Source organism: Hylobates moloch, unplaced genomic scaffold (assembly GCF_009828535.3).
Source record: "Hylobates moloch isolate HMO894 unplaced genomic scaffold, HMol_V3 SCAFFOLD_1, whole genome shotgun sequence".
Taxonomy (NCBI): domain Eukaryota; kingdom Metazoa; phylum Chordata; class Mammalia; order Primates; family Hylobatidae; genus Hylobates; species Hylobates moloch.
In genome coordinates this window covers 5516670-5660301 of record NW_026652276.1, presented here as the reverse complement: position 1 = coordinate 5660301, position 143632 = coordinate 5516670, and the positions used below count along the sequence as shown (strand labels likewise).

Sequence of the window (143632 nt, the reverse complement as noted above, 5' to 3'; positions counted from 1 at the left end):
GCCACACACTGGCGTCCTTCGATGCCCATTCCGGAGAGGGGTTGAGGGTGTACCCGACTGCGGAATGAAGCGGGTGGGCTGGGGGGGGCGGGGCTGGGAGTCAGTTTAGGAGCCCTGAGAGAGAGAGAGAGAGAGAGAGAGAGAGAGAGAGAGTGTGTGTGTGTGTGTGTGTGTGTGTGTGTGTGTAGGGGGGCCTCGCGGTGGAGGCTAGGGTGTTGATGGTGGACTGCAGAGGTGGGGAGCCGGAACAGCCCATAGGCCAGACCCGGGAAGAGCTCTGAGGTCCAGGTGGGGGTGGGGGCAGTGTGAACTGCGGAGGGGGTCAACCCAGGGACAGAAAGTGGGGGGTGCTCCATGCGTTGGAGGTTGGGGGTATGTGGAGAAAGCTCAGAGGCTAAACCCTGGCGGTGGGGGGAAAGTGGACTGCAGGATGCCGGGTGGGAGTCACAGACAAGAGTGGTGCGGGGTGCGGGAGTCCTCTAGGCAGAGGGGAAGGAATGGGGGGAGGGGCTTCCCGCCACGGAATGGATACACTGTGAGAGGGAGCAGTCCGCAGGGGCGGGGCGGGGCACAGGGGCCGTTCAGCTTTGCTGGGTGCCCGGGGACAGCATTTTTGGCTCCGCCAGTGGTGTTGGACCCTTGGCGATTAGGAATGTGGAGAAACTCAGCAAAGCAGGGTTGGACGTGAAAGGGAATGGCACACGCACGCACACACTCTCACTGTCACCTGCTCACGCCCGCACATACTCAAGCACTTGCACACCTGCTCACACACGCACGCTCACACCCATGCTCATCACAGAGCCAACTCCGTGGGGACTGAGGGAGGCGCTCACAGGGACCTTTGAGTTCAAGCTGGAAAATCTGAGTGGGTTCCAGGGCAGCAGCACCAGGCATGGGCCGTGAGGGCCTGGGTCAAGGGGCAGCCTCTCTGGGGGTGGGACCCCCACCAAGCCATGATCTGCCTTTGGCCCCCCTAGTCCAAGAAGCCTGGGTCCTCCCACGGCTCCCAAATGCATGGGCCTGTCCCCCCACCCTCTGCCCCAGCAGAGCAGAGCCTGTCGACTGCGGTGACAAAGTGTGCTGCCTGCCTCCCAGGCCTCTGTGCCAGCCAGCCCTCAGCGCAGCGCTGCCGGGAGTCCCGCCTGTCCAGGGGAACTGCGGCTTGACCAAAAGCCACGGAGGGCAGGGCGGAAGTCAGCTTAGGCCCCCACTTCTGAACCGTTCAAATAGGCAATCAATTTTGATGATGTAATTTATAATTTATGCAGGTTGTCTTCATACATATGGTGTTGCTTTTGTGCGTTGGGGTTTCAGGTGCTTTATTACTCTGCTGGTGTGATTTGCATTCATGTTCTGTTACCAAGATCATATTTCTCCTGTTTACACCGTAAGGGCCTAAAATGAAGATGAATGCCACCTCCTTTCGTCCGGGCTGTCCCTGTAGAACCTCAGCCTTAGCTTCCCCCAAGACCCCAGAGCCCTGCTACCCTAGAACTGGGCCCTGAGCACTGCACTGAAGCTGCCTGGGAGGAGCCAGTGGCCAGAAGGTTGGAGCAGGCCACCTGCTCTGGCTGTGCATGCCTGGGCAGACGCCTGGGGTCTCTGGGGACAGAAATAGGTGTGTGCACTGGAGCCTCTTTCCCTGGGAAGCCACAGCTGGGCATGAGCGAGCCACTCTGCCACACCGCCACTGAAGTCTAGCAGGGGAAAGAAGAGGGCCCCGAGAGGGTCTCTGCTGCCAGCGCTGCCGAATGTGTGGGCTCCAGCCACTTGGGACGAGGAAGGCCCCGAGGTGAGAACCAGAGGGTGATCCAGAGGCTCCTGAGGCCGGAAAGCTAGAAGGTCACTCGCGGCTTTCAGTGCACCTAGAACCACCTGCCATGGGGCATAGCACGGGGCTCTGTTCCGGACAGGTCTGGGGCTGGAGGGAGCAGCCTTGGAAGCCCTGTGCGAGCTTCACCAGATGCAGCTGAAATAATTAAGCCCATTAAGCTCAAACAAACAGAAACAAGAGGGAGAGGGTACTGACCCCGAGAGAAAGGGTGTCTTGGAATGCAGGTACCAGCGATGTGCCCAGGCTGGTACAAACACCTAGGCTGAAGGCCAGACGTACAGACAGCCATAGAGTCAGGATGTCCTCCGAGGCAAACCCGGGCTCAAAAAAGCCTGGAGGGCCACTCCCTGCTCTCCATTTAGCTCACAAGGCATCTGTGAAAGAACCACCCAGGGATGGTTCTTCGCCTCCTGAAGACAGGAGGCAAAGGCTGGATGCACAAGCTTGCACTAAGTCTGGAAAATTCCAGCGCAGGTTGTGATTTGAGCAGCCTCCAGTGCAGGTGGTCCTGGCTGCTGGGGAGGTAGTCCTGGGCTCCTTCCGGAAGAGGAAGTTGCTTGAGGCCCAGGACCAAGCTAAAGAGGGCCCTGCCCCAAGAACAGGGAGATGGCTGCGGATTTTCAGCATACCTTTGGTTCTCCAAGGGGGCAGGGGTGCCTGGCTTGCCAGGGAGCAAGGGCAGTCACTGGGTGGAGTGACTGTTCTTGTGGCCCCCCTCTGACCTCTGCCTGGGTCGGTGGCTGCGGGGTGCAGGCAGCCCTGAGGCGTCCCAGTGCACGGCTGGGGGCGCAGGTCCAAGGAGCTCCCAAGCGTAATTATTTGATCTGCAGATGTAAGTGGAATTTATTGTAACAACAAATATAGTGATGTCAAAACCCAACCTTGGATTAAAGCCGGCAGCCAAAGGGGAAGTGTATTAATTTCCAACAGCATCTCAGGCCAGAGCCTATTAGAACAAGCTATTCTTCAGGCCCCCCCATCAGAATTAATCATTGGGAGTTAATTTGAAGCTCAGACAAGTTGCTGTTAATTTAGTGCAGGGAGGACGGGATGGAATAAAAAGCTGAGGTGCTGGCCGAGCCTCGTGGGTCTCATTAATCAGCCAGCTGAGACGGCCTGGCTTGATTACAATTTGCAAAAAAATTCATTAGGGCCCGGGCGATTGACAATTTTTCTCTCTGCCTGTGATGTGACTCATTAGGCAGCCAAATGAAAGCCATGATGACGGCCATGATGACAGCGGCCATCAAGTGCCGCTTGTTTATCTTCCTCCCCTCGGCCTGTCTCCCGGGCCTTGGCCTCCCTGCCAGGCTCTCGGGGGCGCCCCGGCGCTCAGGGGTTAGGGAGTGAGGGGGTCAGCGCCCCCAGGAGCAGGAGGGTGGGCGGTGTCGGCCGGCTTGGGGAGCTCGGTCCCTCTCCTCCTCGTGCCTCCATAGGGTGAGGACCTCGAGGCTGGGAGGGCCCGGAGCTGGGTCCCAGGAGCGGGGCTTCCTGACTGCGGCCTCCCGTTCCTAGTGGACTTCGCTTTCCCGCCGGGTTTGCGCGGTCAAGGCTTCGGGTCCCTCTGCCCCTCATCCCTGCCATGGGCTTTTGGAGAAGGCGGGTGGGGGTTACACCTGTTATGGTGGAAGGGGATATGGGGGGGGCACTCCAGATCTGCGGGGAGTGCCAGGGCCTCTTCCCCCGACCCACAGTGCCGGCGGGGCAGAGGCCGCAGCTCCCCCACCTTCCCGGCTAAACTCTTCGCCCCCAGCCACGGGCAGACTGGCTCAGGTGTGTGGGTCCGGAGCCGGCATCCCTGCGGGCCTCCAATGCTGCAGCGTGTGGCCAGTGGGTACCTGCCCCTAGCAGAAGGCGCTCACCGGCAACCTGCGCTCAGCGCGTCCTGGAGGGTGGGATCCGGGCCTTGCGGCCCCCGCGCCAGGCCAGGACGCGACCCGGGCGCCATCCCCTCCCTGCCAGGCTTCACGGCGCTGGGCGGGGAGCGGCCAGGAGCCTCTGCAGCTCTCGGCGCCCCGCAGAGCCGGCCGAGGTCCTCGGAGGACTGGCCCTTCTATTTTATTGGGCTCGAAAACCAAGCCTGGGCCATTTTCCGCCACCGGAACTGTGGGGAACTGTCGGTAAAGGGTGACTCGGTCGCTCCTAGCCTTCACCCTACGCCTGAAGTTTGGGTGGAGGTCTTGGTTCCCAGGCCCCTCCGCCGTGGGGAGGTGACGGCCTGTAAGTAGTAAAAATTAAGTCAATATTAGTATTAACCCACGGCGGGCCGCGCTTCCCATTCTTGGGCAGAGAACCTCGCCGAGGGCCGAGCGCTGCTGCATCGCAGCTGCTCACCGGCCTCCCCTCCTTCCCCCACTCGAAAGGCTGAGGCTGGCGAAGTCCCGGCTTCTCTCGCGCTTCGGGCTGCTGGCTTGGTGGCACCACGCTCACCCTCGCTGGCCCGCTGAACGCCCTGGGCCCGTCCGCCGCAGTATCTGGCGGCGCGCTTCGGGGTCCGGCAGCGAGCGGACAGGGCTCTGAGCGCAGGGCCGGGGATGGGACAGGAGTGGGCTTGGGGACCAGGCACGCCCCACCGAGATGGGGAGGCGCCCAGCTCCCCGTCCCTTGCAGACCGACTCCCAGATCCCGTGCGTAGCCTCTCCCGTTTTCCCCCTTTGTGGTGAGGACTACCGGGGCGTCCTTGGGGTGGGGCGGTGGCCGGGTCCCGCCCCCTCGACCCCGCCCGGAGGGGGAGGTGCCGGGGCCGCTGGCGCTCCAGCCAGCCTCCGCCTCCGACTGAGGGCTGCCGGGAAGCCGACTGGGCTCGCTGGGTTTTTGCTCCTGTCGCCAGATAACGCCCGGAGCCTGATTTATGAACCCTCCACTCTGCCGCCAGGCGAGCACTGCTTCTTTTCGGCCGGAGATATTTGTAAAGGAAAGACGTTTCCTCCCTGGCTGTAGTCGATTTGGAGCATCAGGAGTTTGTGCAAAGCCACCAATACCCGCACTCGCTTGCCTCCTCCGCGCACCCACCTCCTCCTCTGGCCGAAGTTTGCCGGCCTACTAGGTATCGATTAGGCTGTGCAAAAGGGGGAGATAGATTTCTAAGGTGAGAATTAGGTTTTCTTAAATTCGTAACCCTATCGGCGCTCTTGCCTTCCTACTTTAAACCTGGAAAAGTGCTGGGTGGCTCAAGTCCAGGCTGCCTAAGGAGTCCTGTTTCAGGGGACCTTTCTCCAGTACTGTTCCCAGACCAGCTGCCCGGCCACACACTGGCAGTGCCCGGGACAGTCAAATTCTGGACACACTTATGAGGCCCAGGGATTGGTCTTTTTTCCCCCCTCTCTCCTTTTTATTATTCACAAGATTGAAATTGTTTAAATGTCATAACTTATAAGAAAATAAGCTACATTGAAATAAATTAACACAACGGAGACGTGCTCAGATAGGATAGGCAACCCCAGGGTAAACCAAAGCCAGGCAAAACCAAAGCAAAGCAAAGCGAATTTCCAGGCTGCCTAACAATGTCTGCTTTTCAGTCAACTCAAAAAGCCAGAACGCAAACCGAAATCAGTTTAAACCCCAGTGCTTGTTCTTGGGTTTCACGTTTACCTTTGGAAAAGTATGGAAAGGTGGCTGCTAACCGCGCAGATTACAGCAGAGGTTTTGTTTTCTTCTGGAATGAGTGGAGAACATTACTGGGTAATTAAGTCCTATAACTTTCAAAATACTGCAGCTGAGATCCAGTCTATAGATATTTATGTACAAAGGATAGTATAATAAATATTTAGCGTGTCTTCTGGTGTGGCTGTAAGCCCCTTCAAAAGCAGTCTTTTAAGCCCATTTAGTGAATATATTCTCAATTTGCTTGGGATGGCCACAGTTGGGCTGTGACTTTGTTGCTTCAAACACAGTGGAGTCCACCATGGGTTCCCTCGAGTGCGGGGGCTTCTCCAGGTGGGTGCCAGGCCCTGGCCCTTCTGGACCCTCAGGGCCGGGCCTGCTCTAGCTGCTGATGCTGACTTCTGATAGCGAACCTGCTGACGTGGACAGGGATGGGCACGACGATCTTAGGGTTCCGGGAGGGCTCCCCTGTCTTGGAATTGGCATTGCCCGCCTTCACCCGTTTCCACTTGGCCCGTCGGTTCTGGAACCAGATTTTCACCTGCACCTCGCTGAGTTTGAGGGCGTGGGCGATCTGCGAGCGCTCGGTCAAGGAGAGGTACTTTTTGCAGTGGAACTCCTTCTCCAGCTCCAGCAGCTGCTCGCTGGTGAAGGCAGTCCGCCGCCGCCGGTTCTTGCCGGTAGACGTGGTGCTGCCTGCGGCACCGCTGCTCGGCGGGGTCTCCTCCAGCGCGTGGCCCGGGTCTTCCTCCTTGTGAGCCGCCTGGCCAGTCAGATTGTCATCCGAGCTGTAGTCCACATCGCTCTCCAGCGAGAAGCTCTCCTCCTTGCCCTTCGGGTCGTCTTCCACCTTTGACTCGTCTTTCCCTTGCCCTCGGACAGCCCCGACTGAAAGCAAAACCAAACGGCATTTTATTACATTTCGCACACTGGCCTTCCTTTCTCCTTCCCACCGTCACTTGGACATTCTGCGCCCCCCCGCCCCCCGCCCTTTAGCGGATTGTCTTTCTATGACATTAACACATTGTGATTTCCTGGCCTTTGAGGGGTAGAAGAGGGGTGGGGGGAGCGTGAGAAAGCTCAAAGGAGAGGAGGCAGTACAGGCGACGGCCCTTTGCCCAGAACCATCACTCAAAGGGCCGCCATGCCTCCCCCGCACCCTCCCAGCCTCGGCAGCGTCAGGAGAAGTAGCAGGAGGCGCGAGGCCCAAGAGATTGCCCGCTTTGTCCCTGGGGTGGGGACTGGTTGAGGACTGATGGGGGGATTCACGATCCATCCTGCCGCCCCCCGAACGTGAAAATTTAATGAACCTCAATTGCTTCCTAACCAGAGTGGAGGCGTAGGGACGTGCAGATCCCAGACCGTCTTTTTTGAGACAGACAACGTTGGTCAAAGGGATGTTTTGTGGTCTTAGAAGTTCCCACCAGACACCCCCAACACACACAGACACAGCCTCCCAGCAATCCGTTTCTCCCGGACAAGTAGCAAGACCAGCGAAGGGGTTTAAAAAGTCTGGGAGCCCCTGGGCACACGCACAGCTGAGACGCGCAGCCCAACCCGTCTCCCCTAGAGGCTGCAATCTACCCGGAACCCCAGGTCACCGCGGAGAGGCAGAGGCGGCCTCGGCCAAACGCATCGTCAGATAGATACGTGGCCCAGGGCAGCAGCTGGTCGCCGGGCGCTAAATGCCCCCCGCCTCCCTAGACTCCGCTTGTTGCGTGGCTCTGAATGTCCCCTGGAGGCCCAGCGGCACAGCCGAGCCTCATCCTCCAGCTCCTCCGGCGGGGGTCGAGCGGGGGCGCGGCCTCGCCCCCTTGGTCTCCCGCGGGAACCCGGCGCTGACCCGCCCCCGCCTCCTCCCGCCCCCGCGTCCAGGCTGCGCGCGCCGCCGACTCACCGAGCGAAGCCTGCACCGCCTCCGCCGCGGAGAAGGCGAGCAGCGAGCCCTCTTTGGCCAGGAAGCCTTTGCCGTCCTCCGCGTCAGCCTGCAGCGCCTCCGCCTTGTCGAAGTTACCGCCGCCGGGCAGCGGCTGCGGCGCGAACTTGCGGGCCGCTGCCGCCTCCTGGTGCTGGGGCGACGCGGAGAAGCCGCCGGGGAGCGTGGCCATGAGCGTAGAGGTGAGCGCCATGCCCTGCGCCAGGCTGGAGCAGAAGCCGGTGGGCAGGCTGGGGATCTGGTGGTGAGGGTGTGCGGGCGGCAGCGCTGGCTGCAGCGCGGCCTGGGGCAGCGCGGGCGGCGGCGGCGGCGGCGGCGGCAGCACTACCGGCCGGTAGGGCATGAACATGGGGTAGCCGGTGTAGACGAAATGGCCGGGGCTGGGCTGCGGCGGGCTGCCGATCAGCGAGTCTATGCTGAAGGCGGTGCTACTCCCCAGCGGGCGCTGCATCATCATCAGCGACGGCGGGAACGCTGCGCTCATAGACGCGCTCGGGAGAGGCCAGCGAGAGGCGAAAAGTCCCCGCGCCGCGCCGCCGCCAGGAAGCCCGCCGGCCGCCGGGAGCACCGCCAGGAGCGCCGGGCAGGGGCCGAGCGGGACCCGGAGAGCAGACGCCTCCGCCCCTCAGTCCTGGGCCCGCTGCATGCCCGGCGGGTGCAGGGGGTGTGCGGGGTGAGGCCGTGCGCCCCGGAGTGGAGAGGGCGCCCGGGCCCCGCGGGCTTGCCGGAGCCCCCGTCCGCCGCTTGCCCGTCGGAGCCCGCGCGCGTCGCGGGTGCGGCCCTCGGCCCCGGTAAGCTGCCGTCCGTCCGTCCGTCTGTCCCGCCGTCCGTCGCCTCCCGCGGGCCGCTGGGGAGGGCGCGAAGCCGGCGTACTTGTCTCCGGCGGGCGCCGCCAGCACCTTTAAATCGCGCTCCTCTTTCTCATTCACATTTTGCCTGCCGCCTGGCCTGGCTCGCCTCACGTGGGGCTGGGCGCCGCTGGCCATTGGCTGAGCGGGGCGGGGGTGGGGCGAAAGTGGGGCCCCGCCCTTTCCACCCAAGCTGGCCTCCAGCGGGCTGCGGGCGCCACCGTCGGAGCGCGCGGGCCGGGGAGCCGGAGCCTGCATGCCTAGCCAGTGCCGCGCAAACTTGAGAGGGGCGGATGGCACCTCCAAGGCTCGGACCTTGGGGCCCTGCAGCCTTGTCGAGGCCGCCTCGAAGGGTAGCCTCCGGGGCCCGCACCCCCACGGCTGGGCGGGGGGCGCTTTATTTCTTTTACTGTATTTGCCATGGAACCAACCTGCCTGCGGCTCACTCCAGCGCTGGGTGCTCTGGCTGCGCCTGGGGTCCCGGCGAGGGTCCTGGAGTTGGGGGCAGGGTCCTGCCCCTCCAGAGCCACCCCCGGGGCGAAGGCTAGGAGCTGGCAGCGCCTGCCCGCCGACGGAAACCCGCCGGGTTGCTCGCTGCGGGTCCGCGCTCCGGGTGGGGCGGGGAGGCTGCTGCTTCCCCCATCCCGGGCTGGGCCCTCCCGTGAGCGAGCCCGTCTCTCATTTTTCATGACATTCTTAATCATCGTACCTATTTACACACTTTGCCAGAGCGCCCCAAAATAACAACCACGATAATTATGATAATAAAGAGAGTCCTTTATCTGCTCCATCCTCGGGGAGGAAAGGGGGGAGTTGCTGTGCCTCCAGACTGTATAACGTGAGATTATCCTGATGAAAGCTTTATGATGTTTGCTCAAATAAAAGCTGCGTTTTGTAAATAGGCGCTAATTAAGCACGTTGCGAACACAGGGAGTGCTCACCCTGGCGCCGCCGCCCGGTTTCCAGCGCGAGGACTCGAGGGCGCGCAGTTCCTCTTTGCTGACTGCGGGATGGAGCCGATCCCCTCAGGATGTTTCCCCTGTTCTCGACAATGGTAAAGACCCCCAAACTTGAAAGTAAGGGAATTTGGGGGTGGAGGGAAACTAGGGACGTTCTTATCCCCTCCTCCATTTTCAAACAAAAAACTTTCAGCTCTTGTCTTCCCTTTAAAAATGGAATCATTTCGTGACAACGGCAGACCGTGCAGAGCGCGCTAGCGCGCGCGGGGCTTCCTCGCGCCTCCAAGGCCCGGGCTTCAACTTCCCGGGTCTAGACGTCAGCCCTGAACCGCCAACAGCACCGGGTTGGGGAGAAGGAAAGAAGGGCATTGTTAGTTCGGTCATTAAAAATCAGCTCACGCCGAGGAGCTAGTGGTTGGGGAGTTGGCCCGTGTTGGACGTGTGTTATGTATCACTTACAAGCACATTTAGTTGGGAGATAAAGATAAATCGATCTTTATGAATTTATCGACCCGATTCTTTGAAGCTCTTTTTTCGCGTTCTTCCTCTTTCTCTCGCTCTAACCCCAAGGCCCCCCGGGGGACGTCTTAATCCCAGATCAGCTCCTCTGCCAGGAGTCCCGCCGGAGACCCACTGCCCACCCAGCAGGCCTGGAGGAGAGAGGGGAGGGTGTGTCCTTGGCGCCCCGGGGCGCTGGGAAAACTCGCTGGTCCCGCCGCCAGCCCTCTCCTCCTCCTCGCCTCCTCCCTCCCCACCACCACCGGGACAAAGACGTCTCGAGCGCGTTTCCCCACTCCAGGCCGCAGTAATAGATCGCTCCGGCAGCAGGCGGTTTGAAAGGAATTCATTAGGACGCTGCCTGGATTGCCTCCCTTGACTTCACGCCCAGACCCCGAGGTGGCTTAGGCAGTGTGAGGGGAAATGAATTCCCTCTGGGATCCATGGAGAAGGAGGTGTCTGTAGGATCTCCAGGCTCTATCCTTCCTTCTTCATTCCCAGAAAAGAAGAAAAAGAAAAAAAAAAATCGAAGCCCAGGGCAAAAGGCTGATATCTTTATGAGCATAATAAATGCTCCCTCTCATTATGAGATAGTTACAGTAACACAGCCTTGGGTGCCATTACCTTGTTTTCTGAATACTAAGAAAAGCTCCACTCCTTCCTTGATTTACGTGGCTACAGCCGGGGCCCTTCCGGCTTGCCACTGGCATGCCCGGGGAAGCTGTTACTCATTTTACCTAGGCAGGTTTGCCATGCACTTTGCTATTTCGCCGCAAAAATATTGTTCTAGGGACTTTTGTCGCCTGATTACCCTCCGAGAGACAGGGATTCCTTTGATTATTTTGGTGATTATTCTACATTTAAAGTTCAGCAAGAAGATTTAGGTCCGTCGAATTATAGCTACACTTGAAATAATTTGATGGCATGTTATTTGCATCCATAAATTGCCATAGAAAGTATTGACTGCAGGGGTTATAATACTAATCTTTTATTAGTGAGTTCAGATAATTCTCATCAATATGAATTTTATTTACTAGTGCCTTTTTCACAAATGCAATGCGGTAATACTTTCTCATCTAATGCTTAACTGCTTAGAAAACGACTGTTCGTGTCATAAAAAGATCCTTGTGTTTCGGCGTGATTAACAAGATTCATTCGGGGCACCTCAGCTACCTGCAAAGCGTTCAGAGCGTGGGGACTGCGGATAATAAAAGCCTTTAGAGTTTTTTCTCGGCTCCTCGGAGAGATTTATGGACAGGAGCGACAGATACATGGCTTATCCATCCTCCGGATTCCTACCTGCTTAGCTCGTAACAGCCTCAAACTGCAGAGTCCTCCGTGACTCAGCTCGGCCCAGACTGCGCGGGAAAATCACCGGGCACAGATGTTTGCAACTTTGTCCCCTCCCCCCTCCAATTAGGAAAAATGAAGGACGCACCCGAAGGGAGAGCTGGGTCCTCCAACTCCAGTTAACTTCTTGAACTTCCCTCCCCTCTTCCCCCCTAGATGAAGATAGCTCAGCCCCTGGGCACTTTGCTCGACAGGTGCTAGGCTAGTGTCAGGTTCAGATTATGCCGCTTAAAACCTCAGACATTCCGAAGAACTGATCGTAATTAAGTTGGCCCCTCGCTTCGGGGTTGTCTCAGGCTGCGCTTGCATGCAGATGTATTAAGGTTGAGGGTGAAATAGAAAACGCACAAGTAAATGAATATTCATGCAGCAAACTTGTGCTGGCCTGCCCAGCCCAGCCCAGTCCGGAGGAGGAAACACCGCGAATCGCGCGCTTCGCTGCCGCCGCCAGAGTCGAGGTCGCGGGTGGTCGTGGAGAGGATACGGTGTGGGCACCCGTGGTCTCGGAGGACGCGGGGAATCCTGCGGGCCTCGAGGGTCTGGCGCTCCCGCCAGTCGCCCAGTCCTAGGCGACAGGCTGGTTTCTCGGGCGACCGAGTTGTTTTTATTTACAGGGATTTTGAGAAGCCCGATCTTTTGGTCATAGCTGCAGCTCTTGCTCCTGGCAATAGTTGGGAAATAACTTGGGATGGGTTTTATTTATGGAAGGGCAATTGGGATTCACACCCAGCTAACCCTGAACAGTCCCTCCCGAGCCCAGGACGCACTTACAAAGGGGTGCTTGTGTAAAATTCCCCATCAGACACACCAATTTGCAAGTAGCAGAAAGCATTGAAGCCTCATCTTTTTAAACATTTTATTCAGCTTTTTTTTTTTTTTTTTAATCTGAAAGCCCAAAATAGACTCCATGTGGTTCTAAGTGAAGTCAGCCCTTGGCTGGCTTTGAAATAGCTCCTGCAATTATGTAAAAGAGCCATTCACCAACAGGACGGAATTAAAAGGGATCTCGCCCGCTTCCCTTTCATTGCCGACCTCTCATGTTTGGCTTTTCAAAGCACTTCCAACACGATGTCTTTCTCCAGGACAAAAGGCAGAACAAAAAAAGTCCCCAAACTTGTAAATTGAACGTCAAGGGAACTTTAAACAATTTAAAGCCCATAAATAATGATAAAGGGGACTGGCAAAAAAGGCAAACCCATTCAATTAATAGAGTTTCCCAAGCAAAGATCAAGTGGTTTATAAAATAAAAGTCTTTGGTTTCATTATTCTGCTCCTTGACCATGCAGAAAGCAGGACAGAGGGTTTTCTAAAGCGCCCTGAAGAAGAAACACTTTGCGGGACTGTGTGTGCTGCGACATTCTTATGTAGAAACTTTGCTTTTTGTCCCCCACCCTCAAAGTAGCAGAAACAAAACAACCGCAAAATAGAAATGTGAAGGGGAGGGGTTTTTTTTTTTTTTTCTTCTTCTTCTTCTTCTTCATTTCCTCCTGGGAGTTGGAAAATGTTATCTGCAGGCCTGAAGGCTGGGAAACGTGACCCTTCACACCTGCGCCGCCCTCTCTACTCCAGCGACTAGGAACAGGAGGAGCCACAGCCGCTCGGCCCGCGTGGCGAGCCCTCGTGGGATCTGGGAATGGGAGGGCGGGGATGGGATGCTACACAGCCCTGGAGCCCCTGGGGCGGCGGGCGCTGTCGCGCCGACGGCGCACCCGGGCGAGCGTTGCGTGCGCTTGGAGCCCGGGACTACCCCAACTCCACGCGGAACTCGGCTCCCCCTGCCGGGATCCAGATGTCCGAGGGCGCTTGCGGATGTCCTAGTTCTTTTTCAGAGCAGCCCTAACGATTGAGGCTGGGGGTAACTGATCGCCCATCGCCTTCGTCCTGGAAGCCCGGCGCCCGCGCTCACCGCGCGTCTCTCCGGGAGCACCTAGCCAGGCAAAGGGGGATTCTCCGTGGGGACTGAGGCGTACGCCCGCCCCGGGGCTCCCAGCCTGGGAAGAGGGAGCACCAGGGGGAGGCCAGGCTGGGGGCTCGGGCCCAAGGGCTGCAGCTGTGCGGGCGGAGGCCGTGGGTGCGGGCGGTAGTGGTGTCCCCTTGTGTCCTGCCCGGGTCTGGCTCCGGCCGGGGTTCTGGAGGCCGCGTCTGTCGGCGAACCCCAGCCCCTGGAGTGTTGGGGAGGGAGACGCCGGCCGCCAGGCGCTTCTCACCTGGCTTTATCTCCTCCCATCTGCTCCCTCGGATTCCCGAGGCCGCACCTTAAGGGGACTTCAAACGCGCCCTGCCACCCGGCGCCCGGCTTTCATCTCCCGCACAGCAGGCATTGTTTGCGGGACTTCACAGAGATGCTAATCCCCAGGCCGCGTGAACCGCGGCCTGGGAGCCGGGCAGAGGGCACGGAGGGGTGAGGGGGTGCGCTTTGGCCTGGGCTGGGGACTTTCGGAATGGCCTCTCGGGCAGCCCTCCTGAGGAGCCCGGGTCCGCTACCGTGCGGGCGCAGCATCCCACCTGCCTCGTCCTGGAAGGCTGCGCGCACGTCGCAATGGGCCTGGGCTGGACGTAGCCAGCGTCCAACACATGGAGAAGGAGGCAGCAGCAGGCCAGAGACGATGGCCGGCGCTTAGCCGCGGGCCCCATGAGCTTCCAATGCTCGCCAGGAGACCGTGTGTCTAGGAGAGGCAGGCCATGGACCCTATGAGTCTTCCCTGGAGGCTGGAACCCCCCCGGACTCCTGGACACCCCAAACCAAGTCCCCAGCCGCTGCCTCCACGAAGACCCCGACTTCCCCTTCAGGGAAGTAGTATTTTAAAGAGGATGAGGTCTACCCGGAGTGCACGCATTTAACCCTTTAGAAACCGCGCTGGAGGGAGCAGAAGGGTGTTGAATCAACAGCCATCCACACCAGGGGCACCCCTCCAACTTTAACTTCTTCCGGGACCAAATGAGCAGTGATTGCTGTAGCAAGAACTGTTTCTTCTTCCAGAAAATCCTGCAAAGCAGAGCCTGAATTTCCTCTGGTTATTTCCTCCTCCTGAAAAGAATGTCACAAGACAGGGGCACAGCGTTGGGTATGAATGGAAAGGAGAGATGTTGGCTAAATGGGGAGGGAGAATTGGAATGGCCTCTGTCGCTTGTAACAAATGCCCCCAGGTGGAACTCCCAGGCGAAAGTCATTGTAAAAGTCATGCGAAAGTCGTTGTAAAAGTCATTCAGAAGTCATTGGAATTCCCAGGGAAACGTCACTCAGAAATAAGCTCATCTGTAAAACTCAAGGGTAGGTGTGTCTGTAACTGATCAACTAGCCCCATTGACATTGTTCTAAAGGACCCCGTGCCTATCAGAGAAAGCTCCTCAGGGAAATCACCCTAACTGATGGACTTTTCCCAGGAGAGAACAGGAGGGGAGTGTGTGCTGATGCGAGGTGGTGGGGGCTCCATTCTGTTAACAAAAAAGTGAGGGCAACAGATTCCCGTCCTTTAAAGAAAGTAAACAGGATCACTTCACTTAAAGTAGGGCACCAGACTTACAGAATCAGAGAAAAGAACACTTGCCCTGAAAGCAGCTGGGGCAGACACATTTCCACACCGGAGGAGCATCCCAGGGTAGATCTTTGCTCTTGTTTGAGAGGCTTGAAAGCCCTGGAGAACCAGAGCCAGTGACGACAGACTCAACTGCCCCCACCGCCTTCAGGCTCTTGGAACCCTCACCTATCCTGGGCTCCAAAGTGGGCTGTGAGGTCATGGTCTCACAAGAGGCTGAGCCAGCTCCTGAGCCGTCAGAAATGCAAGGTAGGCTGGGGCCATCTCAAACATTTCCACAGTTAAGTCACACCTCCTGATCATTCTCTGCCACTGGCCAAGAAGGTCGGGATGAGTTCACAGGAAGGAGAGCCTCTTTGTTTTTAGATCTGCAATTGTTCCAGTGCCTCAGGTTCTTTAAGTACACAGCCCCTTCTTGATGATTGCAGAAATAATTGGGAATGGTGACCTCCTTGGCCTTTGAAACCTTTGAGTTTCTTCCATTTATCATGGGAAAAAATACGGAGAACTCAATTTGCATGACTTTGCTGCAAACAATTACATCTCCCTATGGGTGTGGCCTGAAGTCCCCAAGCTTTAAAAAAAGAGGCAACCAAGAGTGAGGTCAGAGAACAAATCCAAAGATCCCAAAGTATTTCCAGCTAGCGACCAAAAACTGCTAGTGTGTGTGTGAAATAAATAGGAACCTGAGGGAATGAGGAGAGAGTAATTCTTTGAGTCACGGTGGGAAGAATCCAGAAAATTGTTGGAATCCAGAATGCTGTCTCTCAGACATTCCTAGAGGACATTTCTGGGTTTTGTAGGAAATGAAAACATTTTGCATGGGGCATGTTGTCCGTGTGTGTGTGTGTGTCTGTGCATAGCGAGTGTTTTTTTTTTCTTTCTCTCCAAATGATGAACACAGAGTTAAAGAAAAGGTGTTCAGACTTCGCTATCTAGTATTTATTCTGCACAGTGACTTTAAAACACCCCTGCAGGGGGAAGTCATTCACAGGACCGTGTGTCATTTCCCTGCGGTTCCTTTACACCCACACATGGAGGCGGGCAATTGCTATCTGCAGGGGACATAGCCATTGACACCAGAAGAGCTGGGGGCTGGTTCTGGGGGGGTCCTATGTGTGTCAGATGCCTAGTGTGACCAGGCCACAGCACAGCAGCCACCGCTGACAGTGACTTTGTGAATGGGCCTCTTCCAGGCCCTCTGCCTCCCAGCTCTCCCTCTGGGCATATGAGAAAAGCTAGTATGGGAAATGAACCAAAGTCAGAAGCTAATCTGGCTTGTCTCCACCTGGACAAACCTGTTCCCTGAAGTCTGTGACAATAATGAACATTGAAGCTTTAGAAAGAGCTGAAATTGATCATGGCTCAGAAAATGACGATGATTGGACTGGATATCATGTGACCAACTTTGATGCCTTCACTGAGTTCAGGGACTTTCATCTTCCTCTACTTACCCAACCTCATTCCCTCCCCATCTCCTTATTTTATGGAGGTGAGTGTTTTAGAATCTAATTGTTACCGTGATATTCCTAGTCTATCTCTTGGTTATTATTATCAATTTCCCCCAGTTCTCAAGTTTCTTGTAGACCCAGTTAAAGCACAAACAAGACAATCCTGGAAACCTTAAGAGATGAGAGACTTTTTAAAGTTTAACTTTATTCTAACCAAAAAAGCTTCACGTTCAGTTAATTCCCGGTATTGTAAGTTATTTGGAAAGTTATACTTTCAAATGAAGTGAACTTTATAATGTAGTTTTACATTATATTTTTAGCTGTCTAACAAGGTTATTTCCTATCTGTAAACATAACTCAAATAAGTATTAATAGATTTTATAGTTAATGAGGGAATGGCAGGAAATAGTTTTATTTAAGGCTTCACAATTTTTGAAGTATTAACCTGAAGAGCCTCGTGGGTGTGCAGGGCGCTCAAGCACCCGGAGCGCCCCCTATGTACCGCGTAAGTAATGGCATCCGCGGTGGAGGCTGGCTGGGCTCTGATCCAGGGTAGGACCGGACTGTCCATCCCTAGGGGTCAGAAGGGCTGAGAGGTATGTCTTTCTCACGCCTATAGTTGGACAGGAAAAAGATCACCAGTTTCTTTTCATTTTAAACACCCAGGCCACCAGAGAAGCCTTTGTCATAAATGATGGGGAAAAAAAATCAGACCTCCATGATTGCTGAAGGTGTAAGAAATACCGTCGGATTTTGGAGGTGATCTTAGAAAACCTGCCTCGGCTTCCTTATAGAATCCATGTAAGGGGCTGGGCGCGGTGGCTCACGCTTGTAATCCCAGCACTTTGGGAGGCCGAGGCGGGCAGATCACGAGGTCAGGAGATCGAGACCACGGTGAAACCCCGTCTCTACTAAAAACACAAAAAAATTAGCCGGGCGTGGTGGCGGGCGCCTGTAGTCCCAGCTACTCGGAGAGGCTGAGGCAGGAGAATGGCGTGAACCCGAGAGGCGGAGCTTGCAGTGAGCCGAGATTGCACCACTGCACTCCAGCCTGGGCTATAGAGCGAGACTCCGTCTCAAAAAAAAAAAAAAAAAAGAAAAGAAAAAAGAATCCATGTAAGGTTCTCCCGGCTCTGCCTCACCCTGAGCAGGTCCCAGAAGGGGATAGATAGGAAGCCCTCGGACGTCTGGGCCTGAAGGTCCTGGGCTGCAGCTGAGGCCACTCCCCATCTGCAGTTCCATTTGCCTAGTGGGCGGGAATCCCCGCTCTCCTCCACCAGCGGCCTGACTGTGTCCCAAGAAAGGGGATAATTAATATAGCACGAGTTGATATGGGCACTGGGCACTCAACTCGATCGTGTAGCACACGTGGGCTGGGCGCCTGGCCCAGAGAGGATGCTCAGGAGGGCAGCTGCAGGAGAGAGCACGCTGCAGGGCGCTTGGGGAGTGCGGGCCAGCCAGGGGCGAAAGCCTGTGCTCTCGGAGTGAGAGTATCCGTGGGAGGGCAGCCTCTGGGCACCAGATTCTGGGGCATTTATTATTTATTTATTATTAATTGATTAATTAATTTTTGAGACAGTGTCTCACTCTGACACCCAGGCTGGAATGCAGTGGCGCAATCTCGGCTCACTGCAACCTCTGTCTCCCAGGTCCAAGCGATTCTCCTGCCTCAGCCTCCCGAGTAGCTGGAATTACAGGCACGTGCCACCACGCCCGGTTCATTTTTGTATTTTTAGTAGAGACAGGGTTTCGCCATGTTGGCCAGGCTGGTCTCGAACTCCTGACCTCAAGTGATCCACCTGTCTCGGCCTCCCAAAGTGCTGGGATTACAGGCGTGAGGCACCGCGCCCGGCCTCTGGAACATCTAAAAACAGACCAGAGGCCACCCAATGGAACGGGATGCAGTGTGACATTTCACAACACACGCCGCCTCTCCCGGGAAGGGAGAGCCCGCGAGCGACTCTACTGGGTGGGCGCAGCGCCATCCCCATCGCACGAACCCAGACGGAGGCGCGGAGGCCGTCCCGGGTCCTGGAGAGTCCCCCCTCTGCCGTCTGCTCTCAGCACTAAGTCTGGCATCGCCAGGGCGCCAGGCATGGCCTTCCCAGGGAGAAGGCTTTTCTGTCATTTTGGATTATTTTACTTTAAATAAGTGTGCAAAACCTCAGCTACATTCTTGTGGGTCGGGGATAGGCAATGCGTGCACCTAGGCCTCTTGCTTGCCCCCGCACTCCGTCTCCCCAGGGCCACCCCCTCAACCCCCCCCCATGCCATCAGAGTTTTGAACACCGCTGGAGATGGGGGGGAGGGGGGCGAATTTGGGGGCGGGACCCGAACTGCCGGCCCAGGACTAAGGGCTGGCCTCGCCCTTCGTTCCCACTGGGCACAGTTCTGGCCGCAGGACCTTGGCTTGAGCGCGCCCCCTGCGGGCCGCGGTGAGGATTGGCCCCTTGGAAAGAGGGAAATGGGCCGCGCGCGCCGGGGCGGGAGGGGCGCTGCCTCCAGGTCCTCCCGGATGGGGGTCTCCCCTCCGAGATCCCCGAGGGAACCCGTCCCGTGTACTACCGGATTTCCGGTCTCTGACCAGCCGGGGCTTCATTTCTACGCGTGCTTTTACTGCTCTCCTCCTCCGGCGGTTTTTTTTTTTTTTTGAAAGGGGCAAACATCCCCAGCTTTAATGCGGCCCAATTATCTCGTTTGCACGACTTAAAATGTTTCTCTTTAACTCATTTCAATCTAGTAAATATGCTTCAGCAAGTAGCTAATTTCTCAGGGATGGCTTCGTCTCGCCATTTGCATATAAAGCGCGTCGGGGCCCGGGCCCTTCTCCGAGTGCACAAGTCCCTTCTCCCAGTGCGCGGGTGGCAGGCAGCCAGGCCTCCTCGTCCAGGGAGGTCGCCTAGGTTTGGCCTAGGGAAGGCGGAGGCTGGGGTCCGCGACAGTGCCTGGGGACCAGGGTGGCAGGGAGGGCAGGGAAACTTGGGCCAGGGAGGGACTAGGACCTTCTGAGTCCCCCGACCCCCGCGCCGCCCCGGCCTCCGCCGCCCCTTATTCCGAGGAGGGGCGCCCGTGGGGTAACACGTCGGCGCGAGGGTCGGGGGCGCATTTATCCTCAAGTGCGTTTATTAAATCGCGTCTGGAGATGGATGGACGTGGATACAGGAGAGGAAATCTCAGGGCTCAGTCGAGCAATCTCCTGGCTTTAAATTCCGAATAAAAGTCTCAAATATTCCAGGGTCATGGGGGCACTGTCTCATTAAAACCACTCTCGTCCTGAAACTGCAATGCAGACATTAAAGTGCAGTATTTTTCAATTAGAGCTGACGAATTCAATCAAAATTCCATAGATTAGGATGAAATGAGGCATGGGTCATTTACAGGGGAATTTAATTGCCGAGCCATTAGACAAATAGTATATTTGCCATTCCCGCGTTATCCATCATTTTCGACATCAATACCGGGGCCGCATCTCCCCGTCCCGCGGCCGCCCGGCGTCGGCTGTAAACACTCCCTTCCCTGTATCTGCTGATTATATCTGATTTCATTTAGGGCCATGGGGGATTATAAATGTTCACGCAATCAAGTTCATTAGGACTTCAAATCGCATTTCTGATTGGGATCGCTCTGCCGCCGTCCTCCCAGCGCCTTTCAAACCCCAGCGCGTGGCTTTCAAAACATCTTTTTGAATTTAAAGCCTCACATCCTTTTGTCTTCCGACGCCTTCTCCGGCCCCACCCCTCCTGGCGGCTCCAAGCTCTTCGGGCCTCCTTCTCGGGGAGACAGCCCTGAACCCCTCTTGCTGCGAGCGGGTCTGGGGAGGGTGGGGTTGGGCTCCGCAGGCTGTCGGAACCCCCTCCCACGCCGCGCAGCCGCGGGGCGCTCGTGTCCCTGAAGCCTGAGCTGGGCGTGGAGGACGGGCCCCGCGTGTTCGCGGATCGCGAGTGGGGGCCAGCCCCGCACCTCCCATCCCGGCCGGGCGCTGCGGGTAGGGGGGAGCGGAGCGGAGGGGACGCCTCCTGCCTTTGAATCTCCTGGCTGAGGGCCTCTGGGCAGCGATTAGACCCACCCTTGGGGACTGGCGCTGGGGACCCCTTCCTGGGCTGGTCCCTTTCACTCCATAGCCCCAGGTGAAGGCGGTAGCCGGTGGAGCAATGCGCTCTTCCTGTCAGCAAACCCAAGAAACAAAGGGGGAGGCTCTTCTGGGGAGAGCGCGCCAAGAAAGGCTCAAGACATCCCTTCCAGCACAGCTGAAAAATAATAGCTTAATATTAACTGCTTCTCATAAAAATATACTTTCACAGAGACACAGTTACAAGAAGCAAACCCTCATTTTATCCCGTACTTTGTGCTCATGGCTGTTAGCTGCCTCAGTAATTTAATTGGAATGGAACGTGAGAAATGTGTCATTTTTGAAGAATTTATGCATCACTTCCTAGAAATCTCATTGTGTTAACTAGGAGCCTACTGCGTTCTGTTTAGAACCCATAATCACATTTTTATGTGTCTGTATTACGAGTTAATGTGACCTCCTGTCTTTAGCAGATAAAAAAAAATGTTCTCTTGCGATAACATCTGTATCAAACTCTGGCTTACATCAAATACGCCACAACCCTGGTTTTCCAAGGTTCTCCAAACTTACGAACTTTCTTAAGAGCAGGGAAAATAAATGTGAATGGAAAAAGCGTCTACCAAATGAATAATTACCCACTAAATTAAAACCCTGTGTTAAACATAGTCGACAGCAAATACTGCATTCTCAATCATGTTTATTGCTTACAAATTGCATTACAAAGAAATCCACTGTTTTTATTGGAGTGATTAAGCAAAGAATGTTAGGACTGCAGAAGTACCATTCTGGAAAATTAGATGAAGGCTGAAAACCCAGCTAGTTACATTGCAACAGTAAATGTATAATTTTGTTAAAGAACACGTTTAACACACAAATGAGGATTGGGCTGTTATTATGGTATCATAAAAGAGTCAACTGAAAATTATCTTTATTTATACACTGCACATATTTAATACAAAGGAAGCAGGCAATTCCATAATCAATATTTTAATTACTGAATTTTTTATTATGGCAGCACGATTCTATATGATAGTTTACGAATCTGTAGTTTTCCTAGGCTCTCCTCCCCTTTACCATGTGAGCTAAGATCTTCCTGTTTTCCTCCTTTTTTAATTCTGGGGAGAGTAGGTTGGTGGGCGAGGGTAAGACCGTTTGCTTATGGCGCCACCTGCAGGCCTCTCTGAAAATGAATTTCAATACCTATTCAATCTTCCGCAGGGTTCTAGATTCCTCAGGCTTATTTTTGCAATTTAGTGAAATTAATTTTTGTTTTAACAGAGAAAGATGTTAACAATTTCGACGCAAATCCCAGAGTTTGAAAAGGATTTTGATGTTCCCAAACTACACTTAAATCCTAGAAATGAGATGCAGTATTGACCATAATTGAAACACAGGGGTTTCTGCATATCCCATCTCGACGTAACAAATTTGACTAAGCAGTAATTTATCCTTAAAATAATGGAATAAAAGATACAACATTCCTGGTTTATCCCTCGGTCCTTGGGAAGCCTTTAAGAGATGAAAAGCACTTGGCAAGCTAATAGCACCCGAAATTATAGTGATTGGGCAGCTTCTTAGGTGCCTGGCGTGGACAGGAGGCGGGGGCACTGGAGTGGACCAGCTCATTCCCCAAGCCTGTATTTTACACCATTTCTGCAGAAGGTTAAGTGTTCTTTGCAAAAGTTCAACAGCCTGCCCCATCAGTATGTGTCTAAAGGGTCATTTCAGAGATTGGAAATTTGACAATTATATACAGTTACTGGGATTAGCAAATGCTCCCTAGACTTAAAGAGTCAGTGGCTTTGATTTTCTTTAAACCATACTGAGTCGATGATTATCAAGTAACTTAAATCAACATAAATATACTAAAAAGACAGGCCTAATGCTGGGCTCAGAGTTTTAAACATAACATGTCACACAGTGCTGGGTCTGTGTCCTAATTGCCTGTGGACTGTGGATTGTGTCTGATGGTCCAACCATGAATGTTTCATCCTGTCCTGGACGTGGTTGGTGCTGACAGAGGCCAGCCTCCCCAGGACCAATATTAGTGGAGAGCTTCATTTGTGTATTTTATTTTTTTGAGATGGGGTCTCACTCTGCCACCCAGGTTGGAGTGTAGTAGCATGATCTCAGCTCACTGCAACCTCTGCCTCCCAGGGTCAAGCAATCCTCTCATCTCAGCCCCCTGAGTAGTTGGGACCACAGGCATGTGCCACCACACCTGGCTAATTTTTTGTATTTTTGGTAGAGATAGAGTTTCACCATGTTGCCCGGGCTGGTCTTGAACTCCTGAGCTCCAGCAATCCACCTTCCTAGGCCTCCCAAAGTGCAGGGGTTACAGGTGTGAGCCACTGTGCCCAGCCATTTGTTTCTTTTTTAATTCTCTGTGGTCAAATGACAAGTGATAATCAAAGACATTCAAGAAAAGTTGGAGGCAAAATATTCCTCTGTTGTCTTTTTTTTTTTTTTTCTTTGACACAGGGGCTCACTCTGTCGTCCAGGCTGGAGTGCAGTGGTACAGTCATACCTCACTGGAGCCCTGACCTTCCAGGCTTAAGTGACCCTCCTGCTTCAGCCTCCTGAGTAGCTGGGACCACAGGCGCATGCCACAATGCCCGGTGAATGTTCAAATTTTTGGTAGAGATAAGGTGTCACCGTGTTGCCCAGGCTGGTCTTGAACTCCTGGGCTCAAATAATCCTCCCACCTCCCAAAGGGTGGGCATGAGCCCCTGTGCCCAGCCCTCTGCTATCTTTTTTTTTTTTTTTTTTTTAAAGTAGAAACAGCCGGTAAAAGCATCCTTTACTCTTTTGTTACTTTCTGAATTTTCAGCCGTGTGAATGTGTCATTAAAAACTAAATTTGAAATTAAAGGAAATAATTTAGGCCTTGTAGAATTGAGTTTAGATGATACACTCAGTGAGAAAAAAGAATGAAGTTTAGATGATACACTCAGTGAGAAGAAGAATGAAGTTTAGATGATACACTCAGTGAGAAGAAGAATGAAGTTTAGATGATACACTCAGTGAGAAGAATGAAGTTTAGATGATACACTCAGTGAGAAAAAGAATGATGTTCAATGTGAACTGTGGAAGAAAGGAAAACATTTTTAGACCCTTTAATAAAACAAACAAACAAACCGGAGTATATTTTGTTCACTGGAAAAGAAGTAAGCCAAGATAATTCTAGTCTTAAAGTAGAATGCCTCTTTAGATGTTTATCAACGAGCTTACCTCCCTCTCTCCTTCTTTCCCTCCCTGATTGTCTAATTGCCTCCTTTCCTTTTCTTAGTCTTGTCTCCCTCCTCCTCTTCTTCCTCCTTCTCCATCTCCTCTTCTTCCTCCTTCTCCATCTCCTCTTTCTTTTTGTTCTCTTTCTCTCTTTTTTTTTTAGATAAGGTCTCACTTTGTTACCCAGGCTGGAGTGCAGTGGTGCCATCTTGACTCATTGCAACCTCTACCTCCCAGGCTCAGGTGTTCCTCCCATCTTAGCCTCCTGAGTAGCTGGGACTGTGGGTGCATGCCACCACACCTGGCTAATTTTTTGTATTTTTGGTAAAGATGGAGTTTCACCATATTGCCCAGGCTGGTCTTGAACTCCTGACCTCATGTGTTCCCCCTCGGCCTCCCAAAGTGCTGAGATTACAGGTGTGAGCCACTGTGACTGGCTCTTTCTCTTCTTCTTATTGATATGGTTTGGGTGTTTTTCCCTTCAAAATCTCATATTGAAATGCAACCTCCACTGTTGGAGGTGGGGCCTGGTGGGAGGAGTTTGTGTCATGCGGGCAGATCCCTCATGAATAGCTTAGCACTATCCCCTTGGTGAGGAATGAATTCTTGCTCTGGTGGTTCACACGAGATCTGGTTGTTTAAAAGAATGTGGCATCTGCCCCCTCTTGCTCTCACTCCTGCTTTCACCATGTGACATGCCTGTTCCCCCTTCACCTTCCACCATGACTGAAGCTTCCTGAGGCCCTCACCAGGAGCAGATGCTGACACCATGCTTCCTGTATAACCTGCAGAACCCTGAGGCAATTAAAACTATTTTCTTTATATGTTACCCAGCCTTAGGTATTTCTTAATAGCAATGCAAGAACAGACTAGTATAGAAAATTGGTACCAAAGAGTGGGGTGTTACTATAAACATACCTGAAAATGTGGAGGCGACTTTGGAACTGGGTAATGGGCAGAGGTTGTAAGAGTTTGGAGGGCTTCAAAGAAGACAGGAAGATGAGGGAAAGTTTGGAACTTCCTAGAGACTGGTTAAATGGTTGTGACAAAATGCTGATAGTGATATGGAGAGTGAAGGCCAGGCTGAGGAGGTCTCAGATGGAAATGAGGAACTTACTGGGAACTGCAGCAAAGGTCACCCTTGTTATACCTTAAGAATGATAACTTAGGGTATCTGGTAGAAGAAATTCTGTTTTGTTTTTTTTTTTGAGATGGAGTCTCACTTTGTTGTCGTCCAGGCTAGAGTCCAATGGCATGATCTTGGCTAACTGCAACCTCTGCCTCCTGGGTTCAAGCAATTCTCCTGCCTCAGCCTCCCAAGTAGTTGGGATTACAGCCACCTGCCACTGTGTCTGGCTAATTTTTGTATTTTTAGTAGAGACGGGGCCTTACCATGTTGGCCGGGCTGGTCTCGAACTCCTGACCTCAAGTGATCTGCCCACCTTGGCTTCCCAAAGTGCTAGGATTATAGGCATGAGCCACTGTGCCCAGCCTGACAGAAGAAATTTCTAAGCAGCAAAGTGTTCAAGAGGCAGCCTGGCTGCTTTTAACAACCTACAGTTAGACAGGGAAGCAAAGAAATGACTTAAAGTTGCAACTTATATTTGAAAGAGAATCAATGCATAAAAGTTTGGAAAATTTGCAGCCTAGCTGTGTGGCAGAGAAAGAAAAAGCATTTTCAAGAGAGGAATACAAGCAGGCCATTGAGCAACCATTTGCTAGAGAGATTAGAATGACTAAAAAGGAGCCTAGTGCTAATGTCCAAGACAATGGGAAAAAGCACATTTCAGAGATCTCCAAGGCAGCCCCTCCCATCACAAGCCCAGAGAACTAGGAGGAAAGAATGGTTTTGTGGGGGAGGCCCAGGGCCCTGCTGCCCTGCACAGCCTCAGGACACTATTCCCTGTATCCTGGCCACTCTGGCTCCAACATCAGCTCAAAGGGGCCCAGGTACAGCTTGGGCTGCTGCTTTTTTTTTTTTTTTTTTTTTTTGAGCCGGAGTCTCGCTGTGTCGCCCAGGCTGGAGTGCAGTGGTGGGATCTCGGCTCACTGCAACCTCCGCCTCCCGGGTTCACGCCATTCTCCTGCCTCAGCCTCCCGAGTAGCTGGGACTATAGGCGCCCGCCACTGCACCCGGCTAATTTTTTGTATTTTTAGTAGAGATGGGGTTTCACCGTGTTAGCCAGGATGGTCTCAATCTCCTGACCTCGTGATCCACCCACCTCAGCCTCCCAAAGTGCTGGGATTACAGGCATGAGCCACTGTGCCCAGCCTGGGCTGTTGCTTTTGAGAGCACAAGCTGCTGTATACATTGGCGGCTTCCACATGGTGTTAAGACTGCAGGTGCACAAAATGCAAGAGTGAACGAGGTTTGGCAGCTCTCACTTAGATTCCAGAGAATGTATGGAAAAGCCTGGGTGCCCACGCAGAAGGCTGCCACGGGGACAGAACCTCCATAGAGAAACTCTACTAGGGCAATATGGAGGGGAAATACAGGATTGCTCAGCTGTTGAATGCAGTTGTGGGAAGGGGATCTCCACCCTCCAGACCCAAGAATGGTAGAGCCACTGGCAGCCTGCAACCTCAGTGTGGAAAAGCTGCAGGCACCTGACTCCAACGTGTGAGAGCAGCCATGTGGGCTGCATCCAGGGAAGCCATAGGGGCGGGGCTACCCAAGGCCTTGGAAGCCCACCCCTCACACCAGGATGCAGGATGCTGAGTCAAATGAGATTGTTTTGGAGCTTTAAGATTTAATGACTGCCCTGCCATTACAGACTTGTGTGGGGCCTGTTGACCCCTTTCTTTTGGCCAATTTCTCCCTTTTGGAATGGGAGTATACACTCAATTCTTGTATCACCATTGTATCTTAGGAGTAAATAACTTGTTTTTGACCTCCTAAGCTCAGGAGTGGAAGGAACTCCAGATGAGACTTGGGGCTTGGGACTTTTGATTTAATGCTGGAATGAGTTAAGACTTTGGGAGGCTATTGCAAAGACATAATTGTATTTTGAAATGTGAGGAGGACATGAAATTTGGGGTCTGAGGGTAGAGTGATATGATTTGGATATTTGTCCTCTCCAAATCTCATGTGGAAATGTAATCCCCAGTGTTGGAGGTGGGGCCTGGTAAGTGGTGTTTGGATCATGGGGGCAGATCCCTCATGAATGGCTTAGTGCCATCCCCTTGGTGATGAGTGAGTTTTCACTCTGGTAGTTCACATAGGATCTGGTTGTTTAAAAGAGTTTTGTGCTGGGCATGGTGGCTCATGCCTGTAATCCTAGCACTTTGAGAGGTTGAGGTGGGCGGATCACCTGAGGCCAGGAGTTCGAGACCAGCCTGACCAACATGGTGAAACCCCGTCTCTACTAAAAATACAAAATTAGCTGGGCATGGTGGCGCATGCCTGTGATCCCAGCTACTCTGGAGGCTGAGGCAGGAGAATTGCTTCAATCCGGGAGGTGGAGGTTGCAGTGAGCCGAGATTGCGCCATTGCACTCCAGCCTGGGCAGCAGAGTGAAACTCCGTTAAAAAAAAAAAAAAAGAGTGTTGCACTTCCCCACTCTCGTTTCTGCTCTTGCCACATAACACACCTGCTCCTCCTTTGCCTTCCGCCATAATTGAAGCTTCCTGAGGCCCTTGCTAGGAACAGATGCTAGCACCATGCTTCCTATATACCCTGTAGAACCCTGAGCCAATTAAACCTCTTTTCTTGATAAATTACCCAGCCTCAGGCATTTTTTATAGCAATGCAAGAACGGACTAATACACTTATCTATGTGGAATTATGCAAGTCCTTTAATTGTAGAATTTCCTAACATGTGTAGCACAGAGCATAGCTAAACATAGTCATTGAAAAAATATTTTTTGTCAGGCATTTTTTTTTTTGCTTTAACAAAGCAATTTGCTAGCAGTAAATACTACAAAACTATGAATGAGTTCCATCTCATCTGAAGACTAAGATAGGGCCAGAGAACCCACTAGCCATTTTTGTCTCAAAGAATCACGGCCATCCATAAATCAGGTACAATATTCAGCACATCTCGACAGCCACCAGAACCCAGGTGACTCAGAACTCATTTCTAGTGCCAGTTTATTTCCTACCCATTCTCTTGCAGCTGTGATGTCATGTTCCTGAGTTAGGGGCAGAGTGAAGGATTCTTTCCAGCTGAGGAGGTTCAGTTAATTGCTGTGTGACTGCCACACATGGTCCACACTGACTGAGAGCACTTGGCTGAAGGTCTGGTTGCCATAGGTCATATGATATTGACTTGGCAGGGTGGGACTAAGGGAATGCTCATCATAGAAATCACCTGACTGCCTGTGGGACACTGATGAGAGCGATGGCCAGGGAAGCCACACGGTGCACAAACTGCCACCTGCCCTGGGGATACGACAGCCTCCGTTCAACACAGGCCCACAGGCGGAGAGAACATGGCCAAGAATGGGAGCCCTTCTCTCCATGCCTTCCTAATATGCCCAAGTTTCTCCAGCAGCCTTGAGACAGGTTGTCCTATACTTGGCTGTGACCACCACAAGCAAGAGGGCACCAGTCAAGTCTGTCTTGTTGATGATGGATCCTTGGCCCCAAGCACTGGGCTCCACCCCCAGCAGACTTTCAAAAGTGATAGTTAAATGAATGAGCAAATGTCAAGAAAAAAAAAAAGAAACCCAGAAAATAGTAAGTGTTGATGAGGATGTGGGGGAACTGGAACTCTTGAGTATTGCTGGTGGGAAGGTAAAATTGTTCAGCTGCTATGGAAGATAATATAGAGGTTCCTTAAAAGATGAAATCCAGAACTACCGTATCATCTGGCAATCCCACTTCTGGGTATACATCTAAAGGAATTGAAAGTAGGATCTGGAAGAGCTGTTTGCACACCAATATTCATTGCAGCATTCTTCACTATAGCCAACAGGTGGAAAGTCTAAGTGTCCATTGACAGATGAGTGGATACACAAAATGTGGTATATACAACAGAATATTATTCAGCTTTTATTTATTTACTTTTATTTTTATTTTTTTTGAGACAGAGTCTCGCTCTGTCACCCAGGCTGAAGTGCAGTGGTGTGATCTCGGCTCACTGCAACCTCCACCTCCCGGGTTCAAGCAATTCTCCTGCCTCAGCTTCCCGAGCAGCTGGGACTACAAGCGCCTGCCACCATGCCCAGCTAATTTTTTGTATTTTTAGTAGAGGCAGGGTTTCACTATGTTAGCCAGGATGGTCTCGATCTCCTGACCTCGTGATCCACCTGCCTTGGCCTCCCAAAGTGTTCACTACAGGCGTGAGCCACTGCGCCTGGCCTATTCAGCTTTTAAAAAGAAAGAGGCCAGGCATGGGGGCTCATGCCTATAGTCTCAGCACTTTGGGAGGCCGAGATGGGAGGATCACCTGAGCCCAGGAGCTCAAGACCAGTCTGGGCAACAAAGCGAGACCCCATCTCTACAAAAAATAAAAAAATTGATGGTGTGCAACTGTAGTCCCAGCTGCATGGGGGTGCTGAGGCAGCAGGATCACTTGAGCCCAGAAGGTTGGGGCTGCAGTAAGCCATGTTCAAGCCACTGCACTCCAGCCTAGGTGACAGAGTGAGACCTTGTCTCAAAAAAAAAAAAAAAAAATAGCTATTTTTCCCCATTTTTTAGTCTCTATTTTAATATTGGGCTATTTTCTTCTAATGATAAAATAATCCTAATAACAGAAGGAACCATTTATCAAGTTCTTTCTCTGGGTTGGGCTCTGGGCCTGGGTTTTTGCAGTTTCTCTGCTCAGTGGGGCCTGCAGACCAGGATCCAAGGTTAATAGAAACATCCAAATGCTTGGAGCCACAGAATCTGGGCCCTACTCCAAACCTCTAGAGTCTGAATCTGCATTTCAACAAGATCCCTTCAAATTTGGAGAAGACCTGCCTTACACCAAACATCTTACTAATTCCTAAGTGAGAGAGGCACAGATGCATTCACTTCCCAGGTAAGCAAACTGAGCCAATTTCAGTTAAGTCATTGTTCTTGTTCAGTGGAGAAGCTCTGAACCTGTCTCTAAGGTGTTACCTTGGGCTGCTACTCATCTTCCAGTGTATTGCATCCCTTTCCAGGACAAAGCAATCTTCCTAGAGTCCCACTGAGACCAAACCTGCTCACCTGCTTCGTGGTTCCTCATAGCCTGTCCAGTGAAGTTCAGAATACTTGGTCTGGAAGCCAAGTACCTCCTGATCTGCCCCCACCTTCTCTAGCCTTGCCTCCTTCCAGCTGCCAAAGTGTGGGGATCCTCCCAGCCAGGAGGATAAATCACTATCCCTCCACGGAACCCTGTACTTCCCTGCACCCCTGCCTTCATTCAACTTTTCCTTTGGAGGCAGTGGTAACTCCTGAAAGTCTATGTAGGAGAGGCTTGGGGAGAGTCATCTGCCTAGGATGGGGATCTGAGGGGTCTAGAAGCTGAGTTTACATAGCCCTTTTGTAGGACAGATCAATTGTCCATCTCAAAGGGTGGGTGAAGATGGGTCAGCTGATGGAGCTGGGGGATGCTGTCTTGTCACTCCCTGAGCAGGTCCACTGTGTTAAAACTTGATTGTCCACCAAGGTGCACCCTGGCTAACTCCTTCATGATGCCCATCCTCACTTCCCGGGCTCTGCCTGGGCCCCCCTTTCACTCCATAATGGGCTTTACTCATGGTACATACAACATCCCACCTCACCCTGCAGTTATTTGCTGGGGTCTGAATTCCCTTTCCAGATTCTACCAATGGGAGGGTAGTATGGTTTGTATATTTGTTTCCTCCTAATCTCACGTGGAAGTTTGATCCCCAGCGTTGCAGGTAGGGCCTCATGAGAGGCATTTGGGTCACAGGGCCTTGGTGACCTCCCTGCAGTATTGAGTGAGTTCTTGCTGGATTAGTGCACTTGGGAACTGACTGTTAAAAAGCCCAGCATCTCCTCCTCTCCCCCTTGTCCCTCTCTTGCCATGTGACACACTGGTTCCCTTTCATTTTCTGCCGTGAGTAAAAGCTTCTTGAAAGGCCTCACCAAAAGCAGATGCTGGCACGATGCTTCTCGTACAGCCTGCAGAACTGTGAGCTGAATAAACCTCTTTTCGTTATAAATTGCCCAGCCTCAGCTATTCCTTTAGAGTGATGCAAAACAGACCAATACAGAGGGAGTGTCTCTTCTGAGGTTCATTGGGGCAGCACCTTACGCTGGCTGTAATGGAAAAAAGAGAGCCACTGCTTGTCCTTGGAGGATGACCATGAAGAGTCTTTGCTTTAAAATACAGTGTATTCATAGAAAATGCAATGTCTCACAGGGCCAACAGATCAGGAGATGACTGCTGTTGAAAAGGTGTTTTATTGCTCACTGTTCCTAAGAGGAGAGGATATGCTATGGCATGGGGGCAGCCCATGGGGAAGCCCCAGGGTCTTTCAAGAGGCAGGGGAGGAATGGGCAAGAGAGGGCAAGGCTGAAGTTTGGCTAGTTTGAATAATTTCAGCAGACTGTGAGGCATAGGGCTTTCCCAAGTCGTGTGGCACCTGCTCTGGAGTAGACAGTGGTCTGGCATGTGAGAAAGAGTGGGATATAAGAGGTTGTTGAGGCCAGGTGCGGTGGCTCACGCTTGTAATCCCAGCACTTTGGGAGGCCGAGGCAGGCGGATCACGAGGTCAGGAGATCAAGACCACGGTGAAACCCTGTCTCTACTAAAAAAAAAAAATACAAAAAAATTAGCCAGGCGTGGTGGCGGGCGCCTGTAGTCCCAGCTACTTGGAGAGGCTGAGGCAGGAGAATGGCGTGAACCCGGGAGGCGGAGCTTGCAGTGAGCCGAGATTGCGCCACTGCACTCCAGCCTGGGCAACAGAGCGAGACTCCGTCTCAAAAAAAAAAAAAAGAAGAGGTTGTTGAAATGTGGGCTCTGGGCTCCTGATTGGTTGGCTAACATTGGAAAAGCATGCTCTATGTGGAATTGTTTACTGTCGCTAAGAACCGGCTAAGCCTGGAGGGGCAGCGGTCAGTTCCTCTTGGGTCAGCAAGACCCCGGATGTCAAAGCATCTGAATAGAGAAAGTAAGCTGGGGGAGGGGGCTCACTCCTGCAATCCCAGCTACTCAGGGGGCAGAGGCAGGAGGATTACATGAGGCCAGGAATTAGAGCCTGGGCAACATGCAAGATCCCATCTACATAAAATAGAAAAAATTATCCCAGTGTGGTGGTGTGTACCTGTAGTCCCAGCTACATGGGAGGCTGAGGCAGGAGGATCACTTGAGCCCAGAAGGTCCAGGCTGCAGTGAGCTATGATTGCACTGCTGCACTCCAGCCTGGGTGATGGAGTGAGATTCTGGCATATATATATATCTGGGCATGTGGAACCAACATGTTTTCTTCCTAGCCAGACACTGATGGGACAAGTGGGCTTTTCTACCTGAGCTACCTGGGCTGATACAAGTGGGCTTTTCTATGGCTAATTGATCCCAGATGAGCGCACTGGAGAGAGACGCACCATTTTGTGGGAACCACCCTCTACCCCAAGGTGTGTGTATATATATATATGGCATAGAGAAAATAAGACAAGGTTGATATAGTCCTTGTTGTCTAGAGCATCTCTCTTGGCATGTGATGCTCAGGCTGAGCTGAAGGCCCCTTTGATCAACCTGTGTCTGTTCCTGGCATCTGACTTCCTGGACTGTTCCTGGAGCTGGAGCTGTGGCTTTTGGTGAGGGTGTCACACGAAGACTCACACAGGATGGAAACTTCCACTCACCATCCTGCCGGTGTCCTCCTGGGGAGCTCTGGGCTGTAACGTGCTTGGGAGCACTGGGAGCACCGACAGGCCCTGGGCAGGTGCGAGTGCTGTGGTTGCAAGTGTCCTTTCTCAACATGCAGGTCCGTTGTGATCTAGGGTACAGAGCTTCCCCAGGTGGTCGGGCCCCAGCGGGGTGAGAGGCCTCTATGTGAGGGGAGGGTCCCAAGGCTCAGGGGCAGCATGAGGGCTGCTAACACATTGGAAGAATACGTATACAGCAGGTCCTTAAATAACGTTTTGTTTAATGTCATTTTATTTTAACACTGATAAGAAACAAAACTGATTTGGCTGGGCGTGGTGACTCATGCCTGTAATCCCAGCACTTTGGGAGGCCGAAGCAGGCAGATCACTGAGATCGGGAGTTTGAGACCAGCCTGACGAACATGGAGAAACCCCGTCTCTACTAAAAATAAAAAATTAGCCGGGCGTGCTGGCACATGCCTATAATCCCAGCTACTAGGAAGGCTGAGGCAGGAGAATCGCTTGAACCTGGGAGGCGGAGGTTATGGTGAGCCGAGATTGCACGAGTCTCGCGTCAGTCTCAAAAACAAAAGCAAAAACAAAAATAAACAAAAAAACCCCCAAAACAAAAAAGAAACGACTGATTCCTGGCCAAGGCCACTGTCTGTGTGGGTTTTCTCTGGGTGCTCCAGTTCCCACCCACATCCCAAAGCTGAGCAGGTGAGGTGAGCTGGCGTGTCTGAATTGTCCCAGTGTTGTGTGTGGGTGGGTGGGTGTGGGGTGTGTGAGCACCCTGCGATGGAACAGCACCCCATCCAGGCCTTGTTCCTGCCCTGCACACTGAGTCGCTGGGGTGGACTCTGGCCACCCACGACCCTGAACTAGAATAAGCACATTAGAATATGAATGAATGAATACAAATTATTGTAAAGTAAAAATTCATAAGGCATACAATAATCATGCAAATGCATGACAATAAATGATACGGTATGAGAGGGCCTAGCAAGCCTGCCACATTGGTGACTGTTCTGAACCTCATGGTGGTAGGAGGTGCTCCTAACAAGGTTTGTTTTGCAAACATTTATTCCTTGATCTAACCCACCAGCAGGACAACCACCATCACATACTGATTCACCAGAAATTGGGTAAATAATTATCTTACTTGTTATTGATCTCTCTTAAAGATATGCGTAGCTTGCATTTATTTCAATGTTCACTATTAGAATTGTACTGGTCTTTATTTAGAAGTGTGGTGATCTTTCTGTGACCAGAAATATGCTGTAGGAACATCACTCTTGTTTATATCAATTAACTTTGGGAAAACTGGCATCGTTGTACATCATTTTGCTTAAAGCTGGTTCCCAAGAACCTATTGAAGACCTTAAGTGAGGACTCACTGTACCTTTTGGCTTAACTGTTGTTGAAAGGTACTTTCTGAGACCAAGTGCTGTGATAGTCATGATTTCACTGGATTTTCACAAGCGACCCTGAGAGGCAGAAAGGGCTTTTGTTGCCAATTCCATTTCGAGGTGAACCTGAAGCTTGGCAAGGTCTGTGCTTCACCTGGTCCCACCGAGAGCAAGTGGGAAGGGAACTCCCATCACCTCCATCATCATCAGGGCACTATCCTCAACACACAGCCTCCATGGAAGGGCAGCGAGGAGAACAACAGTATTGGTTGCAGCGTTCTGCGTTTCAGTGCAAAACACCCTGTGGCTCCAAAAGTAGATAATTCTGCAGGGGCTTTGGCAAGGGTAACAGGGGGATGAGGTCAAAGCACCTTTTGCCAAACAGTCTGCGAAGGACACAGCGGCAAAGATGCTGCAGGCAGCGTGGGGTGTGGGCCAAGGCAAAGAGGGACTGGTAGAACGGCTTATGCATCTGGAAGGGAAGGCAGGTGGATTAGAAATCTGGGCATGTGGAACCAACATACGTTTTCTTCTTAGCCAGACCACTGATGGTACAAGCAGGCTTTTCTATGGCTAACTGATCCCAGATAAGCGCACTGGAGAGAGACGCACCATTTTGTGGGAACCACCCTCTACCCCAGGGGCTTGTGTGCTCTCCCAAAGCACAGTTTGTGCCGAGTGAGAGGGGATTCTGACTGGGGTGACTTCAGACGCTCCAGGTGGTCTCCCTGAATTCCGTTTTGCTCCATCCTCTTTGCACAGCAGCCCTACAGCTCCGGGATGGCCCTGTTCATCTCCCCCAGTCATGACCAGCTCTTCCCTTTTGTCATGGAGGGGCTCAGGAGCGAGTGCATGGCATTGGTCTGGTGGTCAGTCATGCACATGACTCAAGTCAGTGAAACAGAAAAAACACACACAACTCTTCTCACTCTCTCTCTTTTTTTTTTTTTTTTTTTTTGAGATGGAGTCTAGCTCTGTTGCCCAGGCTGGAGTGCAGTGGTGCGATCTCGGCTCATTGCACCCTCTGCCTCCTGGGCTCAAGCGATTCTCCTGCCTTAGCCTCCTGAGTAGCTGGGATTACAGGCGCTTGCCACTATGCCCAGGTAATTTCTGTATTTTTAGTAGAGACAAGGTTTCACCATGTTGGCCAGGCAGGTCTTGAACTCCTGACCTCAAGCGATCTGCCTGCCTTGGCCTCTCAAAGTGCTAGGATCACAGGCATGAGCCACCGCACCTGGCCTGTTCTCACTCTCTTTTAATGGGCATTCACCTGTGGACTTTGTCGTGGATAGATGTAATGCCCACAGCTTCCTTGGTCATATCTTGAGCTGCTGGAGCGTGAAGCTGACTCACAGGGCCAGATTAGTATGTCCTGACATGGAGCTAGGCCCGTGGATTCCGGCGGCTCTGGCCTTTCTTTGGACACTGGTTAAGAGAACCCTGGCGTTTTTCAGGCCAGCACGGGGCTCTGAGCTCCTTGAGGCCACAGCACCGCAACTACTATAACAAGCTCCTGGGTGTGTGATTATGGAGCCTCCAGAAAAAACCAGAAATGTGCAAATACACCCTCATTTCCCATTCTTCCTTTTTCAGATGTATTATACTTAGCCAAATATCAGTGCAAAACTCCCCATGCAAAGAAGCAAAAACAGACAAAAGTTTTGTACTAAAGGTGGGCAGAAAGGCAGCTCTCTTGCCTGGAATACTTCCTCGGGAATCACTTCCTTCCAGGACTCTGACACACAGAGCTGAGGGTAGGAGTTGAAAAGCACCTCGATGACTGCGGGGACCGATGCACAGGTCTTCAGCACCTGGTGGGAAGAGGTGAAAGACGCAGCGTAGGCCGACTGGGTTCTGGGTCTCAGTAGGGAAATGGTGGGGGCTGTGGGGGGATGATCTCCCTAGCTGTGTGACCTCCCTATGCCCAAGTCACACAGGGAACAGCAGCAGAGCAGTACCACAGGGTTGCTGCAGGGATCACATGAGTTAGCGCACACGAAGACACGAGGCAACAGCTCTGCAAGGGAGCCCTTCTTCCCATCATCATGGCCACCCAGCCAAAGTCTGGGCCAAGTGCTCAAGCATTCAGGTTCCCGGGGGGCTATGCTGATGGCTTGGCAGGCCTTCTTGGCCCCCAGAGAGTTGCTCAGAGAAAAGGAATGAAGTTCTGCTAGGAGGAAGTTTGGCCCGAGGATGGTGTTCCCAATTTCTCACCTCAATTTTCAAATGTGTCAGGAAATTGAGAATTGGGGAAGAGGAATTGTTTTGCTGTTGAATTCGGCATTTCCATTTTATTTTCACAGTCCCCACTGGCAAAGATTCCTATTGCCTTATTCGCAAATTTATAATTCAAGTCCATTAGCTTCACCATAAAGATGGGAACACTATTTGCTTTTAAAAAATAAACTTTTTTTGTTATGGAGAAGTTTGAAACTTCATACAAAAAAGTAGCACCAATAGTATGATAAACTCCCATGTACCGCCCCCCTCCCCCAATCAACTCATGGTTGATCCTGCCCATCCACTTCTCCTAAGATTAAAGCAAATTCCACGTATCCTATAATTTTATCTGTATTTCAGTGCATCTTTTATATGACCCTTTGAAGAAACAAAGATAATATTATAGCACCTGAGAAATTAACAATAGTTTCATAATACCATGTCATATACAGTGTTTAATTTCACAGATCTCTCTTATATGCCATTATATTAACAAAATAATTTGTTTGTTTGAATAATCATCCCAGTTAAAGCCGACATAATGAGACTGGTTGCTGTGATGTATTTTTAGATGTCTTTTTTGTTTCATGTGACTTATTTGTGGTGGGAACTGGGTTATTTGTCCTGTAGCGTCTCTCACTGTGGGGCTTTTGCTGATTACATCCCTGTGGGGTTTGTGGACATGCTGCTCTTCCTCTGTTTTCTGTAAATTAGTAGTTGGATTTAGAAGCTGGACCAAATTCAGTTGCGGGGCGCAGTGGCTCACGCCTGTAATCCCAGCACTTTGGGAGGCTGAGGCAGGCGGATCACCTGAGGTTGGGAGTTCAAGACCAGCCCGACCAACATGGAGAAACACCGTCTACTTAAAATACAAAAATTAGCTGGGCATGGTGGCACATGCCTGTAATCCCAGCTACACAGGAGGCTGACACAGGAGATTCGCTTGAACCTGGGAGGTGGGGGTTGCAGTGAGCCGAGTTCACGCCATTGCACTCCAGCCTGGGCAATAAGAGTGAAACTCAGTCTCAAAAAAAGGAAGTTGGACCAAATTCAGATTCGAGTTTGGAGAGGGGCAGGGCAATTTCATAGCTCTCTCTTTTTGAGGTCTAAGATTTGCCAAGTATTGTACAATTGTTCTTTCTTCTCGGTTGAGAGACCTGAGGTTACGCCACTTTTCTAAGCCCAGCTGCCATATATCTGCAGCGATGACCTGAACCACTACCGGGGCCTGCCCTGCGTCATGTCTACTGGGGCTCTATGGACACAGAGTCCAACAGAAGAAAGTATTTAAGTCACTCATGGAGGCTGCTCACTTCACAACTTGGCTCCCTTCTCCACAGCTCCAGACCTAAAACCCCCTTAAAATACAAATATGACGAACTAAAAAAAATTCATATTCCTTTGGTTAGAGGTAACTACTATTAACATTTTGTGTATGCTATGTTTTATGTGTTTGGACAGAAAATTAATATATATGACAACAATGGGTGAATTCTTTGCATATGATTTTGAAATCTGATTTTTTTCCATGCAGAATAGATTTTGAATCTATTTACAAGCAATTATCCTTTTTTCTTTTTTTTTTTTTGCATGGAGTCTTGCCCTATCACCCAGGCTGGGGTGCAGTGGTGTGATCTCGGCTCACTGCAACCTCTGCCTCCCAGTTCAAGCTATTCTCCTGCCTCAGCCTCCCAAGTAGCTGGGACTACAGGCAGGTGCCACCACACCCGGCTGATTTTTGTATTTTTATTAGAGACAGGATTTCACCATGTTGGCCAGGCTGGTCTTGAACTCCTGACCTCATGATCCACCCATCTCAGCCTCCCAAAGTGCTGGGATTACAGGCGTGAGCCACCACTCCCAGCCCCATATGGACTATTTACTTTTGTTTTGTTTGTTTGATCATTTGGTTTTCTTCCTTTGTGAATTGCTCAGTTATGTCTTTTGCTCATTTTTCTATTGGTGTGCTCATTTCTTCACTGATTTGTAAGTATACTTTATTAGGGTTATTTTCAGGTAGACAATAATTTTGCAAACAATGATATTTTTTTCCTCAATATTAATATTTCTTATCTTATTACACTGGCTAGAGCTTTTCAGTTCAATGCTAAATAACAACATTAATGGCATGCATAATTATCTTATTCCTAACTTTAATAGGATTGTCTCTAATGTTTCACCATAAATACAACCTTGAATATTAGTTTCAAATAGATACCCTGTTCTAAGTTAAGAAAATATCTATTCCTAGGTTACTACAAAGTTTAAGATGTAATTTCATTTTTTGCCGTTTTCTAACCAAGTTGATAGAAAAAGATTTTCCAGGCCAGATGTGGTGGCTCATGCCTGTAATCCCAGCATTTTGAGAGGCTAAGTGGATCACCTGAGGTCAGGAGTTCAAGACGAACCTGACCAACATGATGAAACCCCTTCTCTACTAAAAATCCAAAAATTAGCCAGGCATGGTGGTGCATGCATGTAATCCCAGCTACTTGGGAGGCTGAGGCAGGAGAATTGCTTGAACTCGGGAGGCGGGGGTTGCAGTGAGCTGAGATAGTGCCACTGCACTCTAGCCTGGGTGACAGAGTGAGACTCTGTCTCAAAACAAAAAAAAAAAAAAGAAAAAGATTTTCCAATACTGACCCATTTTTGTCTTCATAAAACAGGCCCTATTTGGCTATTCTTCTATATCTAATACACATATTATATATAAAAATATATAATTATGGTATCACTATATATCAGAGAGAGATATATGCTATTATATATACTAGATCAGGCTAGATCTTCACCATATCTATCAATAAGCACATTTTTCTCATTTGAAATAGTACAGTATATATAATATAGTGCCAGACTCAATTTACTAAGATTTTTTTATCTCTTTTAATAAATTTGGTTTATAGTTTTATTTTTTGAGCTATTTTTGTCAAGTTTTAACATCATTTTATGTTAACTTAGTAAAACTATCTGAGAAAATTTGTTTTTTTTTTTAATACTTGGGAAGATTTTAAAAAGTAGACCATATTGGAATTAGGAAGGCACAGTAGATCTTGCATTTGACATTGTCTATGCCTGGCATTTAGCTGCAGGTAGTAATTTGATAGTTTTCATTTCTTTCATGGTTATTGGCACATTTTATTTTGATTTCTTCTTGAGTCCCTTTTGTTAATCTATATTTTCCTGGAAAATAATCTTCATTTTAAAGAAATTTAGCATTGCATAGGTGCCAGTCAAGGTCCAAAAGAAAAGAGATGGAGAAGCCAGGCACGGTGGCTCACTCCTGTAATTCCAGCACTTTGGGAGGCCGAGGTGGGTGGATCACCTGAGGTCAGGAGTTCGATACTAGCCTGGCCAACATGGTGAAGGCCCATCTCTACTAAAAATACAACAAAATTAGCTGGGCATAGTGGTGCACATCTGTAGTCCCAGCTACTCGGGAGGCTGAGGCAGGAGAATTGCTTGAATCCAGGAGGCGGAGGTTGCAGTGAGCTGAGATCACGCCACTGCACTCCAGCCTGGGCGACAGAGCAAGACTCCGTCTAAAAAAAAAAAGAGAGAGGGTGAGTTCGATATGGGATCATTCCAGAAGTGTTTATTGATACAAAAACTATTTAACCAGATGTGGGTACAAGGAAACTGGCAAGGGTTAGGGCAGCAATGTCGGGTCGTGGCAGAGGTATTACGCCAGTCAGGTGAGCTGTCTTAGCAGAAGCAGCAATCCTTGCTTGGGGATACACAGCTAGCCTGAGGCAAAGAGCCAGCCCAGAGAATGCATGTTCTGCCCTCACTCTCCTTTCCTCCCTCCTGCTGCCGGGACACCCCACTGGCTATACCCAGCTGGAAGGCAGAGGGCCAAGAGCTGTAGAATGAGGTCCATACGGATCCATAAAGGTGGAAGGAAGAGATCTTCACTGTATCGATGAATAAGCACCCTTTTCTCATTTGAAAATCACTGTAATTGTATTTTCAATGCTTTTTTTCCTGTTTAGTTTTGCTGGAGGTTTTTCCATTTTACTTCTTTTTTCAAGAAATCAGCTATTGGATTTTGTTGATCAGTTCTCTTTTAAAATATTATAATCTATTAATTTTTGCCTTTATCATTATTAATTCCTTTCTCCTATCTCCTTAGGTATGTTTTGCTTGTCTTTCATGCTCCTTGGATTGACTGCTCAGTTAATTTCATAACGTTTTTTTCCTAGAGTCATAATAAAGGCAACTTTTAAAATGGTATAAATTTCCCTTTGAATGTTGGTAGGGTCATAGCCAAGAGTTTAGAGGCAGTGTTCCCTTCCCTCCTTCCCTCCTTCCCTCCTTCCTTCTTTCCTTCTTTCTTTCCTTCCTTCTTTCCTTCCTTTTTTGAGACAGGGTCTTGCTCTGTCACCTATGCTGCAGTGCAGTGGTGTGATCATGGCTCACTACAACCTTGACCTCCTGGACTGAAGCGAACCTCCCACCTCAGCCTCCTGAGTAGCTGGGACTACAGGTGCATGCCACTATGCCAGGCTAATTTTAAACATTTTTTTGTAGAGACAAGGTCTCACTATGTTGCCCAGGCTGGTTTTGAACTCCTGGGTTCAAGCGATCTTCCCACTGCAGGCTCTCAAAGCGCCGGGATTATAGATATGAGCCACCACACCCGGCTTGTCTTTCTTAAATAGTCTGCAATTAAATAACTGTTGAGGCAGTAGTTATTTGGGAGTGTGCTATAACATTTTCAAATGGTTATGTTATTTTTTAAAATTAACAAACTTTTTACTATTAATTTTCTGGTATATTGCAATATGGCTGTAGACAATGTCTGTTTTGGCACTAGCAGAAGTCACATTTCATTTGGTTCAAAATATGTTTGTCACATTTATGATTTGGAGCTACCGTACTTGATTTTTTTTGGCTCACTTGATCTGTGATAGACAGATATGAATTAAGAATCACCTAAATTATTTTTCAGTCAATTTCTCCATTTTAACACAATCTTCTTTGGCACATAAAGTTTATAATGGTTATCTTTTCACTATGGATTATATCCTTGGTCAATATCAAATGAATATTTTTTCCCCTCTCATTTTGTGTATTTCCCTGGAATTCTATTTGCATATTGATATAAAAATACATTTTTTTGGTTTGTTTTTGCCAGAATTATCTCTGCTCATTCTTTTTTTTTTTTTTTTTTTTTTTTATTTGAGACAGAGTCTCACTCTGTCACCCAGGCCGGCGTGCAATGGCGAGATCTTGGCTCACTGCAACCTCCGTCTCCTGGGTTCAAGCAATTCTCCTGCCTCAGCCTCCTGAGTAGCTGGGATTACAGGGACCCGCCATCATGCCTGGCTAATTTTTTTGTATTTTTGTAGAGATGGGGTTTCACCACATTGGCCAGGTTGGTCTTGAACTCCTGATCTCAGGTGATCTGCCCTCCTCGGCCTCCCAAAGTGCTGTTACAGGCGTGAGCCACCACACCTGGCCTCATTTTAAAATTTTAATATTTCGTTTCACTTTGTTTTAAACGTATTTGAGAGTCTGTGTTGGTAAGAGGGTAGTTTAAGCAATTTTCATTTACTGTTACAAATCGAGCGTTTGGTCTCACTCCAGTCTCACTTTATTCTTTTTGTTTTTTTTCTGCTTCTTGTTTCCTTTGTTTTCTGGTTCTGTTGTACAGGTTTGTATTTTCTTTGGATTCATCTTCCGTATTTTGGAAGTACGCATTGTCTTTAAAATGCTATTAGTTACCTTCAAAAAAAGAAAAAATATCAACCTAGGCCTGATGCAGTGGCTCATGCCTGTAATCCCAACACTTTGGGAGGCCGAGGCGGGCGGATCACGAGGTCAAGAGATGGAGACCATGCTGGCCAACATGGTGAAACCCCATCTCTACTAAAAATACAAAAATTAGCTGGGTGTGGAAGCATGCACCTGTAGTCCCAGCTACTCTCATTGAACCAGGAGGAAAGGTCGCAGTAAGTTGAGTCACACCATGTCAGTTGGGACAGAAGTGAGATCTGTCTCAGAAAAAAAAAAAAAAAAAAAAAAAAAATATATATATATATATATATAAAATAAACCTATAATTTTTTTTTTTTTTTTTTTGGAGTTTGTCTTTGCGCAATCTCGGCTCACTGCAAGCTCCGCCTCCTGGGTTCACGCCATTCTCCTGCCTCAGCCTCTCCGAGTAGCTGGGACTACAGGCGCCCGCCACCGCGCCCGGCTAATTTTTTGTATTTTTAGTAGAGACGGGGTTTCATCGTGGTCCCGATCTCCTGACCTCGTGATCCGCCCGCCTCGGCCTCCCAAAGTGCTGGGATTACAAGCGTGAGCCACCGCGCCCAGCCTACAAATGTATAATTCTCTAAAAATCTAAATAGTATCTTTTATGTTCCGGATAGGCCATCATCCTTTCTCTCACATTTCTCTCTTAACCAGTTCTTCTCCCTTCCTTTCTTAATAATACTGGAGTTTTAGTTCCAGGTTGTCATTATTGTATGATCATATTTTATATTGCATATCTCCTTCAGTAACCATTTTGGTATTTGCATTTAGTTTTACAATGTGCTTCCCAATTATCTGTCCCTATTATATCTGGGTTGTATGCTCACCACCTGTCCTTTAAGCCATTCCTTCTGTAGGTATTTGCCGAGCTCCTACTAGAAGGCAGGGATTGTGTTATGTCTGCGTGTTATGATGGCCAGCTCCACCTTCACAGAGCTTTACAGTCCCAAATATAACAACAACAATACAAGTGCTGTGGTCATATGAGGGAGAGTTCAGGGGAAGATTTCTGGAAGAAGTGACATCCAAGCTGAGACCTGGCTGTGGAGCAGGAGTTAGCAGGGGGGAGAAAAGGCATGGAGAGTTCTGGGGACAAGAGTTTTCTAGGCAGAGAAAACGTATTACGTCAGGTTTGGGAGGTGAGAAGGAGCAAATAATGCTGGCTGGGGCATGAGTCTGACATGGGGAGTGCTTGGAAATGAAACAGGAGAGGAAAGCAGGGAAGACCATGGAGTCCATTATCTGCCTGAAAAGGAGGCTGGCACAGGGAGCACTTGCCAGGTATGAGTGGAGGAGAGGCCGAGTCTGATTTTCATTATAGAAATATCACCAGGGCTGGGTGTGGTGGCTCACACCTGTAATCTCAGCACTTTGGGAAGCCAAGGCAGGCAGATTACTTGAGTCTAGGAGTTTGAGACCAGCCTGGGCAACATGGAGAAATACCGTTTCTACAAAAAATACAAAAAATTAGCTGGGCGTGATGGTGTGCACCTGTAGTCCCAGCTACCCAGGAGACTGAGGTGGAAGAATTGCTTGAGCCTAGAAGGTCAATGCTGCAGTGAGCTATGATTGCACTGCTGCACTCCAGCCTAGGCAACGGAGTGAGACCCTCTCTCAAAAACCAGACCAAACCAACCAACCAAACAAGGAAATATCACCAAGGCTGGATCCGGGGAAGAGTTTAGAGGAGACAGAGAGCCCAATGAAGATGTGTCCATCTAGGGGAGAGATGGTGGTGGCCTCACCTCAGGTGGTGGCAGTCAGGAGGGTAGGAGATTTTGAGATATATTTAGAGGGCAGAGTGGGGAAAATCTGGGGATGGATTTCCCCATTCCTGAGCTCTTCTTTAGTGTTATCTCTTTGTCAGCTGGAGTACATCCACCTCAATGGGCCATTAGCCCCAGCCACTCCCCCATACTGTCCTTACCAAAGGCACCAATGCTGCTCTTGGCCCAGGCTCTGCCTCGCCAGTGGTCCGTGCTCTGCCTCACTTTACTTGCTGTGTCAGCCACGCCTGACATGTCGACGATGTCTTCCACCTCAATGTAGCCTTCACTTGGCTTTGAGGAAGGTGTGCTCTCATTCCTTCTACCTTGCTGGTTGCTCCTCCTCAGTTTCCTTAGCTGCTGTCTCATCTCCGTCCTTCAGATGTTTGACCGTCCCTGCATTCAGGCCCGTTCCTCTTTTCCGTTTACTCTCACTTGCTGGTGATCTTATCTGGTTTCCTGGCTTTAAATACCATCCTTTGTCACTGACCCTCAAAGGTATATCTCCAGGTTGGCTAAATCTCTCCCTCTCAAACTTTGGCCTTCAATATCCAGCTGCTTACATTGTAGCTCCACCTGGCTGTATCTCACACTCAACATACCAAAAACTGAACTCCCTGGTTCACCAGGTCCCAACCTGCTGTGCCACCCATAACCTGCCCCATTCCCAAGTGATAGCAAACTCATTCTTGCAGTCTCTTGGGCAGGAATCAGAGTCATCCATTGCTCCTGTTTCTCCTACACTCCACATCCAATCTGTTAAAAAATCCTGTAGGCTATACTTCCAAAATATATCCAGGGTCAGATCGCCTCCCTTGTCCACACCATCATCATCCCTCCTGTGAATCACAGCAACACCCTCCTAACTCATCTTTCCACGTCTGTTCTCCTCCTTCTCAGGTATCTGCTTAACATGGCACCGAGAGGAGGATCTTTACAAAATATTGTTGGATTGCGTCACTCCTCTGCTCAAATCCCTCCAATGGCCAAAGTCATTACAATGCCCTGTAAGACCCCACACAACCTGTGCCCTCTCCCTTACCACCCCTAATCTCATCTCCTACTCCCATCCCACTAGCTCCTTCCATCTCTGGCCACACTGGTCCCCTGTGGTTCTGTGCGCAGGGCCGGCCCGCTCCAGCCTTAGGCTACGGATGGCTGGTACTCTGCTGGACTGCTCTTCCCCAGACATCCGCACAGTGGGTCCCTCACATCTCTCAAGTCTTTGTTTAGCAGTCACTGACCCTAACTGCCTGACTTAAAATTGCAACTGCCTTCCACCCTTTTAATTTTTCTATAGTCCTTATCGCTTTTTTGGTCTGTTGATCATGCTCAATGTTTAACGCCTGTCTTCCCCATTAGAATGTAAGCTCCACATAGGCAGGAATACTTCTTTCCCCTTATCCGTTCACTCACTTATCCGATGTGCCTAGTATATTGCTGGGACATGACTGGTGCTCAGCAAATACTTGTTGATAAATAATTGAAGTATTTTTTCTTTTTCAGAAAATGCATTAGAAAGGCATGTTTTATGAACCCTTGATATCTAAAAGTGTCTTTCGTCATCAGAATGAAACTATCTTCACTGAGTCTAAAATTCTAGTGTTCAAATTTTCCTTTCAAAATCGGTGGATGATATTTCATTGTCTTGTGTTACTATTACAGCAGAAACATCTGAGTCCAGCCTGGTTTTTATTCCTTTATGAATAGCCTGTTTTCTGCTTAAATACTTTGCCAGATTTTTCCATGTCTTTTTATAACATTTTTGTTAGAATGTATATAGGTATGTGCCTCCTGTCATTGATTTGCAGAGAACACCCTTTTCGATTGCCAACCAAAAGTTATGACTTTCAGTGCAGCTAAGTTTTCTTGTATTATGTCTTTGGTTATTATTTCTGATCTATTTGTCCTAGGCTCCTTCTGCAGTAACATCACTTATCTGTGGGTTGGCTCTCTACTCTATCCTTTATTACCATCACTTTCTCTTTTAGTTTCTTGGTTTTTATTTTTTTGCACTTAAGAAGAGTTTTTATCATTAGTCTTTCATTATAGTGAACATCGAGGTTGACTTTCCAACAATTCAGATGATTAGTTTAATCCAATCATGGTAATCCAATCTCCTCTGCCAGTTATTGGTTCAGAGAAGGACAGGTTTAAGCCAACTGAGGACACCTCTTCAGGGTTTCTAGAAAAAAGGAACAACAGGATATGAACAAGGAAATGGGCCCATTGTTGCTGGAAGCCATCTTGTGACCATGAGGGAGCCATTCTGGGGACAAAGCTGACTCACTGAGGATGGCAGAGCAGAGAGTTGGGAAGCACCAGGCTCTTTGAGGACATCATCCAGACACTGAAACAACCAATTCTGAAGCCTACTACTTCTGCACTTACTGTTATGTGAGATAAAAAGATACATTTCCTTATTTAAACCTGTTTGAATTGGGTTTTCTGCTACTTGTGATTTAAACCACCTGTATCAGAGTCCAGTCAGGCAAAGGAAACCACTCTAGGTATTTCAACCAGAAACAACTTTACACATGGAATTGATTATGTAGGTAATCAAACTGCTGAGATTCCAACAAGGGGAAGGTGAAGTAGCCTAGAGATTAGCAAAATAGAAAGCTGTCATTACTCTTAGAGTTGGTGGGATAGTGGGATGAGGTAGTGTAATCAGAGACCAGGGCCATCCGCTGGAACCAAGTTGAGTCAGGGGCTACCCACTGGGGACTGGGGCCATGAAGGCAGGGGCTGTCTGGTGGGTGTCGGTGTCACAGAGAAGATGCAGGTGCTGCTGGTGAAGCTACACAAGACAGAGACAAATGAGAGAAATACCCTGGCTTCTTTCTTCCTCCACACTCCAGTTTCCCGTGGTGTCTCCCATTGGCTGAGTCCGACTAGAAGCCAGCTGATGGGGGCTCTGAGTGCAGCTTGAGAGGGCTTTCCCTTTCCCCCGTCACCCAGGATGCAGAGCAGGACCCAGGAACAGCAGGAAAGGGTCTGAGGGCACACGGGCCAATGGCCCAACACGGATTTGATTCTTTCTTTATGAATCAACTCTGCCTTTTCGTTCTTTAGTGTATACTTCAATCTGACTGTGCTGTTAGTTTCTTGGTGTAACTATCTCCTCCATCTTCCTTTTTATGTCATTCTATTGAGTTTTCATCTTAACCAGTACTGTTTCGATGGATCCCAGAAACTATGTCTTTTTGTACTCCATAGAGGATGGCACATACTTTCTGAGATTTTCTTGGATCTCCTTTCTGTTTTCTGGATGCTGTTCTATTTTTCGTTGTTTGTCCTCTTTTCCCCCATGAATCTATTCCTTTTTCTCTTTATTAGTCTTTAAGGAGAGAACCAGATGCAAATTTTGCCAACATGCAGGGGACGTCTGTGGTCCTGCTCTGTGCCCAGCCGGGAGACTGTGGAGGGACAACGTGGAGGGAGGGGGACAAGGGCCTGGCCCAGCCCTGTTCCCAGTTGGACGGTTTGCCCGGTGGACTTCAGCTTCAGCCTGGAGGCTTCCTCCTGCTACCCTCTTCCTGGCAGTTGGCAGGTTGCTCTGAAACCTGGGTTCCTCTGATTTTCACATCTGCACTTTACTCTGGCTTCACAGGCTTCCCCCACTGCCTGGCTGACTTTTTTTTGGTAATGTCTGCCTGACAGCCTGGAAACTTACGGCCGTGCAGCAGAAGGACATTGGGTCTGGGTCTTCCTAGACTCAGACATGAGGTTGCCTTGTTGTTGCTCTGGATTTCCTCTCTCTCTTTCCCTCCTTTTCTTTCTTCCTTTCTCTCATCTGTGCCTTCAAAGCTATGTTTTTAGAGGACAGGAGCTGTTCTTTCTAGACTGGGCATCATATTGACATCGTAAGAGCTATTATCAGTGGTTCCCTCCCCACGCCCAATTATTTTTATTCTCATCCATTACTGTCACTGAGTCAGGCTTAGCAGGCTTTAGGGAAAGAGAGAGACAGAGCATGAACATGGAGACACGGAGAGATCAAGCCACAGAGGGAGTGCCCGGCAGGCGGCCTGGGGCCAGCACAGTCTTCCCAGCCCATCTCGCCAGCCCTGTCCCTCTCTGCACTCCACACGTTGATACTTCCAGGTCACACGAGCCCCACTAACATGCCATTTCCTCATGCATGGCAGTCTCTGATTTCAATCATCCCCTTCTGTGTTGGGAAAAAATCACGCCATTAAGGACTCATGCTGGACCCCTCGGGATGGAGTCTGCTGCTATTTATCTGGTACCCTAGGCGATGCTCAGGTCTTGCTCACTGCAACCCTCCAGCGACCCTCCCACTGGCCCTGTCACTTCTCTGCAAAATGTTAAATGGCTCCCAGGGACTGCAGATAACCCGGACATGCCCCACCCTGGGAAGAGCTGCCCTCCCTTAGAGCAAAAGCACCACCTCCTCCCGCCCCTCCCCCACAGGGTCACAGACTGTGACAGAGTCTTATTGCCTGTCTCTGGGAATTCATTTTCTGTCTCTCCTCTGTTCCACCTCTCTGGGGCTCCCTGCCCCTCCCTGTCCTCTGCATCGTGCCCCCTCATGTTTGCCAGGCAGCTGGCTGCCTTCATTATTTTTACGCCAACACAGTTTAAAAATCTCCGCGGCCTCCTTGCTGTCTGCGGAGAGGCGGCTGCCACATTACTCTGACATGCTGATGTCATTAGTGTCCACGCGCACTCTCTTCAGCTAATGAGGCGGCAGAAAGAAAATTAAGGGGAAAAAATCACACAGGCACATTGCTTTATATGTAGATGGGGAAATAAAACAAGAGCAAGAAAAACACAGGCGCCCTACTTACGATCTCCCCTCCCTCCTCCCGCTGGGGACTGGGTGCACGCAGCTCTGTGAAGATGGGAGGGGGAGCCCTGGTTTTTGACTACTGCTACCCCAGAAATCTCCCACTAAAAATCCTGTGGAATCGGGATAAGCAAAGTCCCTTTACCTGATTCAGAAATTAGGTAAAAAGAAAACATGAAAACTTTAGGTCTCCATTTTCAGTATGGTTAGTGCCCAGAAGCTGAGACCAGAGATTTGCAGATGTTTCTAGAATCTGCTTTTTTTTTTTTTTTTTTAAAGACAAGGTCTTGCTCTGTCGTCCAGGCTGGAGTGTAGTGTTGTAATCATGGCTCACTGCAGCTTCCACCCCCTGGGTTTAGGTAATCCTCCTGTCTCAGCCTCCTGAGTAACTGGGACTACAGGTGCATGCCACCATGCCCAGGTAATTTATTTTTAATTTTTTGTAGAGATGGTGTCTCACTATGTTGTCTAGGCCTGTCTCAAACTGCTGGGCTCAAGTCATCCTTGTGCCTCCCCGAGTGCTGGGATTATAGGCGTGAGCCATTGCCTCTGGCCTAGAATCTGTTATTCTTGCATCAACCTCCATCCCCCATGCAAGCTATGTGAATCCTTCACCTGGACCGCCACCACAGCCTGTGGTTTCCATCAGCCCCCTACTTGGTGTGTTCTCTACATTGAGCTTAGAAATTCCAAAATACTGATTGGATGATGTCATCTCCTTCCTTGAAAATGATGTAATCAACTCCCAATATTCCCAAGTCAGAGGCCCAGGCCCTTAAGGCCCCGCCTGGCTGCCTAGTCTCAACTGGTGCCCCCTGGCTGTTTCCTCCCCAACGACTGGCTCATTTTTCCAACTGCACACATTACCGTGCCTGTCCTGCTCCAGGACGTTTGCCCAGGACGTCTGTCTAGAGTGTTTGTCCCCCGCTTCACACAGATAAGCCTTCAGCCTTCAGATCTCGGCTCACTTATCACACACTTGAGGGAGCCTTGGACCCCGCCCCCCAGCCAGGTGAAACCCGTTCTGTGCTTTCAAGGCGAAGTGAGCGTCGGCTTTGCAGCACTTCTCACCACGGCAACTTCACCTTGGTGTGTGTAATTGTCTGATCCAAGTGACAGGATGGGAAATACATAGGCTCCTGCTCCTCACCGTGACTGCAGTACCAAGCACCCAAGTTCCCCCAAAACGTTTGTTGAATGAATACATAAGTACTAAAGGGATGCCTGTAGGAAGCATAGCTGATGCCTACATGACTTGGGGGAAATCCTTCATTACTGGTGTAGTCCCTGCACTTCCCCGACTGGTGGACAAGTTTGAGTCTGAAGTATTGTTAGTATTTCATTTTTACACAGGGGAAAGTGGAAATGCAGTCCCTCTCAACCACAAATCATGCAGTTTCTGCATCTATGAGTTTCTCATATCTGGGAAAACTGTGCGGGTCATCAGACCCAGAATGCAATCCATAAGTCTCACCCTGAGAAAACCACCTTTGTGATCATGGCATCTCCTCTGCCAGGTGAGAGTCTGAACTCTTTACAGCCACCTGCAGGTGCGTTTTCCCGGGCTGCTGCTGGCCTCTGCACCACAGGAAACAGAAGGCCTTTGGGAAATAGCACAAAATAGGAGACAGCATAGGAGGGGCTGGAATGTGCTGGCCACGCATGCTGACTGCAAATGAAAAGTATGCATGGACGGGTGTCAGGTGACATCCAGGGACAAATAAAGCTGGCTACGTAAACTGAGCGGTGAATCAAGGAGGTTCCCAAATGAACACCTGTGAAGGAGGCAGCAGAGGGCAGGGGTTTGAGCCCTGGCTGGGTGCTGCTACTGTCAGCTCTGTGTCCCATCTTGGAGCGGGGCTGGACTTACATCTTCCCACACGCTTTGATGCTCCATCATTTTCTGGGGTCAAACCAGAAATGTGCTCCTCAAAGAGGCGAGAAGAGCAAAGTAGTGCTTCCTTGGAGAAAGATCACATGGGACTTCATGACTGTTTCACAAATTCGTCTTCCAGGTAAGGAGAGGCTGAAGGAGAGAGACCCCTGAGCGCAGCCTTTTATCCAGACCAAGCATCCAGCCCACAAAGTCACCTGTGGCAGGTGCCAAACAAGTTCTGGTCCACGTCTGTGTGTGCTTCTCTGCCTTCCTGCCTGCTATCCAACAGGCCCAGCCCCAGCCTGTCCTGACACCTTCCAGAATCCAAACCTGCCAGAATCCACAGCCTGCCCCCTATGCCTGCCCTTGGCGCCCTGTCCCTGCCCCCAGTGTTAACTAGCGGTCAGCCGGGCAGAAAGGCCTGGCACTGTCAACATGTGGGCTTCCGAAGCCGTGACACCGCTTTGATTCTCACTGCAGAGCACTGCGCCGGCTCGGAAGGATGCCCTGTGTCCGCCTGCCGCGACGATGGTGCCTTTGTCTGGGTATGGGGAGCTGTGATTTATGTCATGAGCTCGCTGTGAAACCTTTTGCCTCGGTAATTCTGCACTCCATGGGCGTCTCTTTACATCTATTCACAGTACGGCTGCTGCCCACGGACGGCTTGCCCTGTGACAGTGCTGGTGGCTCTGCACTCACCTCGCCATGGTGCCCGTGTGGTGCCTGCCCAGCATCTTTGTGGCTGGCTGCAGCGTCTGTTGCGTCTGTTGCTTTGATGTCGCACATGATTAGATGCCGTCCCTGGTGGAGCGACTGCAGGGAGACTGGGTGGAGGAAGAGGCTGCCTCTAGCTTTCCACAGTGTTTTGCTTCGGTTGTGGGGACCAGGCTAGAACATTACAGGCACTGCTGCCTTTGGGTAGGGGATTCTCAGCATGGTGAATGCATCCTCATCCATCATCCTCTCCTGGCCAGGTGTAGGGGTACCCACGGGAGGTTTGGGGGAATCCCAGTGCAAAAAGGTGGAATCCTTATTTCCAAAGATTTAATGCAGGCCATGAGCCTGGAGTGGCTGGAATCCCTTTCATTCATTCAACAAACACTGATGGAAGGTCTGCGCTTACAGGCACCATGTTCGAGGAGTCAGCGGTGGGCAATGCTTTTTGGTGAAAGCCTCAAGGTATTAAGATTTCTCAAGAAAACTCCAGTTCCTTCCAGGATGGGTGGGAACTGACAAGATTCCTTGTCAAGCACTTCCCATGGCTTTTTGGCCCCCAGGTACAACAAACTGTCCCCCAAATCTAAACCTACCCCCAACCTGAATGGAGGATGAGTTGCACCACTGACTGACCCCATTTCTGTGTGGCTGACATAGTACTGGGGATCCCATCCCAGAACAGAGCCCCTGAGCACCTAGAGAGGAGGTGCTGTGCTTTGTCCTGCATCTCTAGTCAAGGCAGCGTAATTTCTACAGCCTTGGAAACAGAGTCCGGGGGTCAGAGGTCCTGTTCCAAGAAATGATGCCTGTGGGGCTACCCCTAGGACTTGAAAGCCTGGTCAGAGATCACTGAAATTGAAATAATTTCAAGGCTAACAAAGGATTACTTCTAGTCACTACTGAAATATATTGACTCCTTTTTTTTTTCTTTAAAATAAATTGCCCCATTCTTTCCTGGGTAAGTAAGTCAGAAAAAAAAATTGCCCCAGATATTTTCCCCTTGTGGCCCATCCTGTAAACTTTGTTTTCTCTTTTCATTCCTTTTTTTGGAGACAGAGTCTTGCTCTATCACCCAGGCTGGAGTGTAGTGTTGCTATCACAGCTCACTGCAGCCTCCACATCCTGGGTTTAGGTAATCCTCCTGCCTCAGCCTCCTGAGTAGCTGGGACTACAGGTGCATGCCACCAGGCCCAGCTAATTTTTAAAAAAAATTTTTTTGTAGAGATAGGGTCTTGCTATGTTGCCCAGGCTGGTCTTAAACTCCTGGACTCAAGTGATCCTCCTGCCTCAGCCTCCCAAAGTGCTGGGATTACAGGTGTGAGTCACCATGCCTGGCCTCTTTTCATTCTTTATGCAGTTTCATATGACAAGGGTTGAAGTGTGTGTCGGTTTAATGCAGACACAATGTGCATGGGAAGGGCAGTGAGTCTTGTTTCCATGTTATAAGTTGATGAACTAAGCCTGCTAATGATGGGAAACATTAAAATGTAAATTATAAATATACAAGGTAGCTGTCACAGAACATAGAAATACTAGCATTTCTTCCCTTTCAGGAGTCCACTATATTGAAATCATTGCATTAGTGGAGCACCACAAGACAATTACCCAAAGAGGGGGTGAGGCAGCATCGGGAAAGTGCCATCCTGTTTGTCAAGTGAGGAAACACTAGGGGAATTGTCTCAGGGGATTTTCTAACCTTTCAGAGGCACATTCTACTCTGAACGCATCTATAATGGAAAGTTAGCATTTGAGAGAAATGAGTGAATCTCACTTCTCGATGGTTCAGACCACTGAGAACACTGTACTTTTGAATATTAGCTTTTCAGCTATTTGTTCAAAACTAATCAGGCCAAAATACGTCTTATGTCTATGAGTGATGAGTCTTGGTTGATGGAGATAATTTTTAAATTAAACACACCCGGGTTTTACATCTAATGGAATGACTTCCCTTCAATGAAGTCTTTTGGGGAGGACAACCTCTTACTCCAACCGATATTTTGGAAACATTTTCAGTCTTTTGGGTATTTTCTGAGGTAAGAAATCTTTATCATTATTATTTCAGGGTAGATCTGACGGGTGGAACAAGGATGAGTTGTTCAGAGTCAAGTCTGCAAGGGTGAGCCAGCAGAATGGGGGTGAGGTCCCAACACTGCAATGACCTGGGCAGGGCACTTCACCTGGCCGAACCCCAGGTAGAGGGAGAATATCACCTGCCTCTCGTGTTTCACTGCAATGTGGTGAGGACCGAATGAGAGAAGTCTGCAAATGTATGAAGCGCTCTCATTAACAAGGTGGATGATCAGATTGGGTAATTTTGTTTCAGATCAAATGCCAGATATGGCAAGAGACTGATTTTCATCGTTCTGAAAATTACACTGACGATGAGCTGCCAAAATATTTTGAGCTCTGACTGCATCATCGAAATAAGTGCCTGGCGTCCGTCCCCAGGTGACTACTTGGAAAGGATGCATTCTTGACATGCAACCCCTTAATTGTCTCGTGGCTCTAACCAGAAGGCTTCTAAGCCCCTGTTCCTCAAAATGGGGTCCCAGGACCAGCAGTGTAGGCCACACCCAGGAGCTTGTTAGCAATGCAGGCTCTCTCACCTCAGACCGGCAGAGCAGATTCTGCATTTTCACAAGTCCCCAGGGGTGCCTGGGCCATTACACTTTGAGAGTGCCGCATGCAACCCAGCTCCCAGGCCGGTCACTAAGTGGCAAAATTCCAGGGCATGTGCCAGCCCGTCTGGATCCTGCCTTACCTTGGGGAAGGCGTCGGGCCACACGGTGGGCGAGCCGTGGTTGAGCAGCGCCTGCACCGTGCGCTGCGGTGAGGCCTGGAGAGCGCAGGATGCGGTCTGCAGCACGCGGCCCAGCGGTGAGGCCCCGCCATAGTCGAGCGCGCCCGCGTCCGCGCCATGCCGCAGTAGGAGGCGCGCCAGGCTGTGGCTCGCGTGGCCGCAGGCCTTGTGCAGCGGGCTGCGCTCGTCTTCGTCGCGCGCGTCCGCCTCCGCCCCGCGCCGCAGCAGCAGCGCGCACAGGCGCACGCAGCGCCCGTGCTCGTCGGGCCTCCGCGCCGCCCCGCAGGCCGCGCTCAGAGCCGTCTCCCCGCGGCCGTTCCTCGCGTCCACGTGCGCCCCGCGGCCCAGGTAGAGGCGCGCGTGCTCGTCCAGGCCGCGCTGCGCCGCCACGTGCAGCGGCGTGTCCAGGCCCGTGCCGCCCACGCGCCGCACCGAGGCCCCGTGCTCCAGCAGCGCCTGCGCGCACCTGTGGGAGGCCAGGGCCTGTCACTGGGGCGCCCGGCAGGACGCCCGCACCCTTCCACCCCCGGCCTGCTGCTGCAAAATATCAAGTGACCTCTGAATGAAAAGACATGCTCTGCTCTCCCATACCAAGGCGTCAGGAGTTCAAACTAAACTGGAAAAAAAAAAAAAAAAAAAAAAAAAAAAGAGAGATTATGGCAAAACCAGCTCCTGAGTGGTGTAAATAGCCAAGGACATGCCATAAGAATCCACGTGCAGAGTTACAATTTATAAGGAAATTTTAACTGCTTGGAGCTTCCTGGGAAGGTGATGTGGTTCAAATGACAGTGCTCCATGCACTGGTTAGCTGGGCTCTTTGTCACATCTGGAGGTTAAATGTTTGGCAGTCACAGTTCTAGGGAGAGGCCCTTGGGGGTCAGACTCTTTCCTGGCCCCCACTGAGCCCTTCTGGAAACCGCTCAGCTTTGTGAGGGTGTGAGGCAAGCCTTGCCTTGCACCACAAAGGGACTTTCTCCATCCCTCAGGACACTGACTCAGGCTGGCACCTCCCTGTCCTCTGACAGTCCAGGGAGCATTAGGTGGGAAGCACAACCAGGGCCTGTTGTGAGCCTGCCTGTGCTGCTTGAACAGACTGGATATTGGCTGCACCTGAATTCCCCAGTGGTCTCCAGGAGCTTCTAGACTCCCGTGGGAGCCTGCGGTCTTCCCCAGAGGTGAGTGTCTTCCTTCTGCTACCTCCAGGAGCATGACTGTCCTCTACCCCAGGCACCAGGCTTCCTCAGAGCCTCTCCCATCCCCTGGGGGCACTCTAAACAGCTCAGCCTAGGCTCAGATGCCTGGTGAGAAGTGTGCCCCAGCCTGGAAGCGGGAAGACAGTCATACAGACCCTCCGCCCTCCGCTGGTCCTTGTCCTTCATGGACACTGAAAAACACAAGCCCACCCCCAACTTCAGCCACCTGCTCCCACAGTCACCTGCTCCCATAGTCACCTGCCATTGATAAGGCCGCTCCAGCCTTGGAAGTCTGCAAACATGCCGACTTCAGACTACAGCCCCGGTCCTCTAGCTCCCCAACGCCTGTTGGTCCTACTTGCCATCTTTGCTCCATGGAGACCTGAGCCCTGGACCTCTCGTTTCTCTCTACCCTTCCTGGCTTCAGTTCCTTTCCTGGGCAGCACTGTGGTCACCTCGTCATCTGCATCCTCAGTTCCCTTGAATGGAGGGGACTGTGGCCATATCCTACTCAGTGTCTTGAGAAGTGGTCTGTCTTGAGTGAAAGATCTTTACAAACAAGTACAGTTTGATGTGGAGTCCTTTGGGACCAGGACTGGCTAAGGGAGGATGCAAATTTTACAGTCAGAGCGCTTCACTTTGCTTCCTATTTGCTTCTCTGGGAGGAATTTTGAACAGTGCAGCAGGAGGTTAGAAATCAAGGGTTCCTTCTCGTTTTGCCACTGAGCCTGTGTGTACTTGCAAACAATTACAAAACATTTTCTTCTTTTTAAAGAAAAAAATTTTTTAAGCAGCTCAGCCTCTCTAAAGAAGTCCACAGGGAAATATGACCAGTCCCCTCTTCCACGTGCACAGCCTATAGCTGGCTAATGGCCAGGCTTTTCCACGTGCACAGCCTAGCTGGCTAATGGCCAGGCTGCTATTTGCAACACAGATACCTTTCAGAGGAATAAGGACACTGGCCCACCCTCTGGAGGGTTGCAGATGCTCTTTTCATTTTTAATGAAGAGCTTCTAATTGGCTAAACCTTGGCACTTTTTTAGAGTGGGCAGTGGTTTAAGTTGCAGAACCACGGGCATGGGAAAGAAACAAATTGACTGGGGCATGTCTGCTGGTGCACAGTGGCAGTCATTAAAAATGAAGGTGTGAGAGCCTATTTAATGGCATGGAAATACATTTGCAGTGGATATGTGAACAGATCAGGTTATAAAATAGCACCACTGTACAGTCCCATTTTGAAAAAGCTTAAATATATCTATGCGTATGTGAAGAATACCAGAAATTGGCCGGATGTGGTGGCTCACGCCTGTAATTCCAGCACTTTGGGAGGCCGAGGCAGGCGGATCGCGTGGTCAGGAGATCGAGACCATCCTGGCTAACACGGTGAAACCCCGTTTCTACTAAAAATACAAAAAATTAGCTTAGTGTGGTGGCGGGTGCCTGTAGTCCCAGCTACTGGGGAGGCTGAGGCAGGAGAATGGCGTGAACCCGGGAGGCAGAGCTTGCAGTGAGCCGACATCGTGCCACTGCACTCCAGCCTGGGCAACAGAATGAGACTCCGTCTCAAAAAAAAAAAAAAAAAAGAAACCAGAAATTTTTCATTTTATTTTTTAATTGATTTCAATTTTAATTTTAATTTAATTTTTTTAGAGACAAGATCTTGCTCTGTCATCTAGCCTGGAGTGCAGTGGTGCCATCATGGCTCACTGCAGCCCTGAACTTCTGGGCTCCAGCAATCCTTCTGCCTCAGTCTCCCAAGTAGCTGGGACTGTAGCCGAGTGCCCCCATGCTCGGCTAATTTTTTTTTTGTTTTATTTTTGTATTGACAGGGTCTTGCTGTGTTTCCCAGGCTGCTCTCAAACTCCTGGGCTTAAGTGATCCTCCTACCTTGGCCTCTCAAAGTGTTGAGATTACAGGCATGAGCCACCGTGCCCTGCCAAAAAACCTAGAAATTTAGAGAGCAATGTGTGTTTATCTCTGGATGATGGACATAGTGGGAGCTTCTGTTTCCTTTTTGCCTGCATGCGTTTTTCAAGTTTTCCAAAATAAGTCAGGGTGCAGTTTGATACAAGAACCATGACAGAGGTTATTAATAACAAAACCATCCCTACCTGCTCCAGCAACAGCTCATGGATCCTAAGAATATCCCTTTGGCTTTCCAGGTTCCCAGAATACGCCTGAAATTTCCATTAATCTGTTTAGGTATAAGCAGCATTTTGGAACGTATGTATAGCAGTGCCCATGAGAAGGTGAAGAGAGGAGAGGGCTGGGCTGGCTGGGAGCTATTCAGTGATAACAATCGTGGGGACCTCTTAGACCTGACCCCAGACCCAGGCCCATCCTTGAAACACTATCATTTCAATCCCTCCTATCAATGTCACCAGTGGAAGAAATGGCCCAGTGGGGAAAGCTTACTGTTTGTCATTTCAGTGCCTTCTCTGTATCAATGTCACCAGTGGAAGAAGAAATAGCTCAGTAGGGAAAGCATCCCTGAAGACTTTGCAGGTCTATGTGTGGGACCCAGCCTTGGCTAAGCCTTTTACTCCAAGGCAAGATTTTATGAGTGGGTTTCCTGCTGTCCTGATAGAAAGGCAAAAGTCAGAAAGGCCTGGGGTCAGGGTAGAACATCACTGTTGGGATCTAAGGGTAGAATTCCCATCTGAGGATGTCAGAACAACTTTATCTTGCAAGGATTAAGGAGACACCATGTTGTCTCAACAGCTTCTGATATGAAGCAACTTGGATAAACACATTCATCTCTGGGTCCCTCATCTCTGTTTTCGATAATGACTGCAATGACAGGCTGTTATAGGGGCCCAGGGTTGACAGCAGAAAGAAAAAGTAACTTGAGCCAAAGGGCAGGAGTTAATAGAGATGAACCCATCAAGGACTGTTGAATCAATGTCATTCCAATTCATGTCTATGGGGTGGGGGGGATGTGGGACTTTGGCCACTCCTTGCACACCCTCCCGTCCACCCTCCAGCACCTTCCCAAAGCGCTGGCTTTTCCTAGTCCCCTCCCAGGGCACAAGGCCTGGAGGCCTCAGCCTGGGCTCTCCCACCGTTTGCTCCTTCCTTTACCCACCTGTCTCACCGACCTGCTTCCATGTGTCTCACCTGCCTGCCAAGCCTCCATGCTCCCTGCACGCTCTGCCCAGATACCTCTTCTCTCAGCCAGAGCCTGTCCAGGCTTCCATTCTCTCATCTCCCCTGCCTCCTGATCACCCTCTTTATTCAAAGCCCTGGAAATGTTGCTTCTCTGCCTCCTGGTTCTGAACTGAAAGGTCTTTTGGATTCCCTAGTACTTGGCCTTTTTTTTTTTTTTTTAAACAACTATTTATCTTTAGTCCCTGCAACAACTTTGCATTGTAGATGGAATTTACAGTTGGGGAAATTGAGGCTTAAAAGACCAATGACATGCATAAGGCAGGAAGTGGCAAAGCAGAGGTCTCGTTGCTTCATGAGGCTTCCCAACTGTCAGTCACACACCCCTCCACTGCCCCTTCTCACTGGTTTTATTTGTTAAGCACCTTCTCTGAGGCAGGTTCTGTTCTAGGCATTTCCCACAAGTTATCACTGACCTTTGCATTCATTCAATAAGCAGAGAACATGTGCCATGCTCCTTTCGAGGTAAGGAGAAGTGTTTCTTATCACTCCACAAGAATTCCTGGACAGACTCACCAACAGGACATTGAAGGCAGGGCAAGGCGACCCATGGACCTCATTCTACGGGGTGGCACAGTAACTGGTTCTCACCCAGTCCTCCCAGCTACCTGGCACAGTAGATGGCATCCTCCCTCATTTTTGGTGAGAAGTTCATCTTTGAGGTTTAAGCAGTGGTCTAAAGGGCAGGGCCCGGCAGAGGATGGTGGTCTTGCAGTCAGTGTGCCCTGTTTGGGCACCACTATCCAGTGGTGAATACAAGGACTCCACAACCACCAAAAGATGATGCTGACTGAGCAATACAACAACAACAACAACAAACAACTGCTAAAAATAAGGCTGCATTCAAGACTCAAATGTCACCTTTTTTGTGTGTGTGGGGGGGAAAAGGACATTGCTTCTGAACACTTTGTTGGTAATGTTAAACATCTCATATGGTTTGGTTGTGTCCCCACCCAAATCTCATCTTGAATTGTACTCCCATAATTCCCACGTGTTGTGGGAGGGACCTGGTGGAAGGTAATTGAATCATGGGGGCGGTTTCCTTCATACTGTTCTCTTGGTAGTGAATAAGTCTCATGAGATCTGATGGTTTGATAAGGGGAAACCCCTTTTGCTTGGTTCTCATTCTCTCTCTTGCTGCTGCCATGGAAGACGTGCCTTTCACCTTCCACCTCCCCAGCCACATGGAACAGTAAGTCCAATAAACCTCTTTCTTTTGTAAATTGCCCAGTCTCGGGTATGTCTTTATCAGCAGCGTGAAAACTAATACAGCATCTGTCTCCGGAAGTCGCCGGAGTCCTTGGGCAATCCTGAGCTCCCTCTCCTGTTCTCCTTACGTGACTGCTGCTGGAATCCCTTCTGACAGACAGAAGGGGTTGAGCGCTACACAGTGTGTTCAGTGAAGGTAATGGGTGTTATGAGCTCATCTTGTTGAATTACTGTTACTGCTGCTTTTCCTCCTCAGAGATGACACGGAGGCAGATGGGCTAGAGACATGTCCCAGGGGAAGGGTAGCTGCAGCTGAAGGCTGGGTCCCAGGGTGGGTGCTGGGCAAGCCTATGGGGGCAAGGTTGGGGAAGAGCCTTGGGAGGAAAACAGAGCCGTGTTTTCTAATGAAGCTGCTGCGGGAAGGTTCCCTCCTGTGGCTGTATGCCCCAGATGACTCCGATGAAGGACGGGGAAGCCATGGCTCCAACGACTTTGATGGAGGAGCAGTTCCACTTTATTTCCCTGGACCTTCTGCTGAGGCTTTCCTTTGGGGATCTTCCATCCACCCCCTTTCTGTTCTGTATTTTCTTCTCTCTCCCTCTCTCCTGGGATGCTAAGCTATGAGACTATCAGGCATAAATGTTTACAATTGAAATGGCTGATGTGAATAGACAAATCTTTCAGGGTAGGAGGGCGACTGAGAAGGAAACTGGTTGGCCATTTCTATCATCATGGTTTCCCTTGGAGCAATGGCTGCCAGCCATCTTATGTTTTTCTGAAGTGTGGGATGATTGCAGTGGATGATGATGTTTTGGGCAAATTTTCTCCCCATTGTAAGTGGAACCTTGGCAAACTGAAAAATGATTTAGTGAACAAGATTTGTAAAGTCAGCTCCACTGTTTGCCCCATGATATAGTTTGGATATTTATCGCTGCCAAAATCTCATGTTGAAATGTAATCCCCAATGTTGGCGGCGGGGTGGGGCCTGGTGGGAGGTGGTTGCATCACGGGGGTAGGTCTCACGAATGGTTTAGCACCATCCCCTTGGTGCTTTCCTCATGATAGCGAGTTCATGGGTGATCTGGCTGTTTAAAAGTGTGTGGCAGCCAGGTGTGGTGGCTCACGCCTGTAATCCCAGCACTTTGGGAGGCTGAGGTGTGTGGATCACCTGAGGTCAGGAGTTTGAGACCAGCCTGGCTAACATGGTGAAACCCTATCTCTACTAAAAATACAAAAATTAGATGGGTGTGGTGGCACACACCTGTAGTCCCAGCTACTTGGGAAGCTGAGGCAGGAGAATCACTTGAGCCCTGGAGGTGGAGGTTGCAGTGAGCTGAGATGGCCATGGCACTCCAGCCTGGGTGACAGAGCAAGACTCGGTCTCCAAAAAAAGGTGTGTGGCACCTCCCATCCCTCTTCCTGCTTTCACTATGTGGTGTGCCTGCTTGCCGTTTGCCTTCTGCCATGAGTAAAAAGCTTCCTGAGGCCTCCCCAGAAGTAGATCCCAGCATTATGCTTCCTGTACAGCCTGCAGAACTGTGAGCCAATTAAGCTTTTTTTCTTACAACTTTCCCAGTCTCAAGTATCTCTTTATAGCAGTGCAGGAATGGCCTAATACACCTCACATGCCCACTAAGCAGCATCTGACTTTCTGGAAGCTTCATTGGTGTCCCTTCCTCTGTAAGGCATGCATAACTTTTCTTTCTCTCCCTCATGCCCTGGTCCCAATATGCTAGATGAAGAGGAAGACCCAGTAGCATCAGAGTGAGAGGAAAGAAAAGGAGGAAATGGAAAAGAAAAGACTCTACTAGCTTCTTAGACAGGGATAGGGGTGAGGTGGGGGGAGCTTTAAACTGGATGAAAGAAACATTGCATGCATGTAGGTATGCATATATATTTTAATACAATAACTTCTGTGAGGTACACACACAGAAATGCATAGGTCTTAAGAGCACAATTGAATGAATTTCAACAAAGGAATATACCTATGTAACCAATACCTCAATGAAGATGTAGAATATTTCCATTTTGCCAGGAATTTCTCTTGTGTTTGCCACCAGTCAGTCATAACCCCTATAGGCAACCACTGTGCTGATTTTTCTCACAGTGGGTTAGTTTTGCATTTTCTAAAATTTTCCACTTTTTTGTATCTGGCCTCTTTTGCTCAGCATCATGCTGTTCACATTCATCCATATTGTTGCCTGAATGGAGAAATTCATTCTTTTTTTAAATTGCTGAGTCATACTCAATTATATGGATATACCACAATTTTAAGCCATTTTCCCATTGATATTGATGGACATTTGCATGTTTCTATTTTTTGACTATTATGAATAAAGCTTCTATGAACGTTTTTGTATAAGTCTTCTGGGGACATATGTTCCCATTTTTCTTAGGTAAACACCTAAAAATGGAATTACTGGTAGGTATGTATTTAACTTTGTAAGAAACTGCCAAACAGTTTTCCAAAGGGATATCATTTTACCCACCCAAAACTATGTATGAAAGTTCTAGTTGCTCCCTCATCTTGTCAACATTTGGTGTTGTCAGGTTTTTTTTTTTTTTTTTTAGCCATTCTAATGCATGTGAAATGGTGAATATTTCTTTGTGGTTTCATTTGCATTTCTTTGGTGATTAATGATGTTGAGCACCTTTTCATTTGCTTATTGGCCATTTGTATGTTGTTCATAAAGTATCTGATTGAGGCTTTTGCCCAGAGTGTAAAGTTTTGATTTGGCCTGGACTGGCTTTTGGGTATTAAAATGGGACTTGCCAAGTGACCAGAAAGCTGAAGAATGTGCCTGGGATGCCACTGAGGGGAAGGGAAGGGGACACACTTTTAACAGAGCATGTTTGGAGGGAGGTGGCCAGAGATAAGTGGAGCTACTTCCTGATTTATAGACAGTTTTTGGGAAAAAAAAAACTTCGGTTAACAAAGGAGAGGAAACCTTTTAGCATTGTTCTCACAATCTTTGGCTTTGGGTCCTGGCTCTGCTGGTTTCCATTCCGTGCCACCTTACTGGCATAACACAGACTCTCTCTGAGCCTCGGTTTTCTAATCTGTGTACCATGCCTTGCAGACCTGAGAGGCTCAGAGGAAATAAGACATTTGCAAATGCTCGGGAATGTGTGACATTCTGCAAACATTAAATCATCTACTGGGGGCCACCTCTCTCTGACATCTTATTCTTCAGTATTCCTCAAGATGCCTTAAAATCCTATTGAACAAGACCATGTTCTTCTCCTCTCTACTTGAATAACCAATCAGTCACTCACCTGGGATGTGGAAAGAATGTATTGTTTTCTGGATTATGTATCAATGCCTGTGAGCCTGGCATCTCAGGCAGGTGAACTTGCTGTTCTTAGGTGGAGACTACTGGGTTCCCCCACCCATAAGATAATTAGCTGCTTTTATGGATCCAACTCCAGCTGATGAATCGTTTTTAATTTAATTTTTTTTTTTAAGACAGAGTCTCACTCTGTCACTCAGGTTGGAGTGCAGTGATGTGATCATGACTCACTGTAGCCTCGACTTCCTGGGCTCAAGTGATCCTCCAGACTCAGCCTCCCAAGTAGCTGAGACTACAGTTGTGTGCCACCATGCCTTGCTAATTTTTGCAGAGATGGGGTCTCACTATGTTGCCCAGGCTGGTCTCAAAGTCCTGGGCTCAAGCAATCCTCTAGCCTTGGCCTCCTAAAATGATGGGATTACAGGCAGGAGCTACTGTGCCCACATGAATTATTTTTCATTCAGTTGAATTAGCACACCTGGGACAAAAAAGTAAACTTGCATGCTTTTCATTAATAAGTTCTATGAGGAAAGCAAGTCATCCTCACTTTTGTTTAAATCAAGACAGCTATAGACAAGAAAAAGAATAGGGTGCCAACACATTCTTTTCTTATTTTAATTATCTCGAATAAAAAAAAGGTCATGGAGAGGAATCTGATAATAAATAGGGCGAGGCTGGCATGCAGGCTACTAATGTGAACACAGTAACTTTACTGTAACTTTTCTTTTTGGGAAAATCTCTTCAAAAGTCTCCTAGATTAAAGCTCTGATATCGCTTTCAGTGTGTTGAATTCTGAATTCTGAAGCTTGCTGGTTAGAAGGAAGCACAGGTAATTTTTTTTTTAATCCCAGGAACTCAGAGACTCAAAGGTTTTAAAGTCCTGTGCCCATGGCGAATTGCCAACTAAAAGGGGATGGAGCAGAACGAGGTCCCTAGGTGTGGAGACCATTGTCATCGAGAGTCAGAAAATGGAATGGCTCTGTATGTAGGTCAGCGACCCCCTCTCTACTGTGAGGTAAAAAAATTAAGGATGACCTAAAATCTACTGTGTTTAAAAAGAGTGCAGAGAAAGTAGCTCTTTCTTGTCAAAGTGATAATGTTTATACTACCCGAAGCCAGACCTCCTCAGACTATGACTTTAGGGGGACTCTTTAGAGCTGAAAAGCCATGGTCAAAACCTCAGGCCCTTTCGACATCTATTAACTTTTTATCCTTCAAGGTAGTTGGCTGTGTTATTGTAGAGGTGTTCAATGGGACCTGCCAGCATATTCCATTATCATCATTGATATTGAAGGGATTCTAAGTCAGCTGTTACAGAGTTCTGCCTGAAATGCTGGTTTATTCATCACTTATCTTAAACTTTCCCCCAATAATCCGGATTTAAATAAGTCAAGAGTGTCAAATTAAACAGTCAAAGGGAAAGATTCCCATAGAGCAACACAGGGAAGAGAAAATGGAACAAGAAAGAAGAAAGCGGAGGAAGAAGAGGAAGATGGAAGAAGAGAGATTTTTTAAATCCCCACTTTAATAAAAAGACATTTAAAAAGTCCTTATTAAGCAATGGCCTGGGCCTGTATGATTTTTGTAAAACCAACGGAAGCCAGGATATTAGATTCTGTTGTTCAGTGTGTAAGCTGAGTAGCTGTGGTGGTCTGCATATGGCCTCAGCTCCTTACGGTGTCGAAATGTAAGCTTGTTGGCTTCTCTTCAGCAGTGTTGTAATGATTCACAGCATTTTGTGTTTATTTTGTGCTATGATTGGGTGCTGCATTCTCATTTCTTAGTAAGAAGCAATATTTTTCTGATCCTTTAAAGTGGCAGAGGAGTTGGGCCCAAGGTATGAAGCAGACTTGATTTTTAAAAACCTTTTTATTTTAAAATTATTTTAGATTTTCAGAGGAGTTGCAAAGATAGCATAGAGAGTTTCTGAATACCCTTCACCCAGCTTCCCCTAATATCTAAATATTAGTTAATATCTAATATTATTATGGTATATTTGTCAAAACTAAGAAATTAACAATGGTACAAGACTATTAACCAAACTGTTGACTTTATTTGGATTTTACCATGTTTCCCACTAATGTTCATGTTCAGTTTTAGGATCCAATGCAGGATACTATGTTGCATTTAAAGAACTTAATTTTGAACAAGAGACTAATAAATATAGCCATGCATTTTGCCAAGGCAGGGAGGGAGGAATGATGAATACCCTGACTTGGAATATCATCAAATGGGTTATATTTTCCATAGGAACATGTTATAATGGGGAGTTATGTTCTTGACTAAAGACATTATAGCAAGTAAATCATAAATGACCAACAACTATAGAAATAAAAGAAAGAAACATCAAGCCCCCAAATGAATTTGAAATAGTAAAATATAGTTTCAATTCCCATAAAAGAAATACAGTGATTAGACATGAGGCCCCAACAATTGCAGTCAGCACCTGCGTAATTCTTACTATGCGCTAGGTGCTCTTCTAAGCAAATTAGCTACAGTAATTCATTTAATTCTCATAACCATCCTATGTAGTAGGCTCAATTATCATCCCTATTTTACAAGTGAGAACACAGAGACACAGAAAAATTAAATAACTTGTCCAGTGTTGCACAGCTAGTAAGTGTTGGAATTAGAATTCAACCTGGGCCTCAAATGTGGTAAAATATCTATGTGTAGATATAAAATTGTATAGTATGAAAATGTGATCAAACTTTAATGCAATCAATACACAGTTGAATAATTTTGCCTCTTTTCTTAGTATGTAGAAAGACTTTTGCAATTGATTTGGTTGGCTTATGTCCTTTAATGAAGCTGATGCTTCTTTCTGTCTTAGAAACTTTCTGGTAGAAATCCACCAGCATCCCATTCTCAACCTCCATGCATACAATATATTTGACATATTTCTGGTCTAATGTTTGACACATTGCCATATCATTACCTTCCTCTTCCCTGAAACTGCAAGCATTTTGAGGGCAGGGACTATGTCTAATGCAGCCCAGCCTCAGCCCCTTACAGGGTTCAATAACTGGTGATCGAATGCTTGCAGGAATGGAGTCAATATTGGTTGAACTTGGAGCTGTGCGTTTCAAAATAAATGGAATTTCTATAATTTTTTCACAAGATGATACCTTTTTACATCCCAGCAAATCATCTATCAGATGAGTCAAGAACAAAAATTGGAAGTGAATGCAAGGTAGAAATTAATCCATGTCTAATGAATAATTGGAAAGAAAACCTCCTGGTGGAAAGTGGAGAATGCCTGCAGCCAAGGACAGAAATGTGTCACAAGGTTGGAACTTACTCCCCAATATGATTGGCAACATTGGATTTCTCAACCTCCCAAAGGGCCTCTGGGCTCTCAGGCTGAGGGTTCTATGAAGGGGACCCCAGCAGAGCCTGGTGAGCTCTCTGAGTGGAGGAGACGGCACTGGAAGTCCAGGGATACCAGGACAGCTGGAGTTTGTAGGGTACGGTGCTGGAGAGGAGAAGGCTTCACACAGAAAGAACTTTGCAGAGGGCCCCCTTGATTGTTCAGCTCAATACCAATTAGTGTGTGGGCATGAGGAAACTACCTAAGCTGTGGAAAGAGCCATCTGAAAGGAAGGATTAGAACCGACTGAAATATGTCAAATATTTTGTGTGCATAGAGGTTGAGAGTGTGGGCTGGTGGATTTCTACCAGAAAGTTTCTAGGACAGAAACGGTGCAGTGCTCATCACATGCACAGGTTCAGGAATAGTGGCTGTTCTCAGCAACCAAAGTGTGAAACCTTATAAATAATTAGGTATGGAGAGAGTACCAAGAAGAGTTGTCTCAGTAGCAGAAAAAAAAAATTAACCTTAGAATAACCACCAATTGACTTCTGACTAATAAAGCTTAAAAGCAAGACCCAAAAGGATCAAACTATTTCCAAGTAACTTTACATTCCAGAGCAGAGATCAAGAATATTGACAGGAATACAAAAATATCAAACACCCAATGAAATATAGAAAAAAAACAAAAAAATCAAAAGTGACCCAGAGGCTGGGAGCAGTGGCTTATGCCTGTAATCCCACACTTTGGGAGGCTGAGGCAGGAGAATCATTTGAAACTAGGAGTATGAGACCATCCTGGGCAGGAAAACAAGACCCCAACTCTACAATAAGTAAGTGACACAGAAATGACACAGGTGATAGAATTAGTAGGCAGGGCCGTTAAAACAGTTGTTATAACTATATTCCATCTGTTTGAGAAGCTAGAGGAAAGACTGACCATGTTAAGTAAAATACAGAAATAATAAGTCCTAAGATTAGAATTCTGAAATTGAAACTACAATATTGGAGATAAAAATATAGTGGATAAGGTTCATGGCAGATCAGGTATTTCAGGAGAGAAGATCAATCAATCAATCAATCAGAGAGAGAGAGAGGCTGAGCAAAATGAACAGAGCATCAGTGAACTGTGGAACAATTTTAAGTGGCATAGTATATGTGTAATTGGAGTCCCTGAAGGAGAGTACTGGTTGTATAGAAAAAAAATGTGAAGAAATAATTGCCAAAATATTTCCAAATTGGATGAAAAGCATATAAACCCACAGATCCAAGATACTCAATGAATCCCAAGCATAAGAAACATAAAGAAAACTGGCCTGGCATGGTGGCTCACACCTCTAATCCCAGCACTTTGAGAGGCCAAGGTGGGTGGATCACCTGAGGTCAGGGGTTCAAGACTAACCTGGCCAACATGATGAAACCCTGGCTCTACTAAAAATACAAAAATTAGTTGGTGTGGTGGCATGCACCTGTAATCCCAGCTATCTGGGAGGCTGAGGCAGGAGAATCATCAGAGAATCATCAGAGGTTTCAGTGAGATCATGCTACTGCACTCCAGCCTGGGCAACAGAGTGAGACACCATTTAATAATAATAATAAAAAGAAACATAAAGAAAACTACATCAAATCGCCTCATAACCAAATTGCTTAAAACCAGTGATTAGAGAAAATCTTAAATCCAGATAAAAGGATATTTATTAGCTATAAAAGAACAAAGATAAAAAAGGGATAGCAGATTTCTCATTTTAAAAAATCCAAGTTAGAAGACAGTAGAGTTATGGGTCTAAAGTGCAGAAAAAATAAGAAGAAAATAAAAAACCAAACTGTCACCTCATAATGCTCTACCCAGCAAAAACACCTTTCAAATACTCAGGTGAAATAAAGACTTTTTCAGACATACAAATACTGAAAGGACCCATTACCAGTAGACATACAGTGCAAGATATGATAAAGAAAGCCCTTCAAGCAGAAGGAAAATGATACTAGAAGGAATCTTGGAGCTACACAAATAAATGAAGGGAAGTGGAAATGGTAACTATATGAGTAAACATAAACACCTATTTCTTATTACTTCAATATATTTAAAAGAAAATTCTCTGTTTAAACAAAAATAATAAAAATGTATTGCGGGACTTATATGTAGAAGTAAAATGTATATTACCAATAATAGCACAAAGGCCAGGAGGAGAGAAATGGAAGTATACTGCCATATAGTTTTTATACTACACATGAAGTAGAATAGTAGTACCTGAGGGTAGAGTGTATAAAGTAAAGATGTATACTATAAACTGGAAAGAAATCACTTAACACAACAAAAAGTTATATCTAGTAAGCCAAAAAAGGAGATAAAATGAAATCATTAAAAACGTTCAGAATAGAAGGTAGAAAAGAAGATAAAGAGAACAAACAAATAGATGAACCAAATAGAAAAGAAATAGACATTTGCTTTGAACCTAACCATATCAAAATTACGTTAAATCTGAATGATCTACACCCAATTAAAAAACAAAGACTGTCAGATTGGATTAAAAAAAGCAAGACTCAATTATAATCTGCCTACAAGAAACCCACTTAAAAAATAAAGACACAGGTAAGTTAAAAAATGAAAGGATGGTATGGTAGGCAGTCTCTAGCATGGTCCCTCACTGAAGTCTATCTTCTGGTATCCATGCTCTTCTCTCCTCTCCTTGAAAGTGGGAAGAACCTTTGATTTGCTGCTAACCAGTGGACTATTGCAAAGGTGACAAGAGGTTGTTTTGGTGAATAAATTACAGAGGATTGTAACTTCCATCTTGCAAGCAGATTGTCTCTATTGTCTTCTAGTTTGCATACTTTGATGAAGCAAGTTTCATGTTAGAGAGGTCCACATGACAAGTGCTATGGTTGAAATGTTTGTGTCCCTCCAAAATTCATGTTGAAACTTAATTCCCAATGTAATAGTATTAAGAGGTCGATCATTAGTAAGTGATTAGGCCCTCATAGATGGGATTAGTGCCCTTATAAAAGGGCTTGAGGGATTAAATTTGCCTTTTCCATTTTTTCTGCTCCTCTGCCACGTGACAATGCAGCAACATAATGCCATCTTGGAAGCAACACAGTGCCATCTTGGAAGCAGAGAACAGGCCCTCACCAGACAGTGAATCTGCTGGCAACTTGATCTTGGACTTCCCAGCCTCCAGGACTGTGAGAAATACATTTTTATTATCATCACCCCGGCTAAGGGTTCTCGCTCTGTTGCTCAGGCTGGTCTCAAACTCCTGGCCTGAAGCAATCCTCCAACCTTGGCCTCCCAAAGTGCTGGGATTACTGGTGTGATCCACTGCACCTGGCCTAGACGAAAGACTATTACTAAAGATAAATAATTTCATAATGATAAAAAGGTCAGTTCTTCAAAGGGACAGAATAATGCTAAGCATTTATTTACCTAATAATAGAGCTTCAAATTACTTGAAACAAAAACTGACAGAACTGCAAAGAGAAACAGACAAATCCACAGTTATACTTAGAGAGTTCGACACTCTTCTTTCAATAACTTGTAAAACAAGTCCAATGAAAATCAGCAAGGATATAGAAATATTAAACAACATGGTTAGGCAATTTGATTTAATTTACATTTATAGAATACCCCATTGAACTACTGCAGAATATACATTCTTTTCTAGTATACATGAAACATTTATCAAGGTATAGCATATCTTGGATCATAAAACAATTCTCAGTAAATTTAAAAAGGAGTAAAGCCATACAAAGTAAATTTTCTAGCCATAATGGAATTAAATTAGAAATCATAAGATATCTGGAAAATCCCCACGTATTTGGAAACTCAATAACATACTTCTATATAACCAATGATTAAAAAAAAAAAAGAAAATTAGAAAGTATTTAAAACTGATTGAAAGTAAAAACACACATATTAAAATCTGTGGGATTCAGCTAAAATAGTATGTAGTGAGAGGTATATAGCACTAAAAGCCTATATTAGAAAACATGAAAGTTCCTGACTCAATGACATTAGCTTCCACCTTAAGAAGCTAGAAAAGAAGAGCCAATGAAACTCAATGTGAGCAAAGAAAGAATAATAGAGAGTATAGTGGAAATCAGTGAAATAGAAAAACAGTAGAGAAAAACAATGAAACAAAAAGCAAGACTTATTGGGGGAAAAGACAAATTCTAGTATCACGAATGAGAGAAGTGATATCACTATAGAATCTACAGCTCTTAAAAGGACAATAAGGAACAACTTTATGGCAATAAGATAAACAACTTAGCTGAAAGAGGTCAGTCTCTTAGAAAATACAAACTATTAAAGCATTAAAGCTCACTCAAAAAAATAAAAAGAAATAATCTGAGTAGCCCTATAGCTAGTAAGGAAATTAAATTCATAGTTAAAAACCTTATTACAAAAAGACATGTCCAGATAGCTTTATTAATGAATTCTACCGAACACTTAAGGAAGACATAATTTTACACAAGGTCTTCCAGGAAATAGAAGAGAAGAGCATACTTCTCAAATTATTTTTTCTCAAATTATTTTTGAGACCAGCATTACTCTGATACCAAAACCAGACAAAGATATTACAAGAAAATAAAACTATAGACCAATATCTTTCGTGAACATAGATGCAGATACTAAATATTTTTTCCAGCAAACCAAGCCCAATAATATATAAAAAAGGATAACTCCTCATGATCAAGTGTGGTTTATCCCAGGAATGCAAGGTTGGTTTAACATTTGAAAATTAATCAATATAAATTATTATAACAGACAAAACTTACACCATATGATTATCTCCATATATGTAGAAAAAGCACTTGAGAAAATTCAATATTAATTCATAATACAAACTGTCAGCAAACTAGAAACAGAAGGGAGTTCTCTATCTCTGAAAAAAGGAATCTGCAAAATTTTACAGCTAATATCATACTTAGTGGTGAATTAATGCTTTCCTTAGGATCAGGAACAAGAAAAATTATCTGCTCTCACCACTTTTATTCAACATTGCACTGGAGGTTCTAGCCAGTGCAATAAAATAAGGAAAAGTAATAAAAGGCATCTAGATTGTAGAAGAAGTAAAATTGTATTTATTTGTAGATGACATGATTGCTTACAAGAAATCCTATGGAATTCTACTAGAACAGTGAGTTTAGAAGGGTTATAGGACACAAGGTCAATATACAAAAATAAATCATTATAAATTTCATATAGTAGCTACATACAATCAGAAATGGAAATTTAAATATACAGTTGACAACAGCATCAAAAAATCAAATAATTAGGGATAAAGCTTACAAAATATATGCAAATGTTGTTCCTTAAAAACTACCAAACACAGCTGAGAAAAATTAAGGAAGAAATAAATAAATGGAGGAGTATATTGTGTGCATGATTTGAAAGCCTCAATATTTTTATTTTTATTTTTCTCCAAATTGATTTATAGATTTGGACAACATAACCCAGGAAGCTATGTTATAGAAATGGATGAACCAAATCTAAAATTCATCTGGAAATGCAAAGGAGCTAGAATAGCCAAAACAACTTCAAGAAAGAAGAACAATGCTTGAAAACTTATATTACCTGACTTCAAAATTTATTATAAAGTTACAATATTCAAGACAGTATGGTATTTGTGTTAAAATAGGTAAATAGAGCAATGAAACAGAATAGAGATGAAGGAGGATGGCTCTGCCATACCACCCTGGTGACCCTGCACATATCCACATAGGCCACAAAGCAAAACTGGAACCACTACTGAATCTACGTCTTGGTAGAATACCTGGATACTCCTGGGTTGGAAGCTTGTAAGGAGTTGCTGTAAGACCCTTGCCCCCTCACCTGGCTATGTCCCCTAGGAGGCTGCTATAAGATGGTTTCCCAATGCCTTCTGGATCCTGAGGAGGCAGGGAGCTTCCTGCTTCAGCCCCTTCAGAATAGAGATACAGGCTATGAACCTCTCAGCTCTGATCTAGGCATGGCTGCTCAGAAATGGGGTATTCTTCAACTTTCGTTGATATCATCCAGCCCCTTTTGTCTAGGTGTTACCCTTTTTGGTGTGTGGGATAAAGATTGTGAGGAGCCAACACCACTGGCTACTCTTCCTTTCACTCTTTATGTAATAAAGTGGCTCCTCACGTCTTCACCAGGTGAACCAGTCAGACCTTGCCCTGTTTTTCACATGCTTGACGAGAGCTCAGAAATAAACTCATGCATATATAGTCCATTCATTTTAGACAAAGGTGTAAAGACCGTTTGGTGGAGAAAGGAAGGGTTTAGATACACAAATACTTATTTTTGACTAACAGTGCTGGAACTGTCAGATATCCACATGCAAAAATAAATAAATAAAAAGCTTCAATCCCTACTTCACATCATATTCAGAAATGAACTCAAAATGGATCACAGACTTAAATGTAAAATGTAAAGTTATGACATTTCTAGAAGAAAATATAAGAGAAAATCTGTATGACCTTGGGATAGGCAAATTTTTTTTTTAGATACCATAACCCAACATAATCCTTAAAAGAGAAAAAATGGATAAACTGGACTCCATAAAAATTAAGAACTTCTGTTCTTCAAAAGACATTGCTAAGAGAATAAAATCTAAGCCAGAGACTGGCAGGTAATACTTATCAATCACATATCTCACAAGAGATTCATATCTAGAAAATCCCAAGAAACCTAAAACTTAAATAAGAAAATAACCAACCCAATTTTAAAAATGGGCAAAAGATTTGAACCGACACTTTACCAAAGAAGATATAGTCATGTACCTTATTAACAATGGTTTTGGTCAACAACAGACCACATATACAATAGGGGTCCCATAAGATTATACTGTACCTTTTGTATGTTTAGATACACAAATACTTCCCATTGTGTTACAATTCCCCACAGTATTCAGTCCAGTAGCATGCTGTCCAGGTTTGTAGCCTGGGAGCCAGAGGCTTAATCATATAGCCTAGGTGGGCAGTAGGCTATGCCATCCTGGTTTGTGTAAATATAATCTATGATGTTTACACAAGGATGAAACAACACATTTCTGAGAATGTATCCCCATCGTTAAGTGACAAATGACTGTACGTGGATGGCAAGTAAGTTGATGAAACAATGCTCAACATCGCTAGTTACCAGGGAAACGAAAATCGAAACTATAACAAGATATGTGTACACACCTATTAGAATGTGTACAATTAAGGCCTGACCATACCATGTATTGGTGAGGCTGTGAAGCAACTGGAACATGCAGACATCGCTGGTGCGGATGTAAAATGGTACAACTTTCGAAACTAGTTGGGCCATTCATTAGTTATTATTATTCTTATTTGAGACAGGGTCTCAACTCTATCACCCAGACTGGAGTGCAGTGGTGTGAACATGGCTTACTCGTCTGCTCAAGCCATCCTCCCACCTCAGCCCCCTGAGTAGCTGGGATTACAGGTGCATGCCAACATGCCTGGCTAATTTTTGTATTTTTTGTAGAGATGGGGTTTTGCCGTGTTGCCCAGGCTGGTCTTGAACTCCTGGACTCAAGTGATCTGCCTGTCTCGGCCTCCCAAAGTGCTGGGATTACCACCATGAGCCACTGCACCTAGCCTAACAGTTATGTTCTTAATCATACCATGTGACCTAGCCATTCCAATCCTAGGTATTTATTCAAAATACATAAAAGCATATGCCCATTCAAAGGCTGGCACACAAATGTGCATGATAACTTTGTTTGTAAAAGACCCACCAGACTGGAAACAATCAAATATCTCCCAACATCTGAATGGATGAACATAACATACTGTGGTTCATCCATACCACGGACCGCTACCCAGGAACAAAAGGAATGAACTACGGATACACACAGCAACATAGATGAATCTTAAAATAATTATGTCGAGTGAGAGAAGCCAGATAAAAGACCGCAGATTCCATTTATACAAAATTCTAGAAAATTCAGACTAAGCCAAGTAATAGAAAGCATATGCTAGGGATGGAGAATGAAGAAGGGGCCAGTGGGAGGGAGAACCGTAGGCACCGTGAGGCCACAGGGGGAATAATAAATATCTGCCCTCCATGGACTGTGGGGTGTTGCACGAGTGTATAAGTCTGCAGAATTTACCAAATTGTACGCCTTAAACACGTGCCGCTTGCTGAATGTTAATCACACCTCGGTAAAGCTGCTTTTAAAGAGCGTTGCTAGAACCTTGTTTCCTTCCTCATTCTCAAGACTGGCGGGGGGTCCACGTGGCCCTCTGAGTCCCCCCTCTGAACTCAAGTGACCTTTCTTAGGTGGGTCCCCTGCCTGAGTCCCTGAATGCCCAGCAGTCCCGCCTGCCTGCGTTGCTGCCCCTGCTGGGCAGGACATCCAGGCAGCTTTGACAGTCGGTGGAGAAGCAGCAAGGGCGATGCGGTTTCTGAGAGCCGCGCGGGTTCCCAGCCCTAAACGAGGGCGACTTTCCTTAATCTTCCCACAGAGACAGAAGGCCATGCAATGACAACTCCAAGGGCAGGGGCTGGAGCATTTTGACCAACAGAAATGTCAAGATGACACAAGGCAAGCCGAGAAATCCCACACGAGTCCTGTGCAAAGACACGTGGCCCCGCTGCCTCTCCGAGACCCGGAGCACCCGCTGGGAGGGCGCTCTCTAGGGACGGGGGCTGCGGGACCCCCAGGCCCCGCGCCCGGGCGCGAACTGGCTGCGCGACCGCTGGGCCTCACTAGAGGTCCGCACAGCTCCGCTTCCGAGCGGGTCTGGAAGCCCCGCCCGAGGAGCTAACCATTTATATCACACTGTGACAATTATTCTGCATAAAATTATCATTAAAAACCCTAATTTTTCAGCCTCCAACCCCGCCAGTGGCCTTTTAGCATCCCCGGCGCCGGCGGCTGGGCCGTGATCACCGCGCTCATTACCTCGGCGTGGCGCCTCCCGCGCGCGCTCGCAATCAAGCGCTAATTAAACCCGCGGGGGCCGGGGCGCGGGGCGAGGGCCGGGAGGTGCCAGGTCTGGGGTCCCGAGGCAGGGGCCGGGGTAGGGACGGGGCGGATGCGGGGCTGGGGATCCAGTGTGCAGAGTCAAGGTTGCAGGGTCTGGGTCCAGAGGCGAGGGCTGGGACGGAGGCGGAGGCGGAGGCGGGGTCGGGGTCGGGGGGGAGGGTCTCGTGGTAGGGGCGGGGCGTCTGGTCTGGGGGCGGGGCGTCTGGTCTGGGGGCGGGGCGGGCGCCGCGGGCCTGACCCGAGGTCCTTACCCGAGCGAGGCGGCCGTGCGGCAGAGGTGCAGTGGCGCCAGGCCCTCGGCGCTGAGCAGGTCGGGGTCGGCGCGGTGCTGCAGCAGCAGGCGGACGCAGGCCGTGTGGCCCCCGAGGCAGGCCTCGTGCAGGGCGCCGCGGCCGCCGGGGCTGGCGTCGGGGTCTGCGCCGCGGCCGAGCAGGTGTCGCACGCAGGCGGTGTGGCCGTGGGCCGCGGCGATGCACAGGGGCGTGGTGAGCTCGCGCTTGTACTCCAGGGTCCAGAGGCCTGCGGGGAGGGAGGTGGGATGTAAGGTCAGGGGGAGGTTAGTTGTGGTGGTGGTGGTGGTGGGCGGTGTTCCTTAAGGCGGAAAGAGAGTGAAGCCATCTCTTAAAGGTAGGTACCAGGTAGGCATGTAGGGAGAAGAGGATACAGAGACGCACACAGAGACAGAGAGCAGAGAGACACACTGGGAAGAGACAGGCGTAGACAGAGGAAGAAATACAAAGGAGAGATTGAAGGCTAAAACCGATCCAGAGAGATGGGGCGCCAGGTAGTGAGAAGCAAGAGGATTTTGCCAAATATGGGGGTGACTGGGAAATGGGGTCAGTTAAAAGCTGTCCAAGCAGGGTGAACGGTAGGCGAATTTAAGTGAGGAATTCACGTGTTCCAGGCCCTGAGTTAGGGCAGCTTGAAAGAGGAAAGTGGGTTGTGGAATTTTCCCGAATCCAGCACTCCCTTAGCTGAGCTCCAAACTTGTCCCTTTATCATTAAGAAGAGACAACAGACAAAACAAACTGACCCACACATCACCAAGGTTGTTCAAGAAAAGGACTTAGAGAAAGTTTAGCTCTCTTGCAAGTGGCTGAGTTTTTAGAAGCACACTTTGATGTGGCGGTCCACATTCAGCACAATCCTGGTTTGTTTCTTTGCGCTTTTTGGGTGTGTGTGTGTGTGTGTGTGTGTGTGTAGTGTTGCTCTTTCTTGAGGGATGAATGGAGCAGGTGCTATACATTTTTACTTCTCTGAAAACTTTGGCACTTTCAAAAAGCCCGTGGAAGGTTGTTAGCGGCCAGGAGCGCTCGTGGAAATGGGAGACGTAGTCCCTGGTGAATACACATCAAGGCGCAGGATTTCACATGGCAGGAAGGCCTTCTGATAATGATGGAAGAATCGATACTGTGGCTGTAATGAGCCGCAGAGGAGACCCTTTTCACAGGCCACCTCCTTCCCAGGACCCATGCTGAGCAGCCTTGAAAACCCATTCATTAACTACCTACCTGCATGTGGTGCCGAGTTCCAGCTGCCCTGAGTCCCCAAGGCCCAGCCTGGAGCTTGTTGCGCACTCAGTGGGGGAAGGGGGGCCTGTGGGACTGGTGTGGAATGGTGGTGGCCAGGGGCCCCGGGGACGTGGACCTGCATGGGTTTGAGCTGCCCTTCCCAGTGAACACCAGGTCGGATCTGGAGGGGGTGATGGATGTAGTCTGTCTACATTGTTATCCCCATGATAACAATAACCCACATTCCTGCAGGTGCCAGCTCTTGGTTTTTTGATCCGATTCGTTTTTCTGAGAGATGAAAACTACTTACTACCTTCTCTGGGGAATGCTAAATCCCCAACCCAGCCCCACCCTACCCTAGCAGCTCAGTAAACCCACCCTGGATTCCTGAGTCTTCTCAGGGACTGATGGGAAGAGGCCGTAGGTGGGGATCTAGCTACGCCATAGCGTGGGCCAGCACCATCTCCAGGTCCTTGGCGATGCAGTCAGGAAGCCTGAATCAGCTTTCTGTAACTCCCACCCTCTGGTCCCAGTTCTGCCACCAGGAGGGACATGAATTAAGGCTTCTCTGCGTGTTGCGTGTCCCTCTAAGCATCAGCTCCCCCATGTCAGTGCTCTCTATGACTGCGGGCTGGATGGGCTGGCATTCCATCACGGAGGGGCACCGAGGTGGTGGCCACTGGGGACCTGCTTTGTGTACTCAGACCAATCCCTTCCCCACCAGGGGAGCTGGAACTGGCCACTGGGAAGTCTTTTCATGGGAGAGCACATGGGGCCACTGTTTTCAAACAGGGTCTGCTTGTTTCTGCTGCTGGATCTGCTGCAGGGCAGTCAGATAGCTGTGCTGAAGGAGCCTGGAATCCAGGCAGCCTGAGCTTGCCTCCCTCTCTTCCCAGCCTGCGTGGGGGCCTCGGGCCACTCCTCACTGTCCGGGCTGCAGTTTCCTCAGTACCAGCCCACATCCCTTCGCTGTGGGCATGCTCCAGCATCCTGTCGTCCAGGTGTCCCACAGGACAGCAGCAGAACTTAGGGGTGGAAACATTCGGGAGGGAAAAAGGAAACTGATTTTGGATACAGAATGTGCAAATGATGGGTGAACATGACTATTTGAAATTGTGACATTTGTGTGTGTGTATGTCTGGGGCTGCAGTTGGTATTTTTGGTCTGGGATAAGTGGGGGAGAGGAGGCCCAGAAGGGCTCTGCTGGGACATGCAGCCCCAACAGGAACTGCCATTTGCCTTCCCCACAGCCCCCACCGCCTCACTGGTTGGCAGGAGCTGCTCGGCCCTCTGACAGTGTTTTGAGTTTATTCTCTTCTCCCCGTGTGAGGTATAAACAGAACTGTGTCGGTTCTTTGGAAGCCAACCTTCCGCATTCTTTGCCTGCCAGAGCTTAAGAGTCAGGGACATGGGACACTGGCCACTGGCCACTGACCTCAGATTCTCAAATCCCATGGTCTGGCAGAGCTGCTGTAGATTCCAACGCATGAAACTTCTTGGTAAATATGTTGCATCTGAGCCGGTGGTGGGTGGGGTGCTCAAAGCAGGGTGCCAGCCGAGAAAGCCCCGGATGCAACATGGTGGTCAGCAAGTGTCTGCACATCCTGAGTGGGCAGGGGGAGGAGGGGACCTCTCTCCACTTGGGAGGTCTGCTTGTCTGCCCATCGCACAGTGACCATGTTCAGGCAGCAAGAGCACCTGCAGACACGTACGAAGTCAGGACCTCTGGTTTCTTCCCTTTCCTTCCCCATTCTTGGGATTCCCTAGATTCCAGGAGGAGGATCTACAGAGAGCCCTGGGGTCCTGCCTCTACTGATACTGGCTGTGCCACTGCTGTAGCTGTGGCATTTGCAGATTCATAGAAGGACCTCACACAGAGCTGTGTGCCAGAGGCTGCTCCTGGCGCAATTGAAGGAGAGACTTTCCTTCTTCAGCGCCCACCTCCCTGGCTGCCAGATGCAGGCACAGGCACAGGCAGCTCCGCACCCAAACCAATGCTGCTTTGTAAAGACAAGAGGCACACCCAGCGTCATCGGATAGGCATTCCCACCAATCGCTGCTTTGCCTTTCCAATTGGATCTCTTATAGGCCATCACCTAAAACCTACACTTTACTGCGAGCAAACTTCATCAGATGTCCTTTTCTTGTGCACGTGAAACCCAGTGCCACTGTGCCCAGTCTACACACGGGAGCCTTACATTCCCGGAGAGTATTAGTAGCCCCTTAAAAATAAATGACTGAGCTTTAAAGAACAAGGGTACCTGATAGTCCAAACGTGGCTGGAGATTTCACCTGCCATTCCATCTCATCCTTATTGATCTCAAACACCACGTTGGCATCCTGGAAGAACTGGTCCATGAGGGGCTTCAGATGGTCCAGGTCCCCTGCCACCAGGGCAGTGTGGTACTCCTGCACCGGGGACCCTGCTCTAGCTTGAGGCTCCTTCTCTGTCTTTTGAAATATTTGAAGTTTTCCCCTCACTGGCCCTGGCCGTCTCTCCATTGCAATGCTGTCGATTTCAGAAGAGTTCTTCAGGAACGGGAAAGATGGTCTTATGGAGTGTGAGCTATTTCTATTGTCATTACTCAATTGTCATCCAGTTGGGGCTCGATGGTGGTGTATTTATAACTCCTGTGGGCTCCGATGTGATAATGGTTACTTGATATGACCAGGGGCATGTGAGCACCAGGATGCCGCAGTACTCAGCCACCCCCTTTGTGATGATATAGATGCTAACTCTGGAGACAGACACATCTGGATAGCTCCAAAGCAGCTCTTCATGCACCGAGGGCAGACTCCCAGCACACATTTAATTGTGATGGACTCATTTATCCTGCTGTTGGGCAGATGATTCCCCAGTCTTAAATAGCATTGAATTTACCTGTTTATGTGGAGTAAGTGACTCACTTACAAAAATGACTTTGGTGACCAGAATACTTAGCAAATAAGTAATATCCTCTCAGATTTATTTTTTAAAAGTACTATATTTAGAATCTGGAAATAAAAGTCTTAAGCTCAGAGGAAAGAAACAAGTATTTATGAAGCACCTGATGTACACCGGTTGCTTTTTAAGTATTACCATATTTATTTCTTTACTCCCAATAACAACCACATGAAGGAAATAGCATGGCCACGGCCGCTTGGCAAGTTAGCGGCTGCGCTGTGATTGGAACCCATGTGCGTCTGTCTCAAAGTCCATCCTCTGTCCCCCCCGCCACTCTGCTGGCTTCCAGTTGCATCAGGTAGGACCTACTCAGAACTGGGCCAGCACTGTCAGGAGCCACTTTCCAGAGAGGCCTCTTGGCTGCCCAGGATTTAGTCTCTCTCCAAGCGAAGGCGGTGCCAGGTAGCAGGACCTACTCTCAGGGTGATAGGGCTGAAAGGGTCTGTCTGCTGTCACTAGTTGGCGTTCTCCACTCCCAGCTCTTGTGTGGTTTGGATGTTATGAATTGTGTGTACATTTATAAATAGTTGGGAAAAATCAAAAGAAGAATACTATTTCATGATACTCACTGCAGCTTCCACCTCCTGGGTTCAAGTGATTCTCCTACTTCAGCCTCCTGTGTAGCTGAGATTACAGGCCTGTGCATATCACCATGCCCTGCTAATTTTTTTAAATTATTTTTTGTAGAGATGGGGTTTCACCATGTTGGTCAGGCTGGTCTTGAACTCTTGATCTCAAGTGATCCGCCCACCTCGGTCTCCCAAAGTGCCGAGATTACAGGCATGAGCCACTGTGCCAGCCAATCCCAGCACTTTGGGAGGTCGAGGTGGGAGGACTTATTGAGTCCAGGAGTTTGAGACCAGGCAAGATAGCAAGGGTCCCCCCATCTCTACACACACACACACACACACACACACACAATTAGCTGGGCATGGTGATATGCACCTGTGGTCCCAGCTATTTGGGAGGCTAAGGTGGGGAGGATCACTAGAGCTTGGGAGGTCGAGGCTATAAGGAGCCATGATGGTGCCACTGTACTCCAGCCTGGGCAGTGGAGTGAGACCCTGTCTCAAAAAAAAAAAAAAAAAAAAAAAAAGAGGGCTGGGCGCGGTGGCTCACGCCTGTAATCCCAGCACTTTGGGAGCCCAAGGTGGGCGGATCACGAGATCAGGAGATCGAGATCATCCTGGCTGACATGGTGAAACCCTGTCTCTACTAAAAATACAAAAAAATTAGCCGGGTGTGGTGGCGGGTGACTGTAGTCCCAGCTACTCAGGAGGCTTAGGTGAGAGAATGGCATGAACCCGGGAGGTGGAGCTTGCAGTGAGCCGAGTTCATGCCACTGCACTCCAGCCTGGGCAACAGGGCGAGACTCCATCTCAAAAAAAAAAAAAAAAAAATTACTACCTGAAATAAATGAGGCTTCTCTTTCTCTGTTTGAAGAGTGTCTTTTTACTTTTTTTCCCATCCATGTTCTCTGTTGCCATGACCAGTGATGAGCAGATGTGTGTTCCAAGGGTTGTGGCCACCCTGAGGATGTGTGAAGGAGGCCCCGCTGGACACTGCAAATGATCAGTTTCCAGATAAGTGTCCCTGGGTGTTAGGAGCCTCCATAGGACAGATGTAGCATTCCCAAAGACATGATCTGGGGCCCTGGTACCTGTGAGTTTCTTCCAGGGACAGAGAACTGATCCCCAAATGTGCGTCCCTTGCTGAAGATGAGAAATGCCACATTTTTTTTTCAAACGATGGTAACAGTTCTTGATTAGTAACTTATGAGTTATGTACTAAGGTTTGGTTCAGGGCTTTATTTTATTGTCAAAAAATTAAATAAGCTCTTTTTTGTTGTAACATAAATAATATGGAATTCCTTCCTTCCTTTTTTTTTTTTTTTTTTTTTGAGACGGTCTTGCTCTGTCACCCAGGCTGGAGTGCAGCGGTGTGATCTCTGCTCACTGCAACCTCTGCCTCCAGGGTTCAAGTGATTCTCTTGTTTCAGCCTCCTGAGTAGCTGAGATTACAGATTCTCACCACCACACCCAGCTAATTTTTAAATTTTTAGTAGAGACAGGGTTTCACCTTGTTGGCTAGGCTGGTCTCAAACTCCTGAACTCAGGTGATCTGCCAACTTCGGCCTCCCAAAGTGCTGGGATTACAGGTGTGAGCCACCGTGCCTGGCCTGTTTTTCTTTCTTTCTTTCAACCATTCTTGTTTTTCCCCACCAGGAAGTTGGAATGGGCCAATGATGGTGAGCTACAGAATTCTTTGGCCTGTGCACAGGAGTTACGATACAAATTATATGAGCAGAGGCTGGAGGGAGGTGAAAGGGTCAGGAGGGCTTTGCCTGGATGAGCAGAGAGAAGAGCAGTGGAGTGTGTGCCCAGGAGGGCTAAGCAGACCCTCGCCCAGGGAGGCGGGCATAGCATAAGCCCCCATTTGCTCACGGCCAGTGTTAGACCTGGGGACCCATGGGATCCCATCCCCACATAGTGTTGCAACCAGGAAGCAACTGCAGAGAAGCAACAGGAAAAAAGATGTGAAATCAAGGAATAGAGCTCACTGGGCTGTGCATCCTTGGTGACAGTCGAGCTTCCTAAGCCTCCTCTTATGCCAGTTTCTTCTCTCTCAGTCTTCTCTGCACACAAAGGCTGCCCTGTGACTCCCCCTACCCCTTGTTAAGTGCCCCCCGACCTCTGAGTGTCCAACCAGAGCGGGCTTTCTGTGTGGGCTCTTTATTTGGAAGAGTAACCTGGCCTTTGGGTTGCCCCTTTCACCAAGATCTTCTATAACTAAGGAGTGCTCAGCAAAGGGAGACCTTTGATTTTCCTTATAAGAGGTTGCAGCAAAGGGTGGAGTAGAAATCGAACACATTTATGGTTTGATATAGATGTGTTTTGACCCTTGTTGTAGAACCCTTGTTCTGACCCTTGTTACAGGCATGAGTTTATGTGCACAGACTGACCCAAGGCCTGGAGGTTCACCCAAATGATAAAACCCACCTCTCTTCTACAGGGGAGGGCTGCAGGGGCGCTGGGTGGGGAGGGACGAGGCTACGTTTGGCCGTCTATGATGCAGGGGGATAGGGACAGAGGCTGTGCCGTGAAAGCTGAGGGGCTCACACAGGTGAGAGTCAACCTCAGCTGGGTGTGGGGGGAGACAGGGCCATGACCCAAGTTGGTTGCCCCGGGGGCCGTAGGTTTATTTTTTACCATGTTTGTCTGACCTCTGGGCAAAGGCTCAGCTCTGGGGCTGCAGAAGGGCCCATTGGGCTTAGCTCTTGTGGGGTCAGGGCTAGCTGCCCTCGGGGGCTGCTGCTCCCTGGACACCCACTGCTAGTGACTCTGTGTCAGGTGCATCCCTGCAGGTCGATACCCTTGATGTCATTTGCAGGTGAGGAAACTGGGACTCACAGATTCAGTTACCTTTCTCAAGATTTCTCAATCCTGACATAGCCAGTGCCCAAGCAACTTCCCATGAGTACAAGGGCTTCCTACCTTGTCCTCACTGTTGTCCCTGGAGCATGCCACACCTTAGCATCGAGATCTGCAGTCCCCAGATAGTGCCTTCATCTCTCCGGGTGTCTGTGCAGGCTGTTCCTTCTGCCTGCAGTCCTTATTTTCCCCTCCTTACCTGGCCAGCCTCGCTCATCCTCCAACACAGCTAGCCTCCCTTGACCTCCAAGACCAGTCCTGATGTCTGTCCTTGCACCCTGACTGTGGCACTGGGCACTCTACTATTACTGCTGGTTCCTTGTCTGTGTCCCCCTTCACCATGAGCTTTTTGGAGGACGGTGGGGGCTGCTGCTTCCTCTCTGGGAAGTTCTCCATGTCCCGCATGGTGTTCCACACACACAAGGTCTTCAATGCCAATAGTGGAGAGAACGAATGGACTGGACTCTTTGAAATTTGCTCAACATGAAAACTCCTCAGTGGTTCTTGCTCCTATTCTTGGCCATCTGTTGCCTTTTGCCCTTAGGGAAGAACACCATAACATGGACGCTCGGCTGGCCTAGGGCAGGTCTCAGGTGCTCAGCGTGGGGACCTACCTCAGATCTATGGGCTTCACAGCACAGCCCACCTTCCCCCACATGTAGGGATCCTTACCAGGTTTTGTAAGAAGACCTGGCCTGGCACAGTAGCTCATGCCTATGATCCCAGCACTTTGGGAGGCCTAGGCGGGTGGATCACTTGAGGTCAGCAGTTCAAGACCAGCCTGGCCAACATGGCGAAACCCCATCTCTACTAAAAACACAAAAATTAGCCTGGTGTGGTGGCACATGCCTGTAATTCCAGCTTCTAGGGAGGCTGAACAGAAGAATTGCTGCTTGAACCTGGGAAGCAGTGGGCTGAGATCACGCCACTGCATTGCAGCTTGGGTGACAGAGCAAGACTCCATCTCAAAAAAAAAAAAGAAGACCTTGGCTATTGTATGCCCCTGAGAACTCTTTAAAACTTTGTTTCACATGTTTTTAAAGTTCACCTTCCTTATCCACATCATCAGCAGCAAAAGCAGCATCAAGGTCATCAATGGGAACAGCAGAGATTTTTTTTTCAAAGAGCCCACTGTGTGCCTAGGACCCTGCTGGTGCATTGGAAAATGCATCAGTAAAGAAGAAATAGACCATGTTTGTAAGGAACTTAGAGCCTTCATCGGAGATCAAATGCATTTGCATGCATACAATGACCAACAGTAACACAGCGGAGACCACTTCCCTTCTCAAATGTCCACCAGAACAACATGATGAGCTTCGGTCTCATCTCCTTCCCCCTTCATTTATGTATTCTGTAGTCACACTATTCATTTTCCCAGCAACATGAAGCTCTTTGGGTCTTTCCTTTCTCTAAGCATAGCCATTTTGCCATTTTCTTTTTTCTCAGACTGATTGTTTGTGATTGGATAAATTTCTGAAGGACTTACTTATGCACAGCTATAATCTGATCCAACTGTGTTTCACTTTAACGAATTCTCTGATGCCTGATATAGCTTGTCGTTGGTTATTTTTAAAAGGGGTGGGACATTGGAGGTAAGTCCAGGGATAAAAGCCATTCCACACTGCACCAGACACTAAATTTAGCTCTCCGTGTGTTATTTGTCAACAGCTTCCTAAGTATCCAAGCTTGATTTCAGTAGGTGAGGCATAGAAGTCAAGAAACAGACTCTTTTTTTTTTTTTTTTTTTTTTTTGGTGAGAGTGTTAAAAATAGCTCATGGTAGATAGCATTAGTTCATAAGTAGGACATGCAGATTACTTCATAAGCATGGCAGAGAGATCTTTTTTTTTTTTTAAAGATCAAGAATAGCCACATGTTGATGATTGCATTAAAACAAACAAACCTGAAAACCAACTCATTCATTCATTCATTCATTCAATAAGCATTTATGTAATCTTTATTATGTTTTAGGGTGAGTCTTCAGGTTTGAGGGTTTGGAGGCAAAAAACCTAACAATACCCCTGCCTGCAAGTATCAAACAGGAGAAAGCAAGGAGCGGAGGACTCCAGAAGACAGAAGTTCTTTAGGTTTCTTTCCCAGCAGCTGAACGATGCTCTGTAGTTACGTGAATAACACTGTTTTCTGACCCAGTGCTCTTGACTGTTCTCTTTGTTGCCTGCTGCCTTCACATTATCTATAGCTTGCTTGGGTCAAGTCATTTTAATCTCATTATTTTCTTGGTCCTCACCCTTCTCAGCTTAGTCAAAGCCAATACATAGCCTCAAGATACAACTCAGGTTTTACCTTCTCTGCCAACTTAGTACATACACAAATTCAACCTCTTTCAAGAGTGAATTTGTGTATGAAGTTGCCGAACAATTGTCAAAGTCTTTGAGGAATTGTGATAAAACAAAAGAAGGACCAGAAGACTAGAGGTTTAGTTTTCAAATGGAAAGAGACTTCGGATTCCTCAGACTCGTGATTTTGACATTAGACCTGGGCAAGGTCCCTACACGGATTATGAAAAAGATTGTTTGGGAGTATTTAGAGAATGGAGTGGAGTCACCTGGAGCTCCATGAGTCACTAGGAACACGTCGGGGTGGACTAGAATTTCCTTTTGTGACAGGTTATCATAAATATGAGAAGGGGGTGTAGGCAACAACCTGCAATGCCAGTTTCATGACAGCCTCTCGGAAAAGATGGAAACAGTGTGAGTCTTTCTTTAGGAAACTCTGGCTAAATAATGCAAACTGGAGAAATAATACACATGATGCCTCAACAGCAGTGGTTCAAACCTTGGCTGCAAAAATGAATCACCTGAGGAACTTTAAAATTTAAACACGATGCCTGGAGCCCACCTGGGAGTTTCAGGCATAGTGGGTTGGAGGTGCAGCCTGGGCATCAGGACTGTTAAAAAGTCCCCAGGTGGCTAGGTGTGGTGGCTCACACCTACAATCCCAGCACTTTGGGAGGCCAAGGCAGGTGGATCACCTGAGGTCAGGAGTTTGAGATCAGCCTGGCCAACATAGTGAAACACTGTCTCTACTAAAAATACAAAAATTAGCCGGGTAAGGTGGCACATGCCTGTAGTCCCAGCTACTTGGGAGGCTGAGGCAGGAGAATAGCTTGAACCTGCAGAGGTTGTGGTGAGCTGAGATCATGCCACTGCACTCCAGCCTGGGCAACAGAGCAAGACTCGGTCTCAAAAAAAAAAAAAAAAAGGAAAAAGAGTACCCCCAGGTGCTTCTAACATGCAGCCAAGGTTGAGAACCATTGCTGTGAAAGGCAGCCATGGAATCCGTGACCCTTGCAATGCGGTGTGGAATGGCTTTTATCCCTGGACTTACCCCATTTTGTGTGATACATATAATGATTTGAATGAATTTGTGGAAGGGTAGCTATCAGATGCATGGCATGGAGCATGACACAGCCAGGATTCCAAAAGGTCTCCACAGGTCAGAGCAACAGGCTGATTCAATCAGTGCCACGAGGCAGCATTCAAACCCCAGGCCCATAGGAATCTGTTGCCCTTGTGAATCGAATGGCTGACACAGCTACTCACTGCTATGGGTTCCCCGTTTGGGGCACTAGAAGTTTCTTTCTCTTGTTTTTAAGTTAAGAGGTTGTTGGTTGTTTTGATGCATTGATATTTATACCCAAATTTAGATGGCATAAATGCAGCAAATTATTTGAAGACATTCAAAGCATGTCTGTACAGTAAGAATAACTCATGTCAGACAGATGTCCATTTAAGTTCCCTTTCTCATTGGGACTCTTGGCTTTGTAGAACCGAGAGTCCCTCCGAGAACTCCTGAGAGCCCCTGTGCTTTGCTTCCTGGTGTTGTCCTTGATCTCTGTTTGCTTGCATTGTGTACCTTCCGCTCTCCTCCCACAATGGCGGCCACAATTGGCTTCTTTGATTTTTCTTGGCTGGTTGGTTTGTTTTCAAGCTAGCCCACTAATAGCATCACTTAGTGTATCTGGCAATCACACTGAGGATGTGAAGGGGTCCGTCACAGTTTGCACAGCCTTATTCCACTCTTCACTTCCATTTCTGTTTCCTTTCTCTCTGCTACAGCCATGGAAATCCTCCCCCTTTTTTCTTCAGTGTTGTTCTGTGCACTGCCAGGGCCCGTGGGGTTTCAACGTCTATTCCAGGGTGCTGGTCAAGGAAATGCTTCTGAACAAATACAGTGCCCTTCTTGAAAGAGAGGGATCCTGATGAATATAATTTCCTCCAAGCTAGTACATTTAATATTTTTAGTTTTTCAAATGGTGTACTTATTTGATGGAGGAAGCTTATTTGTGTGGGTGGACCGTGGCAGAGTACTAAACAAATGTAATTGCTGTGGTCTTTTGTTGCAGACCATGAAGTGAATTTAGGAAAAGGAAGGCAAGAATCCAAGCAGGAGGGGAGGCCAGCTTGTGTCTGGCTAACTGAGTGAATAGACTGAATTTCTCTAATACTAGCCAGGTAGTCAACTGGATTAAAATATACTTTTGCAAAGAATATTTTGGAGACTTAAATAATAAGCATAATGTTTTGTCTGCAGGAGACACAAACATGAGTTCTTTATCATTGAGTCCTGTAGTGTAGGTAGCTAATGAGAGGGAGTTTTTGCCTCTGGATCAAATGAGATGAAAAAGGTAAAATCCACCTTGAAATTATAATGGGGTATCCAAATGGTAGTGTTTGAATGGTAACTATTATTTTCACGTGACATTGGGATCTTTGCTTCCTGCCATTGAGTTGACTAGTGATTTTCTTTTCACCAGAAGCCTCCAAGGATTAATCCAGCTGAGGCTGAAACCTGGAGCTGGTGGGCTTTGTGGCAGGGCCAGGCTCTTTCTCCATGGCCACAACTTTCCATGCCTTCAAGCCAAGAGGTAGAGTTTTTGAGGCTGCAGGACACCCTGCCATTTTCTCTTGTTATTGGGGAAGGGCAAATGTTCAGATTCTTTCCTAGGTCATTGGTAAATGTCTGGCTTCCTTCTGGAAGTGTCCAAGTGGACAGACAGGGGCAGGAAGTCATTACTCTTGTGGACATTGTGAGATTCCGTGCACTCTTTCTTAAATATGCCAGTGCACGTTGTTGACCTGGTCAATTTCCTTCTTCCCTTTTTTTACCTGAAGGGTTTCTGTAAATGGCCATGTACTAAGTCTGATTGGACTCTGGGATAATAACATCACTACCAACTGGTGCAGCAGCCCCAGGCCTTCCAGTGGAGATACTTTCACACCCTTTTCTGATCTTTATTCTTCCTGTTTTAATGTCTAAAGCCACCTTTCCTTCACCCCACACTCTGCAGAATTAAAAAAATATATTTTAAAAATAAGAAGCTGGGCAGGTATGTAAAGTTCTGCTTTTAAGAATTCCAGGACACATCCATCCACCAGAGTTAGTCACACAGACATTAATGTCAAAAATGTTAAAGTATCTCAACCTCCCCTCTGAATAACAATGTTAGCACAGCACACCTCATTTAACAAAACATTAAAACATTTTACTTCCTCAGATCAAGTGCATCTATTAATAATGACTTAAATTGTCTGTGCTGATTTCACATTATTAAGAAATCTCATTTCCATCATGTGGAGGAACACAATAAGGGAGGAAACCACCTCGCTAACTTATTTTCCCGTCATTGCTACCAAGCCCAGTGCAGATAATGCCGAACAACAGTCACTTCTCATTATTAATGTGATCTTACCCAAAGGTCAAGTGCCGCTTTCACTGGCAGCCCAGGAGGGCTTTTTTGGAAGCTCAGAAACAAAGATGCCCTTGAACACCGTGTATCCGCTGTGGATGAGTGCAGAACGCCGCGGCCCAATCCTCAGCGTGCACAACCGCGAGTAAATAGCCCTGGAAGGACATTTATAGACTCTGGGGACGTTGCTGGAAAGCGTATCACTGAAGCTCTCTCTGATAAAGATGACGAAGTTTCTTTACAACTGGCGTGGGGATTTAATTACATGATAAAATTGCAGCTCCTGCCTCTTGAGACAAATTGCATGTTCAGACTGATTGTTTTTTATGAATCTCACACAGGGAGCAAAATACTTCTCTCTTGAAGTTGGTTTGCTCTGATTGTTCTGCCCTGTGATCCTTTATATCCCTTCTAGAAACGAGAAGTTTACCTATCCTGCAGTTGAGAAGAGTGGTTTGGGAGACAATTTGGTCGACATTGCACACGGCAGAGTGAGTGAGGCCAGTTTTGTCTGATGGAGTTAAAGTCCAAAATTAGAACTTTAAACTTCCAACAGAAAAACAGGAAAAAAAAAATGATAAGAACTATAGGTGACTGCTAAACCACTGGACTGCTAATCATGTTCAATTTTACTAACTTAAAATGCAAGTTAAAAATGATGAGATCTTTTTGCCTATTGTGAAAGATTTTTTAAAAGTCAAGTTTTTGAAGAGTTCAGTGACACTAATGCTCTCCCAGTTTGCAGGTGGGAGGGTAAATTTCTATTCAGTTTGGAAATGTTCTATACTGAGTTTACATGTACAGAGCGTTTTTCAGGTACTAGACGCTTACAGAAATAAATAGTAGAAATCTGGCCGGGCGTGGTGGCTCACGCCTGTAATCCCAGCACTTTGGGAGGCTGAGGCAGGTGAATCACCTGAGGTCAGGAGTTCCAGACCAGGCTGACCAACATGGTAAAACTCCGTCTCTACTAAAAGTACAAAAATCAGCCGAGTGTGGTGGTGTGCGCCTGCAGTCCCAGCTACTCGGGAGGCTGAGACAGGAGAATTGCTTGAACCCAGGAGGCAGAGATTGCAGTGAGCCGAGATTGCACCACTGCACTCCAGCCTTGGCGACAGAGCGAGACTCCGTCTCACACACACACACAAAAAGTAGAAATCCTTGCCTTTAAGGAGTGTTGAATTGAGTTGGGGGGCAGACGTGGCCACCATCAACTAGCAGTAGAATCAGATCACTGCTATATGGAGGTACAGGTATTAAGATGGGGATGCCTCAAATAAGGGATCAGAGTGATGGGGTAGGGATAGGGCCAGCTTCCCCCTAATGTGGCATCTGAGCAAAGCGAGAGGGAGGTGTAGGACACGGAAGGTGGATTTCCTTCCCAGGATGTCTGTTTCCTCCTCTTGATCTATTGCTGCGGGGAGCTGTACCTTATGTTCTGGCCGGAACAAGAGGCAGGTGTCACTAGCTACCATGTTATGGCACATGGGGACACAGGTGCAATCAGGAAGGCAGCCAGCCCTTTGATGATGTGGAGGGGTCAGGCAGAGGGGCACGTGAGCAGGAAATGAAGCCGCCACAGACAGCAGGCCTGGGATTCAGGGCTGAAAGGAGAGGAGGGGCCTAGATCCTTTGGTGGACACAGACATGAGCCACCCAGGCCCCAGCTGTAGGGAGGACTCGTCACCCCAGCTGTCAGCTCCTCCACGGTTTGCCTCAGCTCCAGAGCTGCCTCACCCAAGAACACTCCTCCCAACGTGGCCAGATCCAGTGATGGATCCAGGTGCAGCTAGAGCTGTCCTGCCATTTTGGCCCCATGCAGGGAAAACTGTGACAGGTCATCTCTGTTCCAGAGCTGCCCCTGGGGTCAGCCAAGGCATGGTTAGGTGGCGTCAAGGATCCCCACCGCCCTCGCCAGCCTGGCTTTCTAGGTGTTGATCATAGGAAGTTTCCTGCCAAACAAATTCCGGTCAGCATCCAACGCTGACCCCTGAGCTCACGAGCCACTGGGAGGATGGTGGGTGTGTTGCTGGCACACAAGAGGACAGGAAGCAGCAGAGGAGGCAGCTGTGCCAAGGGCAGGAAGGGACTGGGGACTGAGGTGTTATGGAGATGTGGCTTGGACCAGAGTTTCTCAAGCACCCGAGGTGAGGGACCAGGGATTTTCTTTTCTTTTCTGATTCTAATTTGTTGCAGTTTGATTCTCATTCAAGGGGCTCAGTCTTTATTTTTGTTTTTATTTTTTTAAGGACAGCATCTCACTCTGTTGCCTGGGCTAGAGTGCAGTGGCACAGTCATAGCTCACTGTAACCTGAACTCCTGGGCACGAGCGATGCTTCCACCTCAGTCTCCTGAGTAGCTGGGACTGTAGCCACTTGCTGGTTAATTTATTATTATTATTTTTTTGTGGTGGGAGATGGGGTCTCACTATGTTGCCCAGGCTGGTCTCTAACTCCTGGCCTCAAGCGATCCTCCCGCCTCAGCCTCCCAAAGTGCTGGGATTACAGGCCTGAGCTACCTCACCTGGTCTGATTCTCTTTCAAAACACAATGAAATTAGTTACTGGCAAAAATAAAACCGAAAAACGACAGGTAATTACAAGTCTGCAAATCACACACATGGATGTTATGTTAATGTGTTAAATTGCTGTAAACATGTCTAAATACTTACTGTCAATTTTGGTCAAACACTTCCCAGAGTGACTCCTACCTCCTACCACATTCAGAGTAGCCCCTGTGACTGATCAGCCTCTGGGTGGGTGCAGGGATGCTGGGAGAGAATGGCAGGGATGCCAGAGTTAGCTCAGGGTACATCTTTAGGCCTTTGGATGCCTGTTATAAAATTTAAACTGTGTTTTGGTGACAGGAGTCACCAAACTTTTTCCATAAAGTGCCAGACAGTAAATATTTTACATTTTGCAGGTCATATGGCCTCTGTGGCAACTGCCCAATTCTGCCACGCTCACATGAAAGCAGCCATAAAGAATATGTAAATGAAGGAGGTGGCTGACTTCCAATAAAACTTTATTCATGGCCGGGCGCGGTGGCTCACGCTTGTAATCCCAGCACTTTGGGAGGCCGAGGCGGGCGGATCACGAGGTCAGGAGATCGAGACCACGGTGAAACCCCGTCTCTACTAAAAATACAAAAAAAAATTAGCCGGGCGTGGTGGCGGGCGCCTGTAGTCCCAGCTACTCGGAGAGGCTGAGGCAGGAGAATGGCGTGAACCCGGGAGGCGGAGCTTGCAGCGAGCCGAGATTGCGCCACTGCACTCCAATGATTGCAACTCTTCCTGAAAAAAAAAAAAAAAAAAAAAAAAAAATAACAACTTTATTCTGAAACACTTTATTCTCAGATAAACTGACCAAAGCCAAAACTGAGCCGACTCCCTTCTGTCAACTCTGCCCTTCTTCTGGTTGGCTGAACTTCTTGAATCTATAAACTTATGTCTTCTACCACTAAATTTGGGAAACGTTTGGTAGTTATTTCTTTAATCATATTTTCCCACCCTGTTATCGTGCTTCTCTTCTCTTTCTTGGACTCCAGTTGTGTACGTTAAACCTTTTATTTTGTCCCATATCCTGTTCATTTAATTTCCCGTCATTTTACTTTCTCTTCTTCAGATGAAATATTTTTCTACTGATGTTTTCAAATTTGCCGGCTCTGTCTTCTGTCCTCTTCCATCTGCTGTGAAGCCCATTGTTGATGGGAACAAGACCAGCCCTAGCTTCAGGGGAAGTGGGTGATCGGGTTTGGATTTGTGTCCCCGCCCAGATCTCGTGCCAATTGTCATTCCCAGTGCGGGAGGTGGGGCCTGGTGGGAGGTGATGGGATCGTGGGGGCGGAGTTCTCAGGAGTTCTGTGCCATCCGCTTGCTGCTGTTCTCAAGACGGTGAGTGAGTTCTTGTGAGATCTGGTTGTTTAAAAGTGTGTAGCACTCGCGACCCCACTCTTTCTCCTGCCCCTGCGGTATAAGTGCCTGCTCCCCATTTGCGTTCCGCCGCGGTTAAAAGCTTCCTGAAGTCTCCCGAGAAGCCGAAGCCGCTATGCTTCCTGCACAGCCTGCAGAACCGCGAGCCAATTCAACCTCTGGTATCTCTTTCTTTTTCTTTTTTTTTCTTTCTTTGAGACGGAGTCTCATTCTGTCGCCCAGGCTGGAGTGCAGTAGCGCGTCTTGGCTCACTGCAGCCTCAGCCTCCCAGGTTCAAGCGATTCTCCTGCCTCAGCCTCTTGAGTAGCTGAAATTACTGGCGCCCAGCACGAGGCCCAGCTCATTTTTGTATTTTTTGTAAAGATAGGGTTTCACCATGTTGGCCAGGCTGGTCTTGAACTCCTGACCTCAGGTGATCCGCCCCCCTCGGCCTCTCAAAGTGCTGGGATTAGAGGTGTGAGCCACTGCGCCTGGCCTGGTATTTCTTTATCGCGATGTGAGAACGGACTAACACAGTGGGGAGATGTATTTCTTTTTCAGGTGGGCACATTGCATGCCACAGGGATTTTGCTGATAAAGCAGGAGAGGAGGGTGGCTGTGAGGGAATAGCTGGCGGCTGGTGGCCTCTCCTGGCACCTGTCCTTTCTCCTCTATCTTCCGCTTTACCTAAGTAAAAGAGTCAGGTGTTTTCTTTCCAAATTAAGATGACCTCATTCCTTTGCTGAATGGCTCCTCATGGCCTTTCCAAGTAAGTGTAAACACCTGTGCCTAGAATTTGTAGCCTCAATGTCATCCCAATCGCTTTCCCTGGGGCTTCCTCTCTTCTCTGATTTACACACTCAAGTCCAAGTTGTGTCTCACTTCCCTGTCCCACGTGCCATGCCTTGGGTGCACTACGTTTCCTGCTCACCTCCCTTTATCTGGGCTTCCTTCCTTTGGATCATAGCCTCCCAGGAACATGCTCCTCTTTCGAGGGTCAAGCCGGAGGATTTCTACAGCGTTCTGTCTGTGCTATTTGGCGCATTAATATTTATTTTTTATTTATTTATTTTTAATTTCTATGTATTCATTGTTTTTTGGAGACTGGCTCTCACTGTTGCCAGGCTGGAGTGTAGTGGCACGATCCTGGTTCACTGCAGCACCTTCCAGCTTAAGTGATCCTCCTGCCTCAGTCCCCCAAGTAACTGGGACTACAGGTGTGTGCCATCACGCTCGGGCTAATTGTTGTATTTTTTTGTAGAGATAGAATCTTGCCATGTTGCTCAGGCTGGTCTCAAACTCCTGGGCTCAAGAGATTTGCCCACCTCAGCCTCCCAAAGTGCTAGGGATACAGGCATGAACCACAATGCCTGGCCCGTAAATATTTATTAGATACCTACTATGTGCAGGATCTGGCAAATAAGACAAACCTAGTCCCTGTCCAATATCCAGGTGCAGAGGTTGGCATTAAAAGATAGTGGGGCATTGGATGGGAAGCTAGAATCAGGCCATAGAGAGCATGACTGCCATTTCCAATTAGTTCCTTCAGAATGTTTATTTCTCAAGCAGAGCACTTGTGGCAGGAAACTGTCGTCATCTTGGAAGGTAGAAAAGCCTCTTTGCTATTATTCTCATTTCTTTTTGTTCTTTCCAAGCTCTCCAATGTGCTTGGGAGTGATGCTAATAGATGGATGTCATCAGCATACATTATTTCTTTATTAGCCCGTTTCTCAATTTTGATTCTGAAAATATCCTGATTTAGTCTAATTGCAATTTCACTGTGTTCCACAGGCAGTGACGGTTCATACTTGGGGGGAGCTGAGATGCGACCCTGTAGGATGTTTTTTCTTGTCCATATACCTTTGAAGCCGGACCGTTAGCTCTAAGGCATGCATCTCATCTCATCACAGTGTGATTCAACCTGCTTCTGGGGAGAAAAAGGAGCCTAGGGTGTGTGTCTCGTAGAAAGCAAGGAAACATTTTAATTCTAGGTGGTGGGAGATATTTTTCTGTATCTAAAGAGAGGGCTGCAGCAGCAGCCATTTTATTCCTAAATAATTTAACTATATTCAAAGATAATCTGATGTTATTGTAGGAAAGTGTATTTCTAATAAATTCCACTTGATCTGGGTGAATCAATTCAGGCAGTGCATAATTGAGTCTGTTAGCAAGGACTTTAGCAAGAATTTTGCAATCAGCGTTAATTAAGAAGATGGGACAATAATTTGTGCATAATTCCGGATCTTTTCCTGGCTTGTGAATCAAAGTAATAAGAGCAATGCTCAGGCTGGTGGTGGGATAGTGTCATTAGGTGCTGATTTATAAGTACTTAGAAAGGTTTAATTTCATTTTGTTTCGAGCAGCGTCTCCCTGCCCCCACGCTCTCTGGTGGGGTGAGCAGTCAAGACAGCAGAGCACTTCTCCTCCTGCCTGCCCTGCCGTGGGTGACCTCTCGCTTCCCATTTTTGTTTTTATTCTTCAGCCTAGCACCCCACTCACTTGCCCATGATTTTTTTGGATTATTTTTGCTCAATGATTTGAAACCAGGGACTCTATCTACTGAGATTGTGTGTGTGCACGTGTGCATGACTGTGTGTGTGCGTGTGTACATATGCATATGTGCGTATCATGTCAGATTAAAGGGTTGTAGACAGCTTCACTGGGAAGTTTTTTCAGGGACATTCTTGCAAAATGTCTCTGGGTGAGTAGGCAGCAAGAGCCCGTGACTACAAGTCAGGAAGCATACCTGCTCCGGCTGTGCGCCTAACTGGCTGTTGACCAGCAAGTGAACACAGGTGAGCAGCAGTGTTCCCGTCTGTAGAATGCAGCTGTGAGATGAACTACAGGCGCCGTGGAGCACGGGAAAGGGCACTGGGTTTATATTGCCAATTGTCTGTGGAACCCAAGGTGTGTCACGCAACTTCTCCAAGCCTCATTTTCCTCAGCTGGAGGAGTGGAAAGGTGAGAGCTCTTGGAGATGCTCTCACCTGTTCTCCAGGGAACAGCAGGGCCTTGCGGCATTGCCAATTCCTCCTTCTTTGCCTCTGTGTAGGACCAGTTTCAGTTTGAACACACCCTGATTTGGGGACTTATTCTTCCTAAGCCTTGAGCCAAGCTGCTGCTTAATCTGTGCATATGAGTTCGTAAACCAGCTTCCTATGCACCTTCCAGCTGGTATCTTCACTGCCTACTTTACCTGAAACTCACCACTGGAGCCCTTCCTTCGAAGGCGGGGTGTGGCCCACACAGGCCCCTGTTAGAATCCACCACTCCTGGGAAGGCTGTGGGGGTCGGGAGGCTTTGTTGATCCCCTCCACAAACACAGGCCATTCGTCTTAGAACCTGAGTTAGTCCAATTGGTAAAGATGCTTAGAGATGATCCAGACCAATCCATTTTTGAAAATGAGGAAATTAAGGTTCAAAGAGGTGGTCTGACATGTTCAAGGTCACACAGGTCACGGGAGAGCTTAGGCAAGAACCTGGATCTCCTTCCTCTCAGTCCCTTGCCCTTCCCATTACACCACATCTCGGCACCATCATCAATGGGTACGCTCTTGTCATTGCGTTGGAAAATGATTCCTCTAAGGCGGGAGCTGTGCTCATTTAATTTAGAGTCAACCGTTTGGTTTGTCCTGAGTGATGTTATTCTCCAGGCATAAGGAAGGACGTCTGACTTAAAGGAGCAGGGGATATGGCCCATGTGTCGTGGTTGGCCGTGCATCAAGCCTTAGATGAGAAGTCTAATTCTGCAAATGGACCCCATTTTCACATGTGTGCACATGTCCGTGGTGTGTTTACCCACACTCATTCCCCACCTATACATGAGGCTGGTGAGATCTCTTAATAAAAACTCAATTAGTATTTCTTTAACTTTCCTCTGGGTGCTTAAATACTATTACCCCAAACACAACATAATGCCTCTATTTTTCTATTTCAATCAAGAATTCAAGTAGCATCTTGACTTGTATATAATATATCAGCTGCAAAATCATGGAATGCTGACATCCTTAATAATAGCAATTAGTAATCAGTTGTTTCTTAAGTCGTTTGATTACACCAGTTACCAAATTGTACAGTTGATGCATTTGGGGGGTGAGATGGTCTCACTGCCCCTCCCCCAGCCGTCCTTTCTCCCTCTCTGTGTTCTCTGCAGCTACTGAGCCAATTGGTATTGAAAAGAGGCAAGCACAAATAATGCAGTTGTTGCTAATATTAAACAGTAGAGACTTGGCTTTAGCAGAAAGTAGAATTAAATATTTCTTTGCAGAAACACAAATCCCAATAGCGTCTGTGGAAATGCAGTCTGTGCCCACCCAGCTGAAGGTGAGCAAAGGAGCTTGGCTCCTCCGTGCCAATCACTGCACCCAGAGTCTGAGCTTTCTCTCAGGGCTAAAACCCTGTGCTAGGCTCTGGATATTATCGAGTGTTAGGTGAGGTTCTTGCCCTGGAGGAGGTTGCATTTGGGTTTGAATTATCTAGTCGGTATATAAAAACCAGCCTAGCAAGGCCATGCATTTCAGTAATGGATGGAGACTAAGGGTATTACGCTTTCATGGAGGGAGGATGCAAGATTTCTGTCCCAGTGGGCAGGGATGGCCTTCCAGTGGAGGTGACCTCCCCTGCGTGGGGTCTGGAAGGATGAGATGGCAAAGGTGAGCAGAGGAGGTGCAGCCCTGGCTGGGAGGATCCTGTTAGGATGGGGAGGCTGACTGTAGGGAGTGGAGGGCTCAGCCTCAGTGAGCCCAGCAGGATGCTGGGCGTCTCAGGTCCATCCTTGCAGGAGAGCAGGTGCTTTCGCAAGGGCACAGGCCAGTCTCCTCTTTGAAAGAATTCTGATTGATGGCCATTCTCCTGCCTAATGCCTGCCTCAGCAGGGTATGTTCTGTGCTTTCCCCCAGTGTCTGCTAGGGCTAAAATTTTGAGTTCCTTTGACTTCTGCCTTCACCAAGGTGGGGGCACATGTTCACCTAAGGGACTTCTCCAGAAAAAGCCCTTTCCACCATTGGATATCACTTTTTCCCTATGCTTTTTTTTGATGTTGACATGGATGCATCGAAATAAATTCTGTTTCTTTCTGTTCTATTTGGTGGGAGTAATAAGTTCACAGGCCAATGAGCATGGTGATTGCTCTGCAAGAGGCAAGGTCCTCAAGTGATCATGTTAACATGTAGAGAGAATGGTTACTTTTCTTTTTCTTATTTTTTCACGTTGTCACCTTTTGAACGAAACTCAGAGTTCTGTCTACTGGGTTGTCCTTGGGATAGAAACCTCCTCCCTCTTCTTTCCCCCAGGTACTTTTGCCAACATGACCCTTGACTCTTGCCTTCTCCTGGCCCGGGTGGGCATCTCCAGCTCTGCCCCCTCTCTCGGCCCAGCCCCGTTTTCCTGTGTTATCATTCCTTCCTCTTCACATTCCTCCTCTCAGGGATTTAGGTGTTTGACAGTGTCCATTCCCAATATGTGCCACATTTCAAGGTCATTGCCATAAGTTTTGACCACTGTTCAAAAATTGTAAAGACCCTACATGTAGCTTAGAATCCAAACAGCTCTTTCTTCCATCAAGGATCGTCCCCCCAAACTTGCCCTTACCTTGAGAAAGAGAACATTTGCTCCCACAGGAAAAAGGAACCTATGCCCATTTTAGGCTGCGACAGTGAGTCTTTGGGATTATGGCCTCAGAGAAGCATGGAGAAGGAGGGAACCTAAACGATGAACCAAGCCAGCAGTGGTTCCCAAGAGCCACCTGCAAATCACCAATTCTATGGGTTGTCAGCAGACATGAAAATGAGGTTCTGGTGTGAGACGAGAAACCGTACCAAATGCAATTGCAATCCTTAAGTCCCTTTGTGGTAAAACTCCTCCAAGCCTTTGATATGTCATCGTGCCAATATCTGAGGGGAGGACCCAGCAGAAAGCAGTTCCCAAGCTCATCCCACCATGAAACTTTTCTCAGGAAGCTTGTGGGTCTGTATGTGGGAAGCACTAATCTAATCTTGTACCCTCGTTAATAAGCGGAGACGTTGGTCTGGAGACAGAAAGTGACTTTCCTGAGGTTACACAGCTCTGTGGAGTAGAGGTTCAATAAATCATCATAATCACAGATCCTTCTTGTTTCTATCTTAGCTGGTGACCCTATCCTCTACTCATCACCACAACCTTCCCATCGAGCCTCCCAAATATTTGTAAAGATGCTTAGAGATGATCCATACCAATCCCCTTTTCGAAAGTGAGGAAATTAAGGTTCAAATAGGTGGTCTGACATGTTCAAGGTCACACAGGTCACGGGAGAGCTTAGGCAAGAACCTGGGTTCCCTTCCTCTCATCTTTGTCACTTTGCCTTTGTATCTTCCTCTGCCTTGGCTTAGACTCTTGCTATCTCTCACCTGGGCAACTGCCTTCAAGGAACTCCCAGCTCTACTCATCTTCTTCCTAGCCTTTCTCTGCCTCCTTCAAATCCTAGTTTCCCATGTTAGCCAGAGTGGCACACCCCAAATGAACGTCTGACCGTGTTGCTCCCTGCACCCTCGTCCTGAAGTCCAGCCTGCTTTCTCTGAGATAAAGTCACTGACAAGATGTGCCCTAGGATCACGTATTTAATCATTTAGCATACCATCATCCTGAACTGAAGCAACCCGGAAAGACCCAAGCACTTTAAACATGTCATCAGTATCAAATTGTCCCTGCACTGCTGAATCATTAGGTAGGAAAAAGTACATGTGTATGTATATCAGTCCGTTTTCTTGCTGCTGATAAAGACATACCAGAGACTGGGTAATTTATAAAGACAAAGAAGTTTAACGGACTCACAGTTCCATGTGGCTGGGGAGGCCTCACAATCATGGCAGAAGGCGAGGGAAGAACAAAGGCATGTTTTACAGGGTGGCAGGCAAGAGATAAGGAGAGCGAAGTGAAAGGGGAAGCCCCTTATACAACCATTAGATCTTGTGAGACTTACTCACTACCACAAGAAGAGTATGGGGAAAACAGCCCCCATGATTCAATTATCTCCCACTGGGTCCCTCCCACAACACGTGGGAATTATGGGAGCTATAATTCAAGATGAGATTTGGGTGGGGACACAGCCAAACCATATCAGTATGTAATTTATAACTTAATGGATTCATTGTGGAAGGAATGTAACTTTCCTATAACAATTTTCATAGCTTCAGTGTTTGGTAAAATGAGACACACAGTAAAGATTTTGCAGGGCAATTAGTAATGTGAAAAGAAAGGATATTTAGGTTCAAGGTTCCCAATACACAAATCTTCAACCAGCTAGGCCTGGTTTATGAAGAAAGAGCTGTTGAGAGGACGCTTGCTGCAGTCAGGATCCCAACAGAAGGCAGATGGCATGAGCTCAGGGCATGCTGAAGGCAGGCAGGGTTACAGGGGCTACAGGAGACCACTTACACGGTGGCAGCAGCCACAGTGGATGGCCATTCCTAACCCTGTACCTGATGGGGCTGGAGGAGGGGCAGGAGCTGCTGGGCAGGAGCCAAGCCTTCCACAGAAGGAGGCTGCTAAACCCAGCAGTGATCTGGCAGGGAGGGCCAGGGAAGCACTTGCCCTGCCCTCGCTTTCCCCCAGCTCCTATCATTAGCGGCACCCAACAGGAGCCAGAGGGCAAGTGGGACTGACGCAGTTTGCAGAGATCAGCCTCGGGGGCTGCTTGGGCATGGTGGGCCTGGAGGGCGAATGCAAGATGTACAGCTCAGCACTCCTGGTCCAATCACTGCTTGTGATGACAACCTCCCCTAAACCCACCCGGGGCAATCTTCTAGAGAGATGGAAGTTACCAAGTTTGGGATCATGGCTCCTGGGTCTACGGACCCCCGCCAGATTTTAGGAAAACCAAGGTGAAGAGGAAGCAAGAGAAGGTTCCTCCCTAAAGCGGCTTGCTTAAGTCCCCACTGAAAGGCAGCCCAGGAAGTAGACCCAAACCAAGGGAGCGGGGGTGGACCCCCTCGGAAGTTCCAGTCTCAGACTCCTCGCCTCAGCACCCAGAAAGCTCCATTCCCTAGCAGCAACTCCCACGCATGTCCCATCTGTGCTCCTCCTGCATGTTGCGCACACGTGTATGCATGCGATGCATGTACATGCATGTGCATGTGTGCACCTATGTTGGGAGGGAGAATGGGGGTGGAAAGGAGTCCTCAGCATCCCTTAGGGGCCAAGACTAACCTTGTCCCCTAATCTGACAAGCTGGGAAACAGCACAGTACAACTAAAAGTAAATCACAGGTCAGGAAAACACTTTCAGGAAACATAACAAAGGGATGATGTCTACGTTATGTGAAGAAGTCCTACAAAATGATAAAAATGATTCCAAGAGATGGAGAGTTCCTGCCCAAGACCCAAATAGACAAGTCTTGCCCCTGATGAGGGCTACAAAGAAAAAAATCCTACGGACGAGACTTCGTCCAGACCTGCAAAGAAAGGATGGGCGACAGGCAGTGAAGAATTACCAGTGTATGCTTATTAAATGGCAATTTAATACAAACATTCATTACCAGTGATGCTCCTTGGTGAGGCTGTGGTGAAACACATCACCTCACTGTCAGAGGGAATAGAAAGCCTTGTGGAAAACAATTTGGAACCAATTTAGAAACAATACACTTTGAAAAAATGTTATGTTCTTGTTCCAGTTCTATGGCTCCTAGGAATTTATGGTAAGGATATAGTCCCAAATAAGAAACAAGCCATATGAATCCTAATAAAGATGCTCATTACAGCATTATTTATAGAAGCAGAAAGGTAACCAAAGATTATCTTTTTGCAGGCATTTGGTTTAAGTATTTCAATAGGGGATTGAAATTGGGAAGACTATATAGCAACATGGAAAATAAGACTTTAGATTTAGATTCTGTAGATCTCAAGGGAGCAAAACACACAATTATGTGTATGATATGGTTATCGGTGGGTGAAATTTACACACACAAATGGACAAGCTTGGAAAACAGTGGAGCCACAGAGCAGCCACTGTGGTAGGATTAGTTTTTTTGTGTTGTGTTGCACTTGTTGCTTATGTCGCACACGCATGTACACGGTCTATGCAGCACATGTATATGCACGTATGTATGAGAGTCAGATATCCGAGTACATATCATTCGCTCTTTCCAAACATTTGCCCCTTTACCTCCAAGATCTGCCCACCCCGTCAGCGTAACTTAGTAATTAAGTCCCAGATGCAGCAGGCTCGTTCTGGTTACCTAGCAGCATGCCAGGGGGCAGCTGAGCCGAGGGGTCTTTCATCCAGTCGTCATTGGCCAGTTCTATCACAGCGTCCACGGGCGTGACTTCAGTGCAGATTAAATCCCTCACTCTCTCCTCATCTTTTGCATCCAGGGCAGACTTTAATCTCTTCACTAAATCTGAGTTGAGTGGGTAGTCAGGAAAGTAATCCGAGTTGGACATTGTTATGTCATTTGTGCAGTGACCAGCCCTTCTTTTCTTCCTCCAAAGTGACTCCAAAGTCAGCAGCTGTCAACAAGAGTGGTGTGGGGGCTGCTATAAATAGCAGCACCCTGGCTCCTCTTACAGTCCCCGGGGAGGGCCACCTGCCAGCAGGGAGGTGTGAAGTAATCTTTCCAGAGGACTCAGCGAAGGATTATTCTAGAGATGGGGGCAGCACACATCTTTGTGAGTGGTGCAAGAAGGAGAGACAATATTTTCAAAGACAGCTTTCATGGGTATTGTTGAATAATGTCTTCTTTTATCAGAAGTGAGGCTCTATCCTGAAACTTTGAAAACCTCCTCCTGGCACTGGGCTTGGACCTCTGTTCTGTGGAAAGGAACATTTTCTAATATTCTACCCCTTGTGTTCCTTCGCTTCCTCTAAAAGGAGATTCTGGTCACCTGTAAATTGGACATGCCTCAAACTGCATAGAATGGAAGGGAATCTTTGGTTTCCAAATGCAGAGAAGGACTGGCTGATCTCAGAAAGACAAAAGCATCACAGAAGTGAACAAAAAAAGTAACCTAAATATTACCTGCAACCTCCGTATGCCTCAAGGCTGGTAAACTTGGCTCAAAGCCTATAATTCCGTGACTTGTGGAAGTGCGGAGCCCTCGGGGATTTCTGTGCACTCCTAGGGGCAAAGGTGGGGCTTTCTCTCCTTGACCTGTGTCTTCAGTGTGCTTGGGTCTCCACGTGCCAACCTGTGCATAAGCACAGCTGTGCCTGCAGCTTCTCTGCTGACGCCAAGTGTGTTGTGGTCTCTGAGGGCCCAGGGCAGGCCGTGGAGCTTACAGGGCCTCCTTCGCCTTGCCTTCCATCTCGCCATCTTTTCCATTCCTTACTTTCTTTCTTCTCCCCTGTGCTTAATTTTATGTCTCAATTTGGCCAGGACCACAGTGCCCAGAGACTTGGCCCAACACTAGTCTAGATGTTTCTATGAAGGCGTTTTGGGGATCAGATTAGAATTTCTTGAACCGGCGGACTTGGAGTGAAGCTGATGGCTCTCCCTAATGTGCGTGGGCCTCCATCAATCAGTTGAACGTCTGAATAGAACAAAAGACTGACTTTCCCTGAGCAAGAAGGAATTCTGGCGGCAGACAGCCTTGGTCTCAACCTCAGGTCCTCCCTGGGTCTCCAGCCTATCAGCCTACCCTGCTGATGATGGATTTACCAAGTCTGCACAATAGTATGAGCCAATTCTTGAAGAGAAATTCTCTCTCTCTCCCTACGTACTGTTGGTTCTGTTCCTCTGGAGAACACTGACTAATACACCCTCTTCCTCCTTTCAGCTCCTTTGTGTGATTTTCCAGCTTCTGTTCCACCTGCACTTGAGGTGCCAGGCACTGTAGTTCTTGCCCAACATCCATTCTCCTTCCACCTGCCCAACACAGCCTGGCTGTCTTGGTGGGGGCACTGTGCCCGGCCCCTGGGGATGAGTCGTGTTGATTTAGGTCAGTAGTGTCAGTCCCAGTCTCCTTTGCCTGCACTCAATGTCCAGTCTCCCTTGAAACCCAGTTCTGGCTGCTGGTAAGCAGGCATGGGCTGCTGGGGTGAGTCTGGGAAGTTATGTGCTTTCCTGATCAAGAGGGACAGAAGTGGCTGGCATCTCCCTTTCCTGTTCTTGTTTCCTTGAACATGGACATGGTATCTGGAGGTGCAGCAGCCACATCACAGCTGGGAGGCAACAGATATGAAATGAAGGATTAACACACAAAGGAGAGTGGGATGGAAAGCGGGGGAGAGACTGGGGATGACATTTCTGAACCCCTGCCCCAGCTTTGGGGCCCCAGCCACCAGACCTCTTGTCTTTATGCCATAAGCACTTTCTGTGTGTTTTCTGTTATGTACAACTGAAGGCATTCTTGGTTGATACAGGTAGTGTATTTACTCTGCCTTTCAATCATGGAAATGTCCTGGTTTTAGTCTAAGGAGGTGCAGGGGGAATGGCTCAGCCAGTGAAGAACTTGAGATGATCCTCCCAAGGCTTCTATTCTTTGATAATAGTAACGACCTGCCTTCTATGATAAAACCCCAGTGGATTTTGCAACGACAGCAGCCAACTCCAGACTCCCCGAGTGGAGGAGCAATGGCACCATAGTTTGGGCTCATGAATGAATAGCAGCCAGCGCCACCGGAATGACTGCCTTTTAGTGTCACAGACCCTGACAAATGGACCCTGATGGAGACATCCTTGGAATCTCTGGCAATGGACTCTGCCCAGAAGGGAAATACAAACTGAGGATCTGCCTGCTGTTCAGAGGCTTGACCGAACTGCAGAGTATAATTGGTCTCTGCTTCTTTCTTTGACCAAAGAACTGGGGGTTTTGGAGATTTTTGAGCTTAAATTTCCAAGCACAAATACTTTGCAGCATCAAATGTCTCACATGTAGGGAGAAATCTAGCACTAGTACATTTTTGTAGATACAATGAAATGAGGGGTAGTGACCACAGGAAAATGATCAGCACTGGGGTAAGGCAATTTAAAGAAACAAAATGAGAATTATTAGAGACTGCTATCAAACTTCAAATCAGAAGGGAGGTAAAGATGAAGCACTTGTTAGGCAGATAATAAGATGACAAAGCCTCAAAATACGGCACTCACGGATCTTAATTACCAAGCTATCTGCTGGGTGTTTAATCAGTGGCACATACACTATGCTAATTATTCTGGCTAATTTCGTTATAATGCAATTCTTTATCAACCCTGCTATGTATAAATTAGGAATTGAAATGTAACTAACACAAATTATATTTAAGGCAACATGAATTTCTTTATTTCAGCATGAAATCTTCTAGTCTCTATTTCTTTATCTTTCTTTTTTGATTATCTAATGTCATCCCCTCCCCACCCCAGTCCCCCACAGCCTAAACCATCATTTGAGGAGAAAGGAACCCAGCACAAATATTTCCCCTTTTAACTTCTAGGAAATCATCTGTTTGACTTTCTCCTTCAGCGATTGTCCTTGAAAGGTGTAGAATATATTTAAGCAATCAGTGACAGACGGATCCTAGCTTTCTCTGCATCAGATAGAGGACGCTTTATTGTTCTATTTTAATTTTTAAATAATCATTGGAGGGTAAAATAATCCATGTATTTTCAGTGATATATTGTATGTAAGTTACATCAAGTTATGTTTACAAATGTGTTTAGATGAGGACTAATAACACATATCTTATAGAGAAGCATAAATATTGTCTGGGATTTTTAATGTCATGCGGCTCTGCATCCAAAGAGGTCAGGACTGCCAGGCTTGTGATTTTCTCCTCCATCAATACTTTTGGTTTTGAACAAATTTGCAGCCAAATAACAAAGCCTAATAAATCAGTTGATAAAACTGGGGTCTAATTTAGTCTCAGCATTAAGTCCATCGCCAAGGGAGGGCCATGGTCTGGGAGAAATGAACAGTCCCAAGTCCGCAGACCCCCCTGTGACCTCAGAGTAAGGGACAAGCACTGCTCCCATCTCGACTCCCTCAAACTGACCGAGACACAGCCCTGTCTATGGACTCACCTCTGAGACTCATTTCTTTTTTGGGCCTGAAATGTCCCTGCTTTTCCCTGAGAGTGTGGAAAGCAGCTCCTTCATCCCCTGGTCCCCTGAGTGCTGTTGGGTGCTCCCTCGCCTCCAGATCCAGCCGCAGGGCCCTCCCCACTCTGGGTCAGCTGGGCTTTGCTCCCAGGACAGAGGCTTCCATCATCTCGCATCATCCTCTCTCCTGTCTTTGATTCCCACTGTCTTATTTTTATTTCTCCTAATTCCCAGCTCCAGTGACACAGACGTTTCTTCTTGTGGTCAGAAACTTTTTTATTTTTCTGAAGATTAGTGCTTTTTTTTTTTTTTTTTGACAGAATCTCACTCTGTTGCCCATGCTGGAGTGCAGTGGTATAATCACTGCTCACTGCAGCCTCTACGTCCCAGGCTCAAGCTAATCCTCCCACTTCAGCCTCCCAAGTAGCTGGGACTACAGGTGTGTGCCACCGTGCCAGGCTAATTTTTAAATTCTTTTTAGCAGAGAGAGGGTCTCACTATGTTGCCCAGGCTGGTTTCAAACTCCTGGGCCCAAGCAATCCTCATGCTTCAGCCTCCCAAAGTGCTGGGGTTACAGGTGTGAGCCACCATGTCCAAATTGAATTCCTTTTCAATGAGTCTTTTCTAGCTTTTCTGTCTTGACAGTTTTGACCGAGATGTTTGTGTGAATGTATTTTCCATTCTGTGTGGGGCCAGGCTCACCCATCAATCCACCAGGCTGCAGTAGCCACTTTGTAGTGCAATCTTGGTACTTGAACTTGGGGCAGCTCTTTGTGCAACGAGAGAGCAGGAGCCACTCTCATTTCCTGTGTGTCTTCAGAGGCTGGAAACAATGAAATGGGATGTGGGCACAGACCAGATGTGATGAAAGTCATTGACAATTCTTTTTTTTTTTTTTTTTTTTTTTTTTTTTTGAGATGGAGTCTTGCTCTGTCACCCAGGCTGGAGTGCAGTGGTGTAATCTCGGCTCACTGCAAACTCCGCCTCCCGGGTTCATGCCATTCTCCTGCCTCAGCCTCCTGAGTACCTGGGACTACAGGTGCCTGCCACCATACCTGGCTAATTTTTTGTATTTTTAGTAGAGACAGGTTTTCACCGTGTTAGCCAGGATGGCCTCGATCTCCTGATGTCATGATCTGCCTGCCTCGGCCTCCCAGAGTGCTGGGATTACACTTTGGTGGGCGTAAGCCACCGCACCCGGCCAAAAGTCATTGACAATTCTTGAAAGACTTTTTTTTCTCTATTGGGGCATGATTTGTGATGATGCAAGGATGGAGTTGTACAATTGGAGATGTGGGTATTTTTTACCAATATAATCATCAAAGCCCAAATAACACACAAATGATTTTCATTCAGTAAACACTTTCTGAACCCTGGTTAATGCCAGGCACTTCTTGATGGCTGAGATTATAGTATGTTGATTATATAATTCACAATATGTGCCAGGCACTTTCTAAAGGTGTTGTGAATATAACTTGTTTTCTCTTCTCAATGGTACTGAGGTTGTTATCACTTGGGAGATGAGGAAACTGAGTGGGGAGCTGCTGTTGAAGCCATATGGCTACTAAATGGCAGGGTTAAGATGCAAACACACAGCCTGACTGTGCGTCCCAGTGTTGTGTGGTCCTGCCTCTTGCTCTGTGCCCAGTTCTGCCATCTGCTAGTCAGCTGCTTCCTCTTCCTTCCTGATATGGTTTGGATTTGGGAAGAATGGTTTCATGGGCCAGGCCCAGGGCCGTGCTGTCCTGTGCAACCTGAGGACACTGCTCCCTGTGTCCCAGCCACTCTAGCTGTAGCTGTTGTTAAAAGGGCCCCAGGTGTGTCTCTCAGGCCTCTGCTCCAGAGGGTGCAAGCCAGAAGCTTTGGTGACTTCCATGTGGTGTTAAGCCTGAGGGTGCACAGAGAGCAAGAGTTGAGGCTTAGGAGCCTCCATCTGCACTTCAGAGGATGTATGAAAATGCCTAGATGTCCAGGCATAAGTTTGCTGCAGGGGTGGAGCCCTTATGGAGAACATTTACTAGGGCAATGTGTAGGGGAAATGTGGGGTTGGAGTCCCCACACAGAGTCCCCACTGGGGCACTGCCTAGAGGAGCTGTGAGAAGAGGGCCACCATCTTTCAGACCCCAGAATGGTCTGAACCTGCACCATGCACCTGAAAAAGTGGCAGACATTCAATGCCAGCACTTGAGGACAGCCATGGGAGCTGAACCCTGCAGAGCCACAAGGGTGGAGCTGCCCAAGGCCTTGGGAGCCCACCTCTTGTATCAGTGTGACCTGGATGTGAGACATGGAATCAAAGGAGTTTATTTTGGAGTTTTAAGATTTATGACTGCCTTGCTGGGTTTCAGACTTGCATGGGGCCTATAGCCCCTCTCTTTTGGTTAATTCCTCTCTTTTGATATGAGTATATTTACCCAATGCCTGTACCCCCATTGTATCTTGGAAGTAACTAACTTGTTTTTGGTTTTATAGGCTCATAGGTGGAAGGTACTTACCTTGTCTCAGATGAGACTTTGGACTGTGGACTTTTGAGTTAATGATGAAATGAATTAAGAATTTGGGGACTGTTGAGAAGGAATGATTGTATTTTGCAATGAGAAGGACATGAGATCTGGGAAGGGCTGGGGTGGAATTATATGTTTGGATCTGTGTCCCTGCACAAACCTCACATAGAATTGTAATCTCCAGTGTTGGAGGGGAGGTGATTGGATCATGGGGGTGGATTTTCCCCTTGCTGTTCTTGTGCTGCTGAGTTCTCATGAGATCTGGTTGTTTAAAAGTGTGTAGCACTTCCCCCTTCTATGTCTTCCTCCTGCTCCTGCCATGTAAGATGTGCCTGCTTCTCCCTCACCTTTGGCTATGATTTTAAGTTCCCTGAAGCCTCCCCAGCCATGCTTCCTGTACAGCCCGTGGAACCAAGAGCCAATTAAAGCTCTTTTCTTTATAAATTACCCAGTTTCAGGTATTTCTTTGTAGCAGTGCAAGAACAGACTAATATACTTCATGTCTGTTATTTTGGTCTTTCTTGATATGCAGTTTTGTGAGAAAAGATGTAGAAGGGGTGGGAGGGAAGAGAAGAGGGGCAAGGGCTAAGGCAAGGACCGGGAGTACTGGGGGGAGACTTCAACAGAAAGAGGCCTGAGAGTAGGTGGGAATTGGATAAATATAGGCCATTACTTTGATATAATCTCTTTGTTGCTGGATGGTGTTTTCCTAATCAAGATGCTTATTTGAGACTAGATCACAAGGGTCATGGCTTTTAAAGAGTTATTTAACTAATTATGTCAGTCCCTGTTGTGAAAGGAAAATCTTGGTGCCCCAAAATTACTAAGCTAAGGGAAAAGTCAAGCTGGGAACTGCTCAGGACAAACCTGCCTCCATTTTATTCTAAGTCATCCCTCTTCTCACTGAGATAGATGCATATTCTGATGGCCTCCTTTGGAAAGGCTTATCAGAAACTCAAAAGAATGCAACCATTTGTCTCTTCATCTATCTGTGGCTTGGAAGACCCCTCCCTGCTTCAAGTTGTCCCTGCCTTTCTGGATGGAACCAATGTACTTCTTACATATACTGATTGATGTCTCATGTCTCCCTAAAATGTATAAAACCAATCCGTGCCCCAACCACCTTGGACACATGTCATCAGGACTTCTTGAGGCTGTGTCATGGGTGCATGTCCTTAACTTTGGCAAACAAACCTCCTAAAATGATTGCGACTTGTTTCGTCATTTTTTCTTGACTGACACTGTCATTGGGGGTAAGGGGATCATCAATCAAGCACAGTGATGTAAGGTGGAAAGTCTGCCCTCTGATAATTAGACGTTAAAATCACCCTAACAGATCAAAGCAGGACAGTGTAAAGTCACTTAAAGGATGAAGAATAATTTGAGACAACATATGCTTTCAAATTTAATCCCCTACCTCCATCTCAAATCATCTTTGAAATGAAGGAAAAAGAAAAAAATGGAGAAAATCTGTATCAGTGATTAAACTTAGGACAAATTGTATCCCTGTGACAAAAATTTTAAGAAATTTCTGGCATCAACAGGGTGGGCAGGCTTGAGGAAGGGTAGACCAGCTGGCCAAGGGTGTGAGTAGACAGAAATGCAGGCTGAGGCCCTGGGGTGAGGGTGGGGCAGATCTTGCCTCATTGGCAGGTTTAGAAAGGGCCCCTGAGCCCCACAGTGTGCCCAGAACCTCAGCATCTCATGTCACACTCGGCTGCTGGCAGCAGTGAGCAATGTGAGGAGGGCTGTGGTGGGCACACGGGGGGCAGTCATGCATGCTTTAGAAAGGTGCACAGCACCTGCCATTCAGGATGGTATAGATTAAAAAATGAAACACACAAGAAACAGGAACGGAATACCCTGCCCCAGTGGTGAAGCTCCTTGGCCATCACTCTTGCTAGTTGTTTTCAATTTGCATGCCTCTGTTAGAGAAAAATAAAATTTCCATATGGTTAAAGTCTGTCCTCTTCTCTTTGGGCCTGAAAATATTTGACCACAGACACACATAATCATGATCCAACCCATCTGTGGTGGACAGCTTTGGAGATAGCCCTCACATTCGTGCCCTTGTGTAAACTGCTGTCCCGTGGGCTGGGCCAGGCTTTGTGACTTGCTTCTCACAGATATGGTGCCACTGAAGCAGAAGTGTCTCAGATGAGACTTTGGACTGTGGACTTTTGTGTTAATGATGAAATGAATTAAGACTTGGGGGACTGTTGAGAAGGAATGATTGTATTTTGCAATGAGAAGGACATGAGATCTGGGAAGAGCTGGGGTGGAATGATATGGTTTGGATCTGTGTCCCCGCACAAACCTCACATTGAATTGTAATCTCCAATGTTGGAGGAGAGGCCTGGGGGGAGGTGATTGGATCACGGGGGCGGATTTTCCCCTTGCTGTTCTAGTGCTACTGGGTTCTCATGAGATCTGGTTGTTTAAAAGTGTGTAGCACTTCCCCCTTCTATGTCTTCCTCCTGCTCCTGCCATGTAAGATGTGCCTGCTTCCCCTTCACCTTTGGCCATGATTGTAAGTTCCCTGAAGCCTCCCCAGCCATGCTTCCTGTACAGCCCATGGAACGAAGAGCCAATTAAACCTCTTTTCTTTATAAATTACCCAGTTTCGGGTATTTCTTTGTAGCAGTGCAAGAATGGACTAATACACTTCCTGTTATTTTCCTCATATTCGTGCCCTTGTGTAACCTGCTCTCCCTTGGGCTGGGCCAGGCTTTGTGACTTGCTTCTCACAGATATGGTGCCACTGAAGCAGAAGTGACGGGTGGCCACTTTTGCAATTAGGTTATAAATGATAAAGACACCATGGCTTCTGTGTTGGGTGCTCTCTTTAGCTTCCTCCTGAGTGGCTCGCCTTGGGGGAAGCTAGCTGCCTTGTGGTGAGTCAGCCCCAGAAGTGGGGCTGGGGAAGGAACTGGAAAGAGGATGTGCTGGGGCTGCCAGCAATCCCGTGAAGGGGCATGGCAGGAAAACCTTCAGCCGTAGTGGAGCCTGAGGGTGATGACAGCCTCCTGAGAGACAGAACCACCCACCAAAAGCCATGTTCAGTTTCCTGGCCTGCAGAAACTATAAAATTATGAATGTTTGCCGCTTTAAGCCATTAGATTTTTGGGGTAATTTGCTATGCAGCAATAGATAATTAATATACCGCCTTAACTAGCATTTGAAGAAAGCCACAGACTTTATCCTTCCCTTTCTCATTCTCTCCTTCCCCACTCAAGAATAAGCAAAGGATGAACTCTGATTCAACAGTGCGAAAGAATGGATGATTTTTGAGTCCCAGGGTAAATGTCTTTTTATGAAACAAGAGTTGCTGCGAGAAGTGAGAAAATTCGTGAAAATCCCAAATTCATACTATCACTGATAATCTAGATAAACATTGTCTGAAAGAGGAATGAGAGAGGGCCAAGGAAGAGTCCTCCGGGTTGAAAACCATATTTCAAGTTTTAAAATGAAATTTATACAGTGGTTGATACTGCAGAAAACCAAGCTACTGATTTAAAAGATCAGACACAGAAATCCTCTCAAACTCAGAGTATAAAAGAAACAAGATGGTGCACATAAAGAAAAGTAACACCAAAGACAGATTCAGGAAATGTATATATCTTAGGAGAAATAACAGTAGAGAGAATATAATAAGTAAAGAAGTAATACAAGATACCTTTTGCTATGGACTGAATTGTGCCTCATGCCCCCAGTTCATATGCTGAAGCCCTAACCCCCCACGCGATTTTATTGGAGACATGGTCTTTAGGGAGGTGTATTAGTCTGTTCTTGCATTGCTATAAAGAAATACCTGAGACTGGGTAATTTATAAAGAAAAGAGGTTCAGTTGGCTCATGGTTCCACAGGCTGTACAGAAATCATGGCTGAGGAGGCTTTGACAAACTTTCAATCATGGTGGAAGGTGAAGCGGAAGCAGGGATGTCTTACATGGCCGGAGTAGGAGCAAGAGAGAGAGACAGGGGAGGTGCCACACACTTTTGAAACGACCAGATCTTATGAGAACTCACTCACTCACTATTACAAGAACAGCACTGAGGGGATGGTGCTAAACCATTCATGAGAACTCCACCCTCATTATCCAATCATCTTCCACCATGTCCCACCTCCAACACTGGGGATTACAATTCAACAGAGATTTGGGTGGGGACACAGATGAAAACCATATCAGGAGGTAAATAAAGTTAAGTGAGGTCATAAGGATAGAGTCCTGATCCTATAGAACTGGTGTCCTTATAGAAGAGGAAGAGATACTAGAGCTCTCCCTCTCTCCATGGATACACAAGGAAGGGGTCATGTGAGTACACAGAGGGCAAGATGGCAGCTGCCTCCAAGCCAAGAGAAGAGGCCTGAGCAGGAAATCTGCCTTGCTGGCACCTGATCTTGGACTCTGCAGCCTCCAGAAAAACTAAGCAGCCCAGGAAGACTAGGATGAGTTCCCTGAGCTGATGAGTAGAATGTCTTCTCTCCAAATTAAAACCCCCTTCAAGCACCCTTAAAAAGTAAGACTTGCCTTTAAATTAAAAGTATCTTTCAGGATATTTTGTGAAAATATAGAAACACACCTGAACATATACTGATGACATTTTGGTATTTCAGGGATAAAGAAACATCTCCTAAATTTTACAGTCAAAAAACCAGATTAATTAATTGGTAGCAGGTTTCTTCATATGACAAAGTGGCACAAAGCAACAGAGAAATGGCTACAAGGTATGGAGGGGAAAATATTGTAACCCAAGAACTCCATTCTCAGCCTATCTAATGTTCATGTGTATTGGAAAGAAATTCTCAGACATGCAAGGATGCAGAAAATATTTCAAACACATAATGTTTTGAAAAAATTATTTCAATAATTATTTTTAGTTGTTTGAAAAAAATTGAAATTAAGAACTTAAGACTTGGCTGGGCATGGTGGCTCAAACCTGTAATCCCAGCATTTTGGGAGGCCGAAGCAGGTGGAACAGTTGAGATCAGGAGTTTGAGACGAGCCTGGCCAGCATAGGGAAACCACATCTCCACTAAAGATACAAAAATTAGCCAGGCGTGATGGTGGGCCCCTGTAGTCCCAGCTACTCAGGAGGCTCAGGCAGGAGAATTGCTTGAATCGAGGAGGTGGAGTTTGCAGTGAGCTGAGATCGCACCACTGCACTCCAGCCTGGGCAACAGAGCGAGACTCCATCTCAAAAAAAAAAAAAAAAAAAATCAACTCAAGACTTGAGATGTGGTTTAAAGAAAAGTTGGTGGTAAGATCTGAATGTATTCCTCAAAATCCATGTGTTGAAACTGACTTACCAATATGATAGTACTAAAATAATAGGGGCTTAAGGGGATGATTGAGTCACGAGGGCCCCTCCTGCAGGAATAGAACTAGTGACCTTGTTAAAGGGTGGAGGAAGCTAGCCAGGGTCTTTTGACCTTCACCTTCTGCCATGTCAGGACACAGCGTTCAAGGTGCATCTTGGAAGCAGAGGGAGGCCCTCACCAGACAGTAGAACAACAGATCTGCCATTGCCTTGATCTTGGACTCTGCAGTCTCCAGGTCTGTGAGGAAATAAATCCTTGTTGTTTATGAATTACCCAGTTTGTAGTATTTTGTTACAGCAGCAGGCGTGGACTAAGACAGCTGGAAAAAATAAAAGTTGGGAAACAATAAACAGTACAGTTAAACAGGAAGTGGCCTAATGCATCTAAGGCCCAAACTGAGTATGAAAGTACCAAGCAACCCGCATTCCAAGTTCAGAGAGCTGCCCGCAGTTGGGAGTCAGGTTCTTCTTGGCAGTGAGGACTGAGGGCTGCCCCAGCTGGCCCTAAGACCCTGTCTGATATGGTTTGGATCTGTGTCCCCACCAAATCTCATGTCAAATTGTAATCCCCAGTGTTGGAGGTGGGGTCTTGTGGGAGGTGATTGGATCATGACAGCGGTTTCTCGTGAATGGTTTAGCACCATCCCTCCGTGGTACTGTATAGTGAGTGAGTTCTCTTGAGTTCTGGTTTTTTAAAAGTGTGCAGCACCTCCCTCTTGCTCTTCCTCTTGCTCTGATCATGTGAAGTGCTGGCTTCCCCTTTGCCTTCTGCCATGATTTTTAAGTTTCCTGAGGCCTCCCCAGAAGCTAATGCTACCATGCTTCCTGTACAGCCTGCAGAATCATGAGCCAATTAAACCTGTTTTCTTTATAAATTACCCAGTCTCAGGTATTTCTTGATAGCAACACTAGAATGGACTAATACAGTGTCCCTTGAGAGGAGAGAGGAAGTTGATTTTTTGTGGAGTTTTGAGTTAGAGGAGAAAGAGTATCCCTTTTTCTTCCTATAGAGGTTGGAGGTGGATGTGTGACTGCGGAGTCCCAAAGCCAAGGGAGGGTTTTCAAAGAATCATGCAAAGATTATGGGGACTTGCAGGAAGTAGGGACTGACATTTGCTCACTGGTTGTGAGTCTTTTTCACTATATACTTGCTGATCTGCCCTTGTACCACCTGAGAAGGGAATTGCAGAGAGAGGTAGTGGAGCTCAGCAGGTAGAGAAGAAGCAGGTGCACTCAGTTATTGGCCGGGCTGAGGAAGCCAGCAGCCTCCATGTGAGGTGAGTGGATGGGCAGGATGGAAAGGAGCCAGTCCTGGCCAGAACCCACCCAGGGGCTACTGCTGGGAGGAGCTGCACACACACTGACTGCATAGAATTGTCATAAATCTTTCAAGAATAGCAAAGCCACTCTTCCTACAAACTAAGGTGAGATAATTAACTCTAGTGGAAATTAAGGTTTACTATAAAACTATGGTCATTATGACCACGTGGCATTGGCACAAAAACAAACATAAAAACAATGAATAGACTAGTGGGCCCAAACTAGACTTAAACATACATGGTACCATTGCAGAGTGGAGAGGGCAAACAAGCAAATAAGTTTGACCTGTCTCTCAAACTCCATGTAAACGATTTTTTACCTTCAGGTGGCTTGTAATGAGAAGCAAAAGAAAAATAAAGGAAAAAGAAGATTCTAGGTGATAAATGAGCATCTTCATCACTTTAGGTAAGGAATAATTTTTAAATAATTCCTTAATTAATTAATTCCAATAATTGATTAATTATACTCTATTTAAATTAATAACTAGTCATCAAAAGATTTATTAAGAGAGGAAAAAAGCAAGCAAGCCATAGAGTGAAGAAAGATATTTCCAACATATAAAACTGACAGTGCACATATTTGGATCATATAAAGAACTGAGCTTCTAAAAATCAATAAGAAAAAGAGAGGCAACTCAGTAGAAAAATGGGCAAGAGACTGGAGTGGATACTCCATGAGAGAATATCCAAGCAACAATAAATAGTTGAAAGGGGCTTAATCTTATTAGTCAGCAGAGAAACACCAATTAAAGCTACACAGAAATACCAGTACACAGCCACTAGCATGGGTACAGTTTGCAAAGACCAGCGTTTTTGAGGATTTGGAGCAATGTGGACTTCCATACACTGCGAGGGTGTAAATTGATACAACTACTTTAGAAAACTGAGATTATCTACTCAAGTTGAAGTTACCCAAAATTTTCACTCGCAGGTGAAATGTGTACAGAAATGCCTAACAGAAATGTGTACCCATGTCTAGGATGCCTACTAGAATGTTCATAGTAGTATTGTTCCTAATAGCCCCAAACTAGAAACACTCCCAATGTCCATCAGAGCAGAATGGATACATTAATTGTGGGTATATTCCTACCATGGAAAACATACGGTAATGAAGATGAATATATATAGTTACTGGTAACAAGTAACAAGTTACTGGATGACTCTTACAATATAATATTGAATAATGGAAGTTGTCAAATACTTCAGAATAAATCCTGTATTACACAACTTACGTAAAGATTATAAAACAGGCAAAACCAAACTATAGTGATTACAGTCAAGATCGTGATTGCTGGCAGGGCATGGTGGCTCAAACCTGTAATCCCAGCACTGTGGGAGGTTGAGGAGGGAGGATCGCTTGAGCTCAAGAGTTTGAGGCCAGCCTGGGCAACATAGGGAGATCTCATCTATACTAAAAAAAAAAAAATAGCTGGGTATGGTGGTGCATGCCTGTAGTCACAGCTACTTGGGAGGCTGAGGTGGGGGGATTGCCTGAGCCTGGTAGGTGGAGGCTGCAGTGAGCTGTGATTACACCATTGCACTCCTACCTGGACTGCAGTGTGACCCTGAGACAGGTGAGACCCTGTCTCAGAAAAAAAAAAAAAAGATCATGATTGCCTTGAAAGAGCAAGAGGAGGTAATAATTGGGAAGGGATATAAGAGGAATTTCTGGGAGTGTTTTATTTCTTGAATTGGGTGTTAGTTACAGGAGTATTCGTGATAATTCACCAGCATTTCTCCTGGTGTGTGTACTTTTCTATTTGCATCTTACACTTCATAATACAAAAAATAAATAAAAATGGACTGTCTCAAAGAAAAAAAGCAATGGAAACAGATGTCAGGTAGAAATAATCAGAGGAATTTATAATGAGAGTTTCTCCATAATTTGAAACCAAAAAAGATGGGGCTGTAAGGAGTGGAGATGTGGGTGAAGATATCCTCAGATGGATTAGGAAGAACAGGAATTTCTGTTGTGAGTACCAGCAGGCTCCATGGGGACTGGCTCTGGGCTGCATTGTTCCTTAGCTCACCTTCTGAGCCTTACATGTCAAAGGCCAATCTGTCAGCACTGAGCATCTGGTTTGGATGATATTTAGTGTTCCCAAGACTTCCCACTTCTTCCACCCTTCCCCTTATTGACCCTTAGTGGTCTAGGTACCCAAAATTCCACTGAAAAGAGAGATCCTACAGATGAATTAGTAAAAGGTAGGCAGTCCAGTAGAAAAATGGGCAAGAACTTGTAGTGGAATGGTGGTGTAAAGAGAAACAACCAAGAAACAACTATTTTAAATCAGGAGGAAATTACCCAATGTGTTAGGTAGTGGCAGAGGCATTGCCTACTATTATATAATAAGTAAATAGATTTAATGTACATACTGCATGTTGTAGTTTGTAAACCAACAACACACAGTCTTTTCAAATATCTACAGATTTGTTTTCGCATGGACATTTGTTCATATCCTAGGCCATACAGAAAATATTAATAATTTTCAAACAAATGTATCTGTTTATTCTCTGGCCACAAGTGAATAAAATGAAAACATATCAGCACTCTTAGAAAAAGCAAAAATCACCAAAGCACTTGGATATTAAAAACAAACAAAGCAGGCCAGGCATGGTGGCTCACACCTGTAATCCTAGCACTTTGTTGGGAGGCCAAGGTGGGCAGATCATTTGAGGTCAGGAGTTCAAGACCAGCCTGGCCGACATGGTGAAACCCCATCGCTACTACAAATACAAAAAATTACCCAGGTATGTTGGCAGGTTCCTGTAATCCCAACTACTTGGGAGGCTGAGGTAGGAGAATTGCTTGAACCCAAGAGGTGGAGGTTGCAGTGAGCTGAGATCTCACCACTGAACTCCAGCCTGGGTGACAGAGCAAGACATCATCTCAAAACAAACAAACAAATAATTTTAAATAAATAACATAGGTTACAGAAGAAATCAAATCAGTAATAAGATATTTAGCTTCAAATGAATGTCAGTGAGAGTACTACATCAAAAAATTTGTGGAGGGTAGCCAAAGTCATCTTCAGAAGAAAATTTGTAGCCTTAAATGTCTTTATTATGAAACAAGGAAAGAAGGGAAATAAAAGAACTAAGCACATTTACAACAGAGAAAATAATATAAAAATAAAACTAAAAAGGCAATAATATAAAACTAACAAATTTAGAAATGAATGAAATAAATAGAAAAATAGTTGAAATGATTGAAAAACTTAACATCTTTTCAAAAAGAAAATGTAAAAAAAACCTCTACCAAGGTCAATTAAAAAAAAAAAGAGAATGAGCACAGATATATAGTGTTAGGGAAAGGAGGCTAAAACTAGATAGAGAGTAAAATTTTTAATATTTAAGAAAATATATTTTAATTCACTTGAAAGTGTTAATGAAATGGATAATTTTTCAGGAAAATAAAAAGAAATAAAAATGAAATAATGGGGGAGGCTGAGGCAGGAGAATGGTGTGAACCCGGGAGTCAGAGCTTGCAGTGAGCAGAGATCGTGCCACCGCACTCCAGCCTGGGCAACAGAGCGAGACTCCATCTCAGAAAAAAAAAGAAAAAAAAAAAGAAATAATGAAAAGGTAGAAAGCCAAAGTATATCAATTTTGTTGAGGAAATTAAAAATATTGTCAAGCAAATATTTAGAAAAAGACAAAACACCACAAACATAATAGCCATCAGGAACAACAGCAAACAAAGCCAGAGTAACATCAATTACAAATATAATTGCAAAAATTGTATGTAAAAAAACTAGAACATCTAGAGAAAATGGATAAATTCCTGGAAGCATACAACTCTCCTAGATTAAATCAGGAAGAAATAGGAAACATGAACAGACCAATAACAAGCAGCAAGATTGAATCAGCAATCAAAAAAACTTGCCAACAACAAAACAATACAGGACCAGATGGAATCACAGCTGAATTCTACAGACAATCAAAGAAAAATTGGTATTCTCCTGAATCCATTGAAATCCTTCTGAAACTATTCCAAAAGATAAAGAGGGAATCCTCCCTAAATCATTCTGTGAAGCCAGTATCACCCTAATACCAAAACCAGGAAAGCACATAACAAAAAAAGAAAACTACAGACCAATATCCTCAATGAACATAGATGTGAAACTCCTCAACAAAATACTGGCTAACCAAATACAGTAGCACGTTGAAAAGACAATACATCGTGATGGAGCGGGTTTTATACTGGGGATGTAGGGATGGTTTAACATACACAAGTCAATAAATGTGATACATCACATAAATAGAATAAAAAACAAAAAACATATGATTATTTCAATAGATGCAGAAAAAGCATTTGACAAAATCCAGCGTCACTTTGTGATAAAAGCCCTCAAAAAATAGACATAGTAGGGATTTACCTCAAAGTAATAAAAGCCATTCATGACAAACTGACAGCCAACATCATACTGAACAGGGAAAAGTTGAAAGCATTCCCCGTGAGAATTGGAACAAGACACGGATGCCCACTTTCACCACTTCTATTCAACAGAGTACTGGAAGTACCAGCCAGAGCAATCAGACAAGAGAAAGAAATAAAGGGTATCACAATTGGAAAAGAGGAAGTCAAACTGTCACTGTTTACTGATGATATGATCACATACCTAGAAAACCCTGAAGACTCATCCTAAAAGTTCCTAGATCTGATAAACAAATTCAGTGAAGTCGCAGATTACAAAATCAATGTACCCAAATCAGTAGTACTGCTATACACCAATAACAGCCAAGCTGAGAATCAAATCAAGAGCCCAATCTTTTTTACAATAACTGCAAAAAAAAAAATCTAGGAATATACTTAACCAAGAAGGTAAAAGATCTCTGCAAGAAAAACTACGAAACACTGCTGAAAGAAATAGATGACACAAATAAATAGAAACATATCCCATGCTCATGAATGGGGAAATGACCATACTTCCCAAAGCAATTTACAAATTCAGTGCAATTCCCACAAAAATACCATCATCATTTTTCACAGAACTAGAAAAACAATCCTAAAATTCACATGGAACCAAAAAAAGAGGCTGCATAGCCAAAGCAATACTAAGCAAAAAGAAAAAATCTGGTGGCATCACATTACCCAACTTATACTACAAAGCTATAGTTACCAAAACAACATGGCACTGGTATAAAAATAGGAATGTAGACCAATGGAACAGAATAGAGAACCTTGAAATAAAGCCAAATACTTAACAGCTAACTGATCTTCAACAAAACATGCAAAACATAAATTGGGGAAAGGACACACTATTCAATAAGTAGTGCTGGGAAAACTGGCAAATCATATGCAGAAGAATGAAACTGGATTCCCATCTCTCACCTTATACATAAGTCAATTCAAGATGGTTCAAAGACTTAAATCTAAGACCTAAAATCATAAAAATTCTAGAGGATAACATCGGGAAAACTCTTCTTGATATTGGCTTAGGCAAAGAATTCATGACTAAGACCCCAAAAGCAAATGCCACAAAACCAAAAATAAATAAGTGGGACCTAATTAAACTAAAAAATGTCTGCATAGCAAAAGAAATAATCAGCAGAGTAAACAGACAACCCACAGAGTGGGAAAAAGTAGTCACAAACTATGCATCTGACAAAGGACTACTATCCAGAATCTACAAGGAACTCAAATTAGCAAGAAAAAAGCAAATAATCGTATCAAAAAGTGGGCAAAGTTCACGAATAGACATTTCTCAAAAGAAGATACACAAATGACCAACAAACATGACAAAATGCTTAACATCACTAATTATCAGGGAAATGCAAAATAAAACCACAATGAGATTCAACCTTACTCCAGCAAGAATGGTCATAATTAAAAAGTCAAAAAACGATAGATGTTGGCATGAATGTGGTGAAAACGGAACACTTTTACACTGTTGGTGGGGATGTAAATTAGTACAACCATGACGGAAAATAGTATGGAGATTCCTTAAAAAACTAGAAGTAGAACTGCCATTTGATCCAGCAGTCCCCCTCCTGGATATCTACTCAAAGAAAAAGAAGTCGTTATATGAAAAAGAAACATGCACTGAATGTTTTATAGCAGCACAATTCACAGTTGCAAAGATATGGAACTAATCTGAGTGCCCATTGATCCACAAGTGTATAAAGAAAATGTAGTATATATACACCATGAGATACTACTAAGCCATAAAAAGCAATGAAATAATATCTTTTGTAGCAACTTGGATGGAGCTGGAGGCCATTATTCTTTTTTTTTTTTTGAGACAGAGTCTCACTCTATTGCCCAGGCTGGAGTGCTGTGTCATGATCTCGGATCACTGCAACCTCCGCCTCCTGGGTTCAAGGGATTCTCGTGCCTCAGCCTCTGAAGTAGCTGGGATTACATGTGCCACCACACCCAGCTAATTTTTGTATTTTTAGTAGAGATGGGGTTTCACCGTGTTGGCCAGGCTGGTCTTGAACTCCTGACCTCAAGCGACCCGCCTGCCTTGGCCTCCCAAAGTGTTGGGATTACAGGCATGGGCCACTGTGCCTGGCCTGGAGGCCATTATTCTAAGTGAAGTAACTCATGAATGAAACACCAAATATTGTATGTTCTTACTTATAAGTGGGAGCTAAGCTGTGTGGATGGAAAGGCATAAAAGTGATATAATGGACCTTGGGTACTCAGGGGGGGAATATTGGGGAGGTAAGGTATAAAAGCCTATATATTGGGTACAATGTACACTATACAGGTGATGGGTGCACTAAAATCTCAGAATTCACCACTAAAGAGCTTATCCATGTAATCAAAACCCACCTGTACCCCAAAAACTGTTGAAATAAAAAAAGATAAAAAATTGTATGTAAAATACCAACAAATCAAATCCAGGAATGTGCTCAAAGAATAATACATATGATCAAATAGTTTATTGTGGGACTGCAAAATTTGTTTAGCTTTAAAAATACCATTAACATATTTTACCATCCTTTGGCATATTATGAGAAAAAATTAAAATATGATAAAATACGATTGTATCTCAATAGATGATACAATAACATTTAATACCATTAAATATCCATTTCTTATTAAAACTAGTAAGCTAGAATTAATGGATACTTTCTTACATGGTAGAGATTATCTGTCCAAAGGTAACAACCAACATCATATTTAATGCTGATTTTTACTATGGTCAAGAGCAAAACAAGCAAGCTCACTATCACCACTTCTTCCCTGTCTCAGTGTGAAATCAATTGAGAGGAGTCATCAGACACATGGGTCAAAATGTCAGCTTCATTACTGATAAAGCCAACTGCAGCATGTGGCTTTAGATCTGAAGCCAGAGGAGCTTGCCAGCAGTCCCTGAATTAGACAACATACCACAGTCACTAGCAGCTCTGACTCTCCCCACCCACACCCGGCTAGGACTGGCTCTTTCAGGAAGCAGAGAAAACCAGACAACACTGCCTTCTCAGATGGCAGATTCAAAGAGGATACACAGAAAAGGCTAAGCCATGCAGGCAAATTCTTTCTCCCAAACAAATGCTCCCAAGAAGGAAAATATGGGAATTAGAGGAAGGTCAGGAGCATCACAGAAATGCAACCTTTACCATGTGGGAGCATGTAGTCAAGGGGACCCCTAACTGTATTCTACACTCTTTGAGAAGTTTTAGCCATTGTGATAGGACAGGAAAAAGAAACAGGAATGATAAATATCTTAAAGGAAACTCAAAATGATTGATCATTATCTGCAAAGGTTATAGCTATCTATTTAGAAAATCCAAGCAAATCAATTGAGAAACATTAATTAGAGCTTATTAAAGTGTTTGGTAAGCTAGCCTATTGCTTTCCTTAAGTGATAGAATTAATGGCTTTTCTATATATCAGCAAAGTTAGAAAACTGGGCAAGTTGTGGAAGGAGGGATCCTGGGAAAATAAATTCATAACAATGTCCAATAAATACAATAAAGAATTTTGGAAGAAAATCTGCCTTGCCAAATGACAAAATATATTATGAAGCTGCAATAATTCTTAAAGTGTGGTAGTGGCAAAAGAATGTATGCAACATCAAGGGAAGAATACTAAATTCAGAAACAGAACTAATAAATAGGTTTAGAATATGAAATAGTGGCTGTGATGGTTTGAATGTGTCCCCTCCAAAATTCAAGTGTTAGCAATGTGATGACTTTAAGAGGCAGGGCCTGTAAGAGTGATTAGGCCGCGGGGGCTCCTTCCTCATGAATGGGATTTAAGGCCTTTATAAAAGAGGCTTCATGCGGTATTTAGCCCTTTTTGTCCTTCCACCTTCTGCTATATGAGGACACAGCGTTTCTCCCCAACAGAGGATGCAGCATCAAGACGCCATCTTGGACGTGGAGACCAGGCCCTCAACAATGAATCTGCCAGCTTCTCGATCCTGGACTCAGCCTCCAGAACTGTAACTACCCAGTTGCAGGTATTGTTTTGTAGCAGCCCAAACAAAAAGAGTGACATTTAAAGTCATGATTCTAGGAAGGATTGTCAACAAATGCAATTGGCATAACTGAAAAAATACAAGTTAAATCTGTCATCCCATGGACCAAAAGAAATCCCAGATGATTTAAAAATTTAGACAATGAAAATGAAATCATACCACCACTAAAGGAGAATGTAGGTACACATTTTTATTACCTTGGGGTGAAGAAGGGCTTCCTAAACTTCAAGACAAAGGTAGAATATCGAAGATAGATTTGCCCACACAAGCGATTTTAAACTTCCAAATAACAAAAAGCCTTAAAAGTTAAGTGGAAAGGGCACCTGTGAGAAATGTGACAGAGGGTCAAAACTTCACATGTCAAGGGCTTCTTAATATTCAATAAGGACACCTCCACATCTCTGATGGCAAAAGTGACCAGCGACAGTTACAGCCAATTCACAAGAAAGAAGTAAAAATGCCAACAAATTCCTGGAAGTGATGTTCAATCTCACTGATATTCAAAGAAATGCCAACTAAAATATTAAATTGCTAAAACTTTGAAAATGTGTGTGTATATGCTGGGATGCCTATAGGAAAGGGGCATTTCTGTACATTTCTGGTGGGCGTAAAGTTTCTGCAGGACGGAATGCATGGCATGCCATGATTTCATTTTTGGTAAAGTATATTTAAAATGATGCTTAGAGAAAGATGGGAGATTCCAAATATTAACCATGGTTATTTCTAAATGAGTGTTTACAATTTTTATTTGTGTGTTCTCAGTTTTTTATAACAAAATAGTCTTATTTTTGTAACCATACTGAAAGCTATTTTTTTAAAAAATAAAAGAATGCAATTATGAGGCTACTTTAGAAAACTTTGAGGAGTGAGTAGAAGATTGGGGGCATCCTAGAAGGTACAAAGTGACAGGGATTAGAAGTGTGGTATGAGTGTGGGAATTAACGGACTAATGGAGTAGATGAGATGGACTAGAAAGAGTCCTTGGTGGATATTAGATCTCAAGACTGTTGAAGCTGAAAAGCTGTCATTTGGAAGATTGCAAGCAATTCCCATAGGGGAAAGTTTCCCTGGGAGGGGCCGTTTACTAAACCCCTTTAAATTGGAAACAACCCAAATATCCAACAATGGGGAATTGGCTAAGTAAACGATGGTACATTGATTCATTGGAGTTCTATGTGGCCATACAAATGCTGTGTTAGTAGAATATTTAATGGCATGGAAATTTGTTCACAGTTTATTGTTAAGTGCACATCTAGTTTCAAAACCAAATGCATATTATGATCCATATTTGTAAAAAATACGTATTTATTTAGAGAAAAGAGTTGAAGGATGAATTTCATTTTTTTCTGTTGACTTATCTGTATTATATTTTTTCTATAGTGAGCATCTATTTCATAAGAGAGTACACTATAGATGTAATTTATATATAGTTTACATAAAAATGTAAAAAGAGAGGGAATGGTTTTCAGGTTGGTAAGTCTCGGCTCTGAGATGACGCAATGAATCAATGCACCCAGGAAGGGTGAGTCAGAAGGGGGTTTGTCAGCAAAAGGCAAGAGGGGCAAATGCTATTGTGGGCCTCCTAAATCCTGTCCATGGGAGAGCCCCCTGGCCTCCAAAGAGTAAAGAGCCACAGGCTAAATCCTCTGTCCTGTGAGGCAGCAGCTTGAGGCCACCCTGACCAGGAGTCATGTGACATCTGCTTCATGTCACCGGCTCTCTGGTTCTGGCTCTGTGCAAACAGCTAACTGCTGGTGGTGTGGGCTTCCCTTGGGCTGTGGAGAATGGATTAATGGGACATTATCTGGGACAGGAGGCCAGCTGAGTCAGGCTTCCACTGGAAATCTGAAAGACGACGAAAATTGAAACCACAGGGTGTGTCCTGTGGGTTAAGGGCATGGAAAACCCAGAAGAACGCCCAGGCTGGAGTGCAGTGGCGCAACCTCGGCTCACTGCAAGCTCCGCCTCCCGGGTTCACGCCATTCTCCTGCCTCAGCCTCTCCGAGTAGCTGGGACTACAGGCGCCCGCCACCACGCCCGGCTAACTTTTTGTATTTTTAGTAGAGACGGGGTTTCACCGTGGTCTCGATTTCCTGACCTCGTGATCCGCCCACCTCGGCCTCCCAAAGTGCTGGGATTACAAGCGTGAGCCACCGCACCCGGCCTGACATTTCTTGGGTGTGGTAGGATGTTCATGTCTGGGAGGATTCTGGACCAGAAGAACAAATACAGGGTTATCAACAGATGATATTCTTGAAGGAGATCACCCAGGAAACCCAGAGAATGAGAGAGAGAAGCAGCTAAGGACAGAATCCCAGTGCTCCAACACCCAGGGGCATGGAGGAGAAGGAGAGCATGCACAGAAGTGTGTGGGGGGCACAGAAGTGTGATCCCCCCAAGTGGGGATCAGCACGGAACCCAGGGCAGAGTGGGATGCTGAGGCCAGGGAGTCATCAGTGGTGTTTAGTGGCACAGAGCAGTGCAGAAGGACAGAGAATGAGGGAAACTGTTTTGGTCAAACCCCAGGGGTAGAAGGCAGGCTGCGCCTTGCTGAGAATTGGACCAGAGGGAAGAGAAGACTGAGTGTCCACTGTCACAAGGAGACAGGGTTTGAAGGGAAAAGGATGGACCTGTCATTGTGTGGGACTGCAGAGCTTTGAGAATGCTTGTATCCCAAAAAGTAAAAGTGTACACAGAGAAACTTCATTATATGGAAGGTACTGCAGCCAGAGGAAGAAAATGATGGAGCAGAAAGGCTGATGATCACAGAGAGTTAGGGGCCCCACCTCCAGCTGAAGCAGGAACACACCCACTGGTTCAGGAGGGAAGAAGGATGGACAGACAGATGTCAGTTTGTCTTGGGAGTCCAGATTAGTGAGATAGGAAGTTTAGTGATATCTTTTCTTTTAATAAAATAAGAGTCAGAATCATTTGCCGAGAGAGAGGCAGAGATGGTTGGGCACAGAGCTTGCACAGCAGTAAACATTAGAAATGGCTGTTGTGGTTAGTGGGAGAGTATATTAATCTGTTCTCACACTGCTAATAAAGACATACCCAAGCCTGGGTAATTTATAAAGGAAAGAAGTGTAATTGATTTACAACTCTGCAGGGCTGGGGAGGCCTCAGGAAACTTGCAATCATAGTGGAAGGGGAAGCAAGCACATCCTTGTTCATATGATGGCAGGAACGGGAAGTGCTGAGCAAAGAGGGAAAAGCCCCTATGAAACCATCAGATCTCATGAGAACTCACTCACTATCATGAGGACAGCATGAGGGTAACCGCCCCTCCCTGATATTACCTCCCACTGGGTCCCTCCCACAACACATGGGGGTTAAGGGAACTACAATTCAAAATGAGATTTGGGTGGGGACACAGCCAAACCATATCAGAGAGGTAGCTGATTAGGAGCAAAGAGAAAATGGGTGGGTAGCATGGAGAGACCACGAGTGTTAGTGGCACCTGAAGTAAGGGATGCTCTCTGCTATGAGCCTGTCACATGTCTTATGCTCTGATCTATCACGAAGGGTTAAGGAGAGACATGGTCTATCTTTCAGTTGTCCTCAATCCCGAAGAATTATTCTAGTAAGTCTCTGTGCTAGGCTTGCAGAACAAGGTTTATGGTCTCTAGGGGCATCTAGCCAAAAGAAGTGGGGAGATAAGAACATAAAATAAGGAACTTGATCAGCCTGGGCAATAAGTGGTGGTGGTGGGAGGCAACTTCTTGCTATAGTAACCAGAGAACTCACGGGTGGGTGGCTTTTGCACTGGAATCCAAGGGATGGGCATAATTTTGGAAGGTAGAAGGTTTTCCTGGTTGGAGGTAGGTGGGTGAGCAAAGGCATATGATATGGAAGCACCAACAGGTGTGTAGACCAGGCCAACAGGAGAGGAGGGCACGGGTGAGATGGAGCCTCAGGAAGGGGCTGGGGCAGCAGGGAGGGTCCTGAACACCAGGGATCAACTGTTCATGAGCAACTATATAATTTTTTGGAGAAAGCTTGTGAAATGACCAGGTGCTGTTTTAGGAAGGTGAATCTGGCATAATTTCTAGGAAGGAGAGGAAAGGAGAACCTGGGGGTAGAGAGAAGGCTCCTGTGTCACAGATCTCTAAAGAGTGGCTAATGAGTGGCAAAACAATGAGATTAAACAATCCATGTGATTATGCATTTACACTTCTAATTTTAAATCCAGCACCCTAATTAAGCATAAATTATTTTGCCATTCAAATGTATTCTGGTTTGAAGCTCCCTCTCTGTTGGTGGTGAGAGGGAGGAGGGTGGAGGGGAAGTAACCACAAGTCAACAATCAGAATCATCCGTCGTTTCTACCGAAGAGTTCCGAAGGCCATGCAGCCGTTCCCAGGTTTCTTGCCTTCTAAACGGTGCTGGCCGCTTGCCATCCTGACTGGCTGTGCCTTCTTTGAGAGGTGGCCATTGCTGGAGGTGGGTTGTGTCCTTTGGCTGTGACCGATTCTTCATGTAGCCCACCCAAGTCTCTGCCCTGTAAAGGGCGGCTGGAGTAGACCATGGGAGAGTCCAGTTGCCCCCGTGCCTCGTCGATTAGAAGCCCAGTTATCACCAAGAAGAACTTCCAGGCACCAAACAAATTTACACAGGATGCCAGACATTCCCTCTGTGACAGCCGAGGAAGGGGATGTCCAAGCCCAGCTGGGCAGGGAAATGCAGCCCATTCCAATCCCCTGTCAGTGGCACAGATGGCTCGAGGGGAAAGCTGGGTAGGATGGAGGGAGGGAACCCAGGTAGGAGGGGAGGGAATGCTGGTTTCACGCGGATCTGCAGGACCAGCCTGCGTGTTTGGGAACTTGTGCTTCTGCAGAGCTGCTGCTCTCCCTCTGGCAGATGAGCTGCGGGCCTCATTTGTCCTGCAGTGGTAAACCCCCTTCCCTCACCTGTTCCGCCAGTGGGACAAAGCCACTATTGGGGTGGGGGAAATGTGTGCGCAGGAGGAAGAGGGGCTCATTCTCTTGGTACCTTCCAGACTGCCTGGAGTTGTAGGGAGTTGGGTCACCCACTGCTGAGGGTAACGGTCCCTGAGTGGTCGGTCCACTACTCCTGAGTTTGGGACCCCTCAAGAGTGAACATCAGGGCAAAATAGAGAGTTATCATGTTTAACAAGTGTGTGCTTAATGTCTTTTCAGTTCCAGACTCTGTAAGAGGGCACAGGATAGAAACATTAAAATCACACAATCCCTCTTGCTGAGGCTTTATAATATGACTGACAGCCAGTCCTAAGTCTAGAGAATATTTTAATGCATGATGTCAAAGGCAAGGATGGTAGACATGATATGTAAGTGATGGAGGAGTTCATAAGAAAAAAAGATGATTGTGAGTTTGGAATGTATTCTGAAGACTTCCTGGAAGGGGTGACATTGAACCTGCTCGAGAGTGGTGTATGAGGCAGACGGGGGCTTCCTAGGGAGGGAAAAGCCCAGCAGAAGCAGGGGAAGGGTGAAGAGGGGGCTGAGCACACACTGGTTAATTCAGGAGCTCAGTTAGTAATCCTCTGTTCCAGGCACCAGGGTCACAGGAGTGAACAAGAGACAAGGTCCCCATGCTCCTATGGAAGACAGTGAACAAATAAACACCTCAGAGGCCACAAGGTGCCTTGAAGGAAAATAAAGATGAGGAGCACTAGGGGTGAAGGGTGGCTGCTTTTTGATGTGGCGTGATCTGGACCCCTCCTTGGATAAGGTGACATCTGAGCAAACACCAAGGGAAGAGAGGAAGGAGCCATGCAGATACTGGGGGGTGGGTGGAAGAGTGTTCCAGGACAAGGGGACAGCAGGTGCAAAGACCCCTGGGCAAGGAAAGTGCTAGCTGTGTTTGAGGAACAGCCAGGAGGTTCACTGGGCCGGAGTGCAGGGAGATAAAGGGTGGCTAAGTCACGGAGGGGCTTAAAGGTCATTATGAGGAAGTTGGCTTTTCTGCTGGGGGAGATGGGAGGCTACTGGAGGTCTGGAGCAGAGGGTGACTCACCTTCCTCGGTTGCTGAAAGGATCTGAGGGTGGACTACAGGGCGCAGGGGTGGGACCAGGAAGACACTTAGGGAGCTACTGCAACCATTCAGGTGAGAGTTGGTGGCTTGGATCAGGGCAGTAGCAGTGGACGGCGTAAGAGGAATTTGGAAACTGAAAATATTTTAAAGATAGAGGAGTGGGGATTTCCTGATGGATCAGATGTGAATGTGAGAGGAGGATCCCAGGGTGACTCTAGGCTTTTGGGCTGAGCCACCAGAGCTTGGAGTGTCCATGACTGGGATAGGGAAGGCTTGGGGAGAAACAGGCATCAGTGGGCAAACCCAGGACATCAACTTTGGACTTTTAAAGTTGGAGTTCATCATTATATATCCAAGGCAGGGGTTGAGTAGGCAGTTGGAAACACTCCACTATTTTTAGTTTGAGGAAAAGGTCCAGCTGGAAGACAGAAATTTGGGAGCCATCAGCATTTAGATGGCATTTGAGACCTTTTGGTGAGATGATGCTATACAGAGGGTAACTGTGGATAGAGAAGAGACAAAGCCAAGGATGGGGCACATGGGACAAGAAGACAAGGGGTGAGTAGTGAGAAAGAAATAGAGAGGCAAGTTGGCTGCCATGGACACAGCCTTGGGGAGTGCCGGGAAAGAGGAGGTGTGGGCTGACGGAGAGCCGCGAGCCACACTGGGCCATTATCCTTTGATCTAGTTGCATTAGGGTCTTCGCAGCACTTCCTTGCCTGGAAGCTATCCTACTGAGCACACCCGTCTACACCAGTTGCCAAACCACCACTGGAAGGGATCACAAAACTGCAGTGAGCAAACTCAGGTTTCCACAGGATGATTTGCACAAAACCAGAGAAAGTACATGGGTCCACCTTGCACAAAAGAAACACTGCCAAGTAAGTATTTTTTTAAAAAACAACTTTATGGCCAGGCACCGTGGCTCATGCCTTTAATCCCAGCATTTTGGGAGGCTTAAATTAGCTGGGTGTGGTGGCGGAGGCCTGTAATCCCAGATACTTGGGAGGCTGAGGCAGGAGAGTCGCTTGAACCCAGGAGGCAGAGGGTGCGGTGAGCCTAGATAGTGCCGCTGCACTCCAACCTGGGCAACAGAGTGAGACTCCATCTCAAAAAAAAAAAACAAAAAATAAAAAATAAAAAAACCTCAACTTTACTGAGCTATAATTGACATGCAATAAAATTCCCTCATTTTAAGTGTAAGGTTAGAGTTTTGACAAATGCATGTTGTCATGTACCCACCATCACAATTGATATATAGGATGTTTTCATTACCTCAAAAACCCAAATAGGAATTAAAAAATATTCTTCCCCCACTCTGACCCACTGCTGTGGTCTATTTTTGTGCAATGTGTTGGCATCTTGCTTGGTGCAGTGTAAACATCACAGAACCTGTGGCCAGCCGGCTGCCGAAGACTGAGTGTGGCAGTCAGCATTCACAAAAGTTCTGAATCTAAATAGAGCCGAAATAAAGGACTTATTTTATCATCTAAATCTTAGATGGATTAGCTTACTTCCCGAGTAGGAGTCTGGTTCAGGAAACCTCCCTGAATGTAATGTTGAGAGACAGTTTTTATGAAAGGACATGTTTATCCCCATTGGACTAAGTATCTTTCAGACCAATACAGCTAATGGAATCTTGGTTTGAGCCTGGCCACAGATTACTGGCTGCTCGGGTCCTGGGCTCCATTTGGACAGGGCTCAACTCCCTAACCACTAGGAGACATGACATGGAGCTCTTCCCTGGGATGAAGGACAGATCACATCTAGGGCTTCCAAACTGGCACAGGCCACATGAGAAAGCTGGGTGAGGCTCTCTTCAGGAGGCCAAGAGATCCACTCACAGCTCTTCTGCTTGTGCCCTGCCGCACTCAGAGCAGCAGGGGAGAGAGGAACTGTTTTGATGGGAGAGATGTCCTCCCACCACTGGCCACTCACAGAAGTGACCAGAAGCCTGTCCCCCGGGGCTCTCTCTCCATGGTAGGCCCTGGAATGTGGCTGATGAGCCCAGGCCAGGTGAGCCTGGGGTAGCAGCCCCCAGGTATCTCTCCTGGGGCCAACCGCTGACCTCCCAGCCTCTGCTCACACCTGCTCAGAACCCGCAGAGCTAAGGCCTTGGGAGAAGAGGCCTTGCAGGTGGTGACAGGGCACACCCATCAGGATGCTGTAGAGGGGGAGTGGGGTTAGCTGTAAGAGTTGGATCCATAAGGATCTGGGATTTAAATCAATCGGCTTGAGGTTGGGCAAAACCCCCTTGCCACTGGAGTCTTTGAAACTCGCCTGGGTTAACATCCCTCACCAGCCATGTGCCATGGGGTGTTACCTGACATCTCTGTGCCTCAGTAGTCTCCTCCATCACATGAGGGGAACGTAGCACTGTCACGTGCGTTAACACATGAGCGGTGCTGGCTCATGGCAAGGACTCAGTCAATGCTCTCTTTATGATTATATGAATGTTGTTTCGTGAGGCATGAATGTGACACTGTACACATCGGTGTGTACAGCAGTTCAGCCAGGACTCTGTGGCCGTGGGTGTAACCTTTGTGAGGACAGGAGTTTCTTCTTCCTGGGAGAGGAAAATGGATCTATTTAGCTGCTGGCCTCATGTACATGATGGTAAAAATCATCCGTGGTTGGGCCAGGCACGGTGGCTCATGCCTGTAATCCCAACATTTTGGGAGGCCAAGACAGGTGGTTCACTTGAGTCCAGGAGTTTGAGACCAGCTTGGGCAACCTGGTGAAAACCTTGTCTCTACCAAAAATACAAAAATTAGCCAGGCATGGTGGTACATAGTTACAATCCCAGTTACTTGAGAGGCTACGGTGGGAGATTGCTTGAGCCTGGGAGGTTGAGGCTGCAGTGAGCTGAGATCACCCCATTGCACTCCAGCCTGGGTGATAGAATGAGACACCATGTCAAAAAAAAAAAAAAAAAAAAAAAAATCTCCGTGTGGCCATGGGTAGGAAGTTGAGGTGTGTTTCTCCCAGGGGCATTTGACTACAATAACAACCTAATCGGGGCCTAGATGTGTGATAAATGGAGCACTGAACGCCCAAGGCTGGTGTAGGGCTATGGACAGTGTCCTGGGTCTATCCCTTCCTGCCCTGATAAGTGGTCTCAGTTTCTCCACATGGACTATGATGAGCTTGGATGAAATTATCTCTGGGGTCCATTCTAGCTCCGAAGCCCTTGATCTCTTAAGAGTTAGTGCTTAGACTCTCCCAAGGCAGCGTTCACTGGGTTTGGTAGAGATAAAAATGTGAACAAGTATCTATTTAATACCAACAAGACCTCAATTTCCCTTAAATTCCTGCTCCAAAGCCAGTTTTTTTCCCGCAGCTCCGAAGGGCACAGGAGCATTGCCAGGTGAGCTTCATCAGGCTGAACTCAACTGCTGGCAAATTGGAAAGTATTCTTTGCTTCAGAAGGTAATGAGAATTCGTTGCCAGATCGTTAAACTTTGCTCTTTCCTGGAGGTGTGGGGAATCAAAACAAGGCACTTTGGAGCAGACCCGGCCAGTTACTGGGAAGGCCACAGATCCATGTGTGTCCAAAGTGGACAGTCCATCTTTCTTCCTTTCTTTTTTTTTTCGACACGGAGTCTTGCTCTGTCACTTCACTGCAACCTCCACCTCCCAGGTTCAAGCAATTCTCCTGCCTCAGCCTCCTGAGTAGCTGGGATTACAGGCATGCACCATGCCCGGCTAATTTTTGTATTTTTAGTAGAAATGGGGTTTCACCATGTTGGCCAGGCTTGTCTCGAACTCCTGACCTCAAGTGATCAGCCTGCCTTGGCCTCCCACAGTGCTGGGATTACAGGTGTGAGCCACTGCTGCCGGCATTCTTTTTTTTTTTTTTTCTTTTTTTTTCTTTGAGACGGAGTCTCTCTGTTGCCCAAGCTGGAGTGCAGTGGCATGATCTCAGCTTGCTGCAACCTCCACCTCCTGGGCTCAAGTGATCTTCCCACCTTAGCCGCCCAAGTAGCTGAGGCTATAGATGTGCACCACCACACTCGGCTAATTTTTCATAGTTTTGGCAGAGACGGGGTTTCGTCATGTTGCCCAGGGTGGTCTTGAATTCCTGAGCTCAAGTGATCTGCCCAGCTCCGCCTCCCAAACTGGTGGGATTATGGGTGTGAGCCACTATGCCTGGCCTTGTTTTTTCTAAGTTGTGGTAAAATACACATGATATAAAACTTGCCATTTTGGCTTTTTTTTTTTTTTTTTTTTTCTGAGACAGGGTCTCACTGCATCACCCAGGCTGTAGGGCAGTGGTGTGATCTCAGCTCACTGCAGCCTCAGCCTCCTGGGCTCAGGTGATCCTCCCACCTTAGCCTCCTGAGTAGCTAGGACCACAGGTACATACCACTGCTAAGTTTTGTACTTTTTTGTAGAGATGGGATTTCTCCATGTTGCCCAGGCTGGTTTCGAACTCCTGGACTCAAGTGATCCACCAGCCTCAGCCTCCCAAAATGCTGGGAGGCGTGAGCCACAGTGCTTGGCCTCATTTTAGCCATTTTTAAGTTCAATGGCTTTAAGTGCATTCACACTATTATGAAACCATCACACCATCCATCTCCAGAACTCGTTTTTCTTCTTCTCAAACTGAAACTCTGAACCTGTTGAACATCTCGCATTCCCACCTCCCCCAGCCCCTGGCAATCACCATTCTGCTCTTTGTCTATGAATTTGACTACTTTACATACCATATATAAGAGGAATCAAACAGTGTTTGTCATTTTGTGACCTGTTTATTTCACTGAACATAACGTCCTCCAGGTTCATCCATGTGTGAGGATTTCCTTCCTTTGAAGGCTGAATCGTATTTCATTGCATGTAGAAAATCACATTTTGCTTACCCACTCATTGTCAGTGGCCATGGGGGTTGCTTCCACTTTTGGCTATTGTGAGTAACGCTGCTGTGAACATGGTGTCCAGGTGGAAAGAGCACTTCTTGTGCCTTGTTTCATCATATGTCCCTTGCCCCTGCTTGGAGGGGCTGAAATTCCTCTCCCTAGAGTTGGGACTTCTCTCAAATACAGCAGCTTCAGTTTGCTTATTTTCTCAAATATCCGAGTGTCTTTCAAAATGCTACGGCACAGAGCAGAGAAGGGATGATTGTGGCCGGGAAAACTGTAAGCCAGGTGCCCGTTAATGTCCATTTCTACCAAAATAGCATCTTAATGTGATGCTCATCACACAGTATATTAGGATTGGGACTGCGTCCTAATGGACCCTCTAGGACACATTAGCCCTATTCTCAACACACCCACCCCCCTTCAAATAGGCACAGACGGTGACCTGTGGAAGAGCACTGCACAGGAATATTCTTCTGGAGCCTTCAAAGAACCTGGCAGAAACAACCAAGGCTTCGGCTTAGGTTATTTAAATGTTCTTCTTGACAACAGTTGTTCAATAAGTTCAGCTAATTCTTCTGGCCATTTCTGCAGGTCATTCCATGAAAGTTTGAGGAGGCAAAGCTTCTGATTATTTTTCTGCCCGGGATTCGTGCTTCCTGTTCCTCTAAAAGTAGCACCACATTTTTTAGTTAATTAAATTTAGTTAAAAGAAGGGAAAGTGGGCAAAAGACATGAACAGACATTTCACTGAAGGGGAAGTACAGATGGCAAATATACACACGGAAAGATGTTCACCATCATTAGCCATCAGGGAAATGCAACTTGAAGTGACAATGAATTATCCTGCACACCGATCAGAATGGCTAAAATAAAAAATTGCTACAACATTAAATGCTGGTGAGGATGCAGAGAAACTGGCTCACTCATTGCTGGCTGGCGAGTGTGTAACATGGTGCAGTCACTCTGGAAAAACAGTTTGGTGGCATCTTCGTAAACTGTATATGTAATTTCCATAGACCCAGCAATTTCACTCCTGGGCACTTATCCCAGAGAAATGAAAACTTAATGTTCACCTGAAAACCTATACATGAATATTCATAGCAACTTTATTTGTAATTACCCCAAACCAAAAATAACCCAAGTGTCCTTTAATGGGTAAATGGCTAAACAAACTGTGGTGCAGACATACTGTGGGGTACTGCTCAGCAGTGGAAGAGGCACACAGACATATGCAGTAACTTGGATGAATCTCACGGGCATTATGCTGAGTGAGAAAAGTCAATCCCCAAAGGTAACACACTGTCTCATTCCATTTATATGACATTCTCGAAATAGCAAAATTATGGAGTTGAGGAACAGATAGTGGTTTCCAGGGCTAAGGGATGGAGGAGGACAGTGAGGTGGATGTGCTTGTAGGAAGGCAGCAAGAAAGATTCTTCTGGCAGAAATGTTCTGTGTCCTGACCATGGTGGTGGATCCAGGATCCTACACATGATAAAATTGCATAGAATTAAGCGCATGTGCGCACACACCAATGAATACACAAAATGAGGATAACTTGAATAAGAACGGTGTTTTGTATTTTTTGTCAATGTTCTTGCGATGTTGTGTTATAAATTTTGCAAGATGTTACCATTGGGGGAAACTGGGTGAAGGGGACACGGGATCTCTCATCTCTCTTGTATTATTTATTACAACTGCTTGTGAATCTACAGTTATCTAAAAACAAAAGGTTTAATTGAAAAACAAGGGAAGGGGCTAAGCCATTAGACTCCTGTTACTCTGTTTGAGATGAAGTTTGTTTGGCCAGAGGGCAGCATCCACCCATCTTGATTCTTAAGGCGTCCATGAAATTGCTGAAGAATCAGGAGGATCGCTTGAGCCCAGGAGGTTGAGGCTGCAGTGAGCTATGATCATGACACTGCACTCCAGCTTGGGTGACAGAGCAAACTCCTATCTCCCTAAAAAAAAATACATAACTGTAGTGCCTGGTAAACCCCAGCTTAAGGCATGGAGTTCTTTATGTATGGGGTTGGGGCCTAAGAGCTGGATGTCTTGGTTTAGAGTCCAGCTCTGCCACTTATCGCTGTGTGAATTTAGATGAGTCACTTTACCTCTACTCCCCATCTGTAAAGGGGATAGCAATATTACCTACCTCGCAGGCTGCTGTGAGGGGCAAATGACGTAACACTTGGAAAGGGCTTAGATGGTGCCTGCTGTGTAATCTGGGCATGATACTTACTACCATACTCTTAACTACCCCTCCCTTTCAGGTCTCCATGTACAAGTGACATGGGCCAAATTAGATGGGGCATTCTGGCATTCAATTTTTTTTTTTTTTTTTCATCAAGAGCTGCCATTTAAAAACTGCCAGAGTCACGCTCCCTACGCTTATTTAGTTGGAGACAGCAAAGCAATCTGGAGCAGAGATTGTTGGTCTTGAGAAGCCCCTCTCAGTTATGTATATACGAGGTCAGGGGGCAAAGGGAACTCCATCTCTAGATCAGAGAGCCTGGAACACACAGGTGGATTTTATCAGAGATTTTCTGATGGATTGAGGGGGTGCTGACACCTGCTGATGGGAAATGACAGATGCCTCTTGTGGCAGGCTGAATGGTGGCCCCCAGAAGATATGCCCCCTGGAAACATGAATGTGATCTCATTTGGAACAATGGTCTTTACAGATGCTGTTATGGAGAGGATCTTGAGATGGGACCATCTTGGATTATCTGGGTGGATCCTAAATCCAGTGACAAGTGTCCTTGGAAGAGAAGGGGAGAGACATAGGAAGGTCATGTGGTCACAGAGGCAGAGGCTGGAGTGAGCTAAGACACAAGTCAGGGAGCACCCAGCATTGCTGGAAGCTGTTCAGCTGGAGAGAAGCATGGGCCAGATCCTCCACCACAGCCTCCCGGAGTAGTTGCCCCCACCCATGCCTTGATTTCCTACTTCTGGGCTGAAGAACTGGGAGAGAATAGAGTTCTGTTGTTGGAAGCCATTCAGTTTGTGGTGCTTTCTGCCAGCAGCCCCGGGAAACCTCTGCTTTCCTCCAGCTGGCTTCCCGGCCTGGAAGGGGCAGCCTGAACTGGAGGGGCAGCCTGAACCGGAGGCCCAGGCTCAACGCCAGGCTCTAAGTGGAGTTTGGGAACCACTGGCTTTCGTGTGGGCCCCCCTCAGGGAGGTGCTGAGCCTGAAAGTGGGCAATCAAGACCTGGCACCTGGAACCTGAACAGGACTCACCTTGACAGAGCGGGGCCCCGAAAGAGTAGACCCTTCTCTTCTTGGAAAAGAACTGCTACAGACAGGCAGGAGGCTGAACAGACAAGGGCCCAGCAGTGGAGACCAAGGCCAGCACTGTGGGAAAAGGTCTGGCTGAATGCAGGGCTGCCTAAATGGCATATGACCTTGCGCTCGTATCAGTGAAAACAATGTGTGTGTGTGCACAGCACCATATGCACACTTGTTCACTTGTTTATGTGGAGTATAGATGGACTGTGGCTGATGCATGTAGTTGGTGTTTAAAAACTTCACTTCTGGCCAGGCACAGTGGCTCACACCTGTAATCCCAGCACTTTGGGAGGCCCAGGCGGGTGGATCATGAGGTCAAGAGATCGAGACCATCCTGGCCAACATGGTGAAACCCCGTCTAGACTAAAAAGACAAAAATTAGCTGGGCGTGGTGGTGCACGCCTGTAGTCCCAGCTACTTGGGAGGCTGAGGCAGGAGGATCGCTTGAACCTGGGAGGTGGAGGCTGCAGTGAGCTGAGATCGTGCCACTGCACTCCAGCCTGGCCACAGAGTGAGACTCTGTTTCAAAAAAACAAAAAAACTTCACTTCTTCCCTTTTTTGATAGACAATTGAATATAAATAAGTTTTAGTATCTCCTCTCCATATCCCAAGGGAGCACTGCATGCACCCCTGAGGTTTGTGCACTTCCCTTCGGAGCCCACTGTTGAGTGGATGGATGGGATTCTTTGGCTCCAGTTTTTATCAGCATAGGAGAGGTGATATAGTCTGGATATTTGTCCCTGCCCAAATCTCACGTTGAATTGTAATCTCCGGTATTGGAGGTGGGGCCTGGTGGGAGGGGGCTGCATCATGGGGGTGAGTTTCTCGTGAATGGTTTAGCACCATCTCCTTGGTACTGTCCTCAAGACTGTGAGTGAGTTCTTGTGAGATCTGGTTGTTTAAATGTTGTTTATACATCTCTCCTACTTCTCTCTTGCTCTTCTGCCTGGTGAGACACTTGTTCCCCTTTCGCCTCCACCATCATTGGAAGCCCCCTGAGGCGTCCCCAGAAGCAGATGCCAGTGCCACGCTTCCTGTACAGCCTGCAGAACCGTGAGCCAAGTAAACCTCTTTTCTTATAAATTACCCAGTCTCAGATATTTGTTTATAGCAATGCAAGAACATGTTCATATGTCAGATGTCACTGGTGGGAGGTGAGTGGCTTCTAAGAGATGCACAGACTCGGCCTTCAAACACATCGGCTCCCCTAGTGAGGAAATCAGTTGCCCATTTTCAACTGTTTTTAACTATAAGAGATGAGGACTCCTTTGGAGTGAGAGCCTTTGCAGACAATCATATCTTGCTAGAATTTTGTATTTTTTTGTATTCATTTTGTTGGTATCCTCCTTCCTTCCTTCCTTCCTTCCTCTTTCTTTCTCTCTCTCTCATCCAGGCTGCAGGGTAATGACATGATCTCTGTTCACTGCAACTTCTGCCTCCCGGGTTCATGCAATTCTCCTGCCTCAGCCTCCTGAATAGCTGGGATTACAGGCACATGCCGCCATGCCTGGCTAATTTTTGTATTTTTAGTAGAGACCAGGTTTCACCATGTTGGCCAGGCTGATTTCGAACTCTTGACCTCAGGTGATCCACCCACCTCAGCCTCCCAAAGTGCTGGGATTACAGGAGTGAGCCACCATGCCCGGCCAGTATAGTTACTTTCTGCTTAGGTCAAGGGAGACTGGTCTTTTATTTAGTTTTTTTTAAAATTATTTTTTATTTTATTTTATTTTATTTTTAGACGGAGTCCTGCTCTGTTGCCAGGCTGGAGTGCAGTGGTACAATCTTGGCTTATTGCAAGCTCTACCTCCCGGGTTCAAGTGATTCTCCTGCCTCAGCCTCCCAAGTAGATGGGATTACAGGCGCTCACCATTGTGCCTGGCTAATTTGTATCTTTAATGGAGACGGGGTTTCCCTATGTTGGCCAGGCTGGTCTCAGACTCCTGACCTCAGGTGATCCACCCGCCTTGGCCTCCCAAAGTGCGGGGAATACAGGCATGAGCCACGGTGCCTGGCTGAAACTGTATTAATTTGGAAAGAAAAGCAATGCAGTCATATTCTCAGTCAAAATTATATCATTCAATGTTCCTGGTTACCTAAGCAAACACAGGTGATAGGAGCAGGAAAAAATTAAAATAAATGAGAAAAACAGGGCCAGGCACGGTGGCTGATGCTTATTATCCCGGCATTTTGGGAAGCTGAGGCGGGAGGATTGCTTGAGACCAGGAATTCAAGACCAGCCTGGGCAACACAGAGTGACGCTATCTGTACAAAAATTAAACATTTGGCCAGGTGTTGTGGAGCATGCCTGTAGTTCCAGCTACACGGGAGGCTGAGAAATGTCCATTTAATCTTTGTCTATTTTTTAGCTGGATTACTTACCTCTTCATTATTGAGTTTTAAATATTCTTTATATATTCTAAGTCCCTTATCAGATACATGATTTACAAATATTTTCTTCTATTCTGAGGGTTGTTTTTCCACTTTCCTTTTTTTTTTTTAATGTTATTAGGTGTGTTTGTTTATATCTACTTAAAGCAACAGAAAAGCAGCAAAATAAAAATCGGTAAAGTTGTACATTTTGAAAATTCAGATTCTTACACTTGGGATGCATCTTGGACTAGTCAGATGAGTGGTTTTAGAGACTAAGCAACTGAGGTCTGGGGAGACTGAGTCTTGCCCGAGGTCTGTCCGTGCCTGTTGGTGGCAGGACTGGGCTTCACTGTTCTGTGTTTTTTATCCTCCTCCTTTCCTGCTTCTTGTTTTTGTTGCTTTGGATAAAACATATGTTCTCTTTTATTTATTCTTAGTTTAAGGAATTATCTCTTGCTGATAACCTGTAGGGTTTTACTCAAACCGGTCAGTAGGAAGATTTAAAAAATGATTTTCTTTTATTTTTCTTTGAGACAGAGTCTTGCTCTGTCTCAGGCTGCAGTGTAGTCATGTGATCATAACTCATTGCAGCCTCCAACTCCTGGCTCAAGTAAGCCTCCCACCACCTGGGAATATAGCATGAGCCACCCCATCTGGCCTAAAAAGTGTTTTTTTCTGTGTCTATTTCTATATCTATTTCCCTTTCCCCAATTATGCAAGCAATGACTTGTTTCCTGCAAGACATAAAATCAAAGCATCTGGAAGTATTTTAGTGTTTGTGTGTGTGTGTGTATGTGTGTGTGTGTCTGTGTGTGTCTTTGAATCTTCACATAAACACAGATGAACTTGACTTGTCAAAGAAATTCCATGTTCTGGTGCATCTATATTTTAACAAAAGACCATTTGGGTTCCTTGTCTTTTTGCCGTCACGTATCCCTGTTTTTAAAATAATTTTCGTATATGGCCAGGAATGGGGAAGACGTGTCTAATGTCCATTTCTGACTCTGGCTTCAGTTACTTCTGAGAAATGGTGTGTCAAATTACAGGATAGTTGGGTCATGAAAGAGCATGGCCAATTCTTTGGGCTAGAGCTGTACACCTGGCCTAATAGATCACTCTGTCAGCTCCCAACATTTGGTGTCTGAACTTTGTCCATAGAGGTGAGCGATGGGTGAGCGACCACTCTCTGGTATGGAACACATTGTTGTCTCTATACTTATCAAGTGACCCAAGCACGGTGCCATTGTTTAACCCTGAATGTTCAGAGCAGTGGGATAAAAAACTTGGACAGACACAGGTTTGTTCTGATGGAAACGGAACTGTGATGTTGGGATCGATGGGAGAAGTAGGTTATCCCTATTCCACAAGGTGGACCCAACGACTGCAAGTAGGGACAACGATCGCATATGGCACCATGGGCCGCTGGAACTGGAGCCATGACAATCCTGAAAGGCCACCAGTGTTTATCTGCAGCCATACGGCCAGTTGCCACTTAGGCCAGTGTCTTCACTTAATTTTATAAACATAAACGACACCCAGCTCAATCAGTTATCCTGCCTGTGCATCTGCTCAGACATAAGGAGAATCATGAGAAAGCATATGGATAGGTCAGTGAAAACTGAATCCTAACCTCAGGGCTTCCCTTGGAAGTACCTGGCAGAGGCCATTGGGATGTGTACACCTAGGCAAGCCCAGGGGTTTGGACATGTGGACAAAGACACACATATACACGTGCATACACATGTACACACACCCATGCTATCACAACTTGGAAGCATTAAACCTCAAACACAAATACAAATCTAAATGTATTTTACCTTCATAATAGGGAATCAGAAAATACACAGAAATAGAAAATTATAGAGCTACAAATAATCCTATATTTCTGTAATAACCACATTAATATTTTTCCTTTATGACCTTTTCAAAGATAGCGTCATACTTAACGTGTTTTGTAACATTCCTTTTCATCGAATATATCATGGAATTTAAAATCAATAATAGAAAGAATAGATAATTTGGTAAACGGTATTGGGATGAATGACTTGGGTCATTCATAACTAACAGCACACATAGAAGTATATTCCAGACGTATTAACTAGATTTTAAGTAAAACTATAAAAGTAATAAAGTAAAATAAAGGAGAATTTAAAAAAAACTTTAGAGTGGGAAAATGAACAGATTTGATTAGGTAAAAATGACAGATATTTGTATGCAGATAATTTGTATGTGGAATCAAAAGACAAAAGACAGACTAGGAGAGAACACTTAGATTTTATAAAACAACCAGAAAGAGTAATACTTTCAACATATGAAGAGGTACTCTAAGCTAATAAGACAAGGATATTCACAGAATATTCCAGAATATAGAAAAAAATATTCAATCTCTATGAAAGTAAACAAGAAGCAAGTTAAAACAAATTAAATTATTGCTACATCAGTATCTCTCCAGGTCTGAAATTTGCTGAGGAAGCAGTGAGGAGGAGGCTAGTCCAAAGATAAAAATCCCACAGGCTCCTGCTTTAAGGAAATTGGTTTATTATACTGCATTTTATAGAAGTTTTTAAAAAAGTGCTTGGATCATGAGCACTAAAGTTGGCATGTATTGCTGTAGGCAAGGTGAGAGCCAGGGTGTTGACTGCTGGGAAGACCCTGGCATTCTGAGTGTTGTCTTCGCAAGACAGTTTTCCTGAGTAGAATACCAGCTTCCTCCAGGTCCTGCTGACTGGGAAACGGATTTTTCTTTATTTTATTTCATTTTATTTTATTTTATTTTGAGATGGAGTTTCACTCTTGTTGCCCAGGCTGGAGTGCAATGGCGTGATCTCAGCTCACCACAACCTCCATCTCCTGGGTTCAAGCGATTCTCCTGCCTCAGCCTCCTGAGTAGGTGGGATTACGGGCATGCGCCACCATGCCCAGCTAATTTCGTATTTTTAGTAGAGATGAGGTTTCTCCATATTGGTCAGGCTGGTCTCGAACTCCTGACCTCAGGTGATCTGCCTGCCTTGGCTTCCCAAAGTGCTGGGATTACAAGCATGAGACACTGTGCCCGGCCGGAAATGGATTTTAAATAGCAAGTGCTACTGAGCTTTGTAGAACCCAACTGCCTCTCAGCCACCATATCTGATCCATCTCCATTGGGTTCCAGTTACTGTCCTCACTTCAGCAAATGCCTGAGCACCTGTGACTCAGTACACTTGACATGAGCAAACTCAGGGACCCTGCGGAGCCATCACCTTGGTATTTCAGCTGTCAGGGTACAAATCCATTGTGGTGTAGACTCCACCAGATGAATGGTGATTGTCTTAGTCTGTTCTGTGCTGCTGCAACAGAATACCTGAGACTGGGGAATTTATAAAGAATAGAAATTTATTTCTCACAGTTCTGGAGGCCAGGAAGTCCAAGATCAAGGCTCTGACATCTGGTGTCTGGTGAGGGCCTTCTGGCTGTGTCCTCTCATGGTGGAAGATGGAAGGGCGGGTGAGACAAACTCCCTTTGCCACGCCCTTTTATAGGGGCACCTAATCCTGTTCATGTGGGAGGAGGAGTCCCCATGGCTTAATCACCTCTTAAAGGGCCCACCTCTTAATACTATCACCTTGGCAACACCTGAATTTCAAGGGGGGCACGTTCAAACCATAGCAGCTATCAAGCCATGGACAGGCAATTCAGTCAGCAGTTTATATATTACGTCCTAGCTGCTCCCAGGCATGGTCCATTCATAAGGGGCCTCTGGCCATTTGTCTGGTGGCAAGAATACCCACAATCTTCTTCAGTTTCTCCTCTTTCTGGTTTTCAGTGCATAAGACTGGGTGTCTAAACAGAACTTCTGAAATCTTACTGTGCATTTGAGTCATCTGGGGATGTCATAAACAGCAGATTCTGATACAGTAAGTCTGGGGTGGAGGATGTGATCCTGTATTTCTAAGAGTGTTTATGGGGATCTGCAGCATCAATATCACCCAAAGACTTGTTAGAAATGCAGTATCTTGGGCTCCTACCTTGACCCACTGATAAAGAATCTGCATATTAATATGAGCCCCAGGAAAGTCAAAAGCCCATCTAACACCAAGAGGCGCTGCTCCTGGGGAGGGTGCAGCATGTCACATATGGGATACTGGAGCTGCAGGCGAACATCTCTCAGGCAACCAGTGCATCACGTTCTGCCAGGTGCCCTCGCATGCACTGGGGCCCCAGTCAGTTTCTTTAAGTCCAATCCGGATCTTCCATCCTTTTTCTTCCAGGCGACATGCGCGATCCACTGCTCTCCTTGGTGTCTCCTGATGACATCTGCAGGGGCCCCCTGTGAACTCTTTCTAGTTAACAGGCATCTCTTTTGTGCAGTGAGCCTTCCTTTTGTGCAGTGAGCCTTCCTGTCCCCACTTACCAGCTCTGCCCTGCAATCCTAGGGGCCCTGGACAGAGATGGGGTCCAGTGGGCAGGGTCTGA

At 47.0% G+C, this 143632-nt stretch overlaps 2 protein-coding genes across 3 annotated transcripts; both read right to left on the bottom strand.

Moving 5' to 3' along the window:
• Positions 1–5140: 5140 nt before the first annotated feature.
• GBX2 (gastrulation brain homeobox 2) lies at positions 5141–8279 on the bottom strand. Of its 2 annotated transcripts, XM_032753290.1 has the most exons (3): positions 7338–8279; positions 7025–7061; positions 5141–6328 (listed from the first exon to the last, which is right to left on the bottom strand). In XM_032753290.1, the coding sequence occupies exons 1-3, from the start codon at positions 7858–7860 to the stop codon at positions 6220–6222; spliced, it is 669 nt and encodes a 222-aa protein (XP_032609181.1). In that variant the 5' UTR covers positions 7861–8279; the 3' UTR covers positions 5141–6219. The 2 variants fall into 2 exon arrangements, with proteins under 2 accessions (XP_032609181.1, XP_032609179.1); XM_032753288.1 differs by lacking the exon at positions 7025–7061.
• Positions 8280–32329: 24050 nt separating this feature from the next.
• Positions 32330–101553, bottom strand: ASB18 (ankyrin repeat and SOCS box containing 18). The gene is made up of 6 exons (XM_032753287.2): positions 101288–101553; positions 78348–78470; positions 74827–75094; positions 53386–53890; positions 35167–35280; positions 32330–33941 (listed from the first exon to the last, which is right to left on the bottom strand). The coding sequence occupies exons 1-6, from the start codon at positions 101490–101492 to the stop codon at positions 33756–33758; spliced, it is 1401 nt and encodes a 466-aa protein (XP_032609178.1). The 5' UTR covers positions 101493–101553; the 3' UTR covers positions 32330–33755.
• Positions 101554–143632: the final 42079 nt, after the last annotated feature.

Excerpts from the sequence above, each read along its gene's own strand:
- GBX2 (XM_032753288.1), bottom strand. The coding sequence starts at position 7,860 with ATGAGCGCAGCGTTCCCGCCGTCGCTGATGATGATGCAGCGCCCGCTG. Across the intron at positions 6,329-7,337 it reads GGCGGTGCAGGCTTCGCTCG|TCGGGGCTGTCCGAGGGCAA; the intron begins GTGAGTCGGCGG and ends TTTTGCTTTCAG.
- ASB18 (XM_032753287.2), bottom strand. The coding sequence starts at position 101,492 with ATGTCCAACTCGGATTACTTTCCTGACTACCCACTCAACTCAGATTTA. Across the intron at positions 53,891-74,826 it reads CGCACGGCCGCCTCGCTCGG|GTGCGCGCAGGCGCTGCTGG; the intron begins GTAAGGACCTCG and ends GGCCTCCCACAG. Across the intron at positions 35,281-53,385 it reads GGCCCGACGCCTTCCCCAAG|GTGCTGAAGACCTGTGCATC; the intron begins GTAAGGCAGGAT and ends TCTTCCCACCAG.